The following is a 144,179-nucleotide window of genomic DNA, read 5'->3' as shown; positions in this document are numbered from 1 at the left end:
TAACAAAATGTGCAAACAGGGAAGGGGTATGAATACTTTCTGAATGTACTGTATGACACAGAATTGTGCAAGCATCTAAAATGTTTTCAGACATACAGTTGAAGTCAGAGTAAAACTAGTAAAAATTCCCTGTTTTAGGTCAGTTAGGATCACCACTTTATTTTAAGAACGTGAAATGCCAGAATAATAGTAGAGAGAATGATTTATTTCAGCTTTTATTTATTTCATCACATTCCCAGTGGGTCAGAAATTTGGTAGCAATGCCTATAAATTGTTTAACTTGGGTCAAACGTTTTGGGTAGCCTTCCACAAGCTTCCCACAATAAGTTGGGTGAATTTTGGCCCATTCCTCCTGACAGAGCGGGTGTAACTGAGTCAGGTTTGTAGGCCTCATTGCTCGCATACGCTTTTTCAGTTCTACCCACAAATCTTCTATAGGATTTAGATCAAGGCTTTGTGATGGCCACTCCAATACCTTGACTTTGTTGTCCGTAAGCCATTTTGTCACAACGTTGGTAGTATGCTTGGGGTCATTGTCCATTTGGAAGACCCGTTTGCGACCAAGCTTTAACTTCCTGAAAGATGTCTTGAGATGTTGCTTCAATATATCCACATAATTGTCCTGCCTCATGATGCCATCTATTTTGTGAAGTGCACCAGTCCTTCCTGCAGCCAAGCACCCCCACAACATGATGCTGCCACCCCTGTGCTTCTCGATTGGGATGGCCAAAAAGTTATATTTTTGTTTCATCAGACCAGAGGAGTGTGCAGTTGCAAACCGTAGTCTGCCTTTTATTTAAGATGGTTTTGGAGCAGTGGCTTCTTCCTTGCTGAGCGGGCCTTTCAGGTTATGTCGATATAGGACTTGTTTTACTGTGGCTATAGATGCTTTTGTACCGGTTTCCTCCAGTATCTTCACAAGGTCCTTTGCTCTTGTTCTGGGATTGATTTGCACTTTACGCACAAAAGTACTTTCATCTCTAGGACACAGAACGCATCTCCTTTCTGAGCTCTATGACAGCTGCGTGGTCCCATGTAGTTTAAACGTGCATACTATTGTTTGTACAGATGAACATGGTACCTTCAGGCGTTTGGAAATTGCTCCCAAGGATGAACCAGACATGTGGAGGTCTACAATTTATTTTCTGAGGTCTTGGCTGATTTCTTTTGATTTTCCCATGATGTCAAGCATAGAGGCACTGAGTTTGAAGGTAGGCCTTGAAATACATCCACAGGTACACCTCCAATTGACTCAAATCATGTCAATTAGCCTATCAGAAGCATCTAAAGCCATGACATCATTTTCTGGAATTTTCCAAGCTGTTTAATTATAAGTGAAATAATCTGTCTTTAAACAATTGAACTCTTTGGCCAGAATTCCAAGCATCACGTCTGGAGGAAACCAGGCACTGCTCATGACCTGGCCAATACCATCCCTACGATGCTTCCACCACCATGCAGTGGGGATGTTTTTCATTGGCAGGGACTGGGAGACTAGTCAGAATCGAGGGAAAGATGAACGAAGCAAAGTACAGGGAGATCATTGATGAAAACCTGCTCCAGAGCGCTCAGGATCTCAGACTGGGGTGAAGGTTCACCTTCCAACAGGACAACGACCCTAAGCACACAGCCAAGACAACGTAGGAGTGGTTTTGGGACCAGTCTCTGAATGTCCTTGAGTGGCCCAGCCAGAGCCGTATCAGGAACCCGATCGAAAATAGAAAATAGCTGTGCAGCGATGCTCCCCAGTCAACCTGACAGAGAATGAGATCATCTGCAGAGAAGAATGGGTGTGCCAACCTTGTAGCGTCATACCCAAGAAGACTTGAAGCTGTAATCGCTGCCAAATGTGCTTTAACAAAGTACTGAGTAAAGAGTCTGAATACGTATGTAAAGGTGATATTTCAGTTTATTTGCAAAAAATGATTACCTGTTTTTGCTTTGTCATAATGGGGAATTGTGTGTAGATTGATGAGGGAAAAACATGAATACATTTCAGAATAGGTGAGGTAACAAAATGTGTAAAAAAAATGTGTAAAAAAGCAAAGGGGACTGAATACTTTCCAAATGCACTGTAGGCAATACTTTTGTCATGCTGTATAATGATAGGAGACAAGCGCAGGAATACGTAATATTTTATTCCCCTCCAAACGCAGGATGGTTGCCAGCACGCTGTCCATGGCGCTGCCGAGTCTGGAGAGACAGTCCTCTTGATGCTACGTAATAGGGGGTTTTATATTCTCCACCCAAACAAAAGAGCGAGGTGTAAACCTCTAAATAATATCAAATCAAATGTATTTATATAGCCCTTCGTACATCAGCTGATATCTCAAAGTGCTGTACAGAAACCCAGCCTAAAACCCCAAACAGCAAGCAATGCAGGTGTAGAAGCACGGTGGCTAGGAAAAACTCCCTAGAAAGGCCAAAATCTAGGAAGAAACCTAGAGAGGAACCAGGCTATGTGGGGTGGCCAATACATGGGACGAGACCCATAAAACAAGTGCACAATTACACGTAGCATGGAATCCGCTACAACATCAAAAGGTGCTCACACTGGAGACGCCCCACCCAATGCCTTGAATCCTGAACTTCACGGACCGAGTACGCCTTACCTCCTTCGATGTCCAGAGGAGGAGGCGGGGCATCACTGGGTCCAGCCTCAGCGAGGCAACCAGGCACCACTGGCTTGAGGAGAGACATAAGATGTCTGGTTAATGCTGTAATCAGTAGGGAGTTGAAAACGGTACTTTACCTCATTAACCCTCAGGACTTTAAACGACCCCACAAACTGCAGTCTCAGCTTCCGGCAGGGCATGCGGAGGGGCAGGTTCTGGGTGGAGAGCCAGACCCGGTTGCCTGGAGAGAGGACAGGGGCCTCACTTCAGTGGCGATCGGCCTGTACCTTGTGCCAACGCACAGCCCGCTGGAGACCTTAGTACACAGCGTTCCAGGTCTCCTCAGCACGTCAAAACCACTAATCCACTGCAGGGGCCTCGGTCTGGCTCAGATGCCAAGGTGTCAGGGCCGGCTGATACCCCAACACGCACTGGAAAGGAGTGAGGTTAGTGGAGGAGTGGCAGAGGGAATTCTGTGCGTACTCAGCCAAAGGTATAAAATCCACCCACTCCCCCAGCCGGTCCTGACAGTAACATCTCAGGAACCAATCAGTCAAATGTATTTATAAAGCCCGACTTACATCAGCTGATGTCATAAAGTGCTGTACAGAAACCCAGCCTAAAACCCTAAACAGCAAGCAATGCAGGTGTTGAAGCACGGTGGCTAGGAAAAACTCCCTAGAAAGGCCAGAACCTAGGAAGAAACCTAGAGAGGAACCAGGCTATGAGGGGTAGCCGGTCCTCTTCTGGAGGTGCTGGTTGGAGATAACAGAACATGGCCAAGATGTTCAAATATTCATAGATGACCAGCAGGGTCAAATAATAATACAGGAAGGAAGAATAAAGGTACCTGTCCACTTCCTGATTGACCCTCTCCACCTGCCCATTAGCTTGAGGATGGTACCCAGAGGTGAGAAACCATAACCCCCAGGCATTCCACGAACGCTTTCTATATGCGTGATGTCAACTGAGGGCCACAATCTGACACAATGTCTTCCAGGATCCCGCAGTGCTGGAAGACGTGCGTAAAAAGAGCCTCCGTTGTTTGCATGGCCGACAGGAGCCCAGGCAGCGATTTGGATAACCGGTCCACAACAACGAGAACGGTGGTGTTCCCCTGGGAATGGGGAATGTCAGTGACTAAGTCCACAGAGAGGTGAGACCAGGGTCATTGTGGAGCCGGCAGGGGAAGGATCTTTCCATAAGGGATGTGTCTGGGTGTCTTTGACTGGGCACAGATGGAGCAGGAAGAGATGTAAACCCGAGCATCCCTAACCAAGGTAGGCTAACAGTACTTCTCAGTCAGGAAGGCGATGGTATGACTTATCCCAGGATGACCCGACACAGGCGCCATCTGCCCAGGTAAGGAGGCGGTCCCGCACACCCGTGGGCATGTAGGTGCAGTTCTCCGGGCACTATGCAGGTGTGGGTTCCGTGTGCAGGGCCTGCCATATGTTGGCATCCATGTCCCGCACCACTGGCACTATGATATGGGATGGAGGGATGATGGGGTCTCCTCTCCCTCTCCTCTGCGTCATAGAGGCGAGACAGGACATCCGCCTTCACGTTCTTCGAGGCTGGTCTATAAGAAAGCGTGAATTGGAACCCGGTGAAGAATAGAGCCCACCTGGCATGTCTTGGGTTTAGCCTCTTCGCTGCCCTGATGTACTCCAGGTTGTGGTGGTCCATCCACACCAGGAAAGGGTGTTTGGATCCATCCAGCCAGTGCCTCCACGCCTTCAGAGCCTTCTTGACAGCCAAGAGTTCCCGGTCCCCCTACGTTGTAGTTCCTCTGGGCGGAGCTCAGCTGCTTGGAGTAAAAGGAGCAAGGCCACAGCCTTGGAGGGGTTCTGGTGCGCTGAGACAGAAGTGAGGGACGGGATGTGCCAGCAAGCAGTGGTGAAGCATGCCTTCAGTGCCTCGAACGCACTCTCCGCCTCTGCCGTACAACGAATAAGCTGAGGACCTCCTCAGCTAAGAGGCGCAACCAACGTGCTGAAGCCCCGGAAATAGTTGGCAGCCACAGGAATCGCTGGACTGCTTTTACGGAGTTGGGGATGGGCCATGACTGCGCTGACGCGTTGCTGCTTCATCTCCACTCCCACGTGGATATGAGGTAGCCCATAAAAGAACACGGACTGCTGGCAAAACAAACACTTTGTTAATAAAGGCCTGGAAGACTGAAAGAGCATCAGACAGGTCAAAAGGCATTACGAGATACTTGTTATTGCCCGTGGTCGTGGAAAAGGCTGTTTTCCATTCATCGCCTGCACGAATGCACACTAGATTGTAGGCACTCCTCAAGTCCGGTTTCATGAAGTACTGCGCCCCGTGAATTTGTTCGATGGTTGGGATGAGGGTTAAAGGATAACTGAACTTACCAGTGGATTTATTCAGAGTTCAATAATCAATGCAGGGGCACAGTCCCCCATCTTTCTATTTAACAGAAAATAAGCTTGAGGAGGCGTAGAGGGGCGGATAAAACCCTACTGGAGGCTCTCCTGTAAATATGTCTCCATGGCCTCGGTCTCCGCATAGGAGAGATGATAGACGTGTCCTCTCGGGAGGGCTGCGTCAGACAGCAAGTCAATGGCACAGACCCAGGAGGCAGGCGTGTAGCCTGGGTATTAGAGAAAACCCTATGCAGATCCTAGTATTCATCTGATAACTTCACTTGAGGGGCGTGGTTCGAACATTCCACCATAGTGGTGTTGATAGACACCGCGAGACACCTCCCCTGACACTCCTGCGACCAACCCAGCAGTCTCCCCTCGGACCAGGAAATAACAGGGGTCTGCCAACTCAACCAGGGGAGACCTAACACAACGGGGTGCCTATAATCAAAAAGGTGATCTGTTCTAAATGAATGTCATGGGTCAGCAGAGAAATGGGAACAGTGAATTGATGTACGAGCCCTGTCCCTATTGGACGATAATCCAGGGCTTGAACCGGAATGGTTGACTGGGGGAACCAAAGGAATGCGTAATGCAGTGGCCAGTGCACTTTCTAAAAGATTTCCGGAAGCGCCGGAGTCAATCAGAGCTAACGGGAGTGAGGGGCTAGGGTATTCAGGGAATTTTATGGGAAAACACACTGGTTGAGTTGACAGAAAAGGAGGGGAGATCTTGCATCCTACCTGGGGTGGAGCAGGAGAATTCCCTGGCTTGTCACCTCCTCTCCGATTATTTGTTAGAGGGCAGGTCGGTGAGAAATAACCCCTTTCTCCACAATAGGAGCAGAGGCCCAGATTCCTCCTTCTCCTACGCTCTACCTTGGGAAAACGTGCAGAACCCACCTCCATCGACTCTGGCCATAGAGCAGGTGTAGCCACGGGCTCTGGTTTCCCGCGCAGGTCTACGTCTGGACCGCAGGAGGTTGTCCAAATGAATCGCCATGCTGATGAGCTGGTCAAGTGACAGGTTGTCATCAAGGCAGCCTATCTCCATCTGTATCTCCTCCCGCAGTCCGCTGCGGAACACAGTGACCAGAGCTGACTCGTGGAGGCCATGATGGTCCAGAACTCCAGAGCGAACTCAGAGGCAGTCCTAGATCACTGGTGTAGTCGGAGTAGATGCTCACCCTCCTCTCGGCCCTTCACAGGATGATCAAACATCGAGCGGAAGAGGAGGGTGAAGTGTTCGTAGGACTCGACCGTGGGTCCGCCCATTTCCCAGACCGTGGCACCCCAGTCCAGGGCCTGTCCGGTCAGTGCTGAGATGACGGTGGCAACCCTGTCTCTCCCTGAGACACCCTTGGCGTAGCGAACGAGGTACAGGTTGTATTGCAGAAGCAATCCCTTGCATTTCACTGGCGAGACAGGGGTATTCTGCATACCGGCTCAGATGGGACGGAGGCAGGTAGTGGGGGCTGGTCCCGGAACCGGTGCTGGAGACCGGAGGGACTGCACATTCTCCTCCAAATGCAGGATGGTTGCCAGCATGATGTCCATGGCGCTGCCGAGTCTGGAGAGACAGTCCTCTTGATGCTACGTAATAGGGGGTTTTATATTCTCCACCCAAACAAAAGAGCGAGGTGTAAACCTTTAAATATTACACGGGACGCGACCCGTAAAGCAAGTGCACAATTACACGTAGCATGGAAGCCGCTACAACAGCACAGGTGCTCCCAAGACCAACGGACATGGTAACAATAACCGACAATGGGGAACAGAGGGCACATATATACACATACTAATCAGGGGGAATGGGAACCAGGTGTGCGTAATAAGACAAGACAGTCCGGGGTTGGTGGTAATGAATCTAGTTCAGTGACGCCTAGAAGGCAGGTGACGTAGACCTCCAGAGCTGATGAACGGAACGAGCAGCAATACCGGGGGATCCATGACAACTTTTGACAGGCATATGGGGATGTAAGCAACATTACACTGTCTTTGGAGGCCAAACTAATATCTAATTTCTGTATGGAACATTGTTTGGCTCGGACAGTGGATCTGGCCCATGTTCGCAGAGGAGAGGAATTGAAAGATTATTGGTAAGCGAAACAGTACAGTACATGGGAATCTGTGAGTGTATCAGTGGAGTATCAGTGGAGTACAGCAAGTGAGGGCCTGTTGAGTCCTCAAATTTTTGCTGACGTGGAACAAATTCCAATGGTAATGAAATCATCTTCAAAGTGCTCACATCTCTTTGAAAACACATTTCAGATTCCCATATTTAAAATGAACAGCTCACCAGATTTGATAAATTACTTGGGCATCCTGGAATGTTGAACATTTCTCAGTATTGTCTCGGCTCCAATATGTTGATTGAGCCTCCTGTGAGCTAGTTCCATTTATGTGAATGTTTTTAACAGTTTGGCCACCAGTGACGTCCTATCAGGCATGTACACCCCTGTACGTCATTTCACAGTTCAGTAAGATTCCACCAGCCTGAAACAACACTCCCTCTGGATCTGCTCCAGGACACCATTTCTCACTCTCAGGACTGTCATTTTGAGAAATGTAAGTTGAAGCTTTTCAAAGTAATGGGATGGAACATCCCGAACGTGCCCACACTCAGGTAACACTCAAATACAGTAACATAAGTTTTGTCAGTGATGTATGGGCCAAGTGTTGCAAAATGCCACCCATTTATCATGTTCTCTTCAAATGGAAAAGCCCAGAGTGGAAACTGTGTCGACTGTAGTCATCGCTGTGTCTTTAAAACCTTCCACTGGCCTACATTCTTAGAAAAAAAGGTTCCGAAAGGGTTCTTCGGCTGTCCTCATAGGAGAACCCTTTTTGATTCCAAGTAGAACCCTTTTTGGTTCCAAGTAGAACCCTCAATGGAAAGGGTTCTACATGGAACCAAAAAGGGTTCCTGCAAAGGGTTATCCTATGGGGGCAGCTGAACAACCATTTTAGGTTTCAGACCATTTTTTAAGAGTATACTCCTCAACATCCAAGATATATCTTGTTTACAGTCTGAATTTAAAAGTTTGTCTTATCCTTTTTCATAATGTTCCACTTATGAGTGTGTTGAATACTATATATTTGGAAAAAAAACATATTATATTTGTCTATTCATATAGGCCTATTTACAATGTTATCCCTCTTTACAATTTATGATATTCTGTTCACCATACTGTACCAAAAGATATATCCGGGAATTTGTATTGCAATGTGCTTCTGTAAACATGGTTCTGGTTTTGATGTTGGGCTTGGATGAATTCAGGACTTCAAACCTAGAGACTAAAGCTTTGTAGCGTTAAAGAACCATAGTGGGACTATACACACTAATACAACTCTTGTCTTGGTTAATCAGTGAGGTTGTGTATTCTCTAGCCGTCCTTTAAAAAACTGTTTGAAACCAAAGCCTTTTTTCTCTTTCCTCCTCTCAGTGGGATTCTGAGCTCTCACTGTTGACTGAACACTAAAGGTATGCTAAGGCTTGCAATTGGGATCAATCTCACACACACTCCCTCAATGTCTGTTCTGTGAAGTCTAAGAATGGCCTCGCCTCGAGCTATGATTTATTTTACCTTCCTTTCGCCACTCACTTCTGGCAGTACACTCTTACAAAAAAAGGGTTCCAAAAGGGTTATTTGGCTGTCCCCATAGGAGAACCCTTTGAAAAATTATTTTCGGTTCCAGGTAGAACTCTTTTGGGTTCCATGTAGAACCCTCTGGGGTTTTACATGGAACTCATTAGGGTTCTACTTGGAACCAAAAAGGGTTCTTCAAAAGGTTCTCCTATCTGTTCTAGATAGCAAATGTTTTCTAAGAGTGAAGAAGTAGTGTCTCCCTGTAACGATAGGAAGCTTTGTTAGAAGATCTTTAGATCCCCCCCAAGACTGACTGAAAGTGCATGGTATGGTAATTGGGTAACACTTTAACACTGTAACTGTTTTGTATTAACATGTTGTTTGATAGTTGCCTGGCTACTCAGACTCCTTACTCTGGCCAACGCTACGCCACACCCACAGACATTAGTTTCTTCTCTGCAATGAGTATGGATCTGTGTACCTCCCCGACCCTGCACTGAATTGCGAACACATTCGGGGACGTCTGACTGGTCCAAAAAATGTAACCAGGTAGGCCAGTTGAGAACAAGTTCTCATTTACAACTGCGACCTGGCAGTTAGGCCAGAGCCAGAACACACGTGGTGCTCTGATTGGTTAGACTATCCAATCGCTGATGACTTTGTTATGTTACAACGCCCCTCGTCACCACAAATAACTTCAATGATGGCAGTCTCAGATTAAAGTGTGTAGTGAGCGACAGAGCAGTTGAAGAATTTAGTGTAAGTCCTCAGTCTAGTTACATAGTACTGTACTTCAGTTGAGGACGTCCCCATTCCATTGATACAGTATATACAGTATATAATAACAAAAAACACTCATTTACTATGTAATTTTATTGAAATTGCCAAAGTACATCAATGTACTATCATGTATAAAATAGTGTTTACCAATCGATTAGATTAAGTTAAAAGTAATGCACCATAACAGTAGGTCAATTTGTTATATTTCATTTTTTATTGAGAAGAAAAATGAACCTACTGTACATTACAATAATTCTACTCACAAATGAGGAGTTGAGGTATCAGAGTCGTAACATAGTTGCCACAACAGGGCTCATATTTCACAGGTTAATTGTGTTGTGCTTTATTGCACCTCTGGCACATAAGAGGCAGGTGTTAGCAATAAAAACCTGATCGCTTAGTTCTCCCCTGCTGTTTATAAGCTGAACTGGTTATGCCAGGTGTTAGTGCCTACCCAATTATAAATTCATGTTTTGGTTTAAGGCTTGTAAGCGGTACCAGGTGGGGTCACTCATGCATGTTTGGATAATGTCCAGACACGAAGGCCACATTCTCATCTGCACAAGTTCAAGGAAGTCACACTCACATTAAATATTCATTGTGGAAGATTTACAAGACATTGACCTAAGATTTGATAGAAACGGTGAACTAACACAATTTAACACAGGAAATGTATTTCACAGAAAATATATTTCTATATTTCTTTCTCCATCGGATGAAGTGACACCCCTTTGCTCTTGGGCAGAACCTTGTTGGAACCATATGGGATGCAACACAGGCATTCTGGTATGATGTCATTGGTGTCGAGCTTATTTGGAACACATGTGCGGCACAAATAGTACTCCTATAGTTTAACAGTTTAGCTATTCATATCTTGGACCCATATCTGATTTAACGGGAAAACAATACGTTTACATGCAAAATGTGAAAAATACTGCATGTGACAATATTAGTGTATTCATAATGACTTGATCCTTAAAGTCTTAATGCAGATCACAAAGGGTCATACATCAAAGCCCATTCTTGAGATGAGCCTCGAGGTCCAATTAATTGGCTGAACATGCTATGAAAGATAGTCATATGGCTGTATAGTCCCTATGATTCATAAGCTGCTCTTCCATTTCCTGCCCCATTGCTGTCTGTGGCACAGCCTTGCTGACTGAGAATGTTGTATGTGGGATGAAGCTCAAGGCTTGTTCCAAATTCACTTAAAAAAATATATACATATTTTATCTGGGCATCAATTGTGTGCAGCCTTGTTGACATAGCTCACTCTGAAGTCATTCTAATGAGCAGTGGCATTATGCACCATCATTTTTTAAATTCAGTAGAATTCAGCTCATTTCCTTGTTGCGTAATCACATTCAAACAGAATCATGGCTTTTTAACCCCAGCCTATGCCTTATCATGATTGGTGCTATGCTCCCTCTTATATGGTAGCGAGAGATATCCTTTCCTCTGTTGATTGCCATTAGTTAATTATGTCAAAATTACCAAGACAATTCAGAAATTCTTAATGTATGTGCACTGGCAACTCAAGACTGCCAATCATTGGTTTATTGGGTTCAACAATCAGTACCAATGAGATTTCTATGCTTTGACATCTTCCAAAAACAAATGTTGTGTTGAGAATATAACCACACAAGCTTGCAGAAGAACGTAGTGTCTACATCCTTTGCACTTGACAGCCCTCTTCGTAGACTGCCAGTCTTGTCATAGACGGTCTCAGGGGACACATTTTTTGGGGGGGATGATGAAATACTGTACGTGTCAATGTTTTGTTTTCATCATAGATGTTTGTTTTTGTTCTAAGCAACTGAAGAGCTGAGCAAAGACCACAGCTCTTTAGGCCCAGTCTTTTATGGTGACTCAATCCCTGTAAACCAAAACATAACATTGAGATTAAAACAGAGCACACAAAGAACACTGATATTCATCTCATAATAGAAGAATCAAGGTTTCTGTGTACTATGACTTCAGCAGTGACTATGTTGGTGTGTTGGTACCATGGTTACAAATGGCCTGAGAGTATTCCCACTGGGCACAAACTTGTTGAATCAACATGGTTTCAACACACACTACCAGTCAAAAGTTTGGACATAGCTACTCATTTAAGGGTCTTTGTTAATTTTTTAGTATTTTCTACATTGTAGAATATTAGTGAAAACATCAAAACTATGAAATAACACACAGAATCATGTAGTAACCAAAAAAGTGTTAAACTTGACAGCTTTGCAAACTCTCTCAACCAGCTTCATGATGTAGTCACCTGGAATGCATTTCAATTAATAGGGGTGCCTTGTTAAAAGTGAATTTGTGGAATTTCTTTCCTCAATGCGTTTGAGCCAATCAGTTGTGTTGTGACAGGGTAGGGGTGGTATACAGAAGATAGCCCTATTTGGTAAAAGACCAAGTCCATATTATGGCAAGAACAGCTCAAACAAGCAAAGAGAAACAATAGTCCATCATTACATTAAGACATGAAGGTCAGTCAATGCGGACAATTTCAATAACTTTGAAAGTTTCTTCAAGTGCAGTCGCAAAAACTATCAAGCGCTATGATGAAATTGGCTCTCATGAGGACCGCCAGAGGAAAGGAAGACCCAGAGTTACCTCTGCTGCAGAGGATAAGTTCATTAGAGTTAACTGCACCTCAGATTGTAGCATAAATAAATGCTTCACGGAGTTCAAGTAACAGACACATCTCAACATCAACTATCCAGAGGAGACTGTGTGAATCAGGCCGTCATGGTCTAATTGCTGCAAAGAAACCACGGCTAAAGGACAACCAATAATAAGAAGAGACTTGCTTGGGCCAAGAAATACGAGCAATGGACATTAGACCGGTGAAAATCTGTCCTTTGGTCTGATGAGCCCAAATGTGCATTTTTTGGTCTTTGTGAGACTCAGAATAGGTGAACGGATAATCTCTGCATGTGTGGTTTCCACCGTGAAGCATGGAGGAGGAGGTGTGATGGTGTGGGGGTGCTTTGCTGGTGACACTGTCAGTGATTTATTTAGAATTCAAGGCACACTTAACCAGCATGGCTACCACAGCATTCCGCAGCTATACGCCATCCCATCTGGTTTGCGCTTAGTAGGACTATCATTTGTTTTTCAACAGGATAATGACCCAACACACCTCCAGGCTGTGTAAGGGCTATTTTACCAAGAAGGAGAGTGATGGAATGCTGCATCAGATGACCTGGCCTCCACAATCACCTGACCTCAACCCAATTGAGATAATTTTGGATGATTTGGACCGCAGAGTGAAGGAAAAGCAGCCAACAAGTGCTCAGCATATGTGAGAACTCATTCAAGACTGTTGGAAAAGCATTCCAGGTGAAGCTGGTTGAGAGAATTCCAAGAGTGTGCAAAGCTGTCATCAAGTCAACGGGTGGCTACTTTGAAGAATCTCAAATATAAAATATATTTGAATTTGTTTAACACTTTTTTGGTTACTACATGATTCATATGTGTTATTTCATAGTTATGATATCTTCACTATTATTCTACAACGTAGAAAATAGTACAAATAAAGAAAAACCCTTCAATGAGTAGGTGTCTACAAACTTTTGAATGGTACTGTACCTTGTATAAAATGTGTTGAATTTGTACATTTAAATCTAAATCAGATTTTCAACTTTGTTTCCACTATCAGGAAGAAAATGTAATAGTCTGGGAAGCACCTCCTACTGGAGAGTTGATCTATCTACAGCTATTCACTTGGTCTCTCATCCTAGGTTTAAACCAAGCCCTGCTTTGTTTGGTTATTTCTCACTGACTACTACCAATCTGCTATCATGAGAATTATTATTGAGAGATCTCTTAACCTTTTACTGCAGTCGGTTAAACCAGGGTCACTGAGTGTTTCCTGGTAGTCTTAAACAAATTTACTTTGAAACAAAAGTATACACCCCACACACATGGTTATGGGCTTAACAAAAATAAATCTGTGCCATGCCATAGAGTTGAAATATATTCAATTTTGAGTTTGCATCCCAGTTTGCATTACACTTTACACATCACAGAAGACATAAATATAACAAAAGCCCTTGACATAGCAACACCGGATTTCCAGCGTTTAAAACATATATATTGTTTATTAATTATGATAAATGTTAACATTCCATCCACGAGGCCACTAGGTCATTTGACTGCGGGAAAGGGCTACTAAATCAATATTTTCACTTTTGCTACTGAAGTCATTCCAAAGGGTAGGTTTAACAGAGCAAATGAAATGTAACCATACTTTAAAAGTCATGTATAATCAGTTATACTATTTAGGCCTATAGCAGTTACAAGTCATCAACAATTGTTTCAATTCAACCCTATAGCTAGCTAGCTAACAAAGAATAACAAAGAATATCTAGTTAACAGAAGAAATGAAAGACAAAATAAGGACAGAAGAACAAGGACATCAAAGTGAAACAGTCCTCTAAAGACACAAGAGACAATCGTACAAGAAACAACGCTTCTATTGCGTTTATATTCTATATCTATAGCTTCTTCAAGGTCTCCAAGATGGCATAGCAGTCAGACGTCCTTTCTCCTCGTCTTGTCCCATGTGTATGTATTTCAACTTCAAAACACTAGCTAACGTTAGTATTCAGCTAACCACGGCTAGTGGTCATCAGCTATCCTTTAGCTCGGAAAGCTATCGCCAGTTTTGTACAACGTGACTCAGACCAGAGCATTCCGGACCTATTTTCTCTCCATATCCCCGGATTTCTACCGCAAGCTCTGGAGATGTACACTTGGATCTTGCAGATAACTAGCTGCTATCCGAGTGACTATTGGCTAACGTCGATTCTGGAGCAAACACCAATTATCCTGGAGCTAGCCAGCTGAAGAGTTCCATCAGCCACTCCTGGGCTACAATCACCTATCCAGACCCGTTTTACTGCCGATGCGGAGCCCCACCGGGCTTCACGACTGGAATGCCGACGTTATCTGCCAGAGGGAGTTATTCAACTGGCCCGTCCATCGCGACGTAACCTGAATGCCCATCTGCTAACTGCACGCTAATCGTTAGCTGTCTTGAGCATATCGGCTGCTATCTGAACAGGTCTATCAAACAATCTTCTTGTGCCACTATAACTATAACTATTTTGACAATTGGATTGGTCCCCTCTACCACACGGAACCCACTAATCTACCGACGGAAATGCACAATATCTCTTTCATCATCACTCAATGCCTAAGTTTACCTCCACTATATTCACATCCTACCATACCTTTGTCTGTACACTATACCTTGAATCTATTTTATCGCCCTCAGAAACCTGCTCCTTTTACTCTCTGTTCCGGACGTCCTAGACGTCCAATTCTCATGGCTTTTAGCCGTACCCTTATCCTACTCCTACTCCGTTCCTCTGGCAATGTAGAGGTGAATCCAGGCCCTGCAGTGCCTAGCTCCACTCCTATTCCCCAGGCGCTCTCTTTTGATGACTTCTGTAACTGTAAAAGCCTTGGTTTCATTCATGTTAACATTAGAAGCCTCCTTCTAATGTTTTATTCACTGCTTTAGCCGTGTCTGAATCCTGGCTTAGGAAGACCACCAATAACTCCGAAATCTCCATCCTTAACTACACCATTTTCAGACAAGATAGAACGGCCAAAGGGGGCGGTGTTGCAATCTACTGCAGAGAAAGCCTGCAGAGTTCTGTCCTACTATCCAGGTCTGCACCCAAACAATTTGAACTTCTACTTTTAAAAATCCACCTCTCTAAAAACAAGTCTCTCACCATTGCTGCCTGCTATAGACCGCCCTCTGCCCCCAGCTGGATACCATATGTGAACTGATTGCCCCCTATCTATCGTCAGTGCTCGTGCTGCTAGGTGACCTAAACTGTGACATGCTTAACACCCCGGCCATCCTACAATCTAAGCTTGATGCCCTCAATCTCAAACAAATGATCAATGAACCTACCAGGTGCAACCCCAATGCCGTAAACACGGGCACCCTCATAGATATCATCCTAACCAACTTGCCCTCTAAATACACCTCTGCTGTTTTCAACCAAGATCTCAGCGATCACTGCCTCATTGCCTGCACCCGTAATGGGTCAGCGGTCAAACAACCTCCACTCATCACAATCAAACGCTCCCTGAAACACTTCAGCGAGCAGACCTTTCTAATCAACCTGGCCCGGGTATCCTGGAAGGATATCGACCTCATCCCATATATTTTTTAAATGCCTTCCTCACAATCTTAAATACGCATGCCCCATTCAAGAAATTTAGAACCAGGAACAGATATAGCCCTTGGTTCTCTCCAGACCTGACTGCCCTTAACCAACACAAAAACATCCTGTGGTGTTCTGCATTAGCATCGAACAGCCCCCGTGAAATGCAACTTTTTAGGGAAGTTAGCAACCAATATACACAGGCAGTTAGAAAAACCAAGGCTAACTTATTCCAAGCAGAAATTTGCTTCCTGCAACACAAACTCAAAAAGTTCTGGGACATAGGAAAGTTAATGGAGAATAAGAGCACCTCCTCCCAGCTGCCCACTGAACTAGGGATAGGAAACTCTGTCACCCCTGATAAATCCACTATAATTGAGAATTTCAATAAGCATTTTTCTACGGCTGGCCATGCTTTCAACCTGGCCACGCCTGCCCCGGTCAGCAGCACTGCACCCCCCACAGCAACTCGCCCAAGCCTTCCCCATTTCTCCTTCTCCCAAATCAAGTCAGATGATGTTCTGAAAGAGCTGCAAAATCTGGACACCCACAAATCAGCCGGGGTTGACAATCTGGACCCTTACTTTCCAAAATTATCTTCCGAAATTGTTGCAACCCCTATTACTAGCCTGTTCAACCTCTCTTTCGTGTCGTCTGAGATTCCCAAAGATTGGAAAGCAGCTGCGGTCATCCCCCTCTTCAAAGGGGAAGGACACTCTTTACCCAAACTGCTACAGACCTATATCTATCCTACCCTGTCTTTCTAAGGTCTTCGAAAGCCAAGTTAACAAACAGATCACCGACCATTTCGAATTCCACCGTACCTTCTCCGCTATGCAATTTGGTTTCAGAGCTGGTCATAGGTGCACCTCAGCGACTCTCAAGGTTCTTAACGATATCTTAACCGCCATCGAAGAAGAAGAAACAAGAAACAATACTGTGCAGCCATATTCATTGACCTGACCAAGGCTTTTTACAGTGTCAATCACCACATTCTCATCGGCAGACTCAACAGCCTTGGTTTCTCAAATGATTGCCTCGCCTGGTTCACCAACTACTTCTCCGACAGAGATCAGTGTGTCAAATCTGAGGACCTGTTGTCCAGGCTTCTGGCAGTCTCTATGGGGGTACCACAGGGTTCAATTCTTGGGCAGACTCTCTTCTCTGTATATATCAATGATGTCGCTCTTGCTGTTGGTGAGTCTCTGATCCACCTCTACGCAGACAACACCATTCTGTATACTTCTGGCCCTTCTTTGGACACTGTGTTAACAACCCTCCAGACGAGCTTCAATGCCATACAACTCTCCTTCCGTGGCCTCCAACTGCTCTTAAATACAAGTAAAACTAAATGCATGCTCTTCAACCGATCGCTGCCTGCACCTGCCTGCCCGTCCAGCATCACTACTCTGTTCTGACTTAGAATATGTGGACAACTACAAATACCTAGGTGTCTGGTTAGACTGTAAACTCTCCTTCCAGACACATAAAGCATCTCCAATCCACAGTTAAATCTAGAATTGTCTTCCTATTTCGCAACAAAGCATCCTTCACTCATGCTGCCAAACATACCCTCGTAAAACTGACCATCTTACCGATCCTCGACTTTGGAGATGTCATTTACAAAATAGCCTCCAACACCCTACTCAACAACTTGGATGCAGTCTATCACAGTGCCATCCGTTTTGTCACCAAAGCCCCATATACTACCCCCCACTGCGACCTGTACGCTCTCGTTGGCTGGCCCTCGCTTCAAACTCGTCGCCAAATCCACTGGCTCCAGGTCATCTACAAGACCCTGCTAGGTAAAGTCTGGCCTTATCTCTGCTCACTGGTCACCATAGCTGCACCCACCCGTAACACGCATTCCAGCAGGTATATCTCCCATGTCACCCCCAAAGCCAATTCCTCCTTTGGCCACCTCTCCTTCCAGTCCTCTGCTGCCAATGACTGGAACGAACTACAAAAATCTCTGAAACACATCACCCTCACTAGCTTTAAGCACCAGCTGTCAGAGCAGATCACAGATCACAGATCACTGCACCTGTACATAGCCCATCTATAAATAGCCCAAACAACTACCTCTTCCCCTACTGTATTGATTTATTTATTTTGCTCCTTTGCATCCCAGTATTTCTACTTTGCACACTCATCTACTGTCAAATCTACCATTCCAGTATTTTAATTGCTATATTGTATTTACTTTGCCATCATGGACTATTTATTGCCTTTACCTCCCTTATCTCACCCCATTTCCTCACATTGTATATAGACTTATTTTTCTACTGTATTATTGACTGTATGTTTGTTTTACTCCATGTGTAACTCTGTGTTGTTATATGTGTCGAACTGCTTTGCTTTATATTGGCCAGGTCGCAGTTGTAATTGAGAACTTGTTCACAACTTGCCTACCTGGTTAAATAAAGGTGAAATGAAATAAAATTTAAAAAAATCCAAGGTTCAACTACAAATAGACAATACATACAGTGCCTTCGGAAAGACCCCTCAACTTTTTCGACATTTTGTTCCGTTACTGGTTAAATGAAAATAAATCCCCAGCAATTTACACACAGTACTTCATAATGACAAAGTGAAAATGTGGTTTTTAGCCATTTTTGCAAATGTATTAAACATAAAAAAACAAAAATACCTTATTTACATACGTATTCAGACCTTTTGCTCTGAGACTCGAAATTGAGCTCTGGTGCATCCTGTTCCCATTGATCATGATTGGAGTCCACCTGTAGTAAATTCAATTAATTGGACATGATTTGGAAAGGCACACACCTGTCTATACAAGTTCCCACAGTTGACAGCGCATGTCAGAGCAAAAACCAAGCAATGAGGTCGAAGGAATTGTAGTAGAGCTCCAAAACAGGATTGTGTCAAGGGAAAGATCTGGGAAAGGTTTCCAAAAAATGTCTGCAGCATTGAAGGTCCCCAAGAACACAGTGGCCTGCATCATTCATAAATGGAAGAAGTTTGGATCCACCAAGACTCTTCCTAGAACTGGCACCCGGCCAAACTGAGCAATTGGGGAGAAGGGCTTTGGTCAGGGAGGTGACCAAGAACCCGATGGTCACTCTGACAGACTCTAGAGATGCTCTGTGGAGATGGGAGAACCTTCCAGAAAGACAGCCATCTCTGCAGTACTCCACCAATCAGGCCTTTATGGTAGAGAGGCCAGATGGAAGTCACTCCTCCGTAAAAAGGCCCATGACAGCCCGCTTGGAGTTTTCTAAAAGGTACCTAAAGACTCTCAGACCATGAGAAACAAGATTATCTGGCCTGATGAAACCAAGATTTAACTCTTTGGCCTGAATGCCAAACGTCACATCTGGAGGAAATCTGGCCCCATCCCTACGGGGTTGCCAGGATCGAGGCAGGATCGAGGCAAAGATGAACGGGCAAAGTACAGAGAGATCCTTGATGAAAAACTGCTCCAGAGCGCTCAGGACCTCAGTATGGGTCGAAGGTTTACCTTCCAACAGGACAAAGACCCCTAAGCACACAGCCAAGACAACACAGACGTGGCTTCGGGACAAGTCTCTGAATGTCCTTGAGTGGCCCAGCCAGAGCCCGGACTTGAACCCGATCGAACATCTCTTAAGAGATCTGAAAATAGCTGTGCAGCAACGCTCCCCATCCTACCTGACAGAGCTTGAGAGGATATGCAGAGAAGAATGGGAGGAACTCCCCAAATACAGGTGTGCCAAGCTTGTAGCGTCATACCCAACAGGTATGAGGCTGCAATTTCTGCCGAAGGTGCTTCAACAAAGTACTGAGTAAAGGGTCTGAATACTTATGTAAATGTGATATTTCTAACAACCTGGTTTTGCTTTGTCATAATGGGATATTGTGTGTAGATTGATGAGGGGGGAAAAACCATTTAAATACATTTCAGAATAAGGCTGTAACCTAACAAAATGTGGAAAAAGTCAAGGGGTCTGAATACTTTCGAAAGGCACTCTATATGCTTAGGCCCTTGGGTTTCAAGGTTTGGTTGAGTTCAAGTTAGTCTTTAATATTCACATCTCCATCACAACCAAGAATCTATGTTAAATAATAGGACTAAATTAATTAAAGTGCATTTAAAGTTTGCTTAGATTTAGTCCTAGTCTTTAACTTTGATATTTGGTGTAGCTGTAGACACGTATCCAACATATTAATTTGTAGACTAAATGGATATTGAATTGTGTTTGGTCGTCCACGCAGCCAAGTATCAACATTTGAAGGAGATGTATCTTCTGCTTGGATAGTTCCATCTGTGCCAGTGACTTAATCTGCCTTTAATTCCACTTAATAATGTATATGTTGGTTTCATGTCTCCATCTCAACCGAGTAAAAAAATAGGACTAAATCAAATCAAACTTTGCACTTTAAAATGCACTTTAAATAAAGTTTGATTTGATTTTATTATATTCTTGGTTGAGATAGAGACGTAAATCCAACATAACAATGATTTAAAAAACAAGATTTACGCTACTGCTACTCGCTGTTTTGTTATCTATGCATAGTAACTTTACCCCTACCTACATGTACATATTACCTCGACTAACCAGTACCCCCTCACAGTATCCCCTGTATATAGAATAGCCTCGTTATTGTTATTTTTTTAAATTTATTTTACTTTAGTTTATTTAGTAAATATTTTCAACTCTTATTTTTCTTAAAACTGCATTGTTGGTTAAGGGCTTGTAGGTAAGGACTACTACACCTGTTGTATTCGGAGCATGTGACAAATAACATTTGATTTGTATATTACCTCACACCCTTGTGATTTTCACAGCACATGATCTTGAGTGCCCATTGTAATGACAGCTCTTGACTGTTATTATAGATAACTTAAGTGGTGCATGCAGGCATGTAAAAAGCTTGTTGGACAACACAAGCACACGACTGTCAAACTCTTGCATAAACAGCACTTTGTTGGGCAAGATTTGTTTGATTGAACATGTTGACTAAAATACATTGTGATTGTATGGGTATTTGTATGAGGTAGCCTACGATGAGGCACACTGATGGGTTAGTTGCTTAGTAGAATACAGAATGCTACCATAATAGAATCCCAGAACTGTATTCACTAATGGCATATCTACATTCCTACTGAAACAGTGTATTCAGGGTGTGTCCAGAGAGTTTTTCACACTTTGAGTGAAACACAACTGCCGGTGAAGAGTCCTGGGTTCAAATACTACTTGCAATAATTGAGCTTGGTGCAATACAACCCCCCCCCAAAAAAAGGTTTTTAAAAGATGTAAATAGTATTTGAACCCGGGTCTGCCGGGGTTCACTGAACTGTCTCAGTTTGGACCAGATCTGAAGTATGCAGGTAATCCATCAAGATCTATCCAGACATGGCTACATTTCCACGACTAACGTGTTGAGCATGTGGATTCTCAGGATGATGAATGAACCCCATTGGAAACAGTGAGACAGTAGGAGACTCTCCTCCTCTCACGCCCTCTCTCCCCATAATCTCTACTTCTCACAGGATTTTAACTCCCTCTCGTGTCTGGTGTTTGTCTTGTATCTGTGCAGGTTACTGTAAAAGCTGTTGAGAAACTCTTGTGCTTCTGCTTTTGACATGTATTGTTTTTCTTGTTTTTAGTATTGATTTATATATTTACAAACGTCAAGCAAATAGGCCTACACAGTATATCAGTTTGCTCATACCGATATTTGACTTGACTATACCCTACAGTACTATTAGGAATGTCTCTAAGTGAACAGCAAGGTAACTCCTTATGTCCCATGTAAACAGGGCAGAGGTTGGACATGCTTATAGAACCGAAGGACTGAAACACTAAGCATTGCCAACTGTAATGAGGATGTTAATGGCACCACTGGGACCCCTTACAGGACGTGAGTCATTTGCCCTGTCACTCCTCAATTAGGCAGCCTGAGAAATGCCTCCCCTGTGGGTCTAATGGAACTATTTACCCATTTCGACCAAATAACCTAATGTAAAGTTGGACAGAGACTGCCTATCAGGGCAGATTGATAAATTATTATCTCACTCTAGTGGGTTGGTGGAGGGGGGCAAGTTCTTTACCTCAAATTGAATTGCCTGCCTCGACATCACGTATTTGGAAAAGTTGACTTATTGTTAGGCATGTAAAAGTGGAATGGTATGAATTGTGTTTGGTAATGTGTTTTTGTGGTCTTATGGGCTTGCTAGTATCTGGTATAGTCTTTCTGTTATTTGCTCTTATGTGACAAAAGTATTGACTGTTTTGTATGATAGAGGATTGCTATCTCACTTGAGAAGGCTTCTCTGTGGGTGTAATAGGTTCTCAGAGCCTTTGTTTTTCTCCTGCGGGCCCGCAGAGAGAAGGAAGTTAGGGTCTCACGGTCTAGAGAGAGAGCTTGTCATAACCGTGAAGCAGCTGAGGGAGTAGGGAGTAATCAGAGCCCTTTGCACTTCTGCTGTAGTGACCATCACACCCACATCTCAGGAGACACGGCTGGGAACACAACTGTCCACTGACGCTATTAGCTCTATCTGTGCAGTAGCTCTCACACTGTGGAGTAAAGACCCCACTGAGGCAACCAGAAAGAATGCACGCACACATCAAATCAAATGGTATTTGTCACATGCGCCGAATACAACTTAGTTACTAATAAGCCATTAAGAAAATGACTGTAAAAACTGTTCAATCCCCTTGGATTGATGAGGAATTGAAACATGTTATGGTTGAAAGGAATCAGGCAAAAGGTATGGCAATCAAGTCTGGCAGCCCAACTGATTGGCAAACGTACTGCAAATTAAGAAATCTGTGACTAAACAAAATAAAAATAAACTACACTATGAAACAAACAATATAAATAATGATAGTAAAAAGCTTTGGGGTACCTTAAATGAAATATTTGTGAAAAAAGCCAACTCGGCTCCTTCATTCATTGAATCAGATGGCTCATTCATCACAAAGCCCACTGATATTGTAAACTACTTCAAATAACTTTTTCATTGGCAAGATAAGCAAATTTAGGGATGACATGCCAGCAACAAATGCTGACACTACACATCCAAGTATATCGGACCAAATTATGAAAGACAAGAATTGTACTTTTGAATTCCTAAAGTAAAGATCTTCAGTTTCTTGGCAATTTCTCACATGGAATAGTCAAATAAAGAACAGAGTAGCAGCAGCAAATGAGTGTAAAAGTGTATATGTATGTGTGTGTTTTTGTTGTGTGTGTGTGTGTGTGTGTGTGTGTGTGTGTGTGTGTGTGTGTGTGTGTGTGTGTGTGTGTGTGTGTGCGTGTGCGTGCGTGTGTGTGTGTGTGTGTGTGTGCATGTGTTTGTATGTGTGTAGGTTTTGTGTGAGTGTCAATCAATCAATCAAATGTATTTATTAAGCCCGATTTACATCAGCTGATGTCACAAAGTGCTGTATAGAAACCCAGCCTAAAACCCCAAACAGCAAGCAATGCAGGTGTAGAAGCACGGTGGCTAGGAAAAACTCCCTAGAAAGGCCAGAACCTAGGAAGAAACCTAGAGAGGAACCAGACTATGAGGGGTGGCCAGTCCTCTTCTGGCTGTGCCGGGTGGAGAGTATAACAGAACATGGTCAAGATGTTCAAATGTTCATAGATGAAGAGCAGGGTCAAAAATATAATAATCACAGTGGTTGTTGAGGGTGCAACATGTCAGCGCCTCAGGAGTAAATGTCAGTTGACTTTCATAGCCGATAATTCAGCGTATCCCTACCGCTCCTGCTGTCTCTAGAGAGTTGAAAACAGCAGGTCTGGGACAAGTATCACATCCGGTGAACAGGTCAGGGGTCCATAGCCGCAGGCAGAACAGTTGAAACTGGAGCAGCAGCACGACCAGGTGGACTGGGGACAGCAAGGAGTCATCAGGCCAGGTAGTCCTGAGGCATGGTCCTAGGGCTCAGGTCCTCAGAGAGAGAGAATGAAAGAAAGAAAGAAAGAGAGAAAAAAAGAGAGAATTAGAGAGAGCATACATTCACACAGGACACCGGATAAGACAGGGGAAATACTCCAGATATAACAGACTGACCCTATCCTCCGACACATATACTTTTTCAGCACAAATACTGGAGGCTGAGACAAGAGGGGTCGGGAGACACTGTAGCCCCGTCCGACATTAACCCCGGACAGGGCCAAACAGGCAGGATATAACCCCACCAACTTTGCCAAAGCACAGCCCCCACACCACTAGAGTGATATCTTCAACCACCAACTTACCATCCTTTGACAAGGCCGAGTATAGCCCACGAAGACTCCCCCACGGCACAACCCAAGGGAGGGCGTCAGTGACTCAACCCACTCAAGTGACGCACCCCTCCTAGGGATTGCATGAAAAAGTACCAGTAAGCCAGTGACTCAGCCCCTGTAATAGGGTTTGAGGCAGAGAATTCCAGTGGAGTGAGGGGAACCGGCCAGGCAGAGACAGCAATGGCGGTTCGTTGCTCCAGTGCCTTTCCGTTCACCTTCACACTCCTGGGCCAGACTACACTCAATCATAGGACCTATTGAAGAGATGAGTATTTATTGAAGAGATGAGTATAAAGACTCAAAGGTTGAGACCGAGTCTGCGTCTCTCACATGGATAGGCAGACCATTCAATAAAAATGGCTCTACCTCCAGCCTTTGCTTAGAAATTCTAGGGACAGTAAGGAGGCCTGCGTCTTGTAACCGGAGCATACGTGTAGGTATGTACGGCAGGACCAAATCGGAAAGATAGGTAGGAGCAAGCCCATGTAAAAACTTGAAATCAGCCCTTACCTTAACAGGAAGCCATAGGTAGGTAAAATATATAGTGAAAACAATAGTGGTCATAAAACGGAGCTTTGAGGAACACTGAAATGTACAGTTGATTTGTCAGAGGACAAACCATCCACAGAGACAAACTGACATCTTTCCGACAGATAAGATCTAAACCAGGCCAGAACTTCAATGCGATGTGAGTGAGTGTGTGTATATGGTGTGCATACATTGGCTTGCGAAAGTATTCCTACAACCTGGAATTAAAATGGATTTTTGGGGGGTTTGTCATTTGATTTACACAACATGCCTACCACTTTGAAGATGGAAAATCTTTTTTTTGTGAAACAAACAAGAAATAAGACCAAAAAAAGGAAAACTTGAGCGTGCATAACTATTCACCCCCCCAAAGTCAATAGTTTGTAGAGCCACCTTTTGCAGCAAATACAGCTGCAAGTCTCTTGGGGTATGGCTCTATAAGGTTGCCACATCTAGCCACTGGGATTTTTGCCCATTCTTCAAGACAAAACTGCTCCAACTCCTTCAAGTTGGATGGGTTCTGCTGGTGTACAGCAATCTTTAAGTCATACCACAGATTCTCAATTGGATTGAGGTCTGGGCTTTGACTAGGCCATTCCAAGACATTTAAATGTTTCCCCTTAAACCACTCGAGTGTTGCTTTAGCAGTATGCTTAGGGTCATTGTCCTGCTGGAAGGTGAACCTCCGTCCCAGTCTCAAATCTCCTGAAGACTGAAACAGGTTTCCCTCAAGAATTTCCCTGTATTTAGCACCATCCCTAATTCCTTCAATTCTGACCAGTTTCCCAGTCCCTGCCGATGAAAAACATCCCCACAGCATGATGCTGTCGTCACCATGCTTCACTTTTGCGCCAGACATAGCATTTTCCTTGATGGCCAAAAAGCTCAATTTTAGTCTCATCTGACCATATGTTTGGGGAGTCTCCCACATGCCTTTTGGCAAACACCAAACATGTTTGCTAATTTTTGTCTGGTCACTCTTCTGTAAAGCCCAGCTCTGTGGAGTGTATGGCTTAAAGTGGTCCTATGGACAGATACTCCAATCTCCGCTGTGGAACTTTGCAGCTCCTTCAGGGTTATCTTTGGTCTCTTTGTTGCCTCTCTGACTAATGCCATCCTTGCCTGGTCTGTGAGTTTTGGTGGGTGGCCCTCTCTTGGCAGGTTTGTTGTGGTGCCATATTCTTTCCATTTTTTAATTATGGATTTAATGGTGCTCTGTGGGATGTTCAAAGTTTCAGATATTTTTTTTATAACCCAACCCTGATCTGTACTTCTCCACAACTTTGTCCCTGACCTGTTTGGAGAGCTCCTTGGTCTTCATGGTGCCGCTTGCTTGGTTGTGCCCCTTGCTTAGTGGTGTTGCAGACTCTGGGGCCTTTCAGAACAGGTGTATATATACTGAGATCATGTGTCAGATCATGTGACACATAGATTGCACACAGGTGGACTTTATTTCACTAATTATGTGACTTCTGAAGGTAATTGGTTGCACCAGATCTTATTTCGGGGCTTCATAGCAAAGGGGGTGACTAGATATGCATGCACCACTTTTCAGTTTTTTATTTGGACTATTTTGTGTATATCTATTGCATGAAATCCAAATAAAAATCCATTTAAATTACAGGTTGTAATGCAAGAAAGTAGGAAAAATGCCAAGGGGGTGAATATTCTAGTGAGTGTGTATATGGTGTGTATATATATAGTCTACAGAGTGTGTGTATATGGTGTGTGTATATATAGTTTAGTGAGTGTGTATATGGTGTGTATATATAGTCAACGGAGTATGTGTATATGGTGTGTATATATAGTCTAGAGAGTGTGTAATGGTGTGTATATATATATAGTCTACAGAGTGTGTGTATATGGTGTGTGTATATAGTCTACAGAGTGTGTGTATATGGTGTGTGTATATAGTCTACAGAGTGTGTGTATATGGTGTGTGTATATAGTCTACAGAGTGTGTGTATATGGTGTGTGTGTATATAGTCTACGGAGTGTGTGTATATGGTGTGTGTATATACTCTACGGAGTGTGTGTATAGTTTGGGGACCATAAATGTACTATTTAGCAGTCCGGCTATTTAAACTTATGGCTTGGAGGTAGAAGCTGTTGGTCCGAGAGCCGATGCTCCGGTGCCGTTTGACGATCGGTAACAAAGTGAACAGTCTATGACTTGGGTGGCTGGATTCTTTGGCAATTTTTCAGGCCTTCCTCTGACACTGCCTGATATAGAGGTCCTGGATGGCAGGGAGCTCAGCCCCAGTGATGTACTAGGCTGTCCGCACCACCCTCTGTAGCACTTTGCGGTCAAGGTGGTGCATTTGACATACCAAGCGGTGATGCAGCCAGTCAAGATGCTCTCGATGGTGCAGCTGTAGAACTTTTTGAGGATCCGAGGGTCCCATGCCAAATCTTTTCAGCCTCCTGAGGGGGAAGAGGCGTTGTTTTCCTTTCTTCAAGACCGTGCATGGTGATGTGGATTCCAAGGAACTTGAAGCTCTCGACCTGCTCCACAACAGGCGCGCCGTTGTAAATGGGGTGTGCTCTCCTATAGCCCACGATAAACTCCTTGGTCTTGCTAAACGTTGAGGGAGAGGTTGTTGTCCTGGCACCACTGTGCTAAGTCTCTGACCTGCTCCCTGTAGGCTGACTCATCGCCGTCGGAGATCAGGCCTACCATCGTCGTGTCATCAGCAAACTTGCTGATGGTGTTGGAGACGTGGGTGAACAGGGAGTACAGAAGGGAACTAAGCCCACACCCATGAGGGTGTTGAGGATCAGCGTGGTGGAGGTGTTGCCTATCCCCACCACCTGGGGCCGGCCCGTTAGGGAGTCTAGGATCCAGTTGCAGAGGGAGTGTTTCAGTCAAAGTTTGGTGATGAGCTTGGAGCGGACTATGGTGTTGAATGCTGAGCTGTAGTCTATGAACAGCATTCTCACATTGTTATTCCCCCTCTTGTCCAGGTGGGAGAGGTCAGTGTGAGGTGCAAATAAGATGGTTTCATCTGTAGATCTATTGGGATGGTATGCGAATTGGAGTGGGACTATGGTGATGTCTGGGATGATGATGTTGATGTGTGTCATGACCAGCCTTTCAAAGCACTTCATAAATACAGATGTGAGTGCAACAACTCAACGGTGGACTGATGTTCAACTTATCACTACTGATTATTTGACTTAGCATGACTTCATTCTTATCAGGCAGATTCCAAGTGAGAATGGGTTGACTTTCTACCCTGTTCACTTCATCCTGAACACTCAAAATCTACTGTCATTGGTCCACCCCTCTGTTTGACAAAACCCATTCTACAACATTACAGCTACACTATACATTGGACGTTTGGCGCAGTCTGATGTTGGCAATGCCAATACAAAACATCTCCGCTAACTTTCTCAGCGACATCTCTCACATCCCATCTCCACAGGGAGAGAGCTGTCATGGAGGTCTGAGCCTCTCCCTGGTCTAACTGCAGCCCCCTGGCTGGCCCTGAGTGCTAGGGGAAGGTCTGAGCCTCTCTCTAGTCTAACTGCAGCCCCCTGGCTGGCCCTGAGTGCTACGGGAAGGTCTGAGCCTCTCTCTGGTCTAACTGCAGCCCCCTGACTTGCCCTGAGTGCTAGGGGAAGGTCTGAGCCTCTCCCTGGTCTAACTGCAGCCCCCTGGCTAGCCCTAAGTGCTAGGGGAAGGTCTGAGCCTCTCCCTGGTCTAACTGCAGCCCCCTGACTGGCCCTGAGTGCTAGGGGAAAGTCTAAGCCTCTCCCTGGTCTAACTGCAGCCCCCTGGCTGGCCCTGAGTGCTAGGGGAAGGTCTGAGCCTCTCCCTGGTCTAACTGCAGCCCCCTGACTGGCCCTGAGTGCTAGGGGAAAGTCTAAGCCTCTCCCTGGTCTAACTGTAGCCCCCTGACTGGCCCTGAGTGCTAGGTGAAGGTCTAAGCCTCTCCCTGGTCTAACTGCAGCCCCCTGACTGGCCCTGAGTGCTAGGTGAAGGTCTAAGCCTCTCCCTGGTCTAACTGCAGCCCCCTGACTGGCCCTGAGTGCTAGGTGAAGGTCTAAGCCTCTCCCTGGTCTAACTGCAGCCCCCTGACTGGCCCTGAGTGCTAGGTGAAGGTCTAAGCCTCTCCCTGGTCTAACTGCAGCCCCCTGGCTGGCCCTGAGTGCTAGGTGAAGGTCTAAGCCTCTCCCTGGTCTAACTGCAGCCCCCTGACTGGCCCTGAGTGCTAGGTGAAGGTCTGACCTGTATTTACACACAGAGGAACTATGTAGGTTGTGGGGCTCCTCACTGATAAAGATGGCAGTCTGTCTCTCCAGCTGCTTTAATCTGCCCACATTCCAGGAAGCATCTGGTCTCATTGAAGTAATTCAAGGTGAAGGACTACAGGCAGAGCTAGGGGCCTGTTGCTTTTTCATTGCCAGGTTTAGGACATTTGGATTGTTTTCAGTCTCAAACTCATTAGATAACACCATGTAGTTTGATATCATAATCACTCCTGATGATTTATATTTATTTACCCTGTTTTTACAGGTAAATACATTAAGAACAGACTCTTATTTGCATGATGAGGATGAGACTGAAAATGTGTATTATTATTATGTTGGTGTGTTATCCTATAGGCTTTGTTTGTCGTTTTTAACTGACGAATTTTGATGATGAAAAAATGATGATGATGATGATGATGAAGTTGACTGTGTAGAGAAGAATGGATAAGGTGAGCCACACGTATTTTCAGACTAACCCCTGCTGTCATGCTTGGTTTTCAGACATGTTCTGTACGGTGTAGTGTGGAAAATCTGTAGGTCTGCCATAGCATGTTATGTACTACGAATGTGTCTACATTCATGTTGTAATATTCCCAAAATAATATCATATGTCAGAGGTTAACAGTTTGCAGCAGTTCTTGTTTTTTGTTTTTTAAAGCTGATTGAATAGCTGGGCCTCAAGGTCAAGTCTATGAAATCACTGTGGTCAAATTGCAACATATTGTTTATTGATTTAACTTTTCCCAATGTGAAGAACAAAATGTCTTTTTAAACATCTATTTGTTAGTTCTTTTCCAAACCTCTTCATTATTTGTCCTTACTAACTCTACTATATGAGGGTTTTATTTGGAATGGATTCTCTGGATGACATTTGTCTGTCATCATCGGAATGGAATAATGGCACCAAACAGCTGAAATGTGTTTGGAATGAGGTGTTGCTTTCCTGGAGTCACTTTCCAGCGTCCAAATGAGACTGTCGGATTCTTCCAGGCAGTGAAAATAATAGAAAACAGGGATCCATCATGTTTAGCATTTAGAAGTCTAAAAGGCTTGAGAGGAATCCAAAAAAAACCTGACTCTAGATGGTATTGCTGACAACAAGCTAAGGCAACTGAATCCTAACCAGCACAATGTATGTCCTCCATGTGTACAAGCTCATAGTGGCCGTGAAAAGGAACTGACTGCCAGACCTGAGTTCAAATAGTATTTCAAATCATAGAAATATGTTTGCTGTGCCTGATTGAACTTGTTTGGCACAATGGAACCAATTGCACTCCAGGCAGGCTCAAGCAAAATACTACTTGTATGTAGTGGTTTGTCTCTGATTTAAATACATTGGATGAAAGGCCTGGATTAAATTGACAGTGATATATTACAGAATCCATTTGGAATGATGAGGGAGCTGGGAATCTGAGCCACCACCATGACACCACATACACATCTAATTCAAACTGTCTGCCTCCATGTTTATATGGTGTGTGAGCCTCTCTGCTGTTTTAATACATCAAGGATTGAATAATCTAGAATTTACCGTCCTCACCGTGCCCACTGTGGTCCAGGCCGCCACATAAACGCTTGTGGAGCATATTGACAACCATGTCAGTCGCAGCATTATGTTAGCACCAAGCTAAAGAAGCTTGAGCTCATTTACTATTGGCCAACTGATGAGGGGTTCTGTACACCTGAGAGGGGACAGTATATCTTCTGGAGAGGAACTTGACACCGCTTGTGGTATTTTGCATTAAGTACCTGTTGAAAGACAGGGATATACTGTACTGGACACGAGTCACTCCAAAATATCTATCCACAGGCCATAGTTTTAGCTAATCTATCACTTGCTTTCTCTACCTTCTAATAATACGGGTGCCATGAAACTTTCATTTCACATTATTTGTCCAAAACACTAAATGTAAAATGGCCATTCTGTTTAAACCTACAGGTTTGAGCGGAATAAGGATATGCTCAGATGTAACACACTCATTACAGTTTTGGTTCTTTGTCTTTGATCAGCCATTTGTAGCAAAGTGTGTAGGAGGAACCAGATGTTCTCTCTCTCTCTGGTTCTACTGTCCAGAGAGAGAGAACATGCAACTAATCTAAATCTGCAGGTTACCAAGAGTGAAGGACTCTCAAACAAAGGAAAGGCTATATGAAAATAACTTAAACTGTCACCATTGAGCCAGGCATTTCTCAAGGTTTTACATGTTTGATGTTCCTAAAGAGTAGGTACATTTGGACAAAATGCTTTGAAAAAGTCGACATGGAAATGTTAGTATTTCAAACCAAAAAGTCAAAAAGTCAATAAGTCAAATAAAACTGTGAAGGACCTCGGCGTTACTATGGACCCTGATCTCTCTTTTGAAGAACATATCAAGACCATTTCAAGGACAGCTTTTTTCCATCTATGTAACATTGCAAAAATCAGAAACTTTCTGTCCAAAAATGATGCAGAAAAATTAATCCATGCTTTTGTCACTTCTAGGTTAGACTACTGCAATGCTCTACTTTCCGGCTACCCGGATAAAGCACTAAATAAACTTCAGTTAGTGCTAAATATGGCTGCTAGAATCTTTGATCTTTGAAAAATTTGATCATATTACCCCAGCGCTAGCCTCCCTACACTGGCTTCCTGTCAAGGCAAGGGCTGATTTCAAGGTTTTACTGCTAACCTACAAAGCATTACATGGGCTTGCTCCTACCTATCTCTCTGATTTGGTCCTGCCGTACATACAGTGCCTTGCGAATGTATTCGGCCCCCTTGAACTTTGCGACCTTTTGCCACATTTCAGGCTTCAAACATAAAGATATAAAACAGTATTTTTTTGTGAAGAATCAACAACAAGTGGGACACAATCATGAAGTGGAACGACATTTATTGGATATTTCAAACTTTTTTAACAAATCAAAAACTGAAAAATTGGGCGTGCAAAATTATTCAGCCCCCTTAAGTTAATACTTTGTAGTGACACCTTTAGCTGCGATTACAGCTGTAAGTCGCTTGGGGTATGTCTCTATCAGTTTTGCACACCGAGAGACTGAAATTTTTTCCCAAGCCTCCTTGCAAAACAGCTCGAGCTCAGTGAGGTTGGATGGAGAGCAGTTTTTGAATTGTTAAAAAAGTTTGAAATATCCTAGGAGAGGTGCGTCACTTGAGTGGGTTGAGTCACTGATGTGATCTTCCTGTCTGGGTTGGCACCCCCCCTTGGGTTGTGCCGTGGCGGAGATCTTTGTGGGCTATACTCGGCCTTGTCTCAGGATGGTAAGTTGGTGGTTGAAGATATCCCTCTAGTGGTGTGGGGGCTGTGCTTTGGCAAAGTGGGTGGGGTTATATCCTTCCTGTTTGGCCCTGTCCGGGGGTGTCCTCGGGTGGGGCCACAGTGTCTCCTGACCCCTCCTGTCTCAGCCTCCAGTATTTATGCTGCAGTAGTTTATGTGTTGGGGGGCTGGAGTCAGTTTGTTATATCTGGAGTACTTCTCCTGTCCTATTCGGTGTCCTGTGTGAATTTAAGTGTGCTCTCTCTAATTCTCTCTTTCTCTCTTTCTTTCTCTCTCTCGGAGGACCTGAGCCCTAGGACCATGCCTCAGGACTACCTGACATGATGACTCCTTGCTGTCCCCAGTCCACCTGGCCTTGCTGCTGCTCCAGTTTCAACTGTTCTGCCTTATTATTATTGGACCATGCTGGTCATTTATGAACATTTGAACATCTTGGCCATGTTCTGTTATAATCTCCACCCGGCACAGCCAGAAGAGGACTGGCCACCCCACATAGCCTGGTTCCTCTCTAGGTTTCTTCCTAGGTTTTGGCCTTTCTAGGCAGTTTTTCCTAGCCACCGTGCTTCTACACCTGCATTGCTTGCTGTTTGGGGTTTTAGGCTGGGTTTCTGTACAGCACTTTGAGATATCAGCTGATGTACGAAGGGCTATATAAATACATTTGATTTGATTTGATTTGAATATGTGCCAGTGAACAGTATGCAACGTCAGCAATATTGTGATTTGAAAGCTACAACCAATTCGTGACAAATTGAGATCAAAAGGACTAGGTGTGTCATTAAACAGCATACACATAATTGACCCCTATCCATCCTCAAAACCTATATATGACATGGAAAATAATAGATAGCTAATTAATGCATGAATTCAAATCTATCCTAATAGTCATCATTTTGTTATGATCTTTCTTTGGAGCCGTTCTTTACGAACCCTCAGGGCATAAAAAAATTGTACAGTGTGTGGCATGTGGATACTTTAAAGACTGACAATGATGGATGGGGTGTGTTGGCTGTATTCGAGGTCCACTGTTATATAACATCATCGTTCTCTCATCATGTGAAATCCAATACCTTGTCAAACCTAAGATCAGGTCACCGGTATGGCTGTATAGTGTTTTATATATTTTGAACTCAGTCTTTTATCCAATGTCGTCACTTTGAAAACAAACAGATGAATAGCATGAGAACACCCGTTATATAAAACCGTTTTACTGCCCCTTGGGAATATGATTGACCACATATTTTCTCCAATGAAAACAATTTTTAAATATTTAAGAATACGTTCAATGTGCAGTGCAGTACTATTATGTACATGGTGCATTACCCTGTAATTCCTTAATCAGAAGTTTATATTTTGTTTTTGCATACAGTGATCAAATGCAGCATTATCCCTTCACCATTACACCACAGAATTCAGTTTAAAGGTATATTCATTCAGACACTTAGTATGTTTTACTGAGCCTACCTGGAGCACCGGGTGGGTGGCGTTTGCTCTTTTGGGACCATCGCACCAGACAAGCTGAATCAAGCACAACTAAAGTATATGAAATATTTCAAACACTATTTGGACCCAGGTCTGCAGAACACCATATGCGTCCAGTGTGATTCAGTGGACAGAGAGAACGGGGTGAACCAGTGGGCAGAGACAGTTCACTGCACATCCCTCAGCCTACTTCATTAAGCCCCCACAGGCAGATACATTGTTAAAATCACTCCGAGGGTGAAAACAGCATTGAAGATGTCATTACTTTCATCCTAGCACAACAGAGTAGATGTCCTTCCAAATTGCTTCCATTCTGCCTGGCTGACTGTCGGTAAAACTATCCTCCCCCGAACAGAGCGTCCCTCTGAGTGGCTCAGTGAATGCGGAGGAGGGGAGAGAAATCACTCTACTGTAAACCCGTTAAGCAAACACAGCAAATTAAGATTAAACCCATACTGTCTCCCTCTGCTGTGATTCACCGATAATAACTGAGCAGATCAACAGGCCTTTATAGGGCTGAAACATCTTTCTCTCTCTCTCTCTCCCCCTCCAGCAACTGGAGTAAGTTTGAGATACCTTGTGTGTACTCATTATTGAAAATGGGACGTGTGTGTGTGTGTCTGTGAGTGGAGCGTATTTTGTTTTTAAACGAGGACATGCTACAGCCAAGCATCACAGAGGGCATTTGAAATTATCAAAGTCCTTTGGCACGGCTGGTGGATTCCTGCCATCCATTGATTCTATCCCCTTAAGATAACAAAGGCAGGCTTTGTTATGTGAGGGCAAGCAAGCGTTGAAATTGGGCAAAGTCTCGCAGGCAAGTGAAACTCTCATTGTTCATGTCTTCAGCATGGCCACATCAAATGGCAGTACTCACGTGACTGTGGACACACGGAACCTTTGAAGCCAACTCCTATAACTGCCAGTTCATTTTATCAGAATACACTAATCTATATCAAGACTATATCAAGACCATCCTCAACATGAATCCCAAATGGCACCCTATTCCCTATCTAGTGCACTACTTTCCCCCCTTCTTTTTTTTTTTTTTTCACCATAGGGCCCTGGTCAAAAGTAGGGCACTTTACTGTATAGGGAACAGGGTGCAATTTGGGATGTAACCAATGTCTTTCTAAGGTCCATGTACAAATCATGTTTATTTCAGAGCTAAACGAAAGGCATAGGAAGCCTCGGAGACGTGAGACGACACTTATAAGTCACCTTATAATACGTTAATGGTGTGTGTCTTCGTACATGATATTTTCTCTGAACTAAGGAGTGGAAAGGTCCATAGCAGTGGTGACCGGTTCAAACTTGCATAAGAATACGGTAAAGTCTGTTGAATGAAAATTGGATTTAGCTTTTTTTTCTGTTTGTATAGGCCTATGTGTGCTCAGTGATGTAGTTGTGTACATTGCTGTCTGATCCCTCTTTTATAAAATCGTAATGTTCCGTCTGGTTTAAATCATATCCGTTTCAACAATTTTGGCATATCAATGTTTTTCTTCTGTTTTGTTGTTTCCTTGATGTGGTAGAATTGAATGGATAGATACATGTCATGGGAATCATCAGCAAGTACCCCTTCTACTGACAGATTGGCTGGAACAATTAAGGGGAAATATTGCACAACATAACCACAGACACTCACTGGAAACCCAGGTGAAAATATAGACGTCTTGTTTCTTCTTCTCATTCTAGTTGGTTTGGAGGCGGACAGTGGAAACCGGGGAAATAAGTCACTTTCACACACAATGGCTCTGTTACAATTGTTACCCATTTGGAAAGAATGCCAACCGAAAATCTATTCGTCATGTCACTTGTAGGGTCGTGTGAGTGTAGTATGTGAAAATCCTTGCCAAAGCACTACCATCAGCATATGTTCCTCGGTAGGTATTCAGCCTTCAGGCAATCGCAAACATGTATTTTCTAACAATAGTATGTATATAGGCAAGTTATCTTCACTCATTGTGTATTTATTCCACCTGTTATAATTTTTCCTCTGCATTGTTTGGAAGGGCCTGTAAGTAAGCATTTCACTGTTAGCCTACAACTGTTGTTTATGAAGCACGTGACAAATAACATTTGATTTGATTTGATTTACTACTCAATGACTATTGGTTTAGACTTCTAAGGTATTATACACATGCTGGTGGACTTTATGAAAGTAGCTGTCACCTTTCAACCAATCAGAGTAGGAGCATAAGAGATCCTTCAGATAGATAGTCACCAGGCAAAAACATGTTGAACTAACATTTCAACTCCATTAAATATCAACCAAAAATTGACATTGGTTTTACGTTACATGATCTTTTTTTATGTTACCTCAGGGAACAGTTGGATTATTTCAGATGACAAGGTCACCATGGAGATGTGAGAGAGCCAGTGACCTCACCACTTGTAGCCCACTGCTTTTCATTACACCCTGGTGCTGCTTTGCCTTCTAGGGTTCCCAACGCTGCAGTTTAGCCCTTATTTTGATGGGCAGCATACATTTTCACCATAGCAACCTAAATCTACTTTAACATTGGAAAGTCCCTAATGATGTCCTCATTAACAGTTTTTTTTCTCCAGAGGAATAAGAAGGCAACGTGAGACTGTTCCTTCTCCCTAATGCTGAGCTGTAGGTCTCCTCTGTGGTATTGAAACTACTCAAGGGAAACTCACAGTAGTAGAAGAGTATTGTACTTGTGAATGTGCATATCTAAATAGTGGAGTTGAACAGTTGCTTTTTAGAGCGGGGGTGTAAGTGTGTGTGTGGAGGGGGTGAGTGTGAAAGAGCTAAACTGGTTCCTCATTCCTGCGATTGGAAAAACAACAAACCAGCTGCCCCACCACTTGTTTTGGTAAACAGCTGATGATTGGCTATACTGCATATCATTCATTTAATAGTCCAAAAATGGATGTACCAAGCGAACAATGCCGTTTTAAGCAGAAAAGTTGTGGAATTTATTTTAGACAATACATTTTCAGAATAACAGCTAATCTCTAAACTTCAAAGGTCCGGCAGCTTTTCTTTTGGATACATGCCCTCCGATGCTGCCTCAACATACAATGCAGAAATGTTCAGCTCAGTTCAACTCAGGACAGGCTTTTCGGTGACGTGGTGTGTATTTAGCCAGAGACAATGGTAAATGAGGGCTGTCATTTTGACTGTATTGCCACAATTACGAGAGCAAAGCTGCTTTAGCTGTGCTGCACGTTTTTCCTATTTTTTGGGAGAGTCTCGAGATTTCTGAGGACCTAATTTAGCCCAGCTGGGTGTTGCTTACAGACCCTGTCAGGACATTTGATGAACACAGCAATATGCCTGCCAGTTGTGTTTCCTGCTTCTGTCATTGAGCTTTTCAAATCAAATGTCAGGCTTTGGTTTGCATGGGTAGCGTACGTAGCGTACATTATTAATTGGCATTGTGTGCAATTACATTAAAGGAGAAGTTCACTTTATTTGAACCTAATGTCAATTTTTTTATGTAAGTGGCATATTATAGAAGTGTTCAGACACTTTTTTAAAGATCTCACTTGTTTTTGAGAAACTTAGCCCACCAATGATAGACTTCCTTGTGCTCTTTTAGCAGTTATAGGGGCAGAGATGAAACATGAACATAGGCTCCAAAAACACAATATGTCCTTTTGGAAACAGCAACGCTCTCAGTATAGTGATGCAGGTCTTTAGATGTTGTACACATGAAATTGTGTCATTCCAAACTTTATTCGCAACACTACATTCCACTTTGTGGGACTCTAGTGATACGTCTCTGTGTAAGCCCAGGATACTTTTCCGTGTGCGTATGAGCGGGCTACACCGAGAAAAAACGTACAAAATGGAATATGATGTTGCAGGTAATGTTCGGAATGGCAGAATGCAGTTGTTTCTAGTGGTACACCATCTGTTAGTTAATGTACTTCAAAGCAAGATCACTGCCGGGTGAGGCAGCACACAGTACTACGCACTCAAGTGTGTCATCCAATTAGTTATTGATTCGCTGAATGTTTTAACCCCAAAGTCTTTGATTCAACCAAAGTGGTCCTCCATTTTGGCACAACATTGACCCAAGTCAAGATGTGGAGCTGATGACACAGGCGCCAGTGAGATGAACTGCAGTTGTTAATGACCTCTTTGAACACGGCACATTCTGTATCTGGCCCAGGGGCTTATGATATTAAAGTAAACAAATAAATAGGTCTCTCTCTCTCTCTGTCTCTGTCTCTCTCTCTCTGTCTCTGTCTCTGTCTCTCTCTGTCTCTCTCTGTCTCTCTCTCTCTCTCTCTCTCTCTCTCTCTCTCTCTCTCTCTCTCTCTCTCTCTCTCTCTCTCTCTCTCTCTCTCTCTCTCTCTCTCTCTCTCTCTCTCTCTCTCTCTCTCTCTCTCTCTCTCTCTCTCTCTCTCTCTCTAATTCAATTCAAAGGGTTTTATTGGCGAAACCAGGCTACCTAAGTATGGTTCTCAATCAGGAACAATGATTGACAGCTGCCTCTGATTGAGAACCATACCAGGCCAAACACAGAAATCCCAAATCATAGAAAAAGGTACATAGACAACCCACCCAACTCACGCCCTGACCATACTAAAACAAAGACATAACAAAAGAACTAAGGTCAGAACGTGACAAATAGATAATAAACAAAAGTGAAATAAACAGGGGAAAAAAGAACAGTAAACATTACACTCACAAAAGTTCCAAGCAATTTCAAACGTCATATTATGTCTATATACAGTGCTGCAACGATGTGCAAATAGTTAAAGTACAAAATGGAAAATAAATAAACATAAATATGGGTTGTATTTAGAATGGTATTTGCTCTTCACTGGTTGCCCTTTTCTTGTGGCAACAGGTCACAAATCTTGCTGATGTGATGTCACACTGGTATTTCACCAAATAGATATGGGATTTGTTTTCGAATACTTTGTGGGTCTGTGTAATCTGCGGGAAATATGTGTCTAGTATGGTCATACATTTGGCAGGAGGTTAGGAAGTGCAGCTCAGTTTCCACCTCTCTCTCTCTATCTCTGTAATGTTTCTCTCCAATTGAGTCCATGTAGTATTTTATCACGATCGTGGCAAATGGTCCATTCCAACATCCATTTGTCAAGAGTAACAACTTTTCTGGTGCCCCTGACCTTTTCAAAGCTAAAGTCTCCGACAGTACGGGAAACATATCACACTGTTAAGAGGTCATTCTTCAGACCAGAGTTTTTAGTGTTTATTTCAGCCTGGGATTTCAACCGCTGTATTTGTAGCTTATTGCCCTCGCTAGTCTCCTTACCCAAACAGAATGACCAGTTTGAGTTCCACATGTCCGTGATCGAGGCACTACAGACACTTCCAAACAAAGTAGCGCCAACAGAAGATACATGTGTACACAGAATGCACACAGCCATTTTTCAGACAGACCCTTTCTATTGGACTGTTTTTCATGCTCTGCTTTTGAACAGCACAGTGGTCCCTCCCTACAAAACACTTCTGGGTAACAATGAGACAATTGGTTTCTGGTGGACTGGTGGGCTGGCCTGAAGGCTTAGGTTGGTGGCTATAGTATGACTTGATTCAGCCTGTAGAACAGGTTTTCAGTAGTGAGGCCTAGTGCAAGGACAAGTTCACCCAATCACTATGCAACTACACATTAATAACTGTAGTAGCAACATAGTAGTTGCATAGGTTTTCCTACGTAATTACATGGTAACAAGGTTGTAGCGCTATCAGTTAATATGAACCTTTGTCAAATCCATTAAAGGGATGTCATACTGAAAAATATTATCCTGTCTCCTTATTTCTCCTGGTCAGCCTGATATCTGCAAAGGTTGTTACATTGTAACTACATAGTAATTATAAAGGTTATACCCTACTAGGTTTCACTTCACATTAAGTTTCTTTCTCCTGCAACTACATTGTCCTTACATTACACTTGATTCGGTATAGCAGTTGAGCCAGGTCAGAACACAGAAATAAACAAATTGAAAATGACCGGTAGTTAATGACAGGGTGTGCCTTGTTGCAATTGTTCTTACCAGGTCCTAGCCTACTTATCAAGCCTGGTATTACACGTGGATTCGACGGGAGTGGCACCTTGTGTAACAAGGTCAGATATTGGTTAGAGTTATTAACATGGTAATTCACAGGTGACCTTCAAACATGTCATTACAAAACAGTAGTTACATAGTGGAACAAGAACATGTGTAATAACATCAGTAATTACACATGTGGAATAACTGTCAGCTAGTGGATGCGTAATTACACATGTGGAATAACCGTCAGCTAGTGGATGCGTAATTACACATGTGGAATAACCGTCAGCTAGTGGATGCGTAATTACACATGTGGAATAACCGTCAGCTAGTGGATGCGTAATTACACATGTGGAATAACCTTCAGCATTGGATGTGTAATTACACATTCCTTGTTCCAATTGTGCAACAACTACAACCTTATTACCATGTAATTACATAGTAACACCTGTGTAGTTACATAGTAATAGGAGCAACAATGTAAAGTGTTACCTAAAATATATCAAAACCGTTTTTTTCCTACATCTATGAGCTGAAATGACCTCACTTGAAACTTGATACATTCTTAGATTTGCTAATCTGTCTGTTGTACATGGCCTTCTAAATGCATTTAACTCTGCAACGCTGGTCATATTGAATTTCAAGGTTACCTAAGTGGCCCAGGCGTTGCAAAGGCCAACTTAGTAAAGGGCTCAATGGTTCCAAAGGACCGGAAAATATTAACCCTTTGAGGTTGTTTGCCCCATGAGAAGAGAGTGAAGGGGCGCACAGCCATCCACTTAGAGAAAAGGGGGAAATGAGTAGGGGAAGTCTTTTCTGCAACTTGTTGTGTCCATGTGTCATCCGTTGCACCGCTATGTCAAGCGCATAACGGGATTTCCGGACAGGAATTATCCTCACATGTTGTGCGGTAGTACTGGGAGAAATACTCTTTCAGCTGAACTCAAAGCCAGAAAATAAATAATAAATCAAAACCTAAACTGGGGGCATGTCTAGATGTCTTTCCTTTGTGCAACAAGCACCAAAAACACATCCCAATACATCAAACTTACTTCAACAGGTTTCCGTGGATGGATTCTGAGGATGGAAAAATGTCATTACTTTGAGATCCACTTGCTTTGTTTTGATTTAAAAGCATAGAGACAGTTTTAACATAGTTCGGTGACTGTGGGTTGCTACTCACCATGTAATTCTGGGGAGGGGATTTAAAAAAAAGTTACAACCTTTATTGAAATGGAAACAATTAGCCGACCACCGTGGCTCAACCTTGATATTTAAACACACATGAAGTAGCAAAATGGACAAGAGCCAGGAGAGATCTGAGACCAGTTTATTTAGTATATGCCGTTATATACAGTATGTGTATATATATTCTTCTTACAGGCTCAGTTTTAGTATTCCACAAAGTCAAGCATCACAGAGCTGGCCAGTTTGGGTGATGGAAACGAGAGGGAAATTCTTAATAGGAATGGAAATACATGCAAACTATACCATATATTTGTGTATTTTTCACATGTACGGAAGAGAAGACCTTTTGCAATTCTACAACCGGCCTTTTTATCAATTTTTCAGAAACAAACTGTGATGTGGTAGTAATAATTAAAGGGATAGTACAGCGATTTTACATATTCCAATATGGATTGCAGTCACTCCTTGTCCATAGACTGAATTCAATGTAAAGAAACAAATGTCTAACTATGTCAAATCACTTAACTATGACTTTAGAAGTAAGGTAGAGTAAGTATGACATTACATTTTAACATTTGAATGTCGGAGAAGGAGGTGTGGTGCACTGAAGACACGCTCCAGGCCTGTTTGTCAGATTCTTTGTTTCTCCCTGGCTGTACCATCACTACCCCCTCCACTCAAGGTACTGTATACTGCCTTTCTAGCCCACTGCCTCAACTCCCTTTCCATCGAACGGAACCAACTACCATCTCCATCAAATACTTTTCTATTGCCATTGTCACACCCTGATCTGTTTCACCTGTCTTTGTGCTTGTCTCCACCCCCTTCCAGGTGTCGCCTGTTGCCAGTTTGTTTTGTTTGTCAAGCCTACCAGCGTTTTCCCCTTGCTCCTGTCTGTTTCTAGTTTCCCCGGTTTTGACCATTCTGCTTGCCCTGACCCTGAGCCTGCCTGCCGTTCTGTACTGTGTCACACAACACAGGATTATTGACCTCTGCCTGCCCTGACCCTGAGACTGCCTGCCATTCTGTACTTTGTCACACAACACAGGATTATTGACCTCTGCCTGCCCTGACCCTGAGACTGCCTGCCGTTCTATACCTTTTGGACTCTGATATGGATTAATGACCTCTGCCTGCCCTTCACCTGTTGTTTTGCCTGCCCCCTGTTCTAGTAATAAACTTTCGATACTTCGACACTTGTCTGCATTTGGGTCTTCCCTCAAACGTGATAGACATTTTTTTTAAACAATAAATACATCTCTGACTTTCTTGTGACCTCTCTGTCACATTTTAAAAATGTATGTACTGTGTGTCGTGTTTAAGGTTTCTGCATTGCCAAGACTCGGGGGAGTTGTAAGGGTTGATATGTTAGCCGGGACCAGAACTATACGTTGTATAATTAAGCAATAAGGCCCGAGGCGGTGTGATATATGGCCTACAGTATATACCATGGCTAAGGGTTGTTCTTACGCATGACATATCACGGAGTGCCTGGATACAGCCCTTAGCAGTGGTATATAGGCCATATACAACTAACCCCTGAGGTGCCTTATTGATTTTATAAACCGGTTGCCAACACAGTAAGGCAACGAGCTACACATCTAAATAGAAAATGTTGCTTTAATAAATAAATTCAGAATAATTACATTCTGACAGAAAAAGTAGTCCGGACAAAAGTCTCATTGCTTGAATGGTTGCTATGCAACAACCACAGGCTATCTAGCAAGCTTACATTTAATGTATGCAAAAACAATACATTAGAGACACTTCTAGTGTGACTAACACATTCAAATGATTTATTAATGTTGATCTGAATGTTGCCATTTATTGTGCACAAATGATTTTTTTCTCTCCATGTTATCATTTGTTGTCGGCTTGCCCATGCCATGTTGTCATTTGTTGTTGGCTTGCCCAGGCCATGTTGTCATTTGTTGTCGGCTTGCCCATGCCATGTTGTCATTTGTTGTTGGCTTGCCCAGGCCATGTTGTCATTTGTTGTTGGCTTGCCCAGGCCATGTTGTCGTTTGTTGTCGGCTTGCCCATGCCATGTTGTCGTTTGTTGTTGGCTTGCCCAGGCCATGTTGTTGTTTGTTGTTGGCTTGCCCAGGCCATGTTGTCGTTTGTTGTTGGCTTGCCCAGGCCATGTTGTCATTTGTTGTTGGCTTGCCCAGGCCATGTTGTTGTTTGTTGTTGGCTTGCCCAGGCCATGTTGTCATTTGTTGTTGGCTTGCCCAGGCCATGTTGTTGGTTTGCCCAGGCCATGTTGTCATTTGTTGTTGGCTTGCCCAGGCCATGTTGTCGTTTGTTGTCGGCTTGCCCATGCCATGTTGTCGTTTGTTGTTGGCTTGCCCAGGCCATGTTGTCGTTTGTTGTTGGCTTGCCCATGCCATGTTGTCGTTTGTTGTTGGCTTGCCCAGGCCATGTTGTCATTTGTTGTTGGCTTGCCCAGGCCATGTTGTCGTTTGTTGTTGGCTTGCCCATGCCATGTTGTCGTTTGTTGTTGGCTTGCCCAGGCCATGTTGTCGTTTGTTGTTGGCTTGCCCAGGCCATGTTGTCATTTGTTGTTGGCTTGCCCAGGCCATGTTGTTGTTTGTTGTTGGCTTGCCCAGGCCATGTTGTCATTTGTTGTTGGCTTGCCCAGGCCATGTTGTCGTTTGTTGTTGGCTTGCCCATGCCATGTTGTCGTTTGTTGTTGGCTTGCACATGCCATGTTGTCGTTTGTTGGTTCCATGCTGCTGGAAATGCATGCCGTTCTTTTAGCTTGGGGAGCTGCTGTGTTGTCAGAGAACAGTGCTCCACCGCTTCCAGATTTGGCCTCCAATAACTTTGAAGAGAGGTTTTGAATCTGTGTCCTGTGACAGACAATATTTCTCGCCTCTAATCAAGCATTCGGCAGTTTCTGGATCATGGTGGTCCGGAGGCAGTGGATTGTAAACATCTGGGACAGGCCAGCTATTTTGCAGGACTTAACCTTGGGCAACATTGTTGCGAGTGTGGTCACACCCATCGGCTCTTCCGAAACATATAAGAAAAAATAAAGTTAACTAATAGTTTGGCCTCCACACTACTGGTTATATTGTCAGGGTACATTAGAAAGATTTAACTAGCTAGCTAACAGTTAACGTAAACTCACCCCATTCAGTACAAATGTGCGTAACCGCGACATTCAAACAAGGCTACAAAGAAAATTTATGGGACTGTAGCGACTGAGTTGACTTCAAAATCGGGGGTGTGAACTAGGCTTCTATTCAAGCCTTGATCGACATGGTAATGGCTCTATAGTATTGGAGAAAAGTTGAAAAAACGGACCCTCCTTTACATCTTGATGTGTCATGTCGTAACGTACAGCAAGCATAAAGCAACTATTTCTGTCTTACAATCTCTCTCCACCAGGTGTAGAACATCTCTCATCGTTTCAAAATGAGAAATGGACAGTGACGGGAGTCATTTTTTCGTCATCATTGCATGCGATCATCATTCTCAAAGCCGCTGTTTACTTCTATGATCACTTTAGCACCGCCCTAAAAACTTGATTCAAATTCGACACAAACCTTCAAATAGGTATGTAATGACACATTATATAAACTCTTTATAGTGTTCTATTTACATTTTAGAGGCAACAAGGTGATAAGTTGGACAGATCAAGTGAAAAAAGCCATTTTCCCACACGACATCTGTCCTTCTCACAACCACGCATTAGTTTCGATTCCCCAACCTCGACGGGGCTCATTGCCTGCTTGTTTAGGTCATGTAATTGATTTTTGTTGGAAAGGGGAGAAATTGTGCTTTACAATGGTATTGACATTACATTTGATCTGGAAGTATTACGTTTTTGGGGTGCTAAAATAAGGGCAATTGTACGGACCAAGGCGTTGTACGAGTTTACGTGACATGCCATATGTAACCTCATCCATTCACTGGTGGGCAGCTTTGTCACGCCCCTCTTTCCTCAACTTTTTAATTACGCCAACAGACACTTTGTTGCTCGTTGCGAATTCAGTGTCCTTCTGTATACTCCATGTCAGACTGAGAGGGGGGTCGTTGATATGTCGGTTCAAACCAACTCTGAGTCCAGCGTAGCTGCTAATCCCATATTCTTCGCCATTCATGTTTCTCACTGAACAATAAAAGTCCCGTAGAATGGTGTTCAGCTCCGTTTTTGTTGTATTCCCAAACCCACAATGTGTCCCTTTTTCTGCACACCAGTCCGTGAAGCAGGTACGTGCCCACCTTGTTTGTTTCACAATGTTCTTTTCTTTTTGATTTCTCTCAAGTTCATCTAAACGCTTCTTTTCTACATCGACATGTCAAACTATTGTTGATGTAGCCATTTTATTGAGGTGAAAAGGCGCAGTGATATCAAGGTGAAAAGCCTGAACGCCATAGTCATGGTATACATTCTCACATACACACGGCTAAATTATGTTTTAGCCAATCATCATCCAGAACCCAAACTAGCCGGTTGATAATGACAACCAAATATAGTTACTCGGTCAGTGGTTTTGGGTAACGACAGTGGTCAGGACCTGTCGTAGGAAGTGTTCTCAAAATACCCAGCTACCCCGATGCTCAGTGAGACAAAATTAATGTGGGAGACTGCCTAGCTCTCTCCAACAATAGGCGTGGATTACGCAGCATGATGTAGTGGGTCTGTGACTGTTATTTCAGGGAAGCCAGAACACTTGAATCAGCAAATTCCACAGTGACTGAATGAGGTGGATGTGTTGGAGATAGGCTGTGGTCGTGAGCCTCTTTGACTGCATCATCAGTTGGGGATCTAGACTGAAAAGCACAGCAGTTTGCGCCTCATCATGTTTATCTTTGGCATTCTAAACAGTTAAGTTAAAGTGATAGTTCAGGGATTTTACATATTTAGATATGACTGCTTTCAAGGTAGGGAAACAAATATCTAAATGTGTAAAATTACTGAACTATCCCTTTAAGATTACTGAACTATCCCTTTAAGATTACTGATCTATCCCTTTAAGATAGTGGTCACAGTGTTATTACAGTTAAAGAGCAAACAACTTCCACGCATCTGTCAACTTTTTGGCAAATCTAAGAAAGGTTGCAGGCCTACATACAGTAGCTAGCCAGTAAACACATCACTACCACACAACATTGTTCAATGTTGACTCAAAGTTGTGGGCCTCAACATGCCATTGCTACTTTTTGATAACCCTTGGACAACTTTTGTGTTGCGCTGCATGAAAACGGGTCATTGGTTGCTACTGCTCCCTACTGTATGTAATTCCCGGAAAGGGAAATCATCTGACTACTTGTCTCCACATCCCTGACATTAAACACACGTGATGAGAACACAAAGAACACAATATTCACGTGTTATTTATTTGTGCACAGATGAATGTATACATAGTATACAAATGCAGCGGATGAAAGAACAAGTCTTTTGCTGTACATAATGCAAAAGAAAATGAAACAATTCCAATTCCAAAGAATACAGGAACCATCTTTTAGATGGAAGATGTGCTTCCTCTGCACCAAGACAAAATAAACAACAGAATGGTATCATGGGAGTGGATTCTGTGGTAGGAAAGTACCTTTTCATTGACAGTGGGTCTAAATGGAATGTAGAGCAAAACAAAAAGCCTTTTGTCACTTTCCTATGCATTGTAATAAAACAATTATTACTACATAATAATGTAACACAGGCTTTATTAGAAAAGTCAGTAGAGAGGACAAAGTTTCAGAAATTGCATTGCTGATGATGTGACATGGTCTTGTAAAGTTCCTATGATAATTTACCAGCATTGCATTGAAATAGCTGAACTGAACACACTGTAACTAATAGTATTTAGTTGAAACTCAAATTCTCAAATGACCATCATGCAAAAGGGGACAAGGAAGAATATCAGCATCCACTCTACTGCAAGAGGTAAGAAAGCTATGCTATGTCAAGTTCACGTAGTGAATCTGAGATGTGTCTCTTGCAGTACAAAGGCTTTCCTCATATTCAGTATCCTTATTTCTTTGGCGAAACATGACTGCAATCTGAGCGTTGTGAAATGTGCACTGTTCAAGACACAATGTTAAGAGGAAAATGATGCATTGCACAATACAAGTACATTATTTCTTGAAACGAATCATTAGTTATATAGTACATACAGTGCGTTTGATTCTCTATGTCTATATATACACATATTGTTTCTTTCTCTTAAAATATTGAATTGTTTGGCCAAATTTGCACTGCTTTATTGCATCACTGGATTGATTAAAATCCGATTCATAATTGCTTTTATAATTGCCATTTGCTGATAATCTTTTCAAGTGTATAGGATATTTCATTAACAATGTTTAATTATCATATGAGAAATATTACTATCAACTGTTTAATCATGGAAACTGATAAAGGTATATTGTAGGGTTTTAACAAGACTTTAGCAAATAGTTCAGATTACAATTGTATTTTTTATTTTTTTTAAATGATATTTAATTTATGTCAATGTACCTAATAGATTAACAATTAACAATGTTAATCTAATTCCATTGTAAATACAAAAATATTATTTGAAACTAGTGCATGGACCAAACAGGTCTTATATTTTGCAGATACAGTACTGCATTTCACATTTCATTAAGATTATTACAGGAAAAGATGGGGATGGTGAATCACAGATGAAAGATGTTCACTGTTTCAGATGTCAATAAATCAAAGACAGCTAACATACTGCTCCATAATCCAGTTGCTGATTTGAAGGTGATTGAGTGTCTGGTGTCAAATACAGCGAGTCTATAGACCTCCTGTATATAGACTGTACCTAGACCAGTGCTGTGTGTGCATTTGTGTTTTACTATTTGTCTCACTAGAGGTAGAATGGCTGTGGCTGTGTCCAACATCGTTCTTGCCTGCTAAAAGAACTAAAAGAATAAACAATGTATTAACCTTACCACATATGGTTTAGAACACACTGTTTGTAAAAAATATTTGCAGTAAGCAACAGATATCAACATACTAGGCTCATCCATACTGAGAGGGTATCATCTAATGAGTAGGCGGGTTGTTCCCTGCCTTTAGTTCATTTTGGTACAGCCCCTCCCCTTTTCTGTTTATCAGCTGCTGTCAAACTCACGTGGATCTAATAAACACGATCATCTTCCTCAATAGTGTACAGCGAATTCATATTAGTTTAAAAGCCAAAAGAAGTCCTGGCATTAAAAACACTCAATATTAGACATTTCCCATACAATAAAATATTATATTTTTCGCATACTCAAAAACCCTACTACTTAGGACACAAGCACGAGTATTCGGGCACTGCCAGTAACTCCAACTCAAATGAAATGGTCCCACATTTTGTACCTCTACCACTTTCTTTCCCTTAGCTGTTTCAAATACCAACAATGCCATGCACTACGGGAGTTTGTCAGAGCCCAATAGGACAGCGAATGGGTTTTCTTTTCAAGAGCATCACTGGAACAACACAAAGAATCAGCAGACATAGAACTTCTCTAACACAGCTGCGCTGTGCAGAAATCTAGTTCCTGTGGCTTCTTCATGCCAGAGCAGTGCTCTCTGGGTAGGTGCATGCCAGTCTGAGTGGTGCAACGCAGCGGCCGCCGCTTGAAGCCCCTCCCACATGTCTTGGAGCACAAAGACCACTGGCCTATGTCCCACATGGGACAGGGGTCCCCACATACCCTGGTGGCAGCCGGCCTCTGTAAGCTGTCACAGTCCGTGGCTGTTTTGCCCTCTGGGTCCGTACACTGAACCAGTCTACTCTGGAGCCCATTCCCACAGGTCACGGTGCACTCTTCCCATGCCCCCGTCGACCACATGTTCGGGGGCATGGACTTGTGCGACGACTCCTTTAGCTTCACCTTGTTGCGGTCCATCAGGACGCTGTTCTGCGAGTGGCTCCTCTCCATTTTCTTCAGGATGTTCTCCTCCTTATGGTGCTCCCGGGCCAGGAAGAATGAATAGCGGACCCGGGGAGGGGTCATCTTCCCCACTGAGAGGACCTCTACGGTCAGTGCTTCCTGGAGAGGCCTGGTGGCCTGGAGGATCTCCACAGCACTAGTGGTGCCGCTGTAGCGCAGCAGGCTGCCCTTCACAATGATGTCCCGCTCCACCGCTGACACCACGTAGTTCCCGTTCAGAAGGTATTTGCCATGTCGGTTCTTCACCGCTAGGTAGTTGTCGTCGTTAACCAAGCCTCTGTAGCCACGCTGCCGGATGTCGATGTTGGATGCTCCCACAGGCAACATCACCACAAAGTTGTAGCCATGTCTGAAAAAAGTATGGTGACAGAAAGTATGGTGACATAAGGTATGGTGACATAAAGTATGGTGACATAAAGTATGGTGACATAAAGTATGATGACAAAGTATGATGACATAAAGTATGGTGACAAAGTATGGTGACATAAAGTATGGTGACATAAAGTATGATGACAAAGTATGGTGACATAAAGTATGGTGACATAAAGTATGATGACATAAAGTATGGTGACATAAAGTACGGTGACATAAAGTACGGTGACAAAGTATGATGACATAAAGTATGATGACAGAAAGTATGGTACAAAAAAGTAGCAGATTCTTGCATGCACTAGGAACAGCATACTGTGTGCCGGTCACTTACATGGGTTTGGTGAACAATCCGGACACTTTCTTGCATCTTTGGTTGTCCCCTCCACACACACCACACTTGTCATACCTCTTATTGGAGCTGAGCTTGCCGTCACAGCCCGCCTTGATACATTTCCCTTGGACACACACTGCAGAGGTGTCAGGAGAACAGGGTGTTCCATCAACAACCTGTGGGTTTGAATAGGGGAATATATTAGTGAGAGAGAGAAAGGAAGCGAGAGAAAGAGTGCTTGTGTGTGTGTGTGTGTGTGTGTGTGTGTGTGTGTGTGTGTGTGTGTGTGTGTGTGTGTGTGTGTGTGTGTGTGTGTGTGTGTGTGTGTGTGTGTGTGTGTGTGTGTGTGTGTGTGTGTGTGTGTGTGTGTGTGTGTGAGCTTGACACTAAAGTAGAAGTGATTTTTTACTTTGCCCGAAAGCTCAAGTCACTTGGTCTGTAACACAATGCGCCAAAAAGGTAACTGGAAATAGTGTTGTATGATGCAAGGAACCCCTTTACAAAATTAAATGTATTATTATCATTACTATGCCTATTAGCATACAGAAAATCAGACAACAATGTAGGCTACCCTTTGCCTATTGGTATCTTTGCAGATTCAAGACTGTCTCAAAATACAACATTGCCCCTTTAAAGGCCCAATGCAGCCATTTTATATCACTATCAAATCATTTCTGCGTAACAATTATGGACATTACTGTAATAGATTTCCATTCAAATTGGCAAAAGCTGCTTTTTTAGCAATAAACAATATTTCAAGCAAGAATTCTGCTAGGACTAACTGGGAGTGCTCTAAATGGGGATGGGAAAACTGAAAACTAGCTGTTATTGGCAGAGAGGTTTGGAACTCTTTTTGTTATTGTTCTATTAACCAATGAATCGCATGGTGATGTCACCATGGAAAGCCGGTACTCCCACCAAAGCAAACCTGCTGATTAGAATGTCCTGTGTTGAGTGTATTTTCAACCAGCATTTTTTCACACTTTTACAGTGTTAGTTTCATCCGCAGTTCTACAATATGATATAAAACACAGAAAAAAAACGAATTTGGACTGCACTCGGCCTTTACGTCTCTCCTTGAGGATGATTGCAACACTAGGCCTACATTTACAACCAAATACTTTTTATGTCTTTATAAAATAATTTCCTCATTCAATGAATCAGGTGGAAAATGGCTAAATTAGGCTACTTCAAAGCAAGGCAACTAACTGAGACATGTTTATCTATAACCTAAGGCAAAATATTCAGGTTTCAGGGGCTATCCATTGACTGCATGGGAGATATTTGTTAATTCTAAGAATATATTTTAAAATTGTCAGAATGACATGGCCAGTGTTGAATAGAGGGGAATCCCAACTTTCCAATGGTGTCAGATTTTGGGAGAACAGCAATACTTTGCATCCAGAGGACAATTATCCAATTCTGATCCAATTCTGATTGGAGTAATTGTTAGATATTGTAATTGATAGAGAGAGATTCCATTCTAAAAGACCCCAAATGGATCCACACTTTTCTATCCAGCAACTATCTGGACCATCTAAAGACAGAACAGCAAACAAGCAAGTCTAAATATCAGAGTGCTCAAAGGGAAAGAGAGGTCTGGTATGTATTGATATAAAATCTTGTTTCAGTGCTTGGTTGGTTGGTTGGTTATGTAAATACTTGCCGAGATACAACAGCTGTAAACAACACAGTCCATGCCTGCTGTCTCTCTCTCTCTTTCAATTCAATTCAGTTCAATTCAAACAGCCTTATTGGCATGGGAAACATATGTTTACATTGCCAAAGCAAGTGAAATATATAATAAACAAAAGTGAATTAATCAATCAAAAATGAACAGTAAACATTAAGTCACAAGTTTCAAAGGAATAGACACATTTCAAATGTCATATTATGGCTATGTACAGTGTTTAAATTATGTGCAAATAGTTAAAGTACAAAAGGGAAAATAAATCAAGATAAATATGGGTTGTATTTACAATGGTGTTTGTTCTTCACTGGTTGTCCTTTTCTTGTGGCAGCAGATCACAAATGTTGCTGCTTGATTGCACACTGCGATAAATCTTGATGGCACACCGTGGTATTTCACCCAATATAAATGAGATTTTATCCAAATTTGTTTTGGAATTCTTTGTGGGTCTGTGTAAACTGAGGGAAATATGTGTTTCTAATATGGTCATACTGTACATTTGGCAGGAGGTTAGGAAGTGCAACTCAGGTTCCACCTCATTTTGTGGGCAGTTTTCTTTTGAGAGCCAGGTCTGCCTACGGTGGCCTTTCTCAATAGCAAGGCTATTGTCACAAATATCACCGAAGGTGGCTCCCCTTCCGTCGTCGTCGCCGGTCTACTAGCTGCCACCGATCCCTTTTTCCCTTTTCGTTTGGTTTTGTCTAATTGTTTTCACCTGTTCCTTGTTGGGGTTTTTGGGTTGGGGTTATTTAAGTTCGATTAGCCCACTGGTGTTTGTGCGGGCTTGTTGCTGTGTATGTAAGAGGTGTATTGTTTATTGTTGGGTTTTTGCTGTCCGGGTATTACCAGTGGTCCTTGGGTTTTGTTTTACACCTGTGTTTTGGCTTCACCCATTTGTACGTGTTCCTGGTTGTTGGACATTAAAGCGTTTTTTCCTCGAATCTTCTGCTCTCTGCACCTGACTCCACAGGACCGGCAACGCTACCATCTCCTCCAGCGGGATCCAGTGCCAGCGCTCTGCGTATTACGCCTCCGAGGGAGTACGATGGAGCGGCTGAGGGGTGCCAGGGATTCCTGCTTCAACTAGAGCTCTACCTGGCCACCGTTCGGCCGGCTCCCTCGGACGAGGAGAGCGTGTGTGTCCTCGTCTTTTGCCTGACGGGTAGAGCCCTGGAGTGGGCCAATGCCGTCTGGAACGTGCCCGACTCGGCGAGGGGCCACTACCCGGAGTTCACCCGCCGTTTCCGGGCCGTGTTCGATCACCCTCCGGAGGGCTGAGCGGCGGGTGAGAGATTGTTCCATCTCAGGCAGGGGCCGAGGAGCGCGCAGGACTTCGCGCTGGAATTCCGGACCTTGGCCACTGGAGCGGGTTGGAACGACAGGGCCCTGATAGACCATTACAGGTGTGTACAGGTGTGTAGTCTGAGAGAGGCCTGAGTGTAGCCTGAGAGAGAACATCCGCAGGGAGCTGGCTTGTCGGGACATTACACTCAGCCTGGACGAGCTTATAGACATGTCGATCCAGCTAGACCATCTGTTGGCTGCTCGCGGACATTTTGAAAGGGTCCTGTCTGTTCCACCGCCTGGCCCTCCCGCTCCCATACCGATGGAGCTGGGGGGGGGGGCTGCATCTAGGAGGAGGAGTCCATCTGGGAGTCGAGAGGGCAGGCAGAACACTCTTTGGTAACACCAGGTGAGTCAGCACCACACTCACCCAGAGCTTCCTGTTGGTCACATGTTTTTATTAATTTGTTTCCTTAAGTTTTCTCCTTCTCTCCAGCATAAGGCACTAGTCGATTCAGGCGCAGCTGGGAACTTTATAGATCGCGGACTCGCCCAGAGGTTGAGGATTCCGTTAGTAAAGGTAGACCCCCCCTTCCCCGTGCACTCCTTAGATAGTCGACCGTTAGGTTCAGGGCTGGTCAGGGAGGCCACGATTCCTCTGGAGATGATTACGCGGGGGGATCATAAGGAGCAGATTAGTCTGTTCCTTATCAATTCACCTGCGTTTCCGGTGGTGCTGGGGATTCCCTGGCTGGCTATTCACAATCCTAAGATTTCGTGGAGACAGGGAGCTCTCCAGGGGTGGTCTGATGAGTGTTCAGGCAGATGTGTAGGAGTTTCCATCGGTGTGACAACGGTGGAGAGTCCAGACCAGATTTCCACCGTGCGCATTCCCGCTAAGTATGCCGATTTGGCTTCAGTAAAAAGAAGTCGACCCAATTACCACCCCATCGACAGGGGGATTGCGTGATAAACCTCCAGGTAAACATTGCACTGCCCAGGAGTCATGTGTATCCTTTGTCCCAGGAGGAGACGTTGGCTATGGAGACATATGTCACGGAAGCTCTGAGACAGGGGTACATTCGGCCCTCCATGTCACCCGTCTCCTCGAGTTTCTTTTTTGTGAAGAAAAGGGAGGGTGGTTTGCGTCTGTGCATTGATTATCGAGGTCTCAATTCCATCACGGTGGGTTTTAGTTACCCACTACCTCTCATCGCTATTGCGGTGGAATCATTTCACGCGGCGCGGATCTTCACGAAACTGGACCTCAGGAGCGCGTATAATCTGGTGTGTATTTGGGAGGGAGATGAGTGGAAAACCACGTTTAGTACCACATCTGGCCATTATGAGTACCTCGTCATGCTGTACGGGTTAAAGAATGCTCCAGCCATCTTTCAATCGTTCATTGACGAGATTCTCAGAGACCAGTACGGACAGGGTGTGGTGGTGTATATTGACGATATCTTGATCTACTCCGCCGCATGCGCCGCGCATGTGTCTCTGGAGCGCAAGGTTCTTGGGCGACTGCTGGAGCATGACCTGTACGTGAAGGCGAAGAAATGTGAGTTTTCCAAACGAGCCGTTTCCTTCCTGGGTTATCGCATTTCCACCTTGGGGGTGGTGATGGAGTGTGACCGCGTCAAGGCTGTGCGTAGTAGGCCGACTCCGACCACGGTAAAAGAGGTGTAGCGGTTCTTAGGGTTTGCCAATTACTACCGGAGGTTTATCCTGGGTTTTGGTCAGGTAGCGGCTCCTATTACTTCACTGCTGAGTGCGTTTGCAGTGGTCAGCAGAGGTGGACGGAGCTTTCCGTTGTTTGAAGGCGCTGTTCACCGACGCGCCAGTGTTGGCGCATCTGGACCCTTCTTTGGCGTTCATAGTAGAGGTGGACGAGGCTAGGGTTGGAGTCGTGCTCTCACAGCGCTCGGTTACGCCACCGAAGCTCCGCCCCTGTGCTTTTTTCGAAGAAGCTCGGGCGGGCGGAGCAAAACTATGATGTGGGGGACAGGGAGTTGTTGGCTGTGTTAAGGCCCTGAAGGTGTGGAGACACTGGCTTGAGGGGGCTAAGCACCCTTTCCTCATCTGGACTGACCACCATAACCTGGAGTATATCCGAGCAGCTAGGAGACTGAATCCTCGTCAGGCAAGGTGGGCCATGTATTTCACCAGATTTCGATTTACGATCTCGTATCGACCAGGTGCCCTCAACACTAAGGCCGACGTGCTGTCCTGCCTCTACGACACTGAGGACCGGTCCATCGATCCTACTCCCATCATTCCGGCGGCTAGGCTGGTAGCACCGGTAGTATGGGAGGTGGACGCGGACATCGAGCGGGCGCTAAGGGAGGAACCTGTGCCTCCACGGTGCCCGTAGGGTCGTAGGTACGTGCCGCTCGCTGTTCGTGATCAATTGATTCGGTGGGCTCATAGTCTACCCTCGTCAGGTCACCCGGGTATTTCGAGGACAGTGCGAGGTCTTAGGGGGAAGTACTGGTGGCCCACCTTAGTGAGGGACGTGCGATTCTATGTCTCGCCCGGCGCCTCGCCCCCCGGGTCGTCCCCGAGGCCAGTGTCGGGGGGCTGCGGGAGTCGCGTGTCAGGGGGGGGGGTACTGTCACGAATATCACCGAAGGTGGCTCCTCTTCCTGTTCGGGTGGCGCTCGGCGCTCGTCGTCGCCGGTCTACTAGCTGCCACCAATCCCTTTTTCCCTTTTCTTTTGGTTTTGTCTAATTGTTTTCACCTGTTCCTTGTTGAGGTTTTTGGGTTGGGGTTATTTAAGTTCGATTAGCCCGCTTGTGTTAGTGCGGTACTCACCTTTGGAGCAAGGACATAGAAGTAGCCTGTTCCATTGGCTCTGCAGATGAGCTTGCACTTGTCCTTGGGTGACACTCCAGAATATTTCGGGACCCAGACCACAGACGCTGAGAGCCTGTTGGTGTTGAGGCTGAATCCGTTGAACGCCTCACACTGCTCCTCACGGAAGCTTTTTCCTATGGATTGTATGCTTATTAGTAATGTGGATCCATACGAGTACACATCTGTAAAAAAAACATGTGGGTCATCCTTTAATGAAGCAACTTATAAAGGCTTTAGGACATTCAAAAGACTTCATGAGCACTACATACATGCTTGACAAAAAAATAAAAAATGTAATAAATAAAATATGGTTGGATAGGTGCAGTGAAACGTGTTGATTACATCTGGTGCATTGCCAAATGTGACATTACCTTTTGCCACTGTTCATATAAAATTACGTTTGCTTATGAATGATTTCTGAAGCTTCTGTATAAGCTTTACCATGGACTAATGGCTTTCTTTAACATTTCAAAATGTAATTTTAAAGTGGGACTGTTGTTTCACACGTATTTTTACATATTAGCATGTCAGCAAATCTTATTTCTTGTGGTAAGGAAGCAAAATGCATTTTTCGAAATAATGTAATTAAGGATTACTTAAAACTTCACAATGAGTTCTACCTGGTTCTGGGCAGGTGTCCAAATTGCAGGAGCGATGCTTCACACGGAGTCCTTGGCAGTATTTCCCCCCATATTCTGGAACAGGGTTGTTACAGTCTCTTTTGGCCAGCTGAACTCCTCCCCCACAGGTTCTGGAACATGACCCATACACACCCCACGTCCCCCATCCACCGTCCACCTGTAGGAGAACTACACACATTTAGAACCTGTACTCTAAATTACACGTAGAACGAATAGTAACATTTTAGTGTACATTCAGAAATATAGTTTACAGTACATATTATTACAAATATATAGATGTTTCATTGTTGTTAGATTGTGAAATCATTGTATTCATTGTGAGATCAGTCTCTATCAACATCTATATCAATAGTAATAACTAAGCAGATCAGAACACTGACAGTGAGTGTGCTCACCTTGGTCTTATTGGTATTGTTCTTGTCGGTGCACACCCCTCGGAAGCAGAGCTTACTGTTGCCACAGCTGGTGCCATCGGCCCAGGGGAAATGACGTGTCTGGCAGACCAGCTGGCCTCTGGCCTTGCCCGTGCACCACAGCTTGGAGCAGTGCTGCATGTAGGGACAGGGCTTGGAGCCCGTACCGAAGGCCAGCTCACACTGGCGGTGGAGGCTGTAGTTGGTGCCTGGGAGGCTCTCAGGCAGAGCCAGCAGTTTTTGGGGCTGATCCAGAAGACAGTCCCCTTTCGAAGAAAAACAACCACAGAGTCAAGATATCAGCTGTGCAAAGCTTTTTGTAAACCATTACATAGTCATATTTTCCAGCCCAAATAAGTGCAAATACCTGTGCAAAAAAACAGAGTATTTTTTAAAACATTAAACAAGCGTTGAAGCTCGTTATATGTCACAGTCAGCTAATGCAGATGTTGAACAGGAACAGTATTTGACATGAGAGGCCCATGAACTCCAATGCTATTGCTTCTAATTGCATTGCCCCATTCAAGAACTCCAATAGTAAGAACTGTTTAGATTTGCTGAAAGAGTGAGAACAAAGTCTGATGTTTTTCAAAGGAGGGGGGGCATATATACATTTGTATGACAGCTATAATTTACACAAGCAGAACTCACACGCACATGCATGCACATTGTATGACAGCTCCAATTTACAGAGACCGAGCTGAGTGGCTGACTGACCGTGGCCTCTGTCCAGGAAGTCTGTAATGATGGCTGCACTGCACACAGACCAGGGGTTGGCACGGTCAATCTGGATCAGCGTGGGGGACATCATGTGGTTGTCCTTGAGCTTCCCAAACACCTCCTTGCAGGCGTTCACATTGTCATGGGGCATGTTGAAGACATGGCCTGAAGGACAGAAGAAATAGCACAGGGAGGAAATATCTGAAAATAGCACAGGGAGGAAATATCTGAAAATACAGAACATTGGCTTGAGAATACCAGGTTATTTCATCATCATCTCATCATCGTCATTTTAATCAATGTCAATCATCATCAACAAATTCCAATAATGTTCTAATTCACGTGTCAAGCTCATTCCATGGAGGGCCGAGTGTCAGCGCCTTTTAGCACCTCCTTTGTATTTAATTGAGAAATTAAGGTCACTAATTACAAAGGAACTCCCCTCACCTGGTTGTCTAGGTCTTAATTGAAAGGATAAAACAAAAACCTGCAGACACTAGGCCCTGCATGGAATGAGTTTGACACCCATGTACTAATTAGAGGATGATTTAAAAAAGAGGACCTTGCTATTGTCGAGTGGTGGTTTGGTTGCAGATATTTCCCCCTTTTATTAAGTTTGCAATGTCCATTTGTTTTGCTCAGCCTGCAGTAGCTCACGGCGCTAGCCTGGCCTGGTACCAGCTGCTTATGTTTGTAGTGAAGACCACTGACAGTGGAACATAATCACAGATTCAATGACAATGAGAGTCAGGGTGATTTACTAGTCTTCTTCAATGCATCTGTTCACGGCAGGACTGAAGTTGGATCGCCATACTTCTCTTCTAAATCATATAGCATACAATTATACTATATGTTGTAGGGCTAGTATGTATTTTATACACTATGTTGTGAAATGTCATGTATTCACTTGAACTCTATCCCACTCCAAATATTAAACCAACCACTTTTCACAATGCTGTCATATGAAGTTTAATAGTCACAGGCAGTGGAAGGAAAACTGTAAGATGGAACTGAGGACTTTGTTTCCAACAACAAGGCAAGTCATCTCATCCCACACTGAAATGACGACTTCACAAATGGATCTCAAATATGACAGTCCTTTTTGAAGGAAATTCTATAATTAGTTCATAGAAGTCTGCACCTTAAACCAGTGCCTCTCAATGGGGCCTCACATCTGCTAGTACTTCCCCATCTGTTTTCAGGCTTTACTTCCTTCACAGCTTCTTGAAGGAACCAATACACGCAGTCAGTCAGGAAAGCTAAGGCCAGCTTCTTCAGGCAGAAGTTTGCATCCTGTAGCTCCAACTCCAAAAAGTTCTGGGACACCGTGAAGTCCATGGAGAACAAGAGCACCTCCTCCCAGCTGCCCACTGCACTGAGGCTAGGTAACACGGTCACCACTGATAAATCCATGATTATCGAAAACTTCAATAAGCATTTCTCAACGGCTGGCCATGCCTTCCGCCTGGCTACTTCAACCTCGGCCAACAGCTCCGCCCCCCCCGCAGCTCCTCGCCCAAGCCTCTCCGGGTTCTCCTTTAACCAAATCCAGATAGCAGATGTTCTGAAAGAGCTGCAAAACCTGGACCCGTACAAATCAGCTGGGCTTGACAATCTGGACCCTCTATTTCTGAAACTATCTGCCACCATTGTCGCAACCCCTATTACCAGCCTGTTCAACCTCTCTTTCATATCGTCTGAGATCCCCAAGGATTGGAAAGCTGCCGCAGTCATCCCCCTCTTCAAAGGGGGAGACACCCTGGACCCAAACTGTTACAGACCTATATCCATCCTGCCCTGCCTATCTAAGGTCTTCGAAAGCCAAGTCAACAAACAGGTCACTGACCATCTCGAATCCCACCGCACCTTCTCCGCTGTGCAATCTGGTTTCCGAGCCAGTCACGGGTGCACCTCAGCCACACTCAAGGTACTCAACGATATCATAACCGCCATCGATAAAAGACAGTACTGTGCAGCCGTCTTCATCGACCTTGCCAAGGCTTTCGACTCTGTCAATCACCATATTCTTATCGGCAGACTCAGGAGCCTCGGTTTTTCGGATGACTGCCTTGCCTGGTTCACCAATTACTTTGCAGACAGAGTTCAGTGCGTCAAATCGGAGGGCATGCTGTCTGGTCCTCTGGCAGTCTCTATGGGGGTGCCACAGGGTTCAATTCTCGGGCCGACTCTTTTCTCTGTGTATATCAATGATGTTGCTCTTGCTGCGGGCGATTCCCTGATCCACCTCTACGCAGACGACACCATTCTATATACCTTCGGCCCGTCTTTGGACACTGTGCTATCTAACCTCCAAACAAGCTTCAATGCCATACAACACTCCTTCCGTGGCCTCCAACTGCTCTTAAACGCTAGTAAAACCAAATGCATGCTTTTCAACCGGTCGCTGCCTGCACCCGCATGCCCGACTAGCATCACCACCCTGGATGGTTCCGACCTAGAATATGTGGACGTCTATAAGTACCTAGGTGTCTGGCTAGACTGCAAACTCTCCTTCCAGACTCATATCAAACATCTCCAATCGAAAATCAAATCAAGAGTCGGCTTTCTATTCCGCAACAAAGCCTCCTTCACTCACGCCGCCAAGCTTACCCTAGTAAAACTGACTATCCTACCGATCCTCGACTTCGGCGATGTCATCTACAAAATGGCTTCCAACACTCTACTCAGCAAACTGGATGCAGTCTATCACAGTGCCATCCGTTTCGTCACTAAAGCACCTTATACCACCCACCACTGCGACTTGTATGCTCTAGTCGGCTGGCCCTCGCTACATATTCGTCGCCAGACCCACTGGCTCCAGGTCATCTACAAGTCCATGCTAGGTAAAGCTCCGCCTTATCTCAGCTCACTGGTCACGATGGCAACACCCATCCGTAGCACGCGCTCCAGCAGGTGTATCTCACTGATCATCCCTAAAGCCAACACCTCATTTGGCCGCCTTTCGTTCCAGTACTCTGCTGCCTGTGACTGGAACGAATTGCAAAAATCGCTGAAGTTGGAGACTTTTATCTCCCTCACCAACTTCAAACATCAGCTATCTGAGCGGCTAACCGATCGCTGCAGCTGTACATAGTCTATTGGTAAATAGCCCACCCTTTCTCACCTACCTCATCCCCATACTGTTTTTATTTATTTACTTTTCTGCTCTTTTGCACACCAATATCTCTACCTGTACATGACCATCTGATCATTCATCACTCCAGTGTTAATCTGCAAAATTGTAATTATTTGCCTACCTCATGCCTTTTGCACACATTGTATATAGACTCCCCCTTTGGTTTCTACTGTGTTATTGACTTGTTAATTGTTTACTCCATGTGTAACTCTTTGTTGTCTGCTCACACTGCTATGCTTTATCTTGGCCAGGTCGCAGTTGCAAATGAGAACTTGTTCTCAACTAGCCTACCTGGTTAAATAAAGGTGAAATAAAAAAAATATTTAAAAAAACAAAAAAAACAGCTCCACATGGATGATTGAAAAGACTTGATGCAACTGTCACTTGTTGTCTCATTAATAATACCAGCCTTGACAAAAATGGCTTCAGTGGTAATGAGACTGTTGGGCAGAATGACACCCATTTAATTTGATCAAAGGAAGAAGGTGAGAAAAGTTCAAGAGTTTTCAATGGGGCCATGTTTTTTTCCCCCCAACAATGTCTGACAGATTAGAATTGGTAATCAAATTTTGCACGTGCACGTGGGGAGTCAAGGACCCCCTTGGGCAGTTCACATATTGAGGGATTATCTATGCTCTTTGGTCCAATTTACAACATCTAATTTCTATGGAGATTGATGAACTGTGCAGTACATCCGCAACAACAGACTACAATTGAATTAGTTAACACCACATGACATCATCAACACCTATCATCTTTTGTGCAAGACGTGCATAATGCTTACATGTTCACTCTGGCAAAAACATAATAACATACAAGTCTACTTGGGCATCGACATATTATTGATTAGCTGTGAACATCGAAGACGACAAGATGCCTAATGAAGAGCTCCATGGCCTGTTTGTCAGATGTTTCTACCTCCCTGCCTGGCTGTTCCATCCCTCCTTTCAAGATACAACTTTATGAACCTCCTGTCATCTAAAACTGTGGAAGACCATCACCCAAGTACTGCCAGTTCCCTGCATTTGTTTTGTAAGCATTTTTTAAATATTTTTTTAACATTTTTATAGTGACTTTCATTCTACCTGTACTGAAAAGCACTATATGAAATAAATATATTGTTATTATTATTTAGTCTTCACATGCTATCTAGAACCTATAAGGGTTCTTCGGCTGTCCCCATAGATCAAATCACCACGATGTCACAATAGCAAGCACATTTTATTCTGGTTTGTAAATGCAGAGTTCTGTGTATGGTTGGTTCTCTGCATGGCTCTGGTCTGTATTTACAAATAACTATCGTATAATGTAGATGACAGTACTTTTTGGTATTAAATTGCCTGGACCAATATATCTATTTGAAAACAGGGGGGCAGGTAGACTAGCGCTTAGAGTGTTGGGCCAGTAACCAAAGGTTTGCTTGTTTGAATCCCCAAGCCGGCAAGGTGAAAAATCTGTTGATCTGCCCTTGAACAAGGCACTTAACCGCCGTCAATAATGGCTGATCCCTGACCATGACCCCGCTCGCTGAGAGTGTCTCAGGGGGAGTTGGAATGTACAAGAAACACACTTGTACAAGTTACCCTCTTGTACATGCAGTGAAACAGGACAAATATAAGCACCCCTATTTGAGTATATGCAGGATTATAAGCAGAGTCTTTTTTACACTGTTTTACTTCTTTCTGAGATTTTAAACATGTTCTGATCTTAATAATTGTTGGTATATAGCTGGTCTGGATGTGAAATAAAAACAATATAAAAGAAATCCACACACTCTCTCTCACACACTCCTAGAGTATATTATACAGTGCAAGTCAATGGAGAGGGAGGCCTGCTACAGAATTATCCCTCTTTCTCTCTCTCTCTATGGATGTCTCAAGGTAGGGTGGGGTATGCAACATGACTTATCTTTGTGCACTTTCTGACCACTTCTACAATGGGCAAACATGTATTGAAGGTGTCATTCAAATCAAAAAGAGTGCAGTCAAAAAGTGATAGAATTCATAATATGAATGACCCACACTTATTCCACAGCAAAAGGTCAAAAATAACAATTCTACAGTTCTCACCAATCAAAGGAACCAGTTAGGACATCAGACTAAACATAAAGTGGTTCCTCCTTTAAAAGTTGTGTCATACTGAGGCACACCTTGCGTGCTGCTGCAGCATTCTGTGGCATGTCATTTAATTGTCAGGCATTTTTTCTGTTAATGCAAGCTAATTTGACCTCCAGAGGGCATCTTTGAGAAGCATTCGATCGTTTTCCATATTGGCATTACCAGAGACGGGGAGGGCACGCGGGAGACCGGGGTTCAATTCCCCGACGGGGAGGAAGGAGTAGGCTGTCCTTGTAAATATGTAAAAAATAGTAAAAATAAAGAAAAATCCTGGAATGAGTAGGTGTGTCCAAACTTTTGATTGGTACTTGCTTAATTAATTTGATTAATATTATGGTGTTTCTATTCCATGAAAAAATGAAAAACCCTCTGGGTAGGATGAAACGGAAAATATGGCGCTGTACAATGTGACGGTCGGCAGTACAGTACTGGGCTATTTGGCTAAAGAATCCCTGTGTCGTGCGGATGGGAGACTGTGGTATGTGTGTACATGTGAGAGAGGGAGAGAAAGAATGCTGTAACATACCTCACTCTCCATTGTCTTACATTGGATTTGCTTATACTGTATAATCTACTCTAGGAATGTGTGTGAGAGTGTGTGGATTTCTTTAGATATTGTTTATATACAGTACCGGTCAAAGGTTTGGACACACCTACTCATTCAATGGTTTTTCTTTATTTTTTGTATTTTCTACATTGAAGAATAATAGTGAAGACATCAAAACTATGAAATAACACATATGGAATCATGTAGTAACCAAACAAATGTTAAACAAATCAAAATATATTTTATATTTGAGATTCTTCAAAGTAGCCACAAATTGCCTTGATGACAGCTTTGCACACTCTTGGCATCCTCTCAACCAGCTTCACCTGGAATGCTTTTCCAACAGTCTTGAAGGAGTTCCCACATATGCTGAGCACTTGTTGGCTGCTTTTCCTTCACTCTGCGGTCCAACTCATCCCAAACCATCTCAATTGGGTTGAGGTTGGGTGATTGTGGAGGCCAGGTCATCTGAAGCAGCCCTCCATCACGCTCCTTTTTGGTCAAATAGCCCTTACACAAGCTGTAGGTGTGTTGGGTCATTGTCCTGTTGAAAACAAATGATAGTCCCACTAAACACAAAACAGATGGGATGGTGTATCGCTGCAGAATGCTGTGGTAGCCATGCTGGTTAAGTGTGCCTTGAGTTCTATATAAATCAGAAACATTGTTACCAGCAAAGCACTCCCACACCATCACACCTCCTCCATGCTTCACGGTGGGAACCAGACATGCAGAGATCATCCGTTCACCTACTCTGCATCTCACAAAGACACGGCAAAATTCTCAATTTGGACTCATCAGACCAAAGGACAGATTTCCAACAGTCTAATCTCCATTGCTCGTGTTTCTTGGCCCAAGCAAGTCTCTTCTCATTATTGGTGTCCTTTAGTAATGGTTTCTTTGCAGCAATTCGAACATGAAGACCTGACTCACACAGTCTCCTCTGAACAGTTGATGTTGAGATGTGTCTGTTACTTGAACTCTGTCAAGCATTTATTTGGGCTGCAATTTCTGAGGCTGGTAACTCTAATGAACTTAATCCTCTGCAGCAGAGGTAACTCTGGGTCTTCCTTTCTTGTGGAGGTCCTCATGAGAGCCAGTTTCATCATAACGCTTAATGGTTTTTGCGACTGCACTTGAAGAAACTTTCTAAATTTCTTGATATTTTCCACATTGACTGACCTTCATGTCTTAAAGTAATGATGGACTGTCATTTCTCTTTGCTTATTTGAGCTGTTCTTGCCATAATATGGACTTGGTCTTTTACCAAATTGGGCTATCTTCTGTATACCACCCCTACCTTGTCACAACACAACTGATTGGCTCAAATGCATTAAGGAAAGAAATTCCACAAATTAACTTTAAACAAGGCATACCTGCTAATTGAAATGCATTCCAGGTGACCATCACATGAAGCTGGTTGAGAGAATGCCAAGAGTTTGCAACGTTGTCATCAAGGCAAAGGATGGCTACTGAAGAATCTCAAATTCAAAATATATTTAGATTTGTTTTTTCACTTTTTTTGGTTACTACATGATTCCATGTGTGTTATTTAATAGTTTAGATGTGTATACACACCTTCCTAATATTGAGTTGCAGCCCCTTTTGCCCTCCGAACACCCACAATTCATCGAGGCAAGGACTTTACAAGGTGTTGAAAACATTCCACAGGGATGCTGGCCCATGTTGACTCCAATACGTCCCACAATTGTGTCAAATTGGCTGGATGTTTTTTGGGTAGTGGACCATTCTTGATACATACGGAAAACTGTTGAGCATGAGAAACCCAGCATCGTTGCAGTTCTTGACTCAAACCGGTGCAACTAGCATATACTACTATACCCCATTCAATGTCACTTAAATGATGTGTCTTGCACATTCCCCTTCTGAATGGCACCCATACACAATCCATGACTCAGTGGTCTCAAGGCATAAAAATCCTTCTGTAACCCTTTTCCTCTACACGATTTAAATAAAAAAAATGGTTCCTTAAAGGGTTCTCCTATACACCAAATCAGAACATTGTTTATAAACATTCTGATTTGGTGTATAGGAGAACCCTTAGAATAACAATTTTTTGTTCAAGGTAAAAAAAACTTTTGGTTCTAGGTAGAACACTTTTGGGATCCATGTAGAACCCTTTCCATAGAGGGTTCTACATGGAACCCCAAAGGGTTCTACCTGGAACCAAAAGGGCTATCCTATGGGGACAGCCGGAGAACCCTTTTGGAACCCTTTTTTCTTAGTGTTCTGGTAGATCTGATCTGAATGATACCGATAATACACAGTAAGAGTGATCTTCACTCACCCAGTTCATGAGCAGTGGTGAAGGCTGAAGGGAGACCGTCATCCTCGATGACAGAGCAGCTTCTCTTGGGATCACACATAGTTCCCACATCTGCCATGCCTAAGGTGTCACAGGTTGTGGCTCCACACAAGTCCTGTTGCAGAAGACAAATGAAATGTGATCATCTGGACAATCTGATGAGATGGGGAGATGTGTAGGTGTGTAATGTCATTTGTCTTAAGCGTATAAGGGTGTTGTTATTTCATTGCATATCCACCATCGTTTGGTAGATATTAAAGCAGAAAACACTTACAATCTGGTCCATTGTTCTGGTTGGGCCCTTTTCTTTATCTCTCTCTCTCCCTGTCTCTCTCTCTGATGTGCAAACAATCTGGCCCAGTGAGCTAACCCTTTAATCCGCAAGATGTTTAGGGAATGTTATAGCTGTCAGAGAAGAACAATTCCACTGCCACGTGCCAAGGGGTCTGTCTGACAATGGAACTGATAAAAATGTATTGTACTTGACCATTGTACAACACTTTCAAATACACGTTTATTTGATTTGAGTGTGAGAATTCTTATCCGATACAAATGCATTGTTCATACAAGTACATTAACACCATGCCTCTAGCCTACAATATTCAATTCAATAACCCCCTCCCCAATAAAGTCAATAAACACTCTTTATCCCCACAGGGTAACTGTATAGGTCAAGGCATCTTCGCCATGTAAGTGGGATCCTTTTACACCACTTTGATCACAGTTGGACAGAATCAGTCTCAGAATGAAATGTTATGCATTTTGCTATGCACTCAAAGAGAACCAGTGCATCAGATTGCTTCCAGCCAAGCTAGGCTTAATGGAAAACAGACAGACTGGCTGAGTCCAGGCTGAGAGGCAGGACTAAAGTCTCACAGCTGGAAGTGAGTGGATCATCACAGAGAAATGGATACTTCCCATTCCACCATATGAGTGTGTAAAATCCTAGCTCTGGTCCAGGGCGTTAGTGCTAATACTGAGCCTTCTGTTAGCAAGCTGCACTGAAGCCCTGTACCAGAGCTAGTGAAAACCCTGCCTGGCCTGTTCTACCTGTGGCATTTCTCAACCTAGGTTGGGATCATAGAGAATGATAGAGGCCTCTAGTGACCAAAAGGCAGTTTTAGCATGGGCAGCGCCATTGAAGGCTTCTACCATGCTTCCGCAAATTTAAAGTAGTCGAAGTAGTGAGTGGGGATTCCTATGCGTTGTAGCCTCAATGGTGCTGCCCATGCTTTCACAGATGCTATAATGGCACAGATATAAAGACGAGTCCTCTATCTATCTCTATGGTCGGGATGGAAAAATAGGTGACCGGCTATACCCACTTTCCTGAAAGATGTGAAACAATATTTGTTCATACGGTTCAATCTTGTTCCATGAGCATGTTTTTTTGGCTCAGTGATTCTAATAGTGTGGACCGTTATGCTAAATCTTCTGCAACGTGATTCATGATAGGAAAAAGGAGGGGGACTTTTAAGATGTCAATACAGATGTGATGCTTGTTAGCTGTGCAATTGCAAGCAATGTTTTCATTTTTTGCATTGAGTAAAAATTTGAATTTGGAAGTGGAATTTTATTTTATTTCCTTAATAGAAGAAGAATTGACACCCAAACCCACCTTGTCTCAGCATTATCAGGCTGCATGTAAACACACAGGGATGTGTCTATAAAAGAACACTTAGTATTGTATTTGCAGGTAATGTATTGGGTTACATAATGAGATAATTATTCCAAATGGAAATAATTGATGATTGCAATGGAAGCTAATCTGCAAGCAAACATCAAAAAGAGTTGACACCGTGTTACCACCCCTTACCTGTTTGGTGAATAGGATTGCAGTGTCCCAATATTCAGGGTGCTTGTCATTGTATTTGTTTAAATGTTTCTGCCAAGAACAGAAACTGCGTAGAGTGAGGGCAGCATTGGTGGAAACCTTGGGTCCTTTCTCTGCTTCGTTGATCACCATGAAGCCCACTACCACTATGTTTATGTAGTTCATGATGCTGGGGTGCTTGTACAGCTTCGCAGCAACAGACATCAGGGTCAACAGGTAATGTTTCAAGTCATCCCCGTGAAATTTGGCCATAGACTCATCAGCCACGACAAGAACCTCCACAAACCTAGGGATGGAGGCAAACCTTTTTGATCTACCCAAGCTCTTCAATACAGTTTCAGTCAGGCTGTCCATCTCCAGTCCTTTCATGTGTTTATATTTCTCAAAAGACCCTGAAATGCTTTGGGTCAAACCAGGTCCTACTCCACACCTGTTCGTGGTGGAATTGCCGCTGGAGTCCCGGTCGCGTCCCCGGCGGCGTATGACGTGGGTTCTTCTCGCCCTCTCGTTCGAAAGCTGATTGATGAAATATTCCATGCCCTGGTAAGAAAAGGCGCCTTGTAAGCCTTTGCATAGGCTCAGCGCAGCATACGATTCCTGGTCTGCATTGACATCGCCAGAGTAGAAGCAGTGGCTCAGGTCTGTGGCTGCAGAGGAATTTGATGCTAAGGAGCCGCTGTGAGGAGGGATGTTGGGCGCAATAAATGTAGAATCCGGTAAAAGGTTGAGATAAAATTCTTGACTGAAAGCCGTTATTTTAAAAACAACTAGTTGGTCATTCTTTCTCTCCTCCGTCTGTCGAATAGTATGTCTTTCTAAATGTTTATGGTCTAATCGAACAGGTACGCAAAAATCTATTTCGATGCAATAGTTCAATTTTGCATATAATAGGACATCCATAAAAATAAACAGAGAGCCAATAAACGTAGTCATATTTGCAATGCAAAAACTATTACTTATCGATTAATCCGCCACTGTCCTTGGTACAGTACTTGGTACCAAGTCTGCATGTGATCCAGTGCGCTGTGTCACAGAGCCGCAGTTGAGCGTCCTCAAAGGATGAAAGACCAAAGGATGTGATCGATTCCCATCTTGAACCAGACTATTGAGGCCAGCCTGCTCTTTGGACTTGGTGAGTTTGACTCTCAGTCTACAGTCATGTTTATAAACATCGGGAACTGTCAACGGAAATGTGGGGAGGTCCTTGGAAAAGCTCATTGGACATGGTCTAACCCCCTGGTTTATGCTTTGAACCGCAGCCACTTGTAGCTCTCTAAATATTATTATCACATGTGGCACAAGCTGAACTGTCTCCTCCCACTATCGGAACCAAAAGTGCGTCTTTGACGCAATGGGTTGAACACTCATCGCCAACCACAAAGTAGCCTACTAAAGTAACACTTTTGGTACAGTGCCAATTGTACAGTGTGAGCTATAGATTCAGGTGAAACTAATATGACTTAATCCGGCATAACTAATCGATTGATTAAACTATAATCTTATACAAACTAATTATCGTACAAGGTAACTAGGCTTAATGACCTAACAGTTCAAACTCCATGCGTAATGCAAATACACCCAAGAAATATTGAGAAATAGCCTAATAATATTTCCAACAATGTCTAGCCTGCTCTAGGCTATAGTTTAAAAAAGAACTACACCTGTTGCGCCTGCAGTAGAGTGCGCATCTCTGGTAATTCCCGCGCGTAAAGGGCATCTAATTATTTTGTGGTCCAATACTACCACCTTGTGGTTGAAATGTTTACTCAGAACCTTACCTTTATATAGCGCTAACATGTGTCCTTTTGCCAATGCCACTTCGAAGCTAATAAGAGCCCAAAGTAATATCAGCGTTCATTGGTTACATTATATTACATTGTTTGCTCTCTTATGATGAAGGGCAAAAGGGACACGTGTTAGCGCTTTATAAAAAGTAGGTTAGTTTAGGTAAGGGTAGCATAGTGGTTAGAGCGTTGGACTAGTAAAGGAAAAGTTGCAAGATCGGAACCGCGAGCTGACAAGGTAAAAATATGTCGTTCTTCCACTGAACAAGGCAATTACCCCACTGTTCCTAGGCCGTAATTGAAAATAAGAATTTGTTCTTAACTGACTTGCCTAGTTTAATGAAGGTAAAACAAAAAAAGTTTAGATAAGGTTCTATGGAAGCTTTTCAACCACAAGGTGGTAGTATTGGATTACAAAATAATGAGATTCCCTTTACGCGCGGGAATGACCAGTGATGCGCAAGATAAGAGTCTTATCTCTTTTACACAATTCTCTAATGTATTCCATGACATCTCTTTATCATTGATTTATTCGACTGATGAAGACCATGGCCGTGGTGGGTATGCTATAGCCTACTTATGGGAGTCGCTTGGGGGGGCAGTCACTCAAAGTTTAAAATAACTGACCGAGCCCTTAAATTATAATATGGGTATCCATGTTGCAGCGTCCTGTGCTGTAGGCCTATGAAGAGTTCATGTTAGTTGCAGGGTTGTCAAACTGCAGCTATTTCAGAAGGGGGGAGTGTCGCTTACTTCCCATTGGATCCGTTTTATCCATGAGTTTCTCATGAGGTACGAGTGGGAGGAGAATTTGAGGCAACGAGTGGTATACAAGAAAGTATAAATACCTCCGCTACTCCTAGTCTTCAGTGGTGCTGCCGAGTGGTAGAACAGTATTTTAGCTCCGCTATAATAGCATGAAGATCACACAATTAAACTAAAAATATCAAACATTCTCGACACAGACTGACTATACAGCAGTGGGTTTTTGTCACATTATACTGATGAACAAAATATTTTAGTTGTGAGGTCCCTAAGACTAAAAATTGTTTAGTGACTCGAGTTTTTCTACCGACTACAGACACTATATATTGACGAGTACAGCTGCGTATGGGCTTGGTCCGGAATTTTGGTTGAAAAGTTGTTTTTGTTTTTAAAAATTTTTGTGCAATTTCCATTGCAGAATATGTGTTCAAATAGGTGTTTCGTTTTACTAGTCCTGTGCGTAATCGACAAATCACTTTCTAAATTGTTTGATTCCGAGGAAATTGTACCTGTCAGGTTAAATGGAAGAAGCAGTGGTCGTTTTTGGAAACGAAGTGAAGAACAGCCGAGATTTAGACTCAGTGCCTTTGGCCGAGATTTCACTTTGAATTTAAGTCCGGATAACAGTTTCTTATCTACTACACTGACAATTCAACGCATCAAAGCAAACGATCTCCACACTTTACGCAGCGCCTCAGGTGCCCATGGCAGACAAACTTCTGAGACTGAAACGGACTTTCACAACTTGATAAACAAGACTGAAGAGATGGAAAGACATTTGAGAAGCTGTTTTTACTCGGGGACTGTGGACTCCAATCAAGATTCTGTTGTTGCGGTCAGTCTCTGTTATGGCATCCTTGGATCGTTTGTTACAGACGGGGATGAGTATTTAATTGAGCCCAAAGTGCTCGGCTCAGGGAGAAGGGAGAGGTCCACTGAACAGTTACATTTTATCAGAAGGACGACACCCACAGAAGCACCACATGACACTCAAACTGTATTTGATCAACTGAGTGAGGAGAGTCGTGTAAAAGCTGACATGGACAGTTTTATTCACGATGAAAAAGATCCTGAGAGACAATTACGAGGGAAACGCTTTGTATCAGCACCACGATTTATTGAGACGCTGGTGGTTGCAGACTCGTCCATGACACATTTCTATGGAGATGAGATAAAGGTAGGATATATTCGATTAATATAGCGCTATGTTGACTAATTTATTTTATTGCATTTAATCCAACCCCCAATGCGAAAACACCCACAGCCAAGATGTTTTGATCTGCTCTGTCATGCAAGACTAGGCTCTCCACACTTGCTGATTAGCTGATATGCATAGCGGTAACTAAGTTGAAGTAATGAGATCATTTTAAAAGGAAGAGTGCGTAGAGAGTAATGATGGGACTGGGAAACCTCTGATAAGGTCAGGCAGGAAAATTATGCTTTGGCAGTAATTTCGTTCCGCATTCATTATGACTTAGCTTCTAAATCATCACCATTAAACAATGTTGGGGTCATGCAAGTGATAAAGAGCATGAGCATTAGACATTTTTAAAGATACTTCCTAATTTTTTTTAAACGGGGGAAAAACGTGTGTTTACTTCGTTATTTCACTCACTTAGTTTTTCCCCTCCAGTTTTAGCCTAAATCATCACCAGCAGTGTTGCCTTGTAAGCCTCCCTAATGCCGGTTGTCCTCACTTGCTCCAGCACTATATCCTGACCTTGGTCTCAATGGCTGCCCAGCTTTACAAACATCCCAGTATCAAGAACTCTGTCCACATGGTGGTGGTGAAGATGGTGGTGGTGGAAGACGAGGAGGTTGGACCGTCAGTCTCCAATAACGGGGGAGTCGCTCTGCGCAATTTCTGTGCCTGGCAACAACAGTTCAACCCGGCCAGCCAGAGGCATCCTGAGCACTACGACACTGCTCTACTTTTCACCCGAGAGGTGAGCACTGCCTGCCCCATATGTATACTGTCACACATCAATGTCACAGGATCTCCCTAACCCCTTATTCCTTAATGATGTTACCATATGGTTTGGAGAGTTAATGAAATAATGTAAGCAAACAGTGATATATTTGATTATGTATCCTCTAATGAAATACAATTGGCTGAATCAGATTGGATGAGCTTTCTAAACATACAGTATAGGGCTGAATGGTCTCCTATGAGGTATTTTTAGAATTGCCACAAATCAGCCTTGGGTGATGATGACATCCCTTAAAATGGCCAGAGTATGGGTGTAATGTTGCTGCCCTGAATTTGACCTGCCAAAGAATGTGTGCCACATGCCTCGCCATTAAGAGAAACCCCAAAACTTGAGACTTAAATTGGAAGTAGTTTGCACACGCGGTCTCCAGTGAGCTATGCTTCTGCAAAACAAGGTGTACACGTGCTGAGTTGAATTCAGCATGTCACTCTGAGTCCAGATGTCCTTCGAATCATGTATGGTTATGTCTTGTGGTTTGGGTCATAGGCCCCAGGAAACATTTATCTCAGTCGCAGAGAGTGAGCCTGACATGTGAAGGGAAAATGTTGAGGCATGTCGTTGAAATATATATCTAATACCACACCATTAATTTCCCCACATCATAGATCTGCTTCTGTCTGCCAGGAATATTTATTTGCTTCATTTTATGATGGAAACATTGACAAACACGTTTTTTTGGGCATTAGCCAGAGAGAAAAAAACAACCAGGGACAAATAGAAATGCTGTCTAAAGATTCACTGTTTGAAACCGCTGCTGTCTGTCTTCCAGGATATTTGTGGACATCACAGTTGTGACACCCTAGGGGTTGCTGATGTGGGAACTGCGTGCGATCCAAAAAGGAGTTGCTCTGTCATTGAGGACAATGGACTTCAAGCAGCCTTCACTGCTGCCCATGAACTTGGTATGACTTGTGCATGAAACAATTTGAACTTTCTCAAACTTCTATATTGACCATATATAAAGCTACTATAGGTCTACATACATTTTGCCTCTTGCCGAAAAGGGTCTGCTAAATGTACAGAAATATTGTCCACAAATAACTTCATTTGTACAGAAAGGGGCACACCCATGAGCCGAAAGCTTATGCAAAAGTGGGTTAGCCAACAACTAATAATTGTGTGGTTTAATGAGATACGAAATTGATGTGACCCATACAGTCGACCCCCAAACCTAAAGTAGATGTAAACTATTAGAAACTTTACTTCCATAGCATACCTTAAATAGTATTAATTTAATTTGAATGGTATTGTTCTGCTTTAGGCCACGTGCTGAGTATGCCACACGACGACTCCAAGAATTGCGAGAGGATGTTTGGGAATCTGGGCGGCCATCACATGATGGCCCCTCTGTTCATTCACCTCAACAAAACTTTCCCCTGGTCCCCTTGCAGCGCTCTCTACATCACAGAGTTCTTTGACAACGGACACGGTATGTCATGCTGATAAACAACACTGACAAGGAAACAAAGGAAACATATTTGGTAGCACTTTCTATGAGGAAAGTGTTTATTGTTATTAAAAGCTTTTAAATGATTTGATATCAGTTTTTTTTTTTTACAACTATTATACTTTTTTTTTCAATTTAAATTTTAAATTCTACTGCATGTATATCACAACATATGAACACTGTGTGTTGAGGTCAGTAGGCTGGACCTGAATGAAATCACATACATTGTTTTTAAAACTCAGCAGTTGCTGGTAGATCCATTTTTACAAAAGCCTTCTAGGTCTGTTTTTACTAGAGCCTTCTAGTTCAAACCACTCTGTAATGGGGCGGCAGGGTATCCTAGTGGTTAGAGTGTGTGACTAGTAACCGGAAGGTTGCGAGTTCAAACCCCTGAGTTGACAAGGTACAAATCTGTCGTTCTGCCCCTGAAAAGGCAGTTAACCCACTGTACCTAGGCTGTCATTGAAAATAAGAATTTGTTCTTAACTGACTTGCCTGGTAAAATAAAAATTAGGGCCCAGTTTTCACTTTTGTATTTTCTTTGATAACATCTACCCGCCTCTGACAACGACAATAGAAGTTACTTATTGTAAGCCATTCCAAAGGCTCATAATGCTTATAACAAGTTACAAAGCATTATACCTGCAGGCTTCACACGTGTTCACAATGTTAATTCTCACCGCAGGTTTGCTTATATGCAAAAGAGTCACTAAAATATGCACTAATAAATCTCAAAATGGAGATAAATTGGAGACATCCTAAGGAATTTAGAGATTGGCTGACAAATTGTTTGTGGTTACTACTTATATCTGAAATCGGGCGTGAATGGCACTGTTTGTTATTTGAAGAGATTCATATTATTTTGTAACATTTAATCAAGACCTTCCGTTCCTCTGAGTCATACATACAGAGAAGGTTCCGGTTCTCACAAGCCAAAAGTAACAGCTGGTGTGAGCAAATAATATGTTCTTTATCAGTTAGTCAGTGATTCCAAAGAGAGTGTATGTGGCTAAGAAAGTGGTCTGATCACCGGGTCAAGAACAACATCACACTAAAGCTCATTGAATATCTATCCAAATAAGAGATCATGGGTCTGAGAAGCTTCACCAACTGTCCAAAATGTGATTGTGTGAAGACTCCAACAAAGTCAGCTTCTGTCACTGTCAAGTCTCCACATTATACAACCTGTTGATTTAAAAATAAAAATAAACAGAACTCTCGTGTGTTCAATCACAGGCGACTGCCTCTTGGATCCACCGGAGAGCATCTTACCGTTACCCAGTGAACTCCCAGGCACCACATACAGCCTCGACCGCCAGTGTCAGCAGATGTTTGGGGAGGAGTTTGTGCACTGCCCCAACACCTCTGACAGTGATGTCTGCAGCCAGCTGTGGTGCAGGGAGGAGGGCAAGCCCCACTGCACCACCAATAATGGCAGCCTTCACTGGGCGGATGGCACCACGTGCGCCACCAACAGGAGCTGTCTGCACGGTGCATGCATGGCAGCCCACGAGGTCATGCAGCCAAAGGTAAGCCCTAGTTTTTCTCAGAAAAGGGGAGAAAAAAATATCTATATTTGGTCTTGTAGTATTGCATTTTGACAAACTCTGTCTCAGAATGCCTTGTTAGTTACTATATGTGGATTAATTTCTCTGTGACAGAGTATTTCCTTCCTGCTTTGTAAGGAAGACCATACTTCTGAGAGTACAAGCTCTGTAGCATGTGTCAATAAACTTGATTTATAAATTGACATGCTCACAGTTAATATACTTTTTGCTCACCCACTAGTAAGAGCTTGTGAAAACACACACACACACACACACACACACACACACACACACACACACACACACACACACACACACACACACACACACACACTTTAGTCTTGCCAAGTGCGCCACGGGTTCTGCAAGTGGTGACACATAGAACAGGAATGTGGGAGACAGCAGAAGCGTGCCACACTGACGGACAGATTTACCCAAGTCATGGCATGCCAAGAGACGCCTCAGCCTAGACTGTGGTTGAGTTGGACGGCTGATGTTATCATGGCACTCAGTACTCACTCTGTTTCGTTTTGGCTTTACCACAGGTGGTTGTGGATGGCGGCTGGGGTGCTTGGGGACCATGGCAACAGTGCTCCAGGACATGTGGAGGGGGTGTGGAGTTCTCCTACAGGGAGTGCACAGATCCCGTGCCCCAGAAAGGCGGCAAGTACTGTGAGGGCCAGAGAGTCCAGTACCAATCCTGCAACCCCCAGACGTGTGAGGAAAATGGTGAGCCATATTTTGTCTAGGCACTTGCACTACAGAATTTCCTTTCATTTATATAGTGGTGAGCTATAGTGGTGTTTTTCACCTAGATTTTTCAATAAATGTCTCTGCTTTGATATTAGTTTGATGGATAATTTTTCCCCCTTTGTCATTTCTCCAACCTTAGGGAAGAGTTTTAGAGAGGAGCAGTGTGAGAAGTACAACAGCTTCAACTATCTGGACATTCTTGGGAACATGAAGCAATGGATTCCAAAGTACGCTGGTGTGTCGCCCCGGGACAGATGTAAACTCTTCTGCCGGGCCAAAGGCAGCAGTGAATTCAAAGTCTTTGAAGCCAAGGTACGTTCACTAAAAATCATCTGTAGAATGTTGGCCACTGTAAATAAATATTTTACAGCTTGCCTTCACTGTTTGGTGAATCACAGTGTTAAGTCAATTGAGACCTTAAGTTTGCATTTGTGGTCCATAGGTTATCGACGGCACGACATGTGGTCCTGACACTACGTCTCTCTGTGTACAAGGCCAATGTGTCAAGGCGGGCTGTGACCAAGAGATCGGCTCAAACAAGAGGCTTGACAAGTGTGGCTTGTGTGGTGGGGATGGCCTCAGTTGCAGGAAGATCACTGGTTCATACAACAAAGCCACGTGAGTACACCTAAATATTCCAATTGCAATTATGGTAACAATCATTTATGACCCTAATGTCTTAGCCATTATCGTCTTATAATGAGCCAGAATAAATAACAGTCATATTTAGAAAGCATTATTGGTTGATTGTCTTTTGTGCTGCTGATGTGACTACAGCTGTAATGAGACATTTAGCTTCTTTCTTTCAGTTCCGGATACAGCGACATTGTGACCATTCCTGTCGGGGCTACCAATATTGACATCAAACAGCGTAGCCATAGAAACATCACACACGATGGAAACTACCTGGCGGTCAAGCGAGAGAGCGGTGGCTACATACTGAATGGTAACTTCTCTGTGTCCACGGTGGAGCAGGATATCCCTGTTCTCGGGGCTGTGCTGAAGTACAGTGGCTCGTCCACCACCTTGGAGAGAATCCAGAGTTTCAGACAACTGAGGGAGGCCATCACCATCCAGTTGCTGGCCACTGCTGGGGAGGCATTTCCACCCAAGGTCAAATACACATTCTTTATCCCCAAAGATGTGTCTTTCACTAAATCCAAAGAGAAAAAGGCTTCGTTGCATATGATCCAGGCTTTCGGTGTGCCCCAGTGGCATTTGGGAAAATGGTCAGAGTGCTCCAAGAGTTGCAGCTCCGGGTGGTCCCGAAGGAACGTTGAATGCAGAGACAACGCTGGTTTCCATTCCAATACCTGCGATAAGGACCTGAAACCCACAGATATCAGACCCTGTGCTGATCTGCCGTGCCCCATCTGGCAAATGGGGCCTTGGTCATCCTGTTCACGAACTTGTGGCCAGGGGGAACGCCGACGCAGTGTTGTCTGTATAGACTACACCGGCAAGACTGTTGAGTCGGAGAAGTGTGACGCTAACAAGCAACCTGCGCCAGTGTCGGGAGAGTGTGTTTACCAAGAGTGCTAGCGAGGAGACATGAAGACAGACAAAACTTTGGGAGGGGTAGTGTAGTGGATTCTTAACCGACCCGACCATGCTTTAGAGAAAAGCAGGGAAACCCTAGTTTGGAAATTAAGAGTGCACTAACTAACCCAGACGAGTCATAGGACATAGGACAATAGGACAACCACTAGAGAAGTTTGAACCAATAGAGATCTAGCTACCTCAGGATGTACATGTGTTGTTTTGTTAAAATAGACAAAGGTACTGTGTGCAAAATATTATTCTCTCCTAAAAGCAATTACTTGGCATAAAACCTACTGACAAACACCATTGCTGTTAAATATACCTCAATTTTCCAGCATATAACCCAGAACTATACAGTCAGAGACTCAGAGCCAATAAATGAACTGGGCTAATAAAGTTAGTCTAAAGGCATACTATTCCTACCATAACATGTGACATTATCATTGCAAGACAATGACTTACAGTGCGTATTATTTTTGAGTAAAAAGGGTTTGTGTAAAACATTTGATTCGGTGGACAAGATGGAAAACTTTGTAAAATACCTTGCTTGTGGTTTGCTCTTTTGTTTAATTTCCTTGGGAAAAATAAGTATTTTTCTAAATGTGAGATTGTGTTAACTGCCTGTAAAAAAATGTGTCAAAGAATCTATCTGCTATCTTATTGTTGATTAATGATTTGTGGAACTGATATGCTTAAAGATGAAAATGTAAGTTCACCCATAATCATTCAAATGGTACAGGTGATTAGGTCTGCCATTGACTAATCTCTGGTGGGCAGACAACGTAACAATCTGATGCAATTAAGCAACATTTTAGTTTCGGGTTTTCGAGATTAGACATTGACAGACATGAAATCAAATAATATACTTTGTAACAAAAAAGCAACCAGCATTAATTAGTAGTAAGAATGAAACAGACATTTTAGTGTTCCTAAAATGAGTGTACACACTCTTTGTGTAAAATGTAGTTTAGCAGACCATGGTCAGGAATCTGATCTGAGGCAAATCAGTGTAACAGGGATTTTTTTTCTCTGTTTTGTACTTTTTATGTAGTGTTTTTAAAGGAATTGTAAGTACAACCAAATTCAATATAAACACATGTGTGAAATTGTATATTATGGTGCATCAAAAATAATTTGCATAAAGAACAAGTCCTTTGTTTGTAATAATTTCATAGTTGATTTAAAAAATATATATTATTCATAATGGGAAGAATGCTCTGTTGTTTGTCAGATGTCTGTATATGTTTGATTTCTCATTCCAGTTTGTATGTCATAAAACAAAAAAAGGCTAAATATGATATACCTTCAGTGAAGGACCATACTATATTATTATTATTGTAGCTTCCTTTTAAAGCTATTTATTTTTACGTTTTTACCTTGGACCTGAAATTATAACATTTTCAAATGCTGCTGTCTTTGAGATTTATGTCTACAATAAAATGGTCAAATACATCACATTTTACTATATGCAGTAAACATTGAGTTGTCTCTTTTGTGACCCGTTTTGGAAAGTTAAAGACCCACTTTAGCTATGTTTGACCTACAACGGGTCTGCTTCTCCTTCCACTGCAGTCTTCTGGTTTAATAAAAAAAATACAAATATGTGCACACTACTATACACATTGTTCAATCTTCCTATTAGATGGACATACACATCAGACAATGAAAGTGTGTTTTAAATTATCCTTCGTCCATCATTTGTGTTCTTCTGGCTAGCATTTATGGGCTTATTGTATTACATGCAAATAGTTGATCAGCTAGCTTTCAGAGGTACCGTAGCCTATATGAAAGGAGCTTTTTGACAGCATGATCTTCATCCAAACAAAATAATTCAGAGGCTATCTCCAGTATCATCCAGTAGAATGGTCCAGAACAGTGTGTGCAGACTCTTGACTACAGTATAACAATAAAATATTTAGAGATGAACCTGCAGCTGTGCCTGCAGAAATTATAGCTAATTTCTTTGGATACATGAGAAATCAAATTCATATTTTTTTTCCCATTGTCATTTCCAAACAAAATCTTTTGGGGCACAGCTCATGGATTCTGCTCATGCATTCTTAGGGCAATTCAACTCGATGCCAGTAGGCTTCCCGCTGGGCACACTGGTTGAATCAATGTTGTTTCCACGTCATTTCAATGAAATTACATTGAACCAATGTGAAATAGACGTTGAATTGACGTGTGTGCCCAGTGGGTTGGCTACATAATATGATAGGCTAAGAAAACTAGTGTTACTAGTGGCCTAGTAGACTACAAAGCAACCTTGTCAACGGGTTTGGACCTCTTGGTGTTACGGTTAAGGTGTTAGACTGACAGAGATCCGTGTTCAAGTCCCAGTTGGACTATGTGTTAAGGGCCTTACACGCAGGGAGCTGCAAAACCTGGCGAAGCCCCCTACAGTTTATGAAAAATCTTAAACTCTGGCGGCAACACGGGTGGCGAGCAGCAAGTTAAAATGTGTGTGGCAGAGAAAAATGACCCAAACAAAGAGGTGTATTGGGTTCTCACTCAAAAATATGTTGCATAAAGCTTGCATAATATGCAATTATTTTATTTTTATTTTCACTTCACCAGGGATTCAGTGTGCAGGTATAATTGTATTTTTATTTCATTTGAAAGTTTTGCAGTTCGTGGATTTCTGTGCTCAGTAGTTGGTTGTTGTTACCTTGATAACATTTGACAATCCCGTATGTAATCATCTTCCATCCTTCACCATGCAGTCTTTCATAGCCCTTGTGCTGTATGTTTAACTATCCTTTGTGTTTTATGAACACTTTTTATGCTGTTATTTAGCTGTTTATATCACTTTTTGCTACATCAAAAAGATTGTTGGCCAAAATGGTCTTAGCCGTTATCGGTTTTAATAGAAATGTAAATGTAAAGTATAAGCCTAGCTGTTTTTTTAGCTCCATTGAAATGTAGCTATGTAGCCTCTGTTTTCGTCATGCTAGCTAATAAGTATGTGCTTGTATACAAATGGGACAATACAATAGGGGACAAATCATTCACTAAACCTTAAACCTCAACTAAATCTTGTAATAAATCATGTGGAAATTGAGCAAATTGAGATGACTAAACTGCTTGGAATTACCCTGGATTGTAAACTGTCATGGTCAAAACATATTGATACAATAGTAGCTATGATGGAGAGAAGTATGTCCATGATGAGGCAATGCTCTATCTTCTTGACAGCGCTGTCAACAATGCAGGTCCTACAAGCCCTAGTTCTCTCGTACCTGGACTACTGTTCAGTCGTGTGGTCAGGTGGCACAAAAAAGGACTTAGGAAAATGGCAATTGGTTCAGAACAGGGCAGCACGGCTGGCCCCTGGATGTACACAGAGAGCTAATATTAATAATATGCATGTCAATCTCTCCTGGCTCAAAGTGGAGGAGAGATTGACTTCATCACTGCTTGTATTCATGAGAGGTGTTGAGACATGTTGAATACCCCGAGCTGTCTGTTTGCACTACTGGCGCACAGCTCGGACACCCATGACTGCCCCACAAGACATGCCACAAGAGGTCTCTTCACAGTCCCCAAGTCCAGAACAGACAATGGAAGGTGCACAGTACTACATAGAGCCATGACTACTTGGAACTCTATTCCACATCAAGTAACTCATGCAAGCAGTAAAATCAGATTTAAAAAACAGATTAAAAAACACCTTATGGAACAGCGGGACTGTGAAGCAACACAAACATAGGCACAGACACATACATACATACACACACACGATAACATACGCAATATACACACGTATACATGGATTTTGTACTGTAGATACAGTGCCTTGCGAAAGTATTCGGCCCCCTTGAACTTTGCGACCTTTTGCCACATTTCAGGCTTCAAACATAAAGATATAAAACTGTATTTTTTTGTGAAGAATCAACAACAAGTGGGACACAATCATGAAGTGGAACGACATTTATTGGATATTTCAAACTTTTTTAACAAATCAAAAACTGAAAAGTTGGGCGTGCAAAATTATTCAGCCCCCTTAAGTTAATACTTTGTAGCGCCACCTTTTGCTGCGATTACAGCTGTAAGTCGCTTGGGGTATGTCTCTATCAGTTTTGCACATCGAGAGACTGACATTTTTTCCCATTCCTCCTTGCAAAACAGCTCGAGCTCAGTGAGGTTGGATGGAGAGCATTTGTGAACAGCAGTTTTCAGTTCTTTCCACAGATTCTCAATTGGATTCAGGTCTGGACTTTGACTTGGCCATTCTAACACCTGGATATGTTTATTTTTGAACCATTCCATTGTAGATTTTGCTTTATGTTTTGGATCATTGTCTTGTTGGAAGACAAATCTCCGTCCCAGTCTCAGGTCTTTTGCAGACTCCATCAGGTTTTCTTCCAGAATGGTCCTGTATTTGGCTCCATCCATCTTCCCATCAATTTTAACCATCTTCCCTGTCCCTGCTGAAGAAAAGCAGGCCCAAACCATGATGCTGCCACCACCATGTTTGACAGTGGGATGGTGTGTTCAGGGTGATGAGCTGTGTTGCTTTTACACCAAACATAACGTTTTGCATTGTTGCCAAAAAGTTCAATTTTGGTTTCATCTGACCAGAGCACCTGTGTCTCCCAGGTGGCTTGTGGCAAACTTTAAACGACACTTTTTATGGATATCTTTAAGAAATGGCTTGTGCAATATACGACTGATTGTTGTCCTATGGACAGAGTCTCCCACCTCAGCTGTAGATCTCTGCAGTTCATCCAGAGTGATCATGGGCCTCTTGGCTGCATCTCTGATCAGTCTTCTCCTTGTATGAGCTGAAAGTTTAGAGGGACGGCCAGGTCTTGGTAGATTTGCAGTGGTCTGATACTCCTTCCATTTCAATATTATCGCTTGCACAGTGGTCCTTGGGATGTTTAAAGCTTGGGAAATCTTTTTGTATCCAAATCCGGCTTTAAACTTCTTCACAACAGTATCTCGGACCTGCCTTGTGTGTTCCTTGTTCTTCATGATGCTCTCTGCGCTTTTAACGGACCTCTGAGTCTATCACAGTGCAGGTGCATTTATACGGAGACTTGATTACACACAGGTGGATTGTATTTATCATCATTAGTCATTTAAGTCAACATTGGATCATTCAGAGATCCTCACTGAACTTCTGGAGCGAGTTTGCTGCACTGAAAGTAAAGGGGCTGAATAATTTTGCACGCCCAATTTTTCAGCTTTTGATTTGTTAAAAAAGTTTGAAATATCCAATAAATGTCTTTCCACTTCATGATTGTGTCCCACTTGTTGTTGATTCTTCACAAAAAAATACAGTTTTATATCTTTATGTTTGAAGCCTGAAATGTGGCAAAAGGTCGCAAAGTTCAAGGGGGCCGAATACTTTCGCAAGGCACTGTATGTGGTGGTGGTGAAGTAGGGGATTGTGAATGTATTGTACAGTGGCTTGCGAAAGTATTCACCCCCATGGCATTTTTCCTATTTTGTTGCCTTACAACTTGGAATTCAAATAGATGTTTGGGGGGTTTGTATAATTGAATTTACACAACATGCCTACCATTTTGAACAAACAAGAAATAAGACAAAAAAACTAAAAACTTGAGCGTGCCTAACTATTCACCCCCAAAGTCAATACTTTGTAGAGACACCTTTTGCAGCAATTACAACTGCAAGTCTCTTGGGGTATGTCTCTATAAGCTTGGCACATCTAGCTACTGGGATTTTTGCCCATTCTTCAAGGCAAAACTGCTCCAGCTCCTTCAAGTTGGATGGGTTCTGGTACAGCAATATTTATGTCATACCACATATTTTCAATTGATTGAGGTCTAGGCTTTGACTAGGCCATTCCAAGACATTTAAATGTTTCCCCTTAAATCACTTGAATGTTGCTTTAGCAGTATGCTTAGGGTCATTGTCCTGCTGGAAGGTGAATCTCCATCCCAGTCTCAAATCTCCTGAAGACTGAAAACAGGTTTCCCTCAAGAATTTCCCTGTATTGTATTTAGCACCATCCATCATTCCTTAAATTCTGACCAGTTTCCCAGTTCCTGCCGATGAAAAACATACCCACAGCATGATGCTGCCACCACCATGCTTGACTGTGGGGATGAGATTCTGGGGTGATGCGAGGTGCTGGGTTTGCGCCAGACATAGCATTTTCCCTGATGGCCAAAAAGCTACATTTTAGTCTCATCTAACCAGAGAACTTTCTTCCATATGTTTGGGGAGTTTCCCACATGCCTTTTGGCAGACACCATACGTGTTTGCTTATTTTTTTCTTTAAGCAATGCCTTTTTTTCTGGCCACTCTTCTGTAAAGCCCAGCTCTGTGGAGTGTACGGCTTAAAGTGGTCCTATGGACAGATACTACAATCTCTGCTGTTGTCACGCCCTGACCTTAAAGAGCTTTTTATGTCTCTATTTTGGTTTGGTCAGGGTATGATTTGGGGTGGGCATTCTATGTTCTTTTTTCTATGTTTTGTATTTCTTTATTTTGGCCGGGTATGGTTCTCAATCAGGGACAGCTGACTATCGTTGTCTCTGATTGGGAACCATACTTAGGTAGCTTTTTCCCACCTATGTTTTGTGGGTAGTTGTTTTCTGTTTAGTGTTCTGCACCTGACAGGACGGTTTCGTTTATTCACGTTGTTATTTTGTTTTAGTGTTCAGTTTAATAAAATCATGAACACTTACCACGCTGCGCTTTGGTCTGATTCTTCCTCATCAGACAATGACCGTTACAGCTGTGGAGCTTTACAGCTCCTTCAGGATTATCTTTGGTCTCTTTGTTGCCTTTCTGACTAATACCCTCCTTGCCTGGTCTGTGAGATTTGGTGGGCGGCCCTCTCTTGGCAGGTTTGTTATGGTGCCATATTCTTTCAATTTTTTAATAATGGATTTAATGGTGCTCTGTGGGATTTAATTTATTTTTATTTTTATAACCCAACCCTGATCTGTACTTCTCCACAACTTTTGCCTCACCTGTTTGGAGAGCTCCTTGGTCTTCATGGTGCCACTTGCTTGGTTGTGCACCTTACTTAGTGGGGTTGCAAACTTGGGGGCCTTTCAGAACAGGTGTATTGTAATGGCGTTCTTCGTTTGTTGAAAGAGAGTCGGACCGAAATGCAGCGTGGTGGTTACTCATATCTTTAATGGAAAAAGTGACGATACATGAAATAACTAAATAAATACAAAAACAACAAACGGAACGTGAAAGTTATTACAGCCTATCTGGTGACACAACACAGAGACAGGAACAATCACCCACGAAAGACAAAGCGAAACTCAAGCTACCTAAATACGGTTCCCAATCAGAGGCAACGAGAATCACCTGACAGCTGATTGAGAACCGCCTCAGGCAGCCAAGCCTATACAACACCCCTAATCAGCCGCGATCCCAAATACTACAAACCCCAATACGAAATACAACACGTAAACCCCTGTCACACCCTGGCCTGACCAAATATATAACGAAAACACAAAACACTAAGACCAAGGCGTGACATGTATACAGTGGGGCAAAGAAGTATCTACACACAATAGCCCATAATGACATAGCAAAAACTGGTTTTTAGAAAATTGAGCAAATGTATAAAGAAAAACAAACTGACATATCACATTTACGTAAGTATTCAGACCCTTCACTCAGTACTTTGTTGAAGCATCTTTGGCAGTGATTACAGCCTCCAGTCTTCTGGATGCCTCCAGTCTTCTATGATGCTACAAGTTTGGCACACCTGTATTTGGGAAGTTTCTCCCATTCTTCTCTGTAGATCCTCTCAAGCTCTGTCAGGCTAGATGGGAAGCGTTGCTGAACAGCTATTTCAGGTCTCTCCAGAGATGTTCGATCGGGTTCAAGTCAGTGCTCTGGCTGGGCTACTCAAGGACATTCAGAGACTTGTCCTGAAGCCACTATTCTATTGTCTTGGCTGTGTGCTTAAGGTCCTTGTCCTGTTGGAAGGTGAACCTTCACCCCAGTCTGAGGTCCTGAGCGCTCTGGATCAGGTTTTCATCAAGGATCTCTCTGTATTTTTCTTCGTTCATCTTTGCCTCGATCCTGAGTAGCCTCCGAGTCCCTGCCGCTGAAAAACATTCCCACATCATGATACTGCCACCACCATGCTTCACCGTAGGGATGGTGCATGGTTTCCTCCAGATGTGACGCTCGGCATTCAGGCCAAATAGTTTAATCTTGGACCAGGGAATCTTGTTTCTCGTGGTCTGAGAGTCCTTTAGGTGCCTTTTGACAAACTCCAAGTGGACTGTGCCTTTTACTGAGGAGTGGCTTCCGCCTGGCCTCTCTACAATAACGGCCTGATTGGTGGAGTGCTGCAGAGATGGTTGTCCTTCTGGAAGGTTCTCCCATCTCCACAGAGGAACTCTGGAGCTCAGTCAGAGTGACCATCGGGTTCTTGGTCACCTCCCTGACCAAGGTCCTTCTCCCTCGATAGCTCAGTTTGGCCTGGGGCGGCCAGCTCTAGAAAGAGTCTTGATAGTTCCAAACTTCATCCATTTAAGAGTGATGGAGGCTACTGTTCTTGGGGACCTTCAAGACTGAGGAATTGTTTTGCTCTGACATGCACTGTAAACTGTGGGACCTTATATAGACAGGTGTGTGCCTTTCCAAATCATGTCCTTAGAAGAAGGCTCTAACGTAACAAAATCTGGAAAAAGTCAAGGGGTCTGAATACTTTCCAATTGCACTGTATGTAGAAAATGAAAAAGGATCCGAAGCAATTCGGTAGTGATCAGCAGTGGCACAACACTGCACACACAGATAGCAATAGTAATTAAATCGGGATTGAGTAGGCATACAGCAGTAATGTGTAGGCATTGTGTAGTAATTCAATAGAGAATGTGGGTTACACAGTGGTCATTAAGGAATAATTATGTAGTGATTTGAGTGGGAAATATGTAGTGTTCACCAGTAGTGAAACATCCCAATTTGTCACTCATTACTACTTAAAGTACAAGTGTCAATATTATGGGCATTTGGCAGCAGTGTGTAGGAGGGAGGTTGCTAGGTGTGGGAAGTATGCAGAAGGGCATGAGACAAAGGAATGTGTAGCATTGGGGAAAGTAGTAGTATGTGTTAATTGCAGGGGTACCCATGGGGTTGAGGATCAGAAATGTCCTGTGCAGAGAGGCAGGTTGAGATTTCCAGGGTTAGAGTAGTGCAGAAGTTGTCAAATGCTGAGGCAGTGAAGAAAGTAGAGGAAGATGGGTCAAGGGGGAGGGATCCTGAGAGGAGTGTTGTGAGTAGTAGATATGTACTAGTACAGAGCGATAGGCAAACAAGTGATATACGTTTCAGTAAGATTGGATTTTATAGCATTTATGGTTATCAACTGTACTGCAGAGATGGAATGTAAGTCGCAGAAAATTGAGGTTGTGGTGGCAGCAGAGAGGTATTTGGGTGTGCGAGACTTGACATCAGAAGAGTTACAGGGTATGTTAAGTGGTGGTGTCCCACCCTTTCAGGTTGTTGGCCTGCGGTAGTACTAAATAGATTTAAATAGTGGGTTAGGGTGGTGTTATTTTTTATTATAACTTTTTTTGTGATTGTAGTGTTAGATGGTAGGGTATATGTTTATTAAAAAATATATATATATATTTTTTTTCAAGCAAAGTAAAAGGGAGTTGTACTCCAGTCCAGCAGGTGACGGTAATGCAACATTTATTGGATGCCGACCGCTGCTAAACATCATTGAAGAATAAGAATGTATTTCAGGAGGCAGCACACAGGAAGTGAAGCAGTAGTACATTACAGGGGAGAGTGATTCGTCCGCTGTTGATCAATGATGTTTACCCTCCGGTACAGCCGGTTATTGGGAAGTCTTTATTTGCAGATGATGGGGCCTTATGGAAGAGGGGAAGCAATGTGCCATACATAGCCAGGAAGGTACAGGAAGCAATGTGCCATACATAGCCAGGAAGGTACAAGAAGCAATGTGCCATACATAGCCAGGAAGGTACAGGAAGCAATGTGCCATACATAGCCAGGAAGGTACAGGAAGCAATGTGCCATACATAGCCAGGAAGGTACAGGAAGCAATGTGCCATACATAGCCAGGAAGGTACAGGAAGCAATTGATGAGGTAGAGTGGTGGGCATTAATGTGGGGATTCAGGTTCTCTGTAGAGAACTCAGACAGTGTTCTTTACCAGGTGGAAGGTGGGAGATGAGGTATGCTTGAGGTTATATGGGAGAAACTTAGAGAGGGTAGGGACCTTTCAGGTTTCTTGGGGTATACTTTGACACTTGACTAACTTGGGCAGAACACATAGAGAGAGTGGTGGGAAAGTGTAAGAAGGTGCTAAATGTGATGTGCTGTCTGACGGGGAAGGAGTGGGGGGCTGGGCATTCCTCATTGAGGACCATGTATGTTGTATTGATTCGATCTGTAATAGACTATGGCAGTATAGTGTATGGTTCGGCAGCCCGGACATCATTGGAAAGGCTAGATGCCATACAGGGACAAGGACAAGGACTCAGAATATGTAGTGGGGCCTTTCGGATATCTCCCAGAGGCTGCATTACAGGTGGAGATGGAGGATATATGCCATTGCAGATTAGGAGACAGCAGCTGGCAATGAATTATTGGGTCAACCTACAGGGACATGGGGTGTCTCATCCTGCAAAAGGGATTTTACAGGCATGCTGGGAACATGAGTGAAGACAGAACACAAGCTTTGGGTGAGTGTGTAATACCCAGGCGAAGGTGATGGGACTGTATGGAAGGGAGTTTGGTCCAAAGGTAGCTATTCCTGTAAATCCACCGTGGCTACTCCCGCCTCCAGTAGTTGATCTAGAAGCGCTGGAGAGATTACAGAAAGATGGGGAGGCTGTTGATCCATCTGATTTGTTTAATAGACGTCTGAACACTGTTTAACAGGATTTTGTGGCCATTTACACAGATGGATCTGTGAAAAAGATCCAAGGACAGGATGTACTGGGTCAGCATTTGTAGTTCAGGAATGTGGGGTGGAAGTCAGGAAACATATTACAGATCATCTGGCTGTATAAACGGAAGAGCTGATGGCCATACTGTTGGCCTTGCAGTGGGTGAAAGTCAAGCCAGACAGAGTAGTTATTTTCTCTGATTCATGTGCAGTGTTAATGAGTCTCCAGTCCTTTAGGTTCACGTAGCAGACAAGACCTGCTTTATGCTGTGCTACAAACCCATGGCAGGATTAGACAGATGGGTATACAGATAAGATTTAGTTGGGTCTCAGGCCATGTGGGGCGGCAGGGTAGCCTAGTGGTTAGAGTGTTGGACTAGTAAACGGAAGGTTGCAAGTTCAAACCCCCAAGCTGACAAGGTACAATCTGTCGTTCTGCCCCTGAACAGGCAGTTAACCCACTGTTCCTAGGCCGCCATTGAACTGACAGACTATGTAGTCTTCTCTCCTCCCTGACTTTCCTCTCTATCTCTCTATCTCTATTCCACACAGCTAGTTGAATACGTCCTTAAATGTGATAGGAAAGCATCCAACAGGAAAGTGTGATTATTGGCAGGAAACAGGGACTGCGGAGCATATATTGCTACAGCGTGGGCAGTATCAGAGGGAAAGAGATGTTGAGATTTAGTATGAGGGAGAAGGGGCTACAGGAAATTAGTTTAAATAGTATTTTGAGTAGAACGTCATTAGATATAGTCTCAAATATATTTTTTAAGATAAACGTGGCTGGAAGGTAGGATTTAGTTTCTGTCTCTGGCCCACACTCCAGTACAGTAGGTGGCGGTCATGCACCATAACGTTGGATGCCAACCGCCGATAAACCCCACCGAACGAGAAGTGAAGCAGTCTAGATTGGCATTGTGGAGCACTGGTCGTAGAGTGCATGGAGCAACATTTGGTGAAACCACATGGCTACTGAGGCTTGTGAGAAGAACTGTTTAAAGAAAATGGACACTTGCCTTCTAGGGTGCATTACGTCCTGTGTCTCATTTTTGGTCTATTGATAAATGTTTCACTTGTATTGGTTTCAAACGTGTTCATGAGCGCTACTGAAATGAGGAAAAGTGCATTCTGAATTGAATTTAACCATGCCTTATATTTATTAAATGTTGGTCAATTGCCTGTGCTTTGTCGGTACTTCACACTGCCTGCTCAACCAAGCTCGAAAATAACCTGCCAATTTTCCACCCTGTGATTACAACAACCATATTTAGCTACATAAATTGCTTTCGAGAGCCGTCAGACATGATCTTTACCAAATCAGATGTTGCCTACTGTAATTGGAGTTGCGCGTTGCATTATGGGACACGAATAAAGTGCAAAAAGGATTTGCACAGAGAGGCTAGCTAAAATTATCTCAACGAAACGCAAAAAAAAAATCATTTTGTAAACCTTTAAAAACAATTTGTGCTATCGACCGCTCCAAGTATTAATGAAAATCTCAAATGTATCCGTCTTTGGCCAACGAATGCTTCCCAAGGAATTCCAAAGAACGGGCTAAATAGGCAAGGATAACAACCAGACAGTTTGCAAGTTAGGCTGCTGCACGCCCAGCTGTGGTGTGTTTACATCGGCCTCATTTGACTCCACAACCCGAGGCCGATCAAGTCGAACAGACGGAATCACACACTGTTCTATCGACTGAAGGTATATTTTGTTGCCTAGTCAGTAACTAGATCCCGGAACACTGCTAGCTAGCTATAAGGTGTGGAAGCTTGGTGTGTATTTGTAGTTTACTTGCCAGTCAAATAAACGTTACATCAGATAACTAGCTAGCTAGCTGGTGGCTTGTACAAGGCTCTGTAATTGTTTATAACCAGCTAACTAGCTATTTAAAAAAAAATAAAGCTTTACCAAGCTTTATTTTGTTAGCTAACTAGCTTGTAGTTAGCTAGCCAACTAGCTAGATTGAAACTTGTTGTTGCTTGCGGTATGCAAAGCACTGTTAATGTTTACAAGTGAAAATGCTAGCTAGGTTCAGTTGAGCCTACGCCCCCTTCGTCTGTAAACAATGCCTGTCCCAATTTTGGAGGAGATCCATTGGCTATTTGTGTCGCACCTGATTTGATTAGTAAGAACTAACAACTTCATTGCAGCAGCTAGCGTAACTTAGTAAGCTATTTTCGTCAGTATGATGATGAAATCCCAAGAACGTTAGTGGAGGCTGTTCAAGAAGGGATAACCTAGAAATAATGGAGTTGTTTCATAATGCAGGCTATTAGGCCTAGTTACTCGCCAATAGGTTTTTAGCTTGAGACTTTGATTTGTTATGTTTCTACAGTGAATTATCTAGGCCTATTTATGGACCCTTCACCTATAAAAACTTAAGTCCAGTTCTTGAAAGTTCAAGCCTGGCAATGCTTGAGTCGGGTTTTGGATTAGGTTAGCCAAAATTTAGAATTAAGAGATGATATTGAAAGGTAGACAACAACCCACACTCCTCCACTGCAGCTAAAATCAGTGGCATAAACCTAATTTGCGATGCCTCTATTGGGCCAACAGCCTGGGAGTATTTTTCCTTTTTTTCTTAGTGAGAACAGACAAGCTCTCCCAAAGAGAGCCCCTTCAGGAGAGTTTTGTTTGATGGAAAATCTCATGCCTCAGAGCAGCCACATGTCTGAGAGGGGCAGCTGCACTTGTAGTGTGGACTCCACATGAATTTGGATTTCACCATGATGCATCTGCTTTGATTGTTGTTACATAACTTGCTGTCTACCTCTCTCTTCCACCCTCTCACTGCCCCGCTCTCTTTCACCCTCTCACTGACCTCTCTCTTTCATAGTAACTTATTGGAAGAAACCAAGCAGGACCTTTTAGGTTAATTTGATAGGCTTTTACACAATTACATCATTTGTTTGAACAATTTGGCTGTATGGTTTCATTGGATTGTAGGATAATGTAAGCAGATCTTCAGTTGTCCTCAACCATCAACAATACAAAAACTTGTAGCAGAAATAAAATGCAGATTGTTTGGTGTTAGGTTAAGTTTGTTTTGAGATTTGTTTATCTTCTTTCTAAACCATTGCAAGAGCTGTAAATACATTGTCTCTGGCTTTGAACATCCACATTTATTTTCTGCTAGTAGCACATTTCTACGTTAGATTTTTGGGAGATTAAATCAATCTGAGTTTCAGTGCGTAAACAAATGTCAAGAGGGATGTTTCTCTTGGCTCTGCACTCCTTCATCGCCATTTGTTCTGCATTTCTTCCGCCACCCTGTTAAGACCATGTCGTGAGGCCAAATTAAATTCACCCCAGACAATACAGACTGTTCTCTGTTAACACTTAATTTGTTAAATTGTCATTCTGTGTGGTTACGTAGGCTTAACTGAGCTCCTCTAATCCCATCATCTGACAGAGTAGATTTACTATAGTATGTGGTATTTTCCTTTTTAATACCATGACTGGGTTTATATTTAGGTTGTTTTTGTTTGTTTGCTATAGCCATTGTTTAACATCCATCAAAAGAATGAAATACAAACATTACATTGACTTTATAGCAAAGGCCCAATGTAGTCCAACATTGTAGGATAATTTTCCATTCTTCCTGTAGGTACACTAAGACAAAGATGGGGGTCAAAACCTTTACCCACAGTTCCCCCACGCACAGTCAAGAGATGCTGGAAAAACTAAACGCCTTGCGCAACGAGGGCCACCTCTGCGATGTCACTATCCGTGTGCAGGACAAGTTGTTTCTGGCGCACAAGGTGGTGCTGGCCTGCTGCAGCGAGTTCTTCCGCTCCAAACTAGTGGGCAGGCCTGATGAAGAGGATAAGTTTGTGTTGGACTTGCACCACGTCACGGTGAGCGGCTTCACCCCTCTGCTGGAGTACGCCTACACCTCCACCCTCTCCATCAGCACGGAGAACATCATCGATGTTTTAGCCGCCGCCAGTTACATGCAGATGTTCGCCGTGGCGAGCACATGCTCAGAATTCATGAAGTCCAGCATCCTCTGGAGTGCTGGGAGCATGGGGCAGGAGAAACCGCAGGAGTCGGCTCTCGGCGAGAGTGCTTCCTCCCACTGCGCTTTGACCCCATTGGACAGCAGCCTGTCACCTGTATCGTCTGACTGCAGCGTGATGGAGAGGAACATCCCTGTGTGTCGCGAGTCGCGCCGCAAACGTAAGAGCTTTATCATGATGTCCCCAGAGAGCCCACTCAAATGCACCTCGCAGATCACCTCGCCGCAGATGCCCAACCCATCGCCCTCCTCCTTTTCGGAGACCACCACCCAGCCAGTGGACTCTTCCCTGGCCTTCCCGTGGACCTTCCCCTTCGGTATCGACCGGAGGTTCCACCCAGATAAGCAGCCCAAGCTTCCCGAGAGCCCACGCCGTCTGGACCAGGCAGGGCCCTCGGAGGTGAGCCGCCGGCTGAGTGACTTCCTGGCCTGTGAAAGCTCCATTAAGGCACCGCTGTCGCTGGCGGGCCCTGAGGAGGACGTGCGTGTGAAGGTGGAGAGGCTGAGTGACGAGGAGGTCCAGGAGACGTCGTCGCAGCCCGTCAGCGCTTCCCAGAGTTCCCTGAGTGACCAGCAGACGGTACCCTGCAGTGAACAGGTCCAGGAGGACCTCCTCATCAGCCCACAGTCCTCCTCCATAGGTATGGGTCTCTCAAACTGACAACACTCAGATGTTTTCAGACCTCAACTGTAGTCTTATGTCAAGGTGAGATCACATCCCACACCTATGGTTGTGTGTTTTTAGTTAAATGCTTCGTCCCCAAATTAATGGAAGGGCTAGGCCTAACCACATAGTCTGGTGTGCATATCTTTTCCATTCGTTTTGAATTGCGGCATGTAGCTGGGTCTACATAATGGAGGACCTAGGATGTGGACTTCTCTATACAAGACCACCAACTTTTTTTCCTCTTTACACTTTTGGGGAGTTTCACCAAATTTCCCTCAATTTAAAGGGCTAATTTGCAGTTGCTACATACTTTTTTTTGTTTTAGAAATTCATTATATTTAGGCCTACCCATTGATTCTTGAAGAATATAACTTATAAAGTCCTCATGAACTTTGTTCAACTGTCATACCCAATCAGAACCCAAAATATCATCTTGTTTTACTCAAAGTAACAAAGTAGGCTTAAATATAAACAAACACTGTATAGTCTCAAAACTATAATTTTGATATCATGGATGGTCAATCCTTGGATCGATAGCTCTGTCTATGAATTTGAGTGGCTGCATTTCGCCAGCCCCATTCCTCAACTTTCCCAAACAGTGGTGGGAAGGACACTTTATTGCTTCAGCTGCGGATTGCCACTTTAAAGTTATTCATTTTTTGCTTTACATCTGTGTATGGGTTCGATACCGACCCATGTCTTATGGAAATCAGACTGAGAAAGAGCTAGTAACTGGGGGAAATTATATTTAATCTTTGTTTTGGCATAGGTTCGATAGATGAGGGAGTCACAGAAGGGTTGCCCTCAATGCAAAGTACATCCAATGCTGGAGGTCATGCTGAGGATGATGAAAGGTAACAATATGGTTGGTTGAAGCCTTAGTAGAACGGATGGTACGGAAAAAGTAGATGGATATATACAGTTGAAGTCAGAAGTTTACATACACTTAGGTTGGAGTCATTAAAACTCGTTTTTCAACCACTCCACAATTTTCTTGTTAACAAACTATAGTTTTGGCAAGTCGGTTAGGACATCTACTTTTTGCATGACACAAGTAATTGTTCCAGCAATTGTTGACAGACATATTATTTCACTTATAATTCACTGTATCACAATTCCAGGGGGTCAGAAGTGTACATACACTAAGTTGACTGTGCCTTTAAACAGCTTGGAAAATTCCAGAGAATGGCTTTAGAATCTTCTGATATGCTAATTGACATCATTTGAGTCAATTGGAGGTGTACCTGTAGATGTATTTCAAGGCCTACCTTCAAACTTCGTGCCTCTTTGCTTGACATGGAAAAATCAAAAGAAATCAGCCAAGACCTCAGAAAAAACATTGTAGACTTCCACAAGTCTGGTTCATCCTTGGGAGCAATTTCCATAATGCTTGAAGGTACCACATTCATCTGTACAAACAATAGTATGCAAGTATAAACGCCATGGGACCACGCAACCGTCTCGCCACTCAGGAAGGAGACGCGTTCTGTTCGGTCTAGAAATAAATGTACTTTGGTGCAAAAAGTGCAAATCAATCCCAGAACAACAGCAAAGGACATTGTGAAGATGCTTGAAGAAACAGGTACAAAAGTATCTATATCCACAGTAAAATGAGTCCTATATCGACATAACCTGAAAGGCCGCTCAGCAAGGAAGAAGCCACTGCTCCAAAACCACCATAAAAAAGCCAGACTACGGTTTGCAACTGCACATGGAGACAAAGATTGTACTTGCGATTGTACTTGCGAGCAAGGAGGCCTACACACCTGACCCAGTTACACCAGCTCTGTCAGGAGGAATGGGCCAAAATTCACCCAACTTATTGTGGGGAGCTTGTGGAAGGCTACCTGAAATGTTTGACCCAAGTTAAACAATTTAAAGGCAATGCTACCAAATACTAATTGAGTGTATGTATGCTTCTGACCCACTGGGAATGTGATGAACGAAATTAAAGCTGAAATAAATCACTCAACTATTATTCTGACATTTCACATTCTTAAAATAAAGTGGTGATCCTAACTGACCTAAAACAGGGAATTTGTACTTGGATTAAATGTCAGGAATTGTGAAAAACTGAGTTTAAATGTTTTTGGCTAAAGTCTATGTAAACTTCTGACTTCAACTGTATACACAATACCACTCGTAAGTTTGGACTCACCTACTTATTCCAGGGTTTTTCTTTGTTTTGATTTTTTTCTACATTGTAGAATAATAGTGAAGACAAACTATTAAATAACACATATGGAGTCATGAAGTAACCAAAAAAGTGTTAAACAAATCAAAATATATTTTATTTGAGATTCTTCAAAGTACTTACTCTTGGCATTCTCTCAACCAGCTTCATGAGGTAGTCACCAGTAATGCATTTCAATTAACAGGTGTGCCTTGTTAAAAGTATATTTCTGAAATGTCTTTCCTTAATGCTTTGAGCCAATCCATTGTGTTTTGACAAGATAGGGGTGGTATACAGAAGATAGCCCTATTTGGTGAAAGACCAAGTCCATATCTCAAGAACAGCTCAAATAAGCAAAGAGAAATGAAAGTTCATCATTACTTTAAGACATGAAGGTCCATCAATACGGAAAATATAAAGAACTTTCAAAGTTTCTTCAAGTGCAGTCGCAAAAACCATCAAGCGCTATGATGAAACTGGCTCTCATGAGGACCGCCACAGGAAAGGAAGACCCAGATTTACCTCTGATGCAGAGAGGTAGTTCATTGGAGTTACCAGCCTCAGAAATTGCAGCCCAATAAATGCTTCACAGAGTTCAAGTAACAGACACATCTCTACATCAACTGTTCAGAGACTGCGTGAATCAGGCCTTCCTGTTCGAATTGCTGCAAGGATTGCACTACTAAAGGACACCAATAACAGAGGAGACTTTCTTGGGCCAAGAAACTTGAGCAATGGTAGAACAGTGGAAATCTGTCCTTTGGTCTGATGAGTCAAATTTGAGATTTTTGGTTCCAGACTCCGAGTATGTAAACGGATAATCTCTATATGTGTGGTTCCCACCGTGAAGCATGGAGGAGGAGATGTGGGAGTGCTTTGCTGGTGACACTGTCGGTTTATTTAGAATTTAAGGCACACTTCACCAGCATGGCTGCAGCAATACGCCATCCCATCTGGTTTGCGCTTAGTGGGACTATGACCCAAAACAAACCTCAAGGCTGTGTAAGGGCTATTTTACCAAGAAGGAGAGTGATGGAATGCTGCATCAGATGACTTGGCCTCCACAATCACCAGACCTCAACCCAATTGAGATGGTTTGGGATCAGTTGGACCGCAGAGTGAAGGAAAAGCAGCCAACAAGTGCTCAGCATATGTGGGAACTCATTCAAGACTGTTGGAAAAGCATTCCATGTGAAGCTGGTTGAGAGAATGCCAAGAGTGTGCAAAGCTGACATCAAGGCAAAGGGTGGCTACTTTGAAGAATATAAATTATGTTTTGATTTATTTAACTCTTAAGTAACGTGTTTGGTTACTACATTATTTCATTGTTTTGGTGTCTTCGCTATTATTCTACAATGTAGAAAAGTTACAAAAAATTTGAAAAACCTTGAATGAGTATGCTCTTCCAAACTTTTGACTGATACTGTGTGTGTATGTGTGTATATATACAGTTGGGCAAAAAAGTATTTAGTCAGCCAGCAATTGTGTAAGATCTCCCACTTAAATTGATGAGAGGCCTGTAATTTTCATCATAGGTACACTTCAACTATGGCAGACAAAATGAGAAAAAAAATCCAGAAATTCACATTGTAGGATTTTTGATGAATTTATTTGCAAATTATGGTGGAAAATAAGTATTTGGTCAATAAACTTTTGTTATCTCAATACTTTGTTATATACCCTTTGTTGGCAATGACAGAGGTCAAACGTTTTCTGTAGGTCTTCACGAGGTTTTCACACACTGTTGCTGGTATTTTGGCCCATTCCTCCATGCAGATCTCCTCTAGAGCAGTGATGTTTTGGGGCTGTTGCTGGGCAACACGGACTTTCAACTCCCTCCAAAGATTTTCTATGGGATTGAGATCTGGAGACTGGCTAGGCCACTCCAGGACCTTGAAATGCTTCTTACGAAGCCACTCCTTCGTTGCCCGGGCGGTGTGTTTGGAATTATTGTCATGCTGAAAGACCCAGCCACGTTTCATCTTCAATGCCCTTGCTGATGGAAGGAGGTTTTCACTCAAAATCTCACGATACAGGGCCCCATTCATTCTTTCCTTTACACGGATCAGTCGTCCTGGTCCCTTTGCAGAAAAACAGCCCCAAAGCATGATGTTTCCACCCCCCATGCTTCACAATAGGTATGGTGTTCTTTGGATGCAACTCAGCATTCTTTGTCCTCCAAACACGACGAGTTGAGTTTTTACCAAAAAAGTAATATTTTGGTTTCATCTGACCATATGACATTCTTTCAATCTTCTTCTGGATCATCCATATGCTCTCTAGCAAACTTCAGACGGGCCTGGACATGTACTGGCTTAAGCAAGGGGACATGTCTGGCACTGCAGGATTTGAGTCCCTGGCGGCGTAGTGTGTTACTGATGGTAGGCTTTGTTACTTTGGTCCCAGCTCTCTGCAGGTCATTCACTAAGTCCCCCCGTGTGATTCTGGGATTTTTGCTGACCGTTCTTGTGATCATTTTGACCCCACGGGGTGAGATCTTGCGTGGAGCCCCAGATCGAGGGAGATTATCAGTGGTCTTGTATGTCTTCCATTTCCTAATAATTGCTCCCACAGTTGATTTTCTTTAAACCAAGCTGCTTACCTATTGCTGCAGATTCAGTCTTCCCAGCCTGGTGCAGGTCTACAATTTTGTTTCTGGTGTCCTTTGACAGCTCTTTGGTCTTGGCCATAGTGGAGTTTGGAGTGTGACTGTTTGAGGTTGTGGACAGGTGTCTTTTATACTGATAACAAGTTAAAACAGGTGCCATTAATACAGGTAACGAGTGGAGGACAGAGGAGCCTCTTAAAGAAGAAGTTACAGGTCTGTGAGAGCCAGAAATCTTGCTTGTTTGTAGGTGACAAAATACTTATTTTCCACCATAATTTGCAAATAAATTAATTTAAAATCCTACAATGTGATTTTCTGGGGAGAAAAAAATCTCATTTTGTCTGTCATAGTTGAAGTGTACCTATGATGAAAATGACAGGCCTCTATCATCTTTTTAAGTGGGAGAACTTGAACAATTTGTGGCTGAATAAATACTTTTTTGCCCCACTGTGTGTGTGTGTGTGTGTGTGTGTGTGTGTGTGTGTGTGTGTGTGTGTGTGCGTGCGTGCGTGCGTGTATATACAGTGCCTTGCGAAAGTATTCGGCCCCCTTGAACTTTGCGACCTTTTGCCACATTTCAGGCTTCAAACATTTTTGTGAAGAATCAACAAGTGGAACTACATTTATTGGATATTTCAAACTTTTTTAACAAATCAAAAACTGAAAAATTGGGCGTGCAAAAATATTCAGCCCTCTTAAGTTAATACTTTGTAGCGCCACCTTTTGCTGCGATTACAGCTGTAAATCGCTTGGGGTATGTCTCTTATCAGTTTTGCACATCGAGAGACTGACATTTTTTCCCATTCCTCCTTGCAAAACAGCTCGAGCTCAGTGAGGTTGGATGGAGAGCATTTGTGAACAGCAGTTTTCAGTTCTTTCCACAGATTCTCGATTGGATTCAGGTCTGGACTTTGACTTGGCCATTCTAACACCTGGATATGTTTATTTTTGAACCATTCCATTGTAGATTTTGCTTTATGTTTTGGATCATTGTCTTGTTGGAAGACAAATCTCCGTCCCAGTCTCAGGTCTTTTGCAGACTCCATCAGGTTTTCTTCCAGAATGGTCCTGTATTTGGCTCCATCCATCTTCCCATCAATTTTAACCATCTTCCCTGTCCCTGCTGAAGAAAAGCAGGCCCAAACCATGATGCTGCCACCACCATGTTTGACAGTGGGGATGGTGTGTTCATTGTGATGAGCTGTGTTGCTTTTACGCCAAACATAAAGTTTTGCATTGTTGCCAAAAAGTTCAATTTTGGTTTCATCTGCCCAGAGCACCTTCTTCCACATGTTTGGTGTGTCTCCCAGGTGGCTTGTGGCAAACTTTAAACGACACTTTTTATGGATATCTTTAAGGTCTGATACTCCTTCCATTTCAATATTATCGCTTGCACAGTGCTCCTTAGGATGTTTAAAGCTTGGGAAATCTTTTTGTATCCAAATCCGGCTTTAAACTTCTTCACAACAGTATCTCGGACCTGCCTGGTGTGTTCCTTGTTCTTCATGATGCTCTCTGCGCTTTTAACGGACCTCTGAGACTATCACAGTGCAGGTGCATTTATACGGAGACTTGATTACACACAGGTGGATTGTATTTATCATCATTAGTCATTTAGGTCAACATTGGATCATTCAGAGATCCTCACTGGAGAACTTCTGGAGAGAGTTTGCTGCACTGAAAGTAAAGGGGCTGAATAATTTTGCACGCCCAATTTTTCAGTTTTTGATTTGTTAAAAAAGTTTGAAATATCCAATAAATGTCGTTCCACTTCATGATTGTGTCCCACTTGTTGTTGATTCTTCACAAAAAAATACAGTTTTATATCTTTATGTTTGAAGCCTGAAATGTGGCAAAAGGTCGCAAAGTTCAAGGGAGCCGAATACTTTCGCAAGGCACTGTGTGTATGTGTATATATATATATATATATATAAGTGGAAATATCAAGATCCCCCTTCCCTGGCTTTCAACCCCACTCGTTTGGAAGGTTTCATACCCTTGAGATTTTATTTTGTTAAATCTAATCTTGCATTTATGTAATATGTTCCATTTTGCCTTTAAGCTGGTATGGAATCCTTGGGTCTTGATGTTTTTATGATGAAGCTTAACAAAGGTTTTGATCTGGCACCACACGCTTTACCAAATTTGTGTGTACCTCACTGAAGCACCACATCCTCTTTCTTGATTTTCAGATTAGAAAGCCTCCAGTACCCTTACCACTTGTACATAAGCCCTTCCATCCGCCCTGGCACTAACGGGCCTGACAGACCTTTCCAGTGCCCCACGTGTGGCGTCCGATTCACCCGCATACAGAACTTGAAGCAACATATGCTCATCCACTCTGGTAGGTTTTTCCACACATCCACTATGCAGTTGGAGAAGTCTGTGTAGACTAACTACTGCTCTGCGACCTGTTATGTCCTATCTGTTATGTCATAGGTACCCATCTGGAAAGTAGTTCATGTGACTTGTACCGTATTTACATTGCCCCCTACAGTAGTTCCATGCGTCCTCTATCCACCCGATGATAGGAGCTGGAGATCAATGGTATGAATGGCTATTTAATGGTTTGACTCATGGCACACTGTGGAGAAGGATGAAGGGCATTCCAGGGAACATTGATTTTGGAAACACTTGAGGCTTGGTGTCTCCCGCCTCGGTTGACATCGGAAAAACACACTCATCAAGCGCACACATACCCAAACTCATGCTTGACGACAGTGGAACATTATAACAGGAAATGTCAACCAAATATCTACACTAATTTCAACTTGACTCTTAACCTTCACAAACAAGCAGTGCTACATTCAATGAGATCAAGTGTTGTTGTTTCAACGTTTCCAGCCCTTGATACAACAAGTTTGATTTTTGGAGTATAATGTCCAATTTAACTTATTTAACGTCTTTTCTAAGCTTGAAGCATGAATTTGTCCAAAAGTAATCAGGCTTGCATGTGAACAGTCCCATTTGTTCAGCCATGTACAGTTACAGCATGTGGAAAGTAACTAACTATAGGCTGCAGGCAAGGACTCCATATTGTGTCCCAACAAATAATGGGATAATTGTCTCTGGTACTCCAAACATCAGACACACTGCTCACATTCATCAGGAAGACCACCAAGGTATTCATCAGGGTTCTATCCCCCACCCAACACACACATCTACTAGACCCAATTATAAAATATATAGTGGAGTATTCCATCAAAGCAAGAAGGGGGGGTGCTCTCTGCCCTGTAGCTGTGTCCAGAGGTTTTTCACTACTGTAGCTCCTATGTGGTATTATTATTCTAAACTGGCCAGTCAAGTATACCGTATAGTAGAGGTTGACTATCTGGTTGAAAATACTTCATGGGGCTCAAGTATTTTTCTTCAGGGTCATTTAAGCTCAATCCATAGTGTTGTATGCAGTTAAAAGTAATGCAGTTCACGTCTGCTTAAATTATCCTTCTCTGGCTCTGCGCAATGGGCTTCATTGTAAATTCTCGTAAACGTATGCCTCAAAAAAGAGCTGTTGATGTATTTTTATATTTCTCATTGAAAAAAGTCTGGCTTAGTCTTAGTCGTGGCATGTTTACGAGGGCCATAAATAACTGAATCAACGGAAGCTCTTTTTGTTGTATTCCATGGCCACTGAGTTCTATGGAAATAATGACTCTTGTGCCAATCTCCCTTCATATTGTTCCCCTGGTCCGTTCGGCACAGAACTGGTTGTTACGACCCGTGTGTGTCAATGAACCATGAGTGACATTGGAGACTGGATGCCTTTGTCACAGAACACATACAGCTGATGTTCTGAAAAAACTACAAAATCTGGATTCCTACAAATCAGCTGGGCTAGACAATCTGGACCCTCTTTCTAAAATTATCTGTCAATTGTTGCAACCCCTATTACTAGCCTGTTCAACCTCTCTTTCGTATCGTCAAAGATTGGAAGTATAACATAACTGATATGGCAGGTGATACCCCTAGGACAAACCATCCTGAAAAAAATAAACAAATTCAGCCTACCACTGTTTTCAATGGCTGTCACTTTGTTTATAAGGCGAAATCCTCCCAGATTGCAGTTCCTAGGGCTTCCACTAGATGTCAACAGTCTTTAGATAGAGTTTCAGGCTGGTTTTTGGACAAATTAGCCAAATTAGCCAAATGGTAGTTTTTCTAGGTGGCTCCCATTTTGGCTGTAGTGTTTCCAAGCGCGTGGAAGAGAGCACGTTCTTTGGTATTTTTCTCCGGTAAAGACCATGACGATTTTCCGTCTTAAATGATCGAATTTATTTACGTATTCGGGTACCTAAGGTTTGATTATAAACGTTGTTTGACTTGTTTGGAAAAGTTTATTAGTAACGTTTGGGATTAATTTTTTATGCATTTTGATGGAGGCAAACCGGGTGGATTATTGACTGAAGTGCGCCAGCTAAACTTTTTATGGATATAAAGGAGGACATTATCGAATAAAAGAACCATTTGTGATGTATCTGGCATCTTTTGGAGTGCCAACAGAAGAAGATCATCAAAGGTAAGGCATTTATTATATCGCTATTTCTGACTTTCGTGGCGCACCTGCCTGGTTGAAATATGTTTTTCATGCTTTTGTATGCGGGGCGTTGTCCTCAGATAATCGCATGGTGTGCTTTCGCCGTAAAGCCTTTTTGAAATCTGACACAGCGGCTGGATTAACAAGAAGTTAAGCTTTATTTTGATGTATTACACTTGTGATTTTATGAAAGTTAAATATTTATAATTCTGTAGTTTGAATTTCGTGCTCTGCAATTTCACCGGATGTTGGCCAGGTGGGACGCTACCTGCCCATAAGAAGTTAACAAACAGATCACCGACCATTTCAAATCCCACCGTTCCTTCACCACTATGCAATCCGGATTCTGAGCTGGTCATGGGTGCACCTCAGCCACGCTTAAGGTCCTAAACGATATCATAACCGCCATTGATAAAAGACAGTACTGTGCAGCTGTCTTCATCGACCTGGCCAAGGCTTGGCCATCACTGCATTCTTATCGGCCGACTCAACAGCCTTGGTTTCTCAAATGACTGCCTCGCCTGGTTCACCAACTTCTTCTCAGATAAAGTTCAGTGTGTCAAATCGGAGGGCCTGTTGTCCGGACCCCTGGCAGTTTCTATGGGTGTGCCACAGGGTTCAATTCTCGGGCCAACTCTTTTCTCTGAAAATATATCAATGATGTCGCTCTTGCTGCTGGTGATTCTCTGATCCACCTCTACGCAGACGACACCATTCTGTATACATCTTGCCCTTCTTTGGAAACTGTTAACTTCTTTTGGGCAGGTGGGACGGAATGCAATATTCAAAATACAGAAATACTCATAATAAACATTCATAAAACATACAAGTGTTATACACTGCTCAAAAAAATAAAGGGAAACCTTAAACAACACAATGTAATTCCAAGTCAATCACACTTCTGTGAAATCAAACTGTCCACTTAGGAAGCAACACTGATTGACAATACATTTCACATGCTGTTGTGCAAATGGAATAGACAACAGGTGGAAATTATAGGCAATTAGCAAGACATCCCCAATAAAGGAGTGGTTCTGCAGGTGGTGACTACAGACCACTTCTCTGTTCCTATTCTTCCTGGCTGATGTTTTGGTCACTTTTGAATTCTGGCGGTGCTTTCATTCTAGTGGTAGCATGAGATGGAGTCCACAACCCACACAAGTGGCTCAGGTAGTGCAGCTCATCCAGAATGGCACATCAATGCGAGCTGTGGCAATAAGGTTTGCTGTGTCTGTCAGCATAGTGTCCAGAGCATGGAGGCGCTACCAGGAGACAGGCCAGTACATCAGGAGACGTGGAGGAGGCCGTAGGAGGGCAACAACCCAGCAGCAGCACCGCTACCTCTGCCTTTGTGCAAGGAGGAGCAGTGCCAGAGCCCTGCAAAATGACCTCCAGCAGGCCACAAATGTGCATGTGTCTGCTAAAACGGTCAGAAACAGACTCCATGGGGGTGGTATGAGGGCCCGACGTCCGCAGGTGGGGGTTGTGCTTACAGCCCAACATCGTGCAGGACGTTTGGCATTTGCCAGAGAACACCGGTGCCCTGTGCTCTTCACAGATGAAAGCAGGTTCACACTGAGCACGTGACAGAGTCTGGAGACGCCGTGGAGAACGTTCTGCTGCCTGCAACATCCTCCAGCATGACCGGTTTGGTGGTGGGTCAGTCATGGTGTGGGGTGGCATTTCTTTGGTGGGCCGCACAGCCCTCCATGTGCTCGCCAGAGGTAGCCTGACTGCCATTAGGTACCGAGATGAGATCCTCCTACCCCTTGTGAGACCATATGCTGGTGCGGTTGGCCCTAGGTTCCTCCTAATGCAAGACAATGCTAGACCTCATGTGGCTGGAGTGTGTCAGCAGTTCCTGCAAGAGAAGGGCATTGATGCTATGGACTGGCCTGCCTGTTCCCCAGACCTGAATCCAATAGAGCACATCTGGGACATCATGTCTCGCTCCATCCACCAACGCCACGTTGCACCACAGACTGTCCAGGAGTTGGCGGATGCTTTAGTCCAGGTCTGGGAGGAGATCCCTCAGGAGACCATCCGCCACCTCATCAGGAGCATGCCCAGGCGTTGTAGGGAGGTCATACAGGCACGTGGAGGCCACACACACTACCTAGCCTCATTTTGACTTGTTTTAAGTACATTACATCAAAGTTGGATCAGCCTGTAGTGTGGTTTTCCAATTTAATTTTGAGTTTGACTCCAAATCCAAACCTCCATGGGTTGATAAATTTGATTTCCATTGATCATTTTTGTGTGATTTTGTTGTCAGCACATTCAACTATGTAAAGAAAAGTATTTTTAATAAGAATATTTCATTCATTCAAATCTAGGATGTGTTATTTTAGTGTTCCCTTAATTCTTTTGAGCAGTGTACATCGGCTTAAAGATGAACTTCTTGTTAATCCAGCCGCCGTGTCAGATTTCAAAAAGCCTTTAAGGCGAAAGCATATCATGCGATAATCTGAGGACAGCGCCCCGTTTACAAAAGCAGACAAACATTTTCCAGCCAAGTAGGTTAGTCACGAAATTCAGAAATGGCGATCAAATTAATCACTTACCTTTTTGATCTTCATATGGTTGCACTCACAAGACTCCATGTTACACAATACATTTTGTTTGATAAAGTCCCTCTTTTATATCCAAAAAAACTCAGTTTTGTTGGCGCGTTTTGTTCAGTAATCCACTGGCACAAAGGCAGTCACAACAGGCAGACGAATAGATCCAAATAGTACTGGTAAAGTTCGTCGAAACATATCAAACAATGTTTTTTATTAATCCTCCGGTTGTCTATTGTCTTTAAAACCGGACAGTAGCGTATTCAATACAAAGGAAAAATAACTCGCAATTTTTCAGAATAAAAGCCTGAAACAATGTCTAAAGACTGTTGACATCTAGTGGAAGCCATAGGAACTGCAATCCAGGTCCTATCCATTTATATGGTGGATAGGCTTTCAATGGAAAAACACAGAAAGATCGAATCCCTGTGCTGACAAGGGAAGAATCTGTCATTCTGCCCCTGAAGAAGACAGTTAAACCACTGTTCCTAGGCTGTCATTGAAAATAAGAATTTGTTCTTAACTGACTTGCCGAGTTAAATAAAGGTAAAAGTAAATAAAAATGCCATACAACACTCCTTCTGTGGCCTCCAACTGCTTTTAAATGCTAGTAAAACTAAATACATGCTCTTCAACCAATTGCTGCTTGCACCCGCCCGCCCGACTAGCGTCACTACTCTGGACGGTTTTGACTTAGAATATGTGGACAACTACAAATACCTAGGTTTCTGGATGGACTGTAAACTCTCCTTCCAGACTCACATTAAGCATCTCCAATCCAAAATCAAATCTAGAATCGGCTTCCTATTTCGCAACAAAGCCTCCTTCACTCATGCTGCCAACTTACCCTCGTAAAACTGACTATCCTATTTATCCTTGACTTTGGCAATGTCATTTACCAAATATCCTCCAACACTCCAACACTCAAACTGGGTGTAGTCTATCACCGTGCCATCTGTTTTGTCACCAAACTCCCATATACTACCCACACAGCGACCTGTGTGCTCTCGTTGGCTGGCCCTCACTTCATATTCGTCGCCAAACCCATTGGATCCAGGTCATCTATAAGTCTTTGCTAGGTAAAGCCCCACCTTATCTCAGCTCACTGGTCACCATGGCAACACCCACCTGAAGCACACGCTCCAGCGGTTATATTTCACTGGTCATCCCCAAAGCCAACACTTCCTTTGGCTGCCTTTCCTTCCAGTTCTCTGCTGCCAATAACTGGAACAAATAGCAAAAATCACTGAAGCTGGAGACTTATCTCCCTCTCTAACTTTAAGTATCAGCTGTCAGAGCTGTATCTGTACATAGCCAATCTGTAAATAGCACATCCAACTACCTCACCCCCATAGTGTTATTTATCTTTTTGTTATTTTGCACAACAGTATCTAAATCAAATCCAATGTATTTATATAGCCCTTCTTACATCAGCGGATATCTCAATTTGCTGTACAGAAACCCAGCCAAACAGTAGTTGTTGCGGGTGCAGCAAGTCAGCACCTTAGGAGTAAATGTCAGTTGGCTTTTCATAGCCGATCATTAAGAGTATCCCTACCGCTCCTGCTGTCTCTAGAGAGTTGAAAACAGCAGGTCTGGGACAGGTAGCACGTCCGGTGAACAGGTCAGGATTCCATAGCTGCAGGCAGAACAGTTCAAACTGGAGCAGCAGCGTGGACTGGGGACAGCAAGGAGTCATCATGCCAGGTAATCCTGAGGCATGGTCCTAGGGCTCTGGTCCTCCGAGAGAGAGAAAGAAAGAGAATTAGAGACAGCATACTTAAATTCATAGAGGACACCGGATAAGACAGAAGAAGTACTCCAGATTTAACAAACTGACCCTAGCCCCCCAACACTTAAACTACTGCAGCATAAGTACTGGAGGCTGAGACAGTAGGGGTCAGGAGACAAAGTGGCCCCATCCGATGATACCCCCGGACAGGGCCAAACAGGCAGGATATAACCCCACCCACTTTGCCAAAGCACAGCCCCCACACCACTAGAGGGATATCTTCATCCACCAACTTACCATCCTGAGACAAGGCTGAGTATAGCCCACAAAGATCTCCGCCATTGCACAACGCAAGGGGGGGCGCCAACCCAGACAGGAAGATCACGTCAGGGACTCAACCCACTCAAGTGACGCACCCCTCCTAGGGACGGCATGGAAGAGCACCAGTAAGCCAGTAGCTTACGTGTAGGTATGTACGGCAGGACCAAATCGGAAAGATAGGTAGGCACAAGCCCATGTAATGCTTTGTAGGTTAGCAGTAAAACCTTGAAATCAGCCCTTGCCTTAACAGGAAGCCAGTGTAGAGAGGCTAGCACTGGAGTAATATGATCAAATCTGTTGGTTCTAGTCAGGATTCTAGCAGCCGTATTTAGCACTAACTGAAGTTTATTTAGTGCTTTATCCGGGTAGCCGGAAAGTAGTCAATGGGTAGCCATTGCAGTAGTCTAACCTAGAAGTAACAAAAGCATGGATTAATTATTCTGCATCATTTTTGGACAGAAAGTTTCTGATTTTTTGCAATGTTACGTAGATGGGAAAAAAGCTGTCCTTGAAACAGTCTTGATATGTTCGTCAAAGGCGAGATCAGGGTCCAGAGTAACGGCGAGGTCCTTCACAGATTTATTTGAGACGACGACAAACATCAAAATTAATTGTCAGATTCAACAGAAGATCTCTTTTGTTTCTTGGGACCTAGAACAAGCATCTCTGTTTTGTCCGAGTTTAAAAGTTGAAAGTTTGCAGCTATCCACATCCTTATGTCTGAAACATAGGCTTCTAGCGAGAGCAATTTTGGGGCTTCACCTTGTTTCATTGAAATGTACAGAGGTGTGTCATCCGCATAGCAGTGAAAGTTAACATTATGTTTTCGAATGACATCCCCAAGAGGTAAAATATATAGTGAAAACAATAGGAGGAACACCGAAATTTACAGTTGATTTGTCAGAGGACAAACCATTCACAGAGACAAACTGATATCTTTCCTACAGATAAGATCTAAACCAGGCCAAAACTTGTCCGTGTAGACCAATTTGGGTTTCCAATCTCTCCAAAAGAATGTGGTTATCGATGGTATCAAAAGCAGCGCTAAGGTCTGGGAGCACGAGGACAGATGCAGAGCCTCGGTCTGATGCCATTAAATGTAATTTTCCACCTTCACAAGTACAGTCTGTGCTATGTTGTTGTCTAAAACCAGACTGAATAATTTCGTAATCATTGTTTGTCTTCAGGAAGGCAGTGAGTTACTGCGCAACAGCTTTTTCTAACATTTTTGAGAGGAATGGAAGTTATGATATATGCTGATTATTTTATTTTTTTCTTGGTCAAGGTTTGGCTTTTTCAAGAGAGGCTTTATTACTGCTACTTATAGTGAGTCTGGTACACATCCGGTGGATAGAGAGCCGTTTATTATGTTCAACATAGGAGGGCCAAGCACAGGAAGCAGCTCTTTCAGTAGTTTAGTTGGAATAGGGTCCAGTATGCAGCTTGAAGGTTTAGAGGCCATGATTATTTTCATCATTGTGTCAAGTGATATCGTACTAAAACACTTGAGTGTCTCTCTTGATCCTAGGTCCTGGCAGAGTTGTGCAGACTCGGGACAACTTGAGCTTTGGAAGAATACGCAGATTTAAAGAGGAGTCCGTAATTTGCTTTCTAATGATCATGATCTTTTCCTCAAAGAAGTTCATGAATTTATTACTGCTGAAGTGAAAGCCATCCTCTCTTGGGGAATGCTGCTTTTTAGTTAGCTTTGCGACAGTATCAAAAATAAATTTAGTTTTGTTCTTATTTTCCTCAATTAAGTTGGAAAAATAGGACGATCGAGCAGCAGTAAGGGCTCTTCAATACTGCACGGTACTGTCTTTCCAAGCTGGTCGGAAGACTTCCAGTTTGGTGTGGCGCCATTTCCGTTCCAATTTTCTGGAAGCTTGCTTCAGAGCTCGGGTATTTTCTGTGTACCAGAGAGCTAGTTTCTTATGACAAATGTTTTTAGGGGTGCAACTGCATCTAGGGTATTGTGCAAGGTTAAATTGAGTTCCTTTAGGTGGTTAACTGATTTTTGTCCTCTGATGTTCTGGGTAGGCAGAGGTAGTCTGGAAGGGCATCAAGGAATCTTTGGGTTGTCTGAGAATTTATAGCATGACTTATGATGCTCCTTGGTTGGGGTCTGAGCAGATTATTTGTTGCGATTGCAAACGTAATAAAATGGTGGTCGGATAGTCCAGGATTATGAGGAAAAACATTAAGATCCACAACATTTATTCCATGGGACAAAACTAGGTCCAGAGTGACTGTGACAGTGAGTAGGTCCAGAGACATGTTGGACAAAACCCAATGAGTCGATGATGGTTCCGAAAGCCTTTTGGAGTGGGTCTGTGGACTTTTCCATGTGAATATTAAAATCACCAAAAATTTTAATATTATCTGCTATGACTACAAGGTCCGATAGGAACTCAGTGAGGAACGCTGTATATTTCCCAGGAGGCCTATAAACAGTAGCTATAAAAAGTGATTGAGTAGGCTGCATAGATTTCATGACTAGAAGCTCAAAAGATGAAAAAAAAAGTTTTTTTTGTCAATTGAAATGTGCTAACGTAAATGTTTGCAACACCTCCACCTTTGCGGGATGCACGGGGGATATGGTCACTAGTGTAACCAGGAGATGAGGCCTCATTTAACACAGTAAATTCATCCGGCTTAAGCCATGTTTCATTAACAGTTCTAAAAAAATCTATGTCATAATGCAGAATTCATATTTAATCTATTGTAGTGATTCTAATGTGCAACAGAAGTAATCTTTCTCTTTTGTTCATCCCTTTCTCAACAGGCATTAAGCCCTTCCAGTGTGATCGCTGTGGGAAAAAGTTCACACGGGCCTACTCCCTGAAGATGCACCGGCTGAAGCACGAAGGTAAACGCTGTTTCCGGTGCCAGATTTGTAGTGCAACATTCACGTCCTTCGGCGAATACAAGCACCACATGAGGGTGTCCCGCCACATAATCCGCAAGCCCCGGATTTACGAGTGCAAAACGTGCGGCGCCATGTTTACCAACTCTGGCAATTTAATTGTACACCTGCGGAGTCTGAACCATGAGGCATCTGAACTAGCAAACTACTTCCAGAGCAGGTGAGGAGTCCAGGGGTGTCGTCCCTTCATTTACTCAGCTTAACGTAACACAGGAAATAAGCAAAAAATACAAAATAAATCTCCCATAGTGGCCGTGTTCAGGGAGAAATACTATTTCAAGCTTTTCAGAATTGGTTCATTACACAGGCCCAACTAACTGTTGCACACTAAGCATACTGTACAATTTACAGTACAACACATCTCTGTCATGCTGAATATGTGGTTCAAAGCAGTCTTTGGCCACTTTCCTCATCCCTATATAGTGGGATATATATATATTTAATGTAGAATAGACTATTACATTACATTGTATTTTGTTGTCCAATTTCTTAATTGAACCATTTCAATGCTGTTATCTTAGTTGCTAGCCTTTGAGAAACATACAGTATCAAATGATGCGTGCTAGGGTCTTTAAATCCTTTCGTCTTGCTTGCAACAATTTGGATACATTACATAACCTATTTCTGTCAATGCATTTTGCTTTTCCATATAGGAATTTCACTCCGTTTAATGGCTTTCATTCAAATGTATTGCTCATAGAACTTAAAGTACTTCTACATAAAGCAGACATGGACTCATATATTCTAGACTTTTCCACTTCTTAATCAACTCAAGCCCTCACAGGTTTTTTAGGGCTCAAATGGGCCACTGACTTTTTAAAATGTTATAGTATAGTATGTCTATGCCTGAGATCATAACACTGTATGGAAAATTCTTTGGCGATCCAGTTTAATTCTCAAAAAACAGATCACAGGCCTCACACAGCCCTCACATAAAAGATCTGTCACCGTATTATTTTTCAAGAAAATGGGCAGATTTCCATCCGTTTTTCAAATTGCTTTCAAACTTACACCATATTTACTGTGTAGTCTACTTTATATAGGAGGTTTAGAGACACTTTTATCAACAGCCTTTTCTCGTCTGTTATGTCTCCACGTGGTCCCAGTGATTTCCTCATGCCCGACTACCTGAGCCAAGTGCAGGAGGAGGAGACTCTGGGGCAGTACGAGCTGGTGGAGCATGGCTTCGAAGGCAACAACTCGCCTGTCCAGATGGCGGTCATCTCCCAGGTCTCCTCCACCCAGAATTGCGAGAGCAGCACCTTCCCCCTGGACCCCTTATCCCTGAAGGACGAAAAGGTGTCGGAGGAGCCAAAGACAAACGGCAGTAGCAGCTCCCCGGATGGCTCTGAGGAGGAGAACGCCCATATCAAAGAGCTGGCTTCCAATTCGATTGAGTGACCGTCACCTAATTGTCCCCCTCACCCCCCCCCCCCCTTCCAATCCAAAGCCCTGACTTTGGAAAGTGCCTGAGATTGCCCTTCTTAACATTCACCTCTAGAATGGGAGGTCTTAACTTTGCTAACAGTGACAAGTAGTTTGTTTCCTTCCTTATTGGATTATTGTTTTTGCATAATGAAGTTCATATGATAGACGCCGTCTTACTTCTTGAGTGCCGTCGCTTTGGGCAAACTTAGTGTTACTAAATATTGTTTGATAATCGAATGCTACATTGGATTTTGTCATGAACTATGTCAGAGGTGTGTATGCATTCCTTTGTGAGGAGGAGCACAGTACATTTGAAACTTTTTCACACACAAAAAGTTTGACCGTGAAATTGCATCGTAGAGCTCTTTGTCTCTCACTTTTGTTATGAAATGAACTGTAGCTACTACACTTGACTTGTATTGGGTGTTAATGTAGGTGTCTACTGGTGGCTTAGACCCTCAAAGGCATGGCAGCATTTTATTTCATACGCGAAGTCAGTCGTTAAACCATCGAGAGAGACGCACTGCAGCGGCTGCCCTTTCCGATATCTGGAACAGCTAGGCTAAGTTCAAATGTGAAGTTGAAGTGGAGTAAATTTGTCAGACCTATTTCATTAATACTTGTCCCTAACATTTCTTATGTGGTGGAAGTTTCTATACTGAGGTATTTGTAATATGTCAGCTGTGTGACAAAAAAACGAGTCTCACTATAACAACAATTTGTTAAATGTCAAAAACAATTGTCACCACCGTGACGTAGAAGTAATATATCACCACCATAAGTGACGTATTACTAATATGTCAACTTTGGTGACATAACTACTATACTTTAATTAATGTCACTATTTTGACATAATGAGACCATGTTGCATTTGGTGGAGAATGTGTTGGTCAATTTACACTGAATGTTTACTTTGGACATGACATTTCAGAAGCTAGTGTCATGACTGTGGGTGACATTCTTCAGACTAACATTGTACTAATCAAGTGGTCAGCACATTAGAATCTGTAGCTGGGTGCCTTGCTTTTACTGTGAGTTGAGTTGTGTAATTCAATGTATATGGAGCCAGGAGAGGTCTTCAATAACATGGCAAACATGACATTGCTTTGTATCATGACGTGTGATCGATAGGTATTTTAGTCTTCATGGTGTTCTAGGTTCACCTTGCAATTTTCCAGTTTCAAGTACAGGCTAAATTTTCAACATAAATCTTGCCCTAGCTTGGACACCTGTTACTGTACATTGCTTGGACACCTGTTACATTGAGCTATCACTAGTCAGTTGCATATCACCATGCCTTTATAATAAGGTGGTGATACTCCATTGATTTAAATGCTACTGGTATTTCATTTTTCATTGTGTTCCATGCCTTTAAGTGTAGTCCTTATTCACTTAATCTTGGTAGTCCTGCAAAAAAACGAAAGGACTTTTGCATGCCAATGAAATGCAAATTAGATTAGAAACTTTTAACATTTGTTGGTATTGAATTCTTGACCCCTCAACCAGGAATTTCTGGAATTTGACATTGGACCAGTAGATCCTAAAAATATTACCAGGAAAATAAATAAGAATTTGATGACAATTAACATGTTGAATCTGTTATCTTGGGTTCAGAGAAGTAACAGTTTGTTTTACTATCATAGAATGGGTGCTCAGAGATTTGTTTTATGATTATGTATCGTGCCATCCAATCAACCGTTCCTAAAAGATGTGGCATTTAGCCTAACTACCCTATGTCTGGGTAACAATCAAGCTCTCCTATTGCACCAAATGTTCCCAATCCCTTTGGGGTTGACGTATCTACCATTTGAATCTATCGTTGCTGTTGACATTATAAAGTAATGAGCTAATCATTCTTGGTTTCCCCATGCTATTGAAACAGGAAATGTCATTTTCGCTCCGATAGACACTATCATACTGTGCGTTGGAGAAAGTATAGCCTTATATTGGCCCTTGTATAGATTCAACCTGCACAATTTAAAATCTTGAGACATTTTCTTTTTTTCTCACGTTTGAGCATTTTAGCGCTTAAGTAAGCTTGTGTTTTGCCTGTGTTTGTTTCTGTGTGTATTCATATACCTTTTTAATAAAGAAATGCTGCTGTTTTGTTAACTTAAAGTGCCCAAATATTTTTTGTGAACCTAATGTGTGCAATAAATGGACAAGCTGTTTATATTTTGTCTGAATAATGAAAGAAAAGAATGTACTGTTTTTGTGTTGTGTACTTACAATGTGACAAATTAACCTGAAGAAAAATAAGTGAGAATCCACTCATCTGTGAAAATCGTGAACAAACCTACATTTTGATATGTAAAATTTTTGTATTTTTGCATTTCGCCTAGGAATGTGAAATGCGTGTCCATTTAAAAGTCCTGTGAATCCGAGAACGTGCTTTCTGCTGTTTCCTATTCAATAAGGTCTTGTTGAGGCATTAGACCTCGGCACATATCAGCTTTTTGTTCTTGATTTTACTCCCATCAAAAGTTTTTACGGATTTTAGCATGTCTTTTCTTTGTTCCCCAGATGTAGCTTCTCTTTTGTGCAATGTTTAAAACATGTATTGATTACATATGCCTTTTTAACGTATACATGATATATACATTTCCTGGTTCATATTGTTTGTTGAAAATATGAAAAAAAAACAGTAGCTCTTAGTTATACATTATATATTTTTGTGACTTTTTGTATTATGTTTGCCGTTTCATGAATATGCCATCTTTTGGATATTCTCGTTTAAATGTGAATAAAACAAAATGGTTAAGGAGTGTGGGTGTTTTTGTGTTCACTTTGTCTGCAAACACATCTGTATTGTGTGTGTATGTATATGTGTGTTTTCTTTATGATGTAGATTAATTTCCAACTTAGTTTGGATGATTGAAAAATATCTATTTGACATTCATTTAATGGTTTTAAACATCCCCATAATGCAATTCACATATGGTGCAAGAGCAAAATTTGTTTGTGGTTTCATAAGCAAGTATTTACTTGGACAGACAAAATAAATAAAAACTTGCACCAATTCCCACCCCCTTGGCCAAGTTATTTATTTTTGCGGACATGAAAGGACAACGTATCTGGTATACATCACCTACACAGTCTTCTGACTGGAGCACATGCCTATAAATGATTTTTCTTAGCCATATGCCAAAACGATAAAACCCACCAACCTCAAAAACACAATTCTGAATCATTATGCTTTCACACTTGCCTAATGATGGTGTTTGTTTTTCCTGCTCATAACCCTGTTGACTACTGCCTATTGCTATGAAAAGCACTGTAGGCAACAAATTAAGTTAATCAAATATACTTGTTCTTGATTATTCTGATTAATTGGCATGTACATTTTTTTTTTCTTGGCATTTATCTATTATATACTTAAAGTCTAAGACAATTCTAAGATGCATTATGTGGTTGGTAAATGAAAGTGAAAAAAACATGCATTGTTTTAATCAATAGGGTTTTGCATGTGTTGTAAAATAACTACACACCCCTCATATCCAGACTTCTCCCTACAGTTCTGCCCAAATCTCTGTAATTACTGATGCATGTTTTGATTAAAATGTGGAAAACAACGATACGAAAGATAACCTTCTGTGAAAGTGTGTTTACTTTAAGTAGTGAAAGCCCACAGAGTGAGGTCTGGAGCATTAATGGAGATTTATGATATATGTGAGATGATCCCAACCACCTGCGTATAATTCTGTGTCTCTTTGTCTGTGACTCCGAATTGGTCTTCAGATATAGAGGAATTAGGCCAGCATCAGTGAAGCTTATGTTATCAGTCATTACCATGGATGGATTACCCTATAAACTAGCTCTAAGTACTACAGCTTTTATTACCTTTTAGACTCAAGGAAAGGAAAACTCTGGATCCTCAGAGATCCAATATAACATTTATCACAAATAATGTCCTTATTAGAAACATATTTCTCTTGTAAAAAAAATTAAAATACACAAAATAAGCCTTTCATGAACTAAACACTCGCACTTGACTCTTTCTCACCTTAAAATAAATACATGACTTATTTTTCGAAATACAAACTTGAGCCTAAGTTTTTTCACAAGACCTTCTATGCTGGGTTGAAAGGTGAGACAATCATTTATTAAGAAACCCAGGTTCTTGTAATTGATACCCTTTCTATCGGTTTGACTTCCCCCCCCCCTTAGTAGCTCTGACTTTGCTGATAGCTACTGTATTTAAGAAAAATGTACTTACTATGATGTGGATATATGGTTGTCTCACCTAGCTATCTTAAGATGAATGCACAAACTGTAAATTGCTCTGGATAAGATGTAAATGTAATGAATTCAGAATAAACAACAGGTTATTTTCAAACGTTCTGAAAAAAACGGACCTATGGGTTCATCCACACCCTGTTGTGAACAAAAAGCCCACAGAAGTGTGGGCATATAAAGGTGAATGACTTAGTGAAACCCATAGTATTTTCTCCTGCTGTGGGCCTCATTAAAATGTTACATAAGACTGGGCTGTCACTTTGTTACTTGTAAAGTTTTACTAGAGAGCCAGGAATGTGTTTGCAGATGCATTTATGACTTGTTTACATCCTTGACTTATCTGTAGACATGCAATCCCCGAGGGGATTCGAAGGGATAGCGCCAAACTGCTTTGCCACGAAAACAACATACAGTGTCAAACACAGCTGCCATGTATCTCCAATCAATTCTGTCTAAACCATCAATTTTACTATGACTTGGATAATTGTATCCGATGCGAACTTAGAGCCTCAGAATCTCTACAGGGATTTCAAGGCTGCATATTAGAATGTTCAGATATTCTTAGCGCTTCATAATAAACTTCATGAACAAACATTTATAATAATTTATATTGGCTTATTCATCAAAGTTGTCATTTGATGGCATTGGTGACCACAATGCCAGCTTTATCAAATGTGCTTGGATTGTATAAAGTGGGACCAAGGCGTGATTCCTGATGTGGTCACCCACAAAACTTTCCCTCGGTCCTTTTGATAATCCTGCTGACCTCTATGTGGGTGACCCCAGAATGATGTGTTGTGAGACAATGATTTGACTCAACTTCAACCTTCTCTCAATTTAAATAGCTAAATCACCCCTAGTCTCATTGGGGTTTTCTTACAATAAAAGGAAACTATTTTGTGGACCTTTCTCTTTTTTAATGAAACCTATTGTTAATACCATTTCAGAATCATAAGCTACTCAGCAATGCAACTCTCTCTGGTTAGTCTCAACTCTGACCTCATATCATAGTTAATACGCCTATAAGCTTGTTTTCTAATCTATCTAGTCTAGTCTGTCTAGTAGTTTGTCCAACCAAAAATGTAAATACCTTGATAATAACTGCAACTGAAATAAACAAGAGATCATTTCAAAACAATGTGTTTCATCTCAAAAGCATTGCCCGAGTCATTTCATCTGACAGTACTAAACATTGGGTATTAAGTGGATACACGCACTTAAGCTTGTTTCCAGCAATTTTTGGACGCCCTCATAATTTAATTAGCTATTTCATTCTTTCCACTATGGCTCCGAATGTAATCCTCTGCCCTTTTGGAAAACCTTCCCTTCAGCCAGACGTGTAAAATAGAGCCTTTATTCCAGTTATGATTCCATTGCATACACGTGACCCCCAGAGATAGGAGGAAGCAGGGGTAAACATGTGAGTGGAATGTCTACTAGTTGGATAATAATGAACAAGTGACGACATCTTACAGCTCGATACATCGTTTCCACCGACACATTCAACATGAGATGTTACACCTCAGTAAAACTCAGTGTTCAGCCTGTTTTAAATATTACTGATACATCTACTTATTGTGCAAAACCATATGTCATCAATACCTGCTGTGACCTACCAAATCAGGGCAATAGGTCTCTTTAATGTTATACCTGTCATCGAACCATAACTTGTCTCCAGGGGTTACATATGCATTCAATGAGAACAACCATGAGTTCTTTCACAGTGGCTCACCACTGGATCTTCAAAGCACTTCTGTGGTGGAAGCGAAGCGTTTGTCTGAACTCACCATCATGCCTGCCTGCTGTGTCATTGGCCCTCTGCCAGGCATGCCAGACATTTTTTATTTTACATTGTGATAGAGATTTGTCTTTGAACAATCATTTGTAAACTGTTATGCTTCGTCGTAATGGGCCAGCGTCACTCCCGCCGAAGTACCTAAGCTGAGGTCCATTATTATAAATGATTATGTTCAGTTGTTTAGCATGTACTGTTGGGATATCATTCTTTTCAGGATTTCCCTGCTCATATTGTATGATTAACCTGCGTTTAGAAAATGTCATCTTTATATTCCATGTGCATTGAATACACAACTGAACTTACATAGCATACCGTTATGTTGGGAATGAATTCACTACACCTGTGTGGCACCGACCTGGGGCATCTGGGTAATGCTTGGCAGGCATTGGCAGCCATTTTATAGTGTTGGACTTCAATAATAATTTTGTAAACCTGGGTGCTGCACCTTTTTTGTTCTGCAGCTGCTAAGCCATATATTTGGGTTGTGCGTCCATCTTCTACCTTTCAGACATGTTGGGAATAGGGTGATGTTCAGTCATATGACATGTTTTATGTGGCTGGCCAATACAACTCTTAAACACACCTTTATAACCCTGAAGATTTACTTTCCTGATGGGGTATGGATTGTTTTGTTTGAAGACTAATGTTGACCTTACAAATCAGTCTGTTATTGTCGGGCTAGCACAGTCTGGAGTTCCAGAGACAAACCCGAGTTCAGCACAGGGTCACATACATACTGTATATTTCAATGCAACAATCTTTGAATGAGAATATAAGATATTATTACACTGTTACAAAAAGAAGGGCTCCAAAAGGGTTCCTCGGCTGTCCCCATAGGAGAACACTTTTTGGTTTCAGGTAGATGTCACATTGTATAAAGGATTGGAGACAGGCGCAGCAATACGTAATAGGGGGTTTTAATACTCCACCCAAATTACACAACATGCCATGAAAATGCACGTATAGAAAATACACAGGGATGTAACACAAACAAAAGACCGAGGTTAAACCTCTAAAAATACACGGGACGAGACCCATAATAACGATGCACGAAAGCACTGCTCGAAAGCCGAAACAACAACACGGGTACTCACAGAACCAATGAACATGGTAACAATAACTGACAAGACACTGGTGAACAGAGGGCACATACAGTTGAAGTCCAAAGTTTACATACACTTAGGTTGGAGTCATTAAAACTCGTTTTTCAACCACTCCACAAATTTCTTGATAACAAACTATAGTTTTGGCAAGTCGGTATTGACATCTACTTTGTGCATGACACAAGTAATTTTTCCAACAATTGTTTACAGACATTATTTCACTTATAATTCACTGTATCACAATTCCAGTGGGTCAGAAGTTTACATACACTAAGTTGACTGTGCCTTTAAACAGCTTGGAAAATTCCCGAAAATGATGTCATGGCTTTAAATGCTTCTGATAGGCTAATTGACATAATTTGAGTCAATTGGAGGTGTACCTGTGGATGTATTTCAAGGCCTACCTTCAAACTCAGTACCTCTTTGCTTAACATCATGGAAAAATCGAAAGAAATCAGCCAAGACTTCAGAAAAAAAATTGTAGACGTCCACATGTCTGGTTCATCCTTTGGAGCAATTTCCAAACGCTTGAAGGTACCACATTCATCTGTACAAACTATAGTACGCAAGTATAAACACCATGGGTCCATGCAGCCGTAATACCGCTCAGGAAGAAGACACGTTCTGTCTCCTAGGGATGAAAGTACTTTGGTGAGAAAAGTGCAAATCAATCCCAGGACAACAGCAAAGGATCTTGTGAAGATGCTGGAGGAAACACGTACCAAAGTATCTATATCCACAGTAAAATGAGTCCTATATCGACATAACCTGAAAGGCCACTCAGCAAGGAAGAAGCCACTGCTCCAAAACCGTCATAAAAAAGACAGACTACGGTTTACAACTGCACATGGGGTCAAAGATCGTACTTTTTGGGGAAATGTCCTCTGTTCTGATGAAACAAAAATAGAACTGTTTGGCCATAATGACCATCGTTATGTTTTGAGGAAAAAGGGGGAGGCTTGCAAGCCGACGAACACCATCCCAACCGTGAAGCACGGGGGTGGCAGCATTATGTTGTGCACTTCACAAAATAGAAGGCATCATGAGGTTGGAAAATGATGTGGATATGTTGAAGCAACATCTCAAGACATCAGTCAGAAGTTAAAGCTTGGTCGCAAATGGGTCTTCCAAATGGACAATGACCTCAAGCATACTTCCAAAGTTGTGGCAAAATGGCTTAAGGACAACAAAGTCAAGGTATTGGAGTGGCCATCACAAAGTCCTGATCTCAATCCTATAGAAAATGTGTGGGCAGAACTGAAAAAGCGTGTGCGAGCAAGGAGGCCTACAAACCTGACCCAGTTACACCAGCTCTGTCAGGAGGAATGGACCAACATTCACTCAACTTATTGTGGGAAGCTTGTGGAAGGCTACCTGAAACGTTTGGCCCAAGTTAAACAATTTAATGGCAATGCTACCAAATACTAATTGAGTGTATGTAAACTTCTGACCCACATGGAATGTGATGAAAGAAATAAAAGCTGATATAAATCATTCTCTCTACTATTATTCTGACATTTCACTTTCTTAATAAAAAGTGATGATCATAACTGACCTAAAACAGGGAATTTTTACTTGGATTAAATGTCAGGAATTGTGAAAAACTGAGTTTAAATGTATTTGGCTAAGGTTTATGTAAACTTCCGACTTCGACTGTATATACAATTACTAATCAGGGGAAATGGGAACCAGGAGTGTGTAATTAGACAGTTCAATGAAGCCTAGAAGGCCGGTGATGTAGAGCTCCGGAACTGGTGCACGGAATGAGCAGCAGTATCGGGGGAATCCGTGAGAGTAGAACCCTTTTGGGTTCCATGTAGAACCCTCTGTGGAAAGGGTTCTACATGGAACCCAGAATAGTTTTACCTTGAACCAACAGGGTTCTACCTGGAACCAATAAAGGTTAGTCAAAGGGTTTTCCTATGTGGATAGCTGAAGAACCCTTTTAGGTACTAGATAACACATTTTTCTAAGAATGCACTCCATTGATACTTTCTAGTTACTGTATAGGTTAACAGTACATATGGGCAAAACTGTTGATATGAGTGTGACTGTAAAAGAGCTTTGCTCTCTCCAAGTAACCTCTTCTCTCTCCCCCCAGCTGGCTGGGAGTCTCCATATGGATTCTTCCAGATCACTGCCTAATATGGTTTCATATCGCTGCACTCCAGGGTTTTTATAGTCACATTGTCTGATGAACCACTTGTTCATTTAAGGCTGTGATTATGAGTCCAAAAGGGCTCTGCAATTGAGCCCTGTAATGTACATTAGTTATGGGACTATATATTGTTATTGTGACTATAGGGAGAGTGACTCTGTCTGTACAAAATGTTAAATGTTCTTGTTGTATAACTGGACCTAGGTCAAGTGTCTGTGTCTGGCTTGTGTTTGTTGGCTTTGAATAAGCAAAACTGTTTTACTTTGACAGACTGTGTTCTGCTGCAGAATCACAGAAACAGATCCAGTGCTTATGACTGGGAGTGATATGCAACAGCTAGTAAAATAAGACCATTCACTAAGGCTATTGTATGGTTAGGGTTATGCTGACTGTGGTAAAATAATGATGTTTCAGACATGTGGTTTGGAGAAGAAAAACAGTCCCATGGTTCACAACAGAAGGCAACGCTTGAAAAGATTCACTAGGACGGGGAGACTGCCATACTGGAGGTGGTGGAAATGAGCACTTATAGAAAACACAGACATGTTCTATGCTATTTACAGTCAACAAAACATGTATCAGAAAGGCAAAAGTTTTTGAGACACTTTTGTACATAGAATATGTGGACACCCCTTCAAATGAGTGGATTCGGCTATTTCAACCACACCCTTGCTGACAGTTGTATACAATCGAGCACACAGCCATGCAATCTCCATAGTCAAACATTTTCAGTAGAATGGCCTTACTGAAGAGCTCAGTGATTTTCAACATGGCGCCTTCATACTGCAGGGTGCCACCTTTTCATCAAGTCAGTTTGTCAAATGTCTGCCGTGCTAGAGCTGGCCCGTTCAACTGTAAGTGCTGTTATTGTCAAGTGGAAACCTCTAGGTGCAACAACAGCTCAGCCACGAAGTGGTAGGACACACAAGCTCACAGAACGGGACCGCCAAGTGCTGAAACACGTAAAAAATTGTCTGTCCTTAGATGCAACACTCACTACCGAATTCCAAACTGCCACTGGAGCAATGTCAGTACAATAACTGTTAGTAGGGAGCTTCATTAAATGGGTTTCTATGGCGGAGCAGACGCATACAAGCCTAAAATTTATTCTAAAATGTATTAAAAAAATTATAATTCTCATTAATCTACACACAATAACCCATAATACCTTATTCACATAAGTATTCAGACCTTTTGCTATGAGACTTGAAATTGAGCTCAGGTGCATCCTGTTTCCATTGATCATCCTTGAGATCTTTCTACAACTTGATTGGAGTCCACCTGTGGTAAATTCAATTGATTGGACATGATTTGGAAAGGCACACACCTGTCTATATAAGGTCCCACAGTTGACAGTGCATGTCAGAGCAAAAACCAAGTCATGAGGTCGAAGGAATTGTCTGTAGAGCGCCGAGACCGGATTGTGTCGAGGCACAGATCTGTGGAAAGGTACAAAAAAATGCCTGCAGCATTGAATGTCCCCAAGAACACAGTGGCTTAAATCAAAGAAGTTTAGAACCATCAAGACTCTTCCTAAAGCTGGCCACCCACCAAACTGAGCAATCGGGGGAGAAGGGCCTTGTTCAGGGAGGTGACCAAGAACCTGATGATCACTCTGACAGAGCTCCAGAGTTCCTCTGTGGAGATGGGAGAACCTTCCAGATGGACAACCATCTCTGCAGCACTCCACCAATCAGGCCTTTATGGTAGAGTGGCCAGACGGAAGCCACTCCTCAGCAAAAGGCACTTGACAGCCCACTTGGAGTTTGCCAAAAGGCACCTAAAGGACTCTCAGACCATGAGAAACAAGATTCTCTGGCCTGATGAAACCAAGATTGAACTCTTTGGCCTGAATGCCAAGTTTCACGTCTGGAGCAAACCTGGCACCATGCTTAGGGTGAAGCATGGTGGTGGCAGTATCATGCTGTGGGGATATTTTTCAGTGGCAGGGACTGGGAGTCTAGTCAGGATCAAGGGAAAGATTAACAGAGAAAAGTACAGAGAGATCCTTGACGAACACCTGCTCCAGAGCACTCAGGACCTCAGACTGGAGCTAAGGTTCACCTTCCAACAGGACAACGATCATAAGCACACAGCCAAGACAAAGCAGGACCTGGCTTCGAGACAAGTCTCTGAATGTCCTTGAGTGACCCAGCCAGAGCCCTGATTTGAACCCGATCGAACATCTCTGGAGAGACCCATAAATAGCTGTAAAGCAAAGCTCCCCATCCAACCTGACAGAGCTTGAATGAATCTGCAGAAAATAATGGGAGAAACTCCCCAAATACAGGTGTGCCAAGCTTGTAGTGTCATGCCCAACAAGACTCGAGGCTGTAATCGCTGCCAAAGGTGCATCAACAAAGTACTGAGTAAAGGGTCTGAATCCTTCTGTAAATGTGGTTTTTCAGTTCTTTATTTTTAATCGAAAAACCAGTTTTTTCTTTTTCATTATTCATAACTATTTAATCCATTTTAGAATAAGGCTATAATGTAACAAAATGTGGAAAAGGTCAAGGGATCTGAATAGTTTCTGAATGCACTGTAACTAAAGATAATAAGGAGTTCACCAAGACTACCTCTGAGCCCTGTTTGCCACCTATGAGTCTGAATATAGGTCCTCTGAATATACTGTGTGTAAAAACGACAAAACAACTTTAGCTCTCTGATTGGTTGTAAAGATGTACTCATTATGGATTATATACCAACAACACTAGTAATAAAACCGGTTAGCAAAGTGTCAGTGTATTTCTATTGACGTCACCAAATAGATGCCTGTTTGCTCAGATTCCATGTGAACAGCATCTTGAATGCTACGCTAATGAAAGGCTAGTCCCATTAACCCAGCAGGAGTTCTGTTATTCAGTAGCAGTAATGGGAGCCCCCAACCCCTGAATGATACTTCACATTAAAGAACAGAGCTGACATTTATAAAGAGCTGTCTTAAAGCCAGACTCCCTAGCTCAGCTATCCCATTAGTGCTAATGCATTGTATCAGACAAATGTGCAATCCCCTCGGCTTCTGCCGGGAGTCAGGGTATATAAGGCTGCAGGAGATACATCGGAATGTTGTGTGTCATGTGTTTCTGCGTCATAGTGATCAAACAGATGCTTCTCATCCAAACCAGACATTAGAGCTTCAGTTGAGTCAGCGTCTCAACACAGGTTCCTGAACAGAGCTTCCTGGATGTTTATGTGGACATCATGTTAATGATTGAGTATAAATTGTAGTGCATATGCTTTATGGGAAATGAATGGGTATATGGCACATGCAGGACTAGTGTAAATAGAAGCCGTGTCTGAAAAATAGGCTTGGCGCTCAATCGTGGCACTGTGAGCCTCAACACAGCCAATTGTCTGTTTCTTGTCCAGTGAAACTCTTTCTGAGAGGCAGGTCCTAGTTTCTAAGAGCTCCCACTTAACAACCTGTCAGAGATGGACTGAGAAACCAACACAGAAAATACCAAGGGCCCTATTCAATCAAAACCGCTAATTAGATTTGACGGTTTATGTAAAATGCAAATTAGTTAAGAAAATAAACTTAACCGCATATTATGGCTAACTTATAATGAAACAATTCTCCAGATTTTGTATATCACAGAAAATGTTGGAAGCATTTTGATTGAATCGGCACTTACTCTAAAAATACGGTCTGACCATGTCTCACCACCTGTCATCTTATTGAGTTATACTGTCAGGGGGAGACTGATGATATACCACCTGTCATCTTATTGAGTTATACTGTCAGGGGGAGACTGATGATATACCACCTGTCATCTTATTGAGTTATACTGTCAGGGGGAGACTGATGATATACCACCTGTCATCTTATTGAGTTATACTGTCAGGGGGAGACTGATGATATACCACCTGTCATCTTATTGAGTTATACTGTCAGGGGGAGACGGATGATATACCACCTGTCATCTTATTGAGTTATACTGTCAGGGGGAGACTGATGATATACCACCTGTCATCTTATTGAGTTATACTGTCAGGGGGAGACTGATGATATACCACCTGTCATCTTATTGAGTTATACTGTCAGGGGGAGACTGATGATATACCACCTGTCATCTTATTGAGTTATACTGTCAGGGGGAGACTGATGATATACCACCTGTCATCTTATTGAGTTATACTGTCAGGGGGAGACTGATGATATACCACCTGTCATCTTATTGAGTTATACTGTCAGGGGGAGACTGATGATATACCACCTGTCATCTTATTGAGTTATACTGTCAGGGGGAGACTGATGATATACCACCTGTCATCTTATTGAGTTATACTGTCAGGGGGAGACTGATGATATACCACCTGTCATCTTATTGAGTTATACTGTCAGGGGGAGACTGATGATATACCACCTGTCATCTTATTGAGTTATACTGTCAGGGGGAGACTGATGATATACCACCTGTCATCTTATTGAGTTATACTGTCAGGGGGAGACTGATGATATACCACCTGTCATCTTATTGAGTTATACTGTCAGGGGGAGACTGATGATATACCACCTGTCATCTTATTGAGTTATACTGTCAGGGGGAGACGGATGATATACCACCTGTCATCTTATTGAGTTATACTGTCAGGGGGAGACTGATGATATACCACCTGTCATCTTATTGAGTTATACTGGCAGGGGGAGACTGATGATATACCACCTGTTATCTTATTGAGTTTTACTGTCAGGGGGAGACTGATGATATACCACCTGTCATCTTATTGAGTTATACTGTCAGGGGGAGACTGATGATATACCACCTGTCATCTTATTGAGTTATACTGTCAGGGGGAGACTGATGATATACCACCTGTCATCTTATTGAGTTATACTGGCAGGGGGAGACTGATGATATACCACCTGTCATCTTATTGAGTTATACTGTCAGAGGGAGACTGATGATATACCACCTGTCATCGTATTGAGTTATACTGTCAGGGGGAGACTGATGATATACCACCTGTCATCTTATTGAGTTATACTGTCAGGGGGAGACTGATGATATACCACCTGTCATCTTATTGAGTTTTACTGTCAGGGGGAGACTGATGATATACCACCTGTCATCTTATTGAGTTATACTGTCAGGGGGAGACTGATGATATACCACCTGTCATCTTATTGAGTTATACTGTCAGGGGGAGACTGATGATATACCACCTGTTATCTTATTGAGTTTTACTGTCAGGGGGAGACTGATGATATACCACCTGTCATCTTATTGAGTTATACTGTCAGGGGGAGACTGATGATATACCACCTGTCATCTTATTGAGTTATACTGTCAGGGGGAGACTGATGATATACCACCTGTCATCTTATTGAGTTATACTGTCAGGGGGAGACTGATGATATACCACCTGTCATCTTATTGAGTTTTACTGTCAGGGGGAGACTGATGATATACCACCTGTTATCTTATTGAGTTATACTGGCAGGGGGAGACTGATGATATACCACCTGTTATCTTATTGAGTTTTACTGTCAGGGGGAGACTGATGATATACCACCTGTGACAGAAGTTGAGACCAGTTTATAGTGTGATCTAATATAACTTCATAGAAATTTTAAGCAGGTTATCCAGTTAAGCAGTAGTTATTCTACTGAGCAGTTTGTATTCTCTTCCTCACAATGGAGTGTGCTGCCTGAAACATGTCACGCTCCTCTCCAGTGGGTGTTGTCATCATCTTTGTAAACAGCATCTGTTTATAAGGAAAATCATAAAAGGCAGTGCTCTTACCGGAGCTGTTATGAATCTGTGGTGTCAACTTCCAGAATACTCATCCACTTTATGGAAGTGATTACTCATACCTCAAGGACTCCCAGAGAGTTCCGAAACCCGCTGCTGCTGTCTCGCTTGGCCAAGTGAGACATTTGACACATGGATATCATATGAATGCCATTGACAGCCATTTTATTGCAGTACTGTTAAGATGAAGCAGAATACAAGTTATGATGGAAAAGTACCCATTATACTGTACATACCGCACATTTCCTGTACAGGTATTGAAGTGAAGGACTTCTCTGATACAGTTTAATCAGCATTTGCCTTGCAATCTTGCTATTCAAAAAGCAAGAGGTAACATGTAGAAATATGTACACTTGTTAAAAAAAGGTAAATGGAAAATGGTAAATATACATTGAGAGTCTCATGCCATGATACATCCTTTGGGCCTTTGAAACCATTCACTGCTGGAATATCATCTTCCCATTTAATCTCTGCCATTACAGCGTCATGGTAACTTTTAACCAATGAGCACTGTTAAGGTTACTGACACGGTTGTCACTCATGCGTTCTACATGACTAAACTGACTCACCCCCTGGTGGGTAACAGAAAAGCTAATTCCATTGAATGATTATGTATAGTTTAAATATCAAATGTAAAGTGTCCCCTGTTGTTGTTGTGTTGTTCATTTCAATTGAACCCTGATCAAACATGGTCAATTACATCATGTGATAGCACTTAGGCCACTTCCAGTTAGACAGTTTCCATGCTATAATGAATCCTCACATTGATAAAGTACATATGGTAGTAATAGCGGAGGGAAGGAGTTAGCATTTATTTGCCAGACCAGAGGACATTTCCAGTGAAAGAAGACATCCGATAAAAGCATGATTCACCTCTCAAACATTCCCAAATATTTCCAAGAATGTGTTATATTTGTAACACTATTGGGATCAAGTTCTTGGCTCCATCTTTGACTGTACTAGCCTTACTCATAGTGTCATTCCATTGTTGATCACCGTTGCTAGGGACACTATCCACACAATTTGATTTTGACGTCAACCAGTGGGATCGTGTCATGTTAGAACCTAATCTTCAAAGGTGAAGAGGATTCAATTTTCATTATGGGTCACCGAGAGGTCTTTGCTATTAATCTGCATGAGACGTTGTTGCAAATTGATTACCTGTTACTAACTTTTCCTTCAAATGATTTGACATAGTTTCCACTTACGGATCGTTTCTAGAGTAAGTAAGTGATCTTCTGTGGTTATGGCATTTAAATGGATTCCATTGATATGTATCTGCTGGGTTAAATATTGTCAAGTTAACAGACATGAAGCAGCTAGATAATGTCAAGGGGAATAGATATGAGGTAAGAATATAAAAGGGAGTCTCTCATTCTCGATCCCATTTTGTGGTCTCTGGTATGAGCGGTCTGACATTCTTTGAATTGCTTTTTAAAGAGCCATTATGCAAAAAATGTTTACCCATTCCTTCGTTTTTACACAGTGCAGGAGCTGGTAATACTTTTGATCGGAATCTACAGTGATGGCTTATTATGACCTGCTCAGGTAAATTCAGGAAATTAAGAAGTCAAACTGGCGTAGTGAGATTCACTTAAGTGTGTCTGTACATGGCCAAGTCAGGATTGGGTGCAGTATTTTTTTGCCAATAATTTCAGAATGTGTGTTACTCATCCAGTAAAGAAAACACTACATTTCTGAAATATTCTGGATGACTGGATTTGTGAAATTAGTATCACAGCTATGTTATAAAGCAGGCTGACATAAAAAAAAAGTAGAGGAACTTCTAGACCTATTTTCCATTATTTCACGGCAGACTCTTTCCATTGCATTTTTGGGAAGTAATGGAAAACTCAACCTGACACCAGTGACAGTAGAAAAAACTAGGACACCTGTGATACTTTCCAGTAATCTTCATGTCAGCAAGCATATTATCACGACTCAGGATAAGACCCAGATGCAGACAGTTTGAAGAACAGATGTTTATTATAAACCAGGGGGCAGGCAAACAACAGGTCAAGGCAGGCAGAGGTCGGTAGTCCAGGGCAGAGTCCGTAAGGTACAGAGTGGCAGGCAGGATCAGGGTCAGGGCAGGCAGGGGTCAGTAATCCAGGGCAGTGTCAAAAGGCACAGAACAGCAGGCAAGCTCAGGGCCAGGGCAGGCTGAGTGAAAACAGGAGTACGAAAAACACACTAGTAGGCTTGACAAGATGAACTGGCAAAAGACCAACAGAGAACACAGGTATAAATGCACAGGGGATTAATGGGGAAGATGGACAACACCTGGAGGGGGTGGAGACAAGCACAAATACAGGTGAAACAGATCAGGGAGTGACAGTAACCCTCCCACCAGGGACGCCTCCTGCTGACCTCTTCCTCCGGCAAGAGTTGGAGCTGATATTCCAGGGAACACTCAAAAGGCGAGAGACCCAGTGGCTGAGCAGGGGAGGGTATGGCAGGCGTACTCTACCCACACGAGTTGCTGACTCCAGGTGGTGGGGTTGGTGAAGACAACCACTCCTCCAACGCCATCTTCACCTCGAGAATCTCATGATTCCCCACAAAGTAATTCCTCTTTGTTTATGCAGCTTAAGGTCCAGGTCAGAACGCTGGGAAAGGACAGCCCCCTCTCCGACACCCAAAGCGTCGGCCTCCACCACGAACTGACGGGACTGGTCAGGATGGACCAATATGGGAGCTGTGGTGAAGCAGTTCTTGAGGTCCAGGAACGCCTGGTCAGCTGCTGGGTACCACGTGAACGGAATCTTGGAGCACATGTTCTTGGGCTGAGCGGGAGAAAACGAGGATGTTGTCGAGGTAGACGAACACGAACTGGTTCAACATGTCACGGAGAACGTTGTTAACCAGGACCTGAAACACAGCTGGAGCGTTGGTCAGACCAAATTGCATTACCAGGTTTTGTAGTGTCCGCTGGCCATTTTGTAAGGTTGTCTTCCACTCGTCGCCTTCTCGTATCCGCACCAGATGGTAGGCATTCCGCAGGTCCATCTTGGAGAACATGGTGGCCCCCTGGAGCGGCACAAAGACCGAGGCGATGAGTGGTAGCAGGTAGTGGTTTTTATCAGTGATGTCATTGAGACCCCGGTAGTCGATGCACGGCGCAGGGTTTTGTCCCTCTTCTCCACAAAGAAAAACCCTGCGCCAGCAGGGGAGACCGAAGGACAGATACACCCTGCAGCCAGGGAGTCCTCAATGTAGGTCTCCATAGCCTTGGTCTCCGGACCTGACAGTGAATACAGTCATCCCTGGGGTGGTGAGGTGCCCGCGAGAAGATCAAGCCCGCAGTTATAGGGTCGATCCGGAGGAAGCGAAGTGGCCCAGGCCTTACTGAAAACCTCCCGGAGGTCCTGGTACTCTGCGGGAATGGCGGAGAGGTCCGAGGCTACTTACGAGCCCAAAGGAAGATGTTCCGCAGAAGGCTTCAGAAGACTTCAAGCTATGGCCGTGGCAGAATGGACTTCAGCCCATGATAGCACAAGCAGTCTAGTCGATGAGGGGATTGTGTCATTTGAGCCAAGATAATAATAATACCACAGGAACATGAGGAGACTTAATAATCATTAACTTCATAGCCTCGCTGTGGTTCCCTGACACGCGCAGGTTGATGGGAGTAGTATTGTGGGTGACCCTGTCTATAGAGCGCCCATCCAGCGCTCTAACAACCATGGGAATGGAGAGGGGCTGAGTGGGTATGCCCAGCTCTGACACTAGGGTAGTGTCCATAAAACTCTCATCGGCACCAGTCGATGATTACCCGGAGAGATTTCAACTGGTTTCCCCATAGCAGGGGAGTAAGGGGAGAATGAAAGTTCTCTCTATGGCCCACCAGTGTACCCGCACTTACCGGTGAGCCTGGTATATTAGTGGACATGTAGACACGAAATGACCAGTAGTCCCAAAATACAGACAACTCTTTGTGTTAAGTCTGCGTAAACGTTTGACTGGAGACGACCTAGCTCTGCCTAGTTGCATCGGCTCGGGAAGAGGCGAATCGGCACACTTCGGAGACTCTCGGGGGAACTCAGATAGCCTCGGATTCTCTCGGAAACGTAGATGTCGGGGACTTCCGAGATGCCTCGGAGACAAGGTAGAATCCTTGGGCGGGTGAGGGGGACCAGAATCGGACCTCCTCTACTTCCTACATTCCCGTAGCCGGCCTTCGATCTGAATGGTAAAGGCGATGAGCGAGTCGAGATCCGATGGCAGTTCCTGGGCGGCGAGCTCATCCTTAACTTCCTCGGATAATTCCTGCAGGAACGTGTCAAACAGGGATTCCAGGTTCCAGGCACTCTCTGCAGCCAACGTGCGGAAATCCACCGCATAGTCTGCCACACTGCAGGAGTCTTGCTGAAGCAACTTCCGGGCAGCCTCTCTCCCAGACAAAGGAGAATTGGAAACCTTCACCTCAGCCACAAACTCCTCCAGACTGAAGCACACGGCAGACTGTTGTTCCCACACTGCCGTAGCCCAGGTGAGAGTCCTCCAGGACGCAGCGTGATGAGGTACGCTATCTTTGAGAGGTCCGAGGGGAAGCAGGAGGGCTGCAGCTCGAAGATGAGGGAACACTGAGAGAGAAACGCCTGACAGGTTCCCGACTCTCCAGCGAAGCATTCCGGAGGAGGTAAGCGGGGTGCTCGTGAAGCCGGCGTGGCCGGGAGAGATGCGTTGCTGAGGGGCTGGGAGGTTACCATCATGGTAGGCTGCCTAACAGACAACATACGGAATTACTCCAGCAATGTTTTCAACACGCGGTCATGGCGTTCTGCCAAGGTCTGGAAATCTTCCATAAGGCCACAAAGCAACTCCTCGTGCCTCCCAATGGTGGCTCCTTGGGAGGAGAGGGTGTTGTGGAGCTGGTCCGAGTCTGCTTGGTCCGTCATGGCCAGTTCGTACTATCACCACTCGGGATAAGACCAAGACAGTTCGAATAACAGACGTTTATTATAAAACAAGGTAGCAGACAAACGACAAGTCAAGGGCAGACAGAGGTCAGTAGTCCAGGGCAGAGTCCATAAGGTACAGAGTGGCAGGCAGGCTCAGGGTCAGGGCAGGCAGGGGTCAGTAATCCAGGGCAGTGTCAAAAGGTAGAGAACCGCAGGCAAGCTCAAGGCAGGCAGAATGATCAAAACCGGGAAAACTAGAAAACAGGGGCTCAAGAAAACAGGAGAACGAAAAACATCCTGGTAGTCTTGACGAGACAAGACAAACTGGAAACAGACAAACAGAGAACACCGGTATAAATGCACAGGGGATAATGGGGAAGAGCACAAAGACAGGTGAAGTAGATCAGGGTGTGGCCTATTTGTCTCTGCAGCAGTGTGCCCTCAGCTGCATATACTTTACACAAAACATGGGGTGCTCTTTTCATCTTGGCAGACCATTAAAATGTACAGTACCTCTGCCAAGTATGTGCACAATGCAGATACAATACCAGAACCGACGGTGGAAGGAACCCTCTTGTACTGTTTCCTTCCATACCTACTGTCTCTATTAAACCTATACAATTCCTGCTCAGCAAAATATTGTGTTGCATTATTATGAATTATTATGTTGCACCACAATTAATGAAGTAGCATCTTGTAACATAATACTCTTTGAATGCTAGATTTTTTATTTTTTATTAACGGGATAATCCAACCCCAGAAAAAATATGTCAAATTGGTGAAATCCTATGTTTTATCAGTGGGTAAAATACACATTTTCCCCATGATGTAACTTCTAAGTGATCCGTCTATGAAATCAGGAAATCGTGTAGGGACGCGTCGTAGTTTTCGTCACTGGAGATAGCGGATAACACACTATCCAATTTCATAATGCTTTTGAAACAACTACCTGCGCTCCAGATCGCCAAATCATCCAAACGATGGTATGAGCATACTTGTCTAGGACACATCCATTCGTTATATCGTCATGACAAAGTATGTATTTTGATGTGCTCAGTCTAGTGTACCAAATTATTCAACTTAGTTTATCTTTCAAGTACCATCTTGTAATGCGCCCTGTGTGTCTGTGGGAAACATGGAAAAGGGCTGTTGTTGCCATGGCAACGTATTATGCACTCACTCTGGACAGAGATAAACTGCCAGTTGAACTCGGTGAGATAGTTTGTTTAGGCGATTTTACAGCTAGCTTGCTACTTCACATGCTGATATTGACTTTGGTATTATCGTGTGTAGCTACGTTTGCTAGCTAGCTAGCCAGCCCAGAGAGAGAGAGAGAGAGAGAGGGAGAGCATTGCATTGTTGGTTTTGTAGTTGAGCTCCAACAGATTTCCACAATGATTTTCACATGTTGCTTCCAACCTTGTTATGATGACAAAATGAAACATTTGTTCACAAAAAAATATTGTTTTCACATTTTAGTGCTATTTAACACTGATAATCCTTGGAATTCGTGGTTTGGGGTGGATTATCCCTTTAAATATACAACCTTTTTTTGAAGATGAAAAACACAGAAATACAACTTTTTGCCTTTTTTGTTTGGTGAACATTTATATGAAATATGTTTGCATAAATGGAATCTTGAGTCATGTTACAGATGTAGGAGCCTTTTAAAAAGGCTTCTAAAATTGAATTTCCACGTTAACATTTCAGACTTGATTTTTCCTCATGAAAAATCTATCAACCCCTACAAAAATGTCTGTTAATTATAATTCACATTTCCTGTTGCTGCAGGATTATTTTCCTGCGTAGCAAACTGACTGAATGCCCATCAAGTCCCAAAAGCTCCAAGAGTTTGTTTGGAATTTTATGAAATTGGCAAATGGGTTTTAACTTATGTTCAAGATGGATGTTTTTTTTCTTCACTTTAACCACAAGCATTCTGCTCACTGATGCATTGGAGACATTTTCAATGGGTTTAAGAAGGTATTTACAAGAAGATTTACTGTTCTTGTAATGAATGCAATTAAAGTTTATGTTCCCTGAAAGCAGTGTGGAACTTGTTTTTCAAAACTAGTTTATATCAGCCCCATTTCTTTTTTTGAACAAACAGCACTTTTATTTTCCTAAGTAGCGACCGCAAAGTCCAACACCTTCTTATAGTGATGTAGATGGAGATGATGGAAAAAGATAGTTGGATTCTATCTGCCAGATTAGCAATGAACAATCAAACCTCAACACGTTTTATGTTTGATTTTACAGTAACACATACAGTAGGAATACCATCTTCATAATGCGTCAGAAGTCACCAACATAGTTGTATTGTGTATAACTCAAGACTATATGAATTATGGAGAGTATGGCAACTGTGCAAGTGTCCCCCCTATTTGTGAATGATGGTTGAATACAAGTCAAGGTGACATGTAAAGTGCTTGCCCTTTTGGCATTTCCTAAATTACTTCATAGTTTATCAGACTTCAGATATTGCTTCCTCTGGATGATTTTTTTTTCTCCAACTAAAGATAAGTATTCAGCACACTTCCACTTCTAAGCAAAGAGACATAACACATCCAGTACCACATTATAAGAGGCAATAAATGCTTAGAACTCGTAACAAAGCCTTATACCGATAAAGTGTTACCCAAAATCGTATGTTATACCTCAGTATGTATATCTGCCAAAACACAAATTCCACACAGTTGTATGTTGAGCCAGGGTAACATATTACATCACTACTGTATCTGGCCTTTTATTGTCCCCAGGACAAGGTGCACCTGTGTAATGATCATGCTGTTTAATAAGCTTCTTGAAATGCGACACCTGTCAGGCAGATTATCTTGGCAAAGTAGAACTGCTCACTAACAGGGATGTAAACAAACTTGTGCACAGAATTTGAGAGAAATAAGCTTTTTGTGCGTATGGAACATTTCTGGGATCTTTTATTTCAGCTAATCGGACCAACACTTTACATGTTGCATTTATAGTTTTGTTCAGTATATTAAAACTGAGAGATTTACAACTATTTGCAAGTGTAGTATGACTCCTTTTTAGGAACTGCTAATGATATACATTTTACTGGGAGCAAATGCAAGTGCATGATTATGGTGTTTATAAAGATTTATGGTGTTTATAAAGTTTTATAATGACACAATGTTTAGAATGAGTATGTTGTTGCTGTTCTCTATGCAGTAAAACAGCTAGAGTTCCTCTCTATAAAGGACATCAGTAAAAGACCTCTTGCTCGAGGGTACCAGGCCACCAATGGTTATTGTAATATGCTCTGGTACCATACCTGGGTTCAAATAGTATTTGAAACCCTTCAAATGCTTTGAGTGTTGACTTGAGCCTGCCTGTAGTGCCGAATGGTCAGGGTTTGCACTGTAGTAATAAATCGGTTACATTGCACCAGGCAAGCTCAATCCAGCACAGCTAAAGTATTTTGAAGAAAACAAATCCTATTTGAACCCAGGTGTGTCTGGTAATAGAGTGCAGACAGGGCCAGGGGTGACAGGGGATGGTTCTGCTAGTTGTTAGTTGTCTGCTCTGCTGTGGTGGGAGGCGGCTGGAATCTTCCTTGCAAGAATGTGGTTCCCTTTCCAAAGAAGCTGACGTCAGACGTGGCCTTGCACAAATAAAGAAGCCAGGATGATCTGACATGTTGTTTGGTATCATTTGATCATTTGTAAGATTTTGAAAACACTAGAATACATACTAGACACATACAAGAATGTGGTAAAACTGAAAATGATGAAGAAAATAAAGAATGTTTTACATGCTATCACTTGAAAATAGTGGACTTGGTGGACTGCTCACTGGTAACCTTTAAGTCTAATGCTAATGAATCACTTTTGTGATTTGGCCTGTTTTGGCATGTGTAGACCCTCATTGTAAATAATAATTTGTTCTTAATTAACTGACTTGCCTAGTTAAATAAAGGTTACATTTTGGTCTATGCATAGTTATACATTGTCCGTTGCCCTCTAGCGGGGTATTTACCATTATTACATGGCATAACAATCATACATGAACCATCCATACTTGGGTTGTTCATCCCATTAATACCATACCATTGTTTATTTATTTTTATTAGTGCACTTATCATGAATGAAGTCAATTCACTCATAATGCTGAATAAATACTTTGGTTCTATATTGCAAAAGCTGTTCCATAGCAGCTCTGTTCTAAGGTCTGTAGGGAAGGAAAGTAGTGAATAGGTGTGAAGAGACATACTGTACAGCCAGTGATGTCATCGGTGGCTGGGCTCCTCCCAGGCTGGTGTTATTAGAGTAAACAGCTGTGGCCATTTAGCCAAGTGCAGCGACAAAACCTGAGAAAATGCAGTGTTGCTGGGAGGACAATGAGTTGATGCACAATGGGTTGTATGTACTATGAGGAGAACTGTGCAATGGTGCACTGAGACTGGGTCAACTCTATTGATCCAGTCTCAGTGGACAGAAAATGCTTTCTCACACCGCAAAGTGTTCTTCACTTACATAAGTCAGAGCGGCAAGAAACATCTGGAAATCAACTACTTCAAGATCGGGATGGTGCCAGTAGTTTGAGAAGCAGCTGCTTCTCTGTGAACAGACAGGCCTCACAAATAGCCCCAAACACATCAAAACCCTTCAAACTCCAACCAAATCCAATCAAATAGATAGAGATGACAGAAAGAAGAATGTATTGATCTCTTATGTGGGACCTGCCCACCATGCTGGATATGTCATGTGCAAAAGATCTGTTTCTGGGTGTCCTGATTTCAACTCAGGTTGAGGATTCTAAGAAGGAATGTATTTTGTAGCCTGGCAGAGCAGAATGAAACTGTTTTACCATTGCAAAAACAAGCTCACGCATGTGTGGCCATTCCAGTAATCAATCATTTGAGGGGAAGAATACCAGAGCCTTTGTTGTGACAGATCACACATGGTCATTACTGTACTACATTAAAACGTATTCATGATTAAGTTAAGATTTATAAATCCCGGTAAGGGAATAGCTACTAAATCAGTTTCATGGAAATTCTGATAGTAGTTAAGCAACAAATGCTATGCTTAAGACAGTCAGAGGAACAGTGGAGTGGAATGTTTATTTTGTTATTTTCAAGGGCATCACACTGCCTGTTTTATTGGCTTATTATTGGCTAAGTTGGAGACAGACAATGTAACAGAATTCCTCTTCTTCAGAGGAGGAGCAGCAACGATCAGACCAATGTGCAGCGTGGTAAGTGTCCATAATGATATATTTAATAAATCTACAGAACACTGAACAAAATAACAGAAGTACAAACAACCGAAACAGTCCCGTATGGTGAAAAACTAACACAGGATACAACCACCCACAAAACACAATAGAAAACAGGCTACCTAAATATGGCTCCCAATCAGAGACAAACGACTGACACCTGCCTCTGATTGAGAACCATACTAGGCCAAACACATAGAAATATAACAACAGAACAAAACATAGAAAAACAACATAGAATGCCCACCCCAACTCACGCCCTGACCAACTAAAATAATGACATTAAAAAGGAACTAAGGTCAGAACGTGACAGACAAAAGGCGAGCATTAATAATGTAACCAAACAAAAGCCAGGTAGGCCTACATGGACTCCAGATTACATTTTTTCTTTCAATCAGTTTTGTCAAGATGCATCAAGGAAACATAGATTGACTGGCCCACCTGTAAGAACGTACTCATGCAGCAAATTTGAGTTGTTATTGGTGAGTATATTTGCGATGCAAAAGGCATGACATTGCACAGTATTTCGACTTATTTTGAGGTTATGAGGTCAGTGTTGGAAAGCGTAAACATACAGCAGCGAGTGGAGTGTAGATAAACACAAACAAAAGCCAGATAGGCCGACATGGACTCCAGAATGTTTTATTTTATTTGTTTACATTTCAGTTGGTCTTCAACTGTTGGTCAAGCTATTTTATGGACAGAGAATTATAGAGACAAAGAAAGCAGGAGAATAAACTGATAGCAAATGTCCAAGAAGCATCGGTCCTTTTCCCACCACTTATTATTATGAGGAAACTCAACCGTTTCTGGAGGATATGTCTTGCCTGTTCAAAGTCCATCAACCAGTGTCCACTGGATGGCCAGAATGGATTAGTTCACCCATAGGCCTTTGACGCAAATATCCATCTTGAATCATCACAATTGTGAATGAATGCATGAAGACTTCAAAGGGCCTTTGGTGGAATAATACAATGAAGTTACTAGAGAAATGGAAGTGAGGACTCCTGAAATCAACTTAGAACAGATTCACTGGCATAAAAGATAACTAGGTTTTGTATTACAGTGAATCTGGTTGATTATAATTACTTCTTACTAACGTATCATGTTTAAAGTTACACTTTAAGTTATCATGCCTCCCTAAGCTCTAAGCTTGACTGACGTGGGCAACTCAAGCTATTACCTCAACTTGACCAAATAGGCTTTTACCCCCTCTGTGAACTGAAGGCAAGTTCATGCCTGATTTGATCATGATCATGACTTTGAGGGGGGATTTGTGCTAAGCGCATGTAGACACTCCACACTAATCCACTAATTAGACCAGCCCTGGAGGAGCCTGGGTGCTATGGCCTTGAAGGACCAGGACCAGGGGTGGCTGGAGAGACTGCTGGCTGCTGTGGGTGGCTGACATTCCCACAGTGTGCGCCAAGCTGGCTGGTGTTGGTGTTCCCACGTTAAGCCTGTCTGTCACATTGACAGCTGATGTGAAAAGGAGACTGGGGCCACAGGGCTTACTATTGGATAATTGTCTTTGTCAGGAATCAGGTGGGGGTGTTCCGTCTTTTGGATACTGGGGGTTGGGGTAATGTCCTAGAGGCAATTCTTAAGAAGAACATGAAAACCAGATGCAAAATAAATGTATCTTTAGCTTTTTTTCCATGTAATGAACATTGTATTTGGAGTGATTATTAACTTGCTGTTTTAATTAATAACAACAATGGTAGCCTGAGTTGACGTCTATAGGGCCTGAGTGAATGAGTTCTGAGCTGAGGGAGATGGCCCCATAGCCCAGTTAATATAGGGAGCAGAGGGGACGCTGGGGGATGTGACCTCTGGTTACCCATAGATCCTCTCTCTAATTACCAGTGTCGGCAGCCTTCATTCACTGTTGCCACGTATAGAAGAACGGCCTCATCAAAGGCCATCTATGTCCCTGACTGACAGCCCTGATTGAAGGTCCCTATACCGCCTCTCCTGGAACTCGTTGTGACCCCGTGACACTACAGCCGCAGGTCATACAAAGACAAAGACAGAGAGAGAGATCCCTGCTAAATGGGATTAATAAAGTGGCTAGATTCTTATCTCTGCAGTGGAATAAAGGAGAGCTTATAAAGTCCTGAGGAGCTGTACTGGGTTCCCTTGCCTCCATTAGTTATCACATACTGTTCAGAGGACACTAGGACTTAATTCAAATGGCTACTATCCCATTCTTCATTTCCTTTAGTGTGTGTGTGTGTGTGTGTGTGTGTGTGTGTGTGTGTGTGTGTGTGTGTGTGTGTGTGTGTGTGTGTGTGTGTGTGTGTGTGTGTGTGTGATGTGTTTGTCTTTTTTTGTGTTTTTTTGGGGGGGGGGCTCTTTCCACCAATCACAGAGATCTCACTTGAACTGGAAGAATAGAATAGGGAAAGTGGACATGGAAGTAAATGTGTGCCCAATTTTCTCATTTGTTGAAGACATCGGGAGCTTTCTACTCGTACAATTACCTTATTGTCTAGGAGGTGCTCAGTTTCCATGGTGCTCCATCCTGCCAGCATCTTAATAACCCAAGGAGAAGTGTCCACTGCCAAGACAATCTCTTTGTCTCTTCTAAGATGAAACAAACCATTAAACAACCCAACCGTTTTGTCATCTATTGAGAGATAAAAGCTATGACTGCCACTGAAAGCTTTTACCTATCAGTTACATTCACAGTTACATTCACAGAAGTCAATCCATTTACCTGTTCAGCCGCTACATTGACCAGGTCGACCGACTAGATTTACACTAATAACGATTGTTGTCATTTCATATGTGTAACATTTTTGTCAAATTGTGCTACATAAAAAAAATGGTAGTTACTCTCTGTAAGGTAGTATCCATTATTACATGCAACAGTATGATTAATAGAATTAGTAAGCTTTGATTAAGAACATCATCATTATCTTACCCAAAATTGCTTTGCAGGAATGTTATGTATTTATATTACCTGTATTCATTTATACTCTCTTTGTACTGTATTTGTCTAAAAATCACCTGCATGTATTTATGACTTTCTACTGCAATGAAAATGAATGGACCCAGGGTGAAACAGCTACTCTACTCCAATGTTATGTTGCAATATACTTGAATTGCTGCTCATGCAACACATCACATGGATAAACATCTAGACTTCCCCGTTCAGCACAATACCTCATACAGACCTCCTCAAGAATCTAAAGTATTCACTCAAGTGTGACCGAACAATATAACCCAGAATATTAAAAAAATACGTTATTCGACTGAGAGTTATTTGCGAAATACCAAGCTTTACAAGGTTGAATTTATGAGAAGAATCTCTATCTGTACATGATACACTCAGGAACCACAGACTATAATTCCAATACAGAGCTCCCCAGATGACATAATACTTAGCCTGCTGGAAAATTCCACTACATGATGCCAAAAGAATGTCCTGTGATAAGAGATGTGTTATTCTTAATGGCGACTGAGAAAAAAAGGCGACTGAGAAAAAAATAACTGTTTATAATTTCATTTTAAAGTCAAATGTGATTTTTATGATTTTTCATGTATTTCACTCATGAACAATGACAAACACAACTGTTGAAGATCAAAGTATTCAGTTGAAGATATAGGCCTATCATTCATTCACAATTACACACCTCTCCCCCGAGTTAGCCCTAATCCTAACACATTATACATGTAATGGGCAAACATTCCAAGGCACCTGCTTTGAGTTGGACCTTGGAGCATTAGCCAATGGAGACAAGCAACAAGTCTGGCAGAGAAAGAGAGAGTCAGGGCTGTTCAGAGAGTCAGACTCAGGATCCATCCAATATGGCACCCTATTCGTTATACAGTATAGTGCACTACTTTTGACCAGAATCCAGGCTCTATATATGGAATTGGGTGCCATTTGAGAGGCAGCCTCAGTCAAATCAAACTTTATGTCACGTGCCGAATACAACAAGTGTAGACCTTACCGTGAAATGCTTACTTACAAGCCCTTAACCAACAGTGCCGTCCAAGAAAAGTTAATAAAATATTTACCAAATAAACCAAAGTAAAAACGAATTCAAGTAACACAATAACATAACAATAACGAGGCTATATACAGGGGTACCAGTGCCGAGTCAGTGTGCGGGGTACAAGTCAGTTCAATGAACTTGGGCCGAGGTATCTCCAAGTCCTTGCATCCAGGCCTTCAGTAACAGTGGAGTTGGGGGAGTATGTCAAGCTTTTTGCCAGAGGAGCATTTCTCCCCCTCTACAAGCTGAGGAGAGGAGAGAGCGGAATGTGGACAGACTGTTCTCTGTTGACAAGAGGGGGAGCAGGGAAAACATGGAGGATCAGAGCCACGGCATGGGATAATGAATGATTCACCAGCATCATAAATGGAGCTGTCATTGAAGATGTAGGGAAAACATGATCCTCTCTCTCTCTCTCTCTCTCTCTCTCTTTCTTTCTTTCTTTGTTTCTTTGTGTTCTGTCTCTTACAATCTCTCCCTTGCTCTCAAATGACTTCATCCTTTCTCTTTCTTTCTCTTAACAGATGAAATATGCCCAATTTACACAATGTGCCATATGAAAGATTTGTTGTACACAAGCTTGTACACACAGTCAGCACAATAAAGATTTCTCAATTTCTTAATATTACAAATCAATCATTTACTCCATGTTTTAGTAATCTCATCATTTTTATCTTATCATTTGCATGTAAAAGGATCAAGATTGAATTTGGAGATACAGTTGCCGAGTAGACTTTTACTGCCCTCTGGTGTATCAAAAATAACCTATAACCAACTGCCATATCTTATGCAATGTTTGTACTGCATTAGAAACGAAGCAATTAATGGATGTCTATCACATAAATACAGACCCAATCTATCTGATTTTAAGATTGTATTGCATAAATCAGGGGAGGCTGGTGAGCTATAGGAGGACAGGCTCATTGTAATGGCTGGAATGGAATACATTTTACAATATAAAACAAATCAAATACAAAATATAGAAACCACATGTTTGACTCTGTTGCATTTATTCCACTCCAGCCATTACAATGAGCCTGTCCTCCTATAGCTCATCCCACCAGCCTCCTCTGGCAGAAATCCACTTTGAGGAGCTGTACCTTTCCAGGTGTAATGTCCAAAGGTTTCCACTGGAGGTCAGATTTGACAATCTTTTACAATTGAGTGGGTACGCAGTCCAAACTTCAGTAGACACCATGCAACACTGTGACTCAAGAGATGTTGTACGTCTTTACTTGCGCACATAGGTGAAAATATAATATGTAAAAAAAAAAATAATAATACGATTTGTACTCAGAGCAAGTAATAAAATAATATTGGTTGCTTTGGCTACTTCAAATTGCGGGTGATTGTTGAGTTGGGTTTGCTTTAATGTAATACCTCAGAGCCCAGTAGAATGAGAGTTAGCCAGTAGTAATTCCAGGCAGGTCTTCCACATCCCTTCCTGTTGCCTATTAGGTGTCGGGTGTTCAAGGAAGAGCCGTGCGCTAGGCCACCGGCTTATCTCTCTGGTAGCAATGAGTCACAGATAACACCACACAACTGTCAACTAGCATAACATCATCCCACCACAGCAAGACCAGCTGAGCTAACACAGTCTCACCATAGCCATGTGATGTTACATAGTAGTATCTCGTTACAGACAGACTGATTAACGAGACTGTACAATACCTATCTATCACCCAGAGTTGTTTTTCCTGGTAAAGTCACATGGTCTGAAAAAAACGCCAGGCCCAAACCATAGCCATTTAGCCTATCATCACTTTAGTCCAACAGTGTAACAGACCCTCACACAGATAACAGGTTTCTAGGCTTACAGTAATGAGGTAATACACTAATTGTGATGTAACGCTTTGCTGAAATACTTAATCTTCATTATTAGAACTTCTGCATCCATTTAGAGAGAGAGAGAATGTCCACAATATGCTTTTTCACATTCCCTATAAGAATATCGCACTACTGGGTGATCTGAAAAGTCATAGTCAATCGACAAATAATCTAATAATACTTTTGGCAAAAATGTTTCTTTTCAATTTTCAATCTGTAGGAACAATGAGAACAGAAAGGTTCAGAACTTTTGTGAAGCATCACAGCAGAGTTGAAAAATATATGGCAAATATAAATCCAATATGGATGGTGCTAAGAGATAGATGGGAGGGGTTGAATGGAGCTGAAGGTTGGGACTAATAACAACAACATAACACATGTAAAACATACTGTGACCATAAAATATATATAGGTTCAGAACTTTGTTGAAAGAGCACAGTTTGAAATATATGGCAAATATTAATCAAACCAGATGGACATCATAATTATATGGGAGAGGTTGAATTTAGAGGAAGGACAAGAGTTAAAAACAAACTAAATAAAACTATTGTAAAATAGACTGTGTCCATAAAATGAATATAGTATGTAAGCTGGAAACACAGGCCTAAGCGTTGTTGTTCACTAGTTTGCTCCAATTGGGGAACCCGGGTTGGAGGGTAATAAAGGAAATATATAAAATAAAAAATATGTATGTATGTATGTATTTACATGTGTATGTATGTATGTGTGTATGTATATACAGTGGGGAGAACAAATATTTGATACACTGCCGATTTTGCAGGTTTTCCTACTTACGAAGCATGTTGAGGTCTGTCATTTTTATGATAGGTACACTTCAACTGTGAGAGACGGAATCTAAAACAAAAATCCAGAAAATCACATTGTATGATTTTTAAGTAATTCATTTGCATTTTATTGCATGACATAAGTATTTGATCACCTACCAACCAGTAAGAATTCCGGCTCTCACAGACCTGTTAGTTTTTCTTTAAGAAGTCCTCCTGTTCTCCACTCATTACCTGTATTAACTGCACCTGTTTGAACTCATTACCTGTATATATATATATAGAAGAAAAAGAAAAAAGAAGAAAAAAATATATATAATAATGTCCCATTTTCCAGCTAGAAGGTGGAGGTGCCTCTATTCTGTGAATTATGGTAGCCATATGAGTGTGATGGGTGAGGTAACTGGTCTGTTTGAATTAATTGTTTGTCTTCTCTGATTGGTTGCAGTTGTGACTGTAGGCAAAGATGATCTATGATATTGACAAGATAGCCATACTGACTTCTCGAACAATGGAAATACATGTCCTTTGTGTGTGTGTGTGTGTGTGTGTGTGTGTGTGTGTGTGTGTGTGTGTGTGTGTGTGTGTGTGTGTGTGTGTGTGTGTGTGTGTGTGTGTGTGTGTGTGTGTGTGTGTGTGTGTGTGTGTGTGTGTGTGTGTGTGTGTGTGTGAACAACAGGCACAACTAAGTAGTTTTTTCTCAAAGTTGCCGGAATTACTCGTGCGTTCACTTATATCAGTACATTTGTAACAGCCTAAACATAGCAAAACTTCTACTCTATCAAATAAACCTCACATTACTCATCACTCTCATAGAGCTCCAAACAGAAAAGAGCTTATCTCACTCGGACACATTTTGGGCAGAGTAAATCCTCTAGCTTTGCCTCTTCCTCTCTGCTATAGAGAATGCGCCTCCATCTGTTTCTTTCCAGATGGTGTTTCCTTTTCTAGCCAGGCAGAAGGAAAGACAGGGACGGAGCTGCTCCTTTTCTACACCACACCTAGCAGTCAAATTCACGGTCGACAAATCCTTTATCCAGTCTCTATATTGTGCCAAAGTGTAGGTATCCTGAGTACAATTTTTATTTGTTGGCTGTGTGGACTTGGAGACAGCCAGCAAGGGAGTTAAAGGAGTTTTATTTTTCACAACCAAATATCTATTTTGGATATAAATGGTATGTTATAGGGTGCAGACACCTTTGTTTTTATGAACTTACCCCAAATAGTGATTCACTGCCTGATCCTCGTTGTGCAGTATCAGGGTTCTAAAAAAACACTAACAAATGTTCAAAAAACACCTAACAGAGGAGGCTGGTGGGAGGAGCTACAGGAGGACAGGCTCAAAGAAATGGCTAGCATAAAATACATTTTACAGTATCAAACAAATCAAACATGGAAACCACATGTTTGACTCTGTTCCATGTATTCCATTCCAGCCATTACAATGAGCATGTCCTCCTATAGCTCATCCCACCAGCCTCATCTGAAACCCAAATCCGTATTTTTTTAAGCGGCAAAGCTCTCAGTATAGTGATGTAGGTCTTTAGATGTTGTAGGCCTATACATGAAACTGTGTCATTCTGAACTGTATCCACAAAGTTATATTCCATTTTGTGTGACTCAAGCTGTTTCCCCAACAGCATAGCACCGCCTGGAATTTAATAAACGGCATTGGCACTTGGATTGGAACCAGTGCTATGGTCAGATGACATGAAAACAGAGCTCTCTTTAGCCACGCACACCAGTAGTGGGTTTGGCGTTGAAAAACAGAAGCATATGCAGAGAAGTACCTCATACCTATGGTAAAATATAGTGGTGGGTATTTGATGTTATTAGCTTCCATTAGTCCTGAGGTCTCTTGCTAAGGTCAACTGTATCATGAACTTTATCAAGTACCAGGACATTTTTACCAAAAACCTGGTTGCTTCTGCCAGGAAGCTGACACCTGACTGCAAGTGGACCTTCCAGCAAGACAATAACCCCAAGCAATAAT

The 144,179-nt window shown here is 42.6% G+C and overlaps 3 protein-coding genes and 1 long non-coding RNA gene across 6 annotated transcripts; 2 read left to right on the top strand and 2 right to left on the bottom strand.

The window, feature by feature from the left end:
- Nucleotides 1–9,568: 9,568 nt before the first annotated feature.
- Nucleotides 9,569–33,891, bottom strand: LOC109909062 (uncharacterized). 2 transcript variants are annotated; one of them, XR_004203973.1, is made up of 3 exons: nucleotides 33,332–33,891; nucleotides 23,280–23,469; nucleotides 9,569–11,253 (listed from the first exon to the last, which is right to left on the bottom strand). It is a non-coding gene; the product is annotated as an uncharacterized LOC109909062 (long non-coding RNA). The 2 variants fall into 2 exon arrangements; XR_002257721.2 differs by lacking the exon at nucleotides 23,280–23,469.
- An 11,979-nt stretch (nucleotides 33,892–45,870) lies between these two features.
- LOC109909045 (A disintegrin and metalloproteinase with thrombospondin motifs 15) lies at nucleotides 45,871–67,938 on the bottom strand. Its single transcript, XM_020507932.2, has 8 exons — nucleotides 66,690–67,938; nucleotides 64,856–64,988; nucleotides 56,745–56,912; nucleotides 56,010–56,293; nucleotides 55,594–55,771; nucleotides 54,932–55,107; nucleotides 49,143–49,318; nucleotides 45,871–48,788 (listed from the first exon to the last, which is right to left on the bottom strand). Exons 1-8 carry the CDS (start codon nucleotides 67,638–67,640, stop codon nucleotides 48,011–48,013), a joined length of 2,844 nt encoding a protein of 947 aa, XP_020363521.2. The 5' UTR covers nucleotides 67,641–67,938; the 3' UTR covers nucleotides 45,871–48,010.
- A 1,438-nt stretch (nucleotides 67,939–69,376) lies between these two features.
- Nucleotides 69,377–77,998, top strand: LOC109909043 (A disintegrin and metalloproteinase with thrombospondin motifs 8-like). The gene is made up of 9 exons (XM_020507930.2): nucleotides 69,377–70,433; nucleotides 70,963–71,202; nucleotides 72,017–72,149; nucleotides 72,509–72,676; nucleotides 73,931–74,223; nucleotides 74,787–74,970; nucleotides 75,134–75,306; nucleotides 75,437–75,612; nucleotides 75,804–77,998. Exons 1-9 carry the CDS (start codon nucleotides 69,678–69,680, stop codon nucleotides 76,534–76,536), a joined length of 2,856 nt encoding a protein of 951 aa, XP_020363519.1. The 5' UTR covers nucleotides 69,377–69,677; the 3' UTR covers nucleotides 76,537–77,998.
- A 10,738-nt stretch (nucleotides 77,999–88,736) lies between these two features.
- Nucleotides 88,737–113,145, top strand: zbtb44 (zinc finger and BTB domain containing 44). Of its 2 annotated transcripts, none has more exons than XM_031795877.1 (6): nucleotides 88,737–89,113; nucleotides 91,020–92,071; nucleotides 92,867–92,951; nucleotides 99,071–99,222; nucleotides 108,812–108,895; nucleotides 110,059–113,145. In XM_031795877.1, the coding sequence occupies exons 2-6, from the start codon at nucleotides 91,036–91,038 to the stop codon at nucleotides 110,082–110,084; spliced, it is 1,383 nt and encodes a 460-aa protein (XP_031651737.1). In that variant the 5' UTR covers nucleotides 88,737–89,113; nucleotides 91,020–91,035; the 3' UTR covers nucleotides 110,085–113,145. The 2 variants fall into 2 exon arrangements, with proteins under 2 accessions (XP_031651737.1, XP_020363525.2); XM_020507936.2 differs by having other exon boundaries at nucleotides 88,752–89,113; nucleotides 108,812–109,112.
- Nucleotides 113,146–144,179: the final 31,034 nt, after the last annotated feature.

The sequence above is a fragment of the Oncorhynchus kisutch genome, linkage group LG18 (genome assembly GCF_002021735.2).
Source record: "Oncorhynchus kisutch isolate 150728-3 linkage group LG18, Okis_V2, whole genome shotgun sequence".
Classification (NCBI taxonomy): Eukaryota; Metazoa; Chordata; class Actinopteri; order Salmoniformes; family Salmonidae; genus Oncorhynchus; species Oncorhynchus kisutch.
The sequence above is the reverse complement of the archived record's forward strand: the minus strand, read 5'-3'. Positions and strand labels throughout refer to the sequence as shown.

Excerpts from the sequence above, each read along its gene's own strand:
- LOC109909043 (XM_020507930.2), top strand. The coding sequence starts at position 69,678 with ATGTGTTCAAATAGGTGTTTCGTTTTACTAGTCCTGTGCGTAATCGAC. Across the intron at positions 74,971-75,133 it reads CCAGACGTGTGAGGAAAATG|GGAAGAGTTTTAGAGAGGAG; the intron begins GTGAGCCATATT and ends CTCCAACCTTAG. Across the intron at positions 75,613-75,803 it reads GGTTCATACAACAAAGCCAC|TTCCGGATACAGCGACATTG; the intron begins GTGAGTACACCT and ends TCTTTCTTTCAG.
- LOC109909045 (XM_020507932.2), bottom strand. The coding sequence starts at position 67,640 with ATGACTACGTTTATTGGCTCTCTGTTTATTTTTATGGATGTCCTATTA. Across the intron at positions 56,294-56,744 it reads CTTCCTGGACAGAGGCCACG|GGGACTGTCTTCTGGATCAG; the intron begins GTCAGTCAGCCA and ends TTTCTTCGAAAG. Across the intron at positions 55,108-55,593 it reads GGACACCTGCCCAGAACCAG|GAAAAAGCTTCCGTGAGGAG; the intron begins GTAGAACTCATT and ends TACAATCCATAG.
- zbtb44 (XM_020507936.2), top strand. The coding sequence starts at position 91,036 with ATGGGGGTCAAAACCTTTACCCACAGTTCCCCCACGCACAGTCAAGAG. Across the intron at positions 92,072-92,866 it reads CCCACAGTCCTCCTCCATAG|GTTCGATAGATGAGGGAGTC; the intron begins GTATGGGTCTCT and ends GTTTTGGCATAG. Across the intron at positions 109,113-110,058 it reads GCAAACTACTTCCAGAGCAG|TGATTTCCTCATGCCCGACT; the intron begins GTGAGGAGTCCA and ends ACGTGGTCCCAG.